The 125,915-nt window shown below is 47.6% G+C and overlaps 1 protein-coding gene across 1 annotated transcript; it reads right to left on the bottom strand.

Moving 5' to 3' along the window:
* Positions 1-7,741: 7,741 nt before the first annotated feature.
* LOC141055797 (uncharacterized) lies at positions 7,742-71,500 on the bottom strand. Its single transcript, XM_073552509.1, is given in 8 exon segments — positions 7,742-8,158; positions 8,160-9,642; positions 68,750-68,840; positions 69,039-69,136; positions 69,220-69,343; positions 69,418-69,597; positions 69,727-69,876; positions 71,392-71,500. Coding segments are annotated over 8 exon segments (2,259 nt in total). The 5' UTR covers positions 71,419-71,500; the 3' UTR covers positions 7,742-8,052.
* Between the last annotated feature and the right edge of the window lie 54,415 nt (positions 71,501-125,915).

Genomic DNA, 125,915 nt, shown 5'->3' with positions numbered 1-125,915 from the left:
GATGCCATGTCGCATTTGGAGAGCCTTTGATGTGTCTAAACAGTGAAAAACACCAACAAGTGACTCCATTTTGGAAGCTAAACCCCCTTAAGGAATGTATGTAGATGTGTGGTGAGCACCTTGAACCCCATGGTGCTTCAAACAAGTTTATAACATTAAGCTGTGAAAATAAAATATCAAAGTTTTTCCACAAAATGTTTTAGCTCCATTTTTTTCACAAGGGTACCAGGAGAAAATGGAACCAAACATGTATTGTGCAATTTCTCCTGAGTACGCAGATATCCCATATAAGGGGAAAACTATCATTTTGGCGCACGGCAGGACTTAGAAAGGAAGGAGCAACGAATTGGAATGCAGACTTTAATGGAATCGTTTGTGGCTGTCATGTCGCGTTTGGAGAGCAGCTGATGTGCATAGACAGTGGAACCAACGACAAGTGACCCCATTTTGGAACTAGACCCCTCAAGGAATTTATCTAGACGTGTGGTGAGCAACTTGAACCCAAGGTGCTTCACAGAAATTTACTTGTATCTGTGAAAATGAAAAAAAAATCCCACAAAAATGTTGCTTTAGCCCCAATTTTTCTCATTTTCACAAGGATATCAAGAAAAAATAGACCCCAAAATTTGTTGTGCAATTTCTCCTGAGTATTCTGATACCCTGTATGTGGTTGAAAACTACTTTAGAGGCCTAAGTTTAAAAGGGAAGAAGCACCATGTTAGAGTTCAGATTTTGCTGGAATGGTTTGATGGTGAAATGTCACATTGGCAGAGCCGCTGAGGTGCAACAACAAATTGTCCCACAATTTCTGCTGAAATTGGAAATACCCCATATGTGGCTGTATAATACTACTTAGCCGTTCAGCGAGACTCCTGGATTGAAAATTTTCCTAGAATAGTTTGCAGACGCGATGTACAGAACCCCTATGTGCTGGAAGAGCAGAATCCTCCCTAAAGTGATCCCATTTGGCAATTATACTCCTTTGGAAATTTATCTACAGGTGTAATGATGATTTTGCCTCCCTGGGTGTTTTCCAGAAACAAGCAGCAATGCATGTTGCTGAGTGAACCTGCCATTGTAGTCCCCAGTACATTGTAGTCACCAGTACGGGGTAGTGTCCAGCTCATGCTTCTGGAGACACACACCTGTAAATTAATCGGACTTTCATCGCTACAGAAATGCCAAAAATGTGGACACTAAATGTGGTTTAGACACATTGATGCTCAGAATGGAGGGGGAATTTTCTTTTATGCCACATTTATCTTTTGCTCTATGCTAAGGACTTACATCGAGGTTTACATCTAAATCTCCAAATTTCATAATTCAGATGAAACCCCTGAGGGAGCCATTCGCTGTAATGAGGTGGCAGAGATACTCTGGACTCTCCATCTGGCCTCTGTTCAGCATTGTCCATTTTTTCAGAAGTGCATGAAACTGTGGCCAGAGGTACTTTTATGCCCGCTGTGGTGTGACTGGTGGTCGCGTGGTTAATGGGAGGTATATGTCACAGGGATGGATGCTCCTTTGCGATGCAACCCGGAGTATTTTGTCTCTAGTGTACATGAGCACTAAAGATGTTGTTTAGTGCACCTGGGTCCGGCTTGCGGGTAGCTATGAGAGATGGGAGGGTCTGGCTACCATATTACATCACCTCTGGGTGAGGGTGCTGACTGTACCCCTTTTTTCCTTCAGGACCTGCAGTGAGGTCATGACCATGTGACCAGCGCATGTGATCCATACCTCACCTGTGGGTGTGGTTACAGCCTGCATAATGGAGGCTGTGGTTTAGCACATAGTCTGTGACTTGGGAGGTAGAAGGCCTCCTGTGTGTATGGCTCAAGACGGAGCGTCCGGGCTGGACATTGCCCTAGCCTGTGTGCTCACAGGGCCTGAGGGAACAAAGCCCAGTTAAGGACTGTTTGTGTTGCTTGCTCTGAAGGTTGGAAACCTTGTGTCACGATAATGTAAATATGATGTATGGTTTTCATTATCACCACACCCTTCTAGAATTTTCCATTCACACACTGAGCTCTGCTACATCCATAGCTGCAGAGACAAGCTTCCCTTCCCCTTGTCACGCAGCTGCAAGCTTGTTCTCCCTAGCTCACTTCATGTAACACTCTTTGTAACGTGAAACTCCAGCATGTGAATTCCCCCCTCCCTAAGGAATGTGTTAATTAGCCAAGAGCAGTTCTTTGTCTAAAGGTACTGTCACACTTATGATGCGGTCAGGATCGCTGGTGCATCGCTAAGTGGTCGCTAGTGAGCTGCCACACAGGCAGATCTCACCAGTGACATAGCAGCGGTCAGGGGTCGCTACTTACCTGTCAGACGAGGCGATCCTGACGTCCTCCCGCCCGCGTCCACGCGTCGCTCGTCTCCACAGCAGGAAGCCCAGCAGGAAGCTGATGATGAGAAACGGTCCAGGATGTTCTCGCGCGATCAGCGATAACCAGCGGGGGAATGGTCGGAGGTAAGTATCACACATAGCAATATCGCTATAACGTCACAAAACCAGTGACGTTATAGCGATATTGCTAGCGATATCGCTTAGTGTGACAGGCCCTTAAGACCATGTACTTTGGGTCTCAGATAGCATTGATGTAGAATCTAACGATTAGGGCATAACTCGACACCAGTTTATGTTAGGAGTATGAAAATTACATATTTAGGACCTGCAATGTTTAAGCTACACTCCTGAGCCTTTTTCTAAGGTCTGGCACCAGTGGAATCTAAGAACTGGGTTTCTATGCAGCCGAGCCAGCCCGGTACTTCAAGTTTAGGCTTAAATGAACGCCAACGTTATGCTGAGTAAGATGATACTCTGTGCGTCGCCGTACAAGGTTCCCCCGCTTTGTTATGTAATTCAAGAGCTTCTTAGCAAAATGTTCATTCTGGCAAAAAGAGGAGGGCGTCCATAACTCAGCCCCATTCGTGATGTCACCACCAGGCGGTATAAGTTAGGGTCAGCTCAGTCTGGAGAGATCTTTGGTCCTGGAAGCTGGTTACAAAACAAATCTGTGACGCACTGCAATGTATCGCCCCTCCCCCAACTGCCTGGTCTGCCTGAAAGGACTTAAGCAAATGTAAGTGCTTCTCCTTCTTTTAATTCAAGTTATTTTGTAATTGTCTTGTACTTACTTTAATTGTCTCATATTTTAAAATCTTTTTATACCTTCTGTAAACACTGCCTACCTTTTGGAAGTAAAATATAAAATTACTAGTTTCGTTTCTCCTTGCTCTATAACGAATCTGCAAGTTCTCCGAAGTGATTTACGCTACTAATTTGGGTTAGCTTCGGACCCCTTAATTAGAAATCGGAGCTGGTGGCAGTGAAGCGTGTTCAGAGCTAGTTGGGCAAAGCTAGCAGTGACGGAACGGGTTTTATAAGCTTATTGTCTGGCTGCGGCTAGGAGCAGTTATAATTCCCTTGCTGCAGCGTGCCTAATACACATCCAAGCAGGCCTGTCCAGCAACTAATTATCCTAGGTACAGTTCCCTGACTGACCTGATTTGTGTCCAAACAGACAATGACGTAAGTCATATGCAATACACATAATCATATGTGGCTCACGTCGCGACAACTTCGAGTAAGAGAACATGTGAGGGATATCCAAAATGCTGCCAAATGTGAGTCGCTTGAACAGCTTAAACCTATACCTCGACACTTTAAACAATCACATGACTGTAATAGTAGTTTGTTACGTGTTCGAGGGATTGATGCTGTGGTTCACGACAAACGTGGAGGGGATATTCGGAAAAATTTAGCTCAACTTGAGACACAGTGGATTGTCAAAGTTGATTGCGTTCGCCCTAAGGGACTCAATTAAGTTCTTAGTTTCGTTCCATTTCTGTGAATTTTTTTAAATTTATTTTTTTGTATGTTTGTCTTCTGTATTTTAATTCTCACTTTCTTTATTCTAGTAATCCGTTTTTTTTTCTCTTCCATGTGGATACCATCAGAAGGGATTTTCTCCATTCAAGATTCATCCAATTGTGGACTTTTTAGTCTTGGTTTATGATGATAGTTGTTGTTATTATTAATATACTGTCTATTATATGATTATGTGTATTGCATATGACTTACGTCATTGTCTATTTCGACACAAACACACATTTTTTTATGTATATATTTTGATTCACCTTATGTAAATGCACAATTTTCTTCATACATAATATTTTTCTATACACTGCATATTTATTATTGTATACATTAATGATAATTTTCACATGTGCATGCTATTGTGTGTTTTGGTATGTTATTCCTAAACACGCATGCGTACACTTATGTGTTTTATGTGTGCATATGGTTTTGTATATATGCGATTCTATGTGCACACTTTTATTATTTACTGTATATTTCACTTGTGTATGTTTTCACACGGTATGCATGTGTTCACACGCAGACTCATTTTTCGTGTGTGTATTTTTGTGACTTTTTGCATATTTAATTATACACTAATTATACACCATTTCACATATATATATATTTTTACAATTTTTAAAGGTTTTTCTATGGAGTAAATTTTATCATGGTATGAGATTTTGTTGAGAGATAATTTTTCTTCCTTTTAATTTCCATATAAAATTATTCTTGTAATTTTTTATTCTCTCTGTATGATTAAAGTCCTCTTTTCTTATCATGAATGAGGATGGATTTATGATCAGTATTATTGTGGAGTAAATTTGAAAATATCCTTGTTGGTCATTGTGATTATTGAAGTGCTCATTATGAGATTACTATATAGATTTTAGCTTCTGCCCTTTTATTTGAATAATTATGGTAGTTTTCATCTAATATGGCAGCGCTTCCTGATAGATGCAGACTGGTTGCCGTGGTTATGCCCCCCCCCCCCGCGTCGCAGCTCATGTCTCCGTCCAGCTGGGGGAGGCATGTTTGGGATATGGGACGCTGCCCGCAGCTTCTGATCTTGCACTCAGGATTTACATTCCTCTCGTGAGCACTTCCTGGCTGGTTGCTGTGACGACGCGTTCTATCGCTATGGACTCTACCTCCGCCCCTCAGTGATGTCCTGTTGGGGGAGGTGTGTTTGTGACGTCAGACGCCGGCTCCACTGCCTGCCACATGGCACACATGACCAGAAATGTCTATCTCCACTGATTTCACCGCTCAGAGAGATCCCTGCCCCCTTTAGGGTATAAAAGACTGGTTGTTTAGTACAGACAACATGCCCCCCGAGGAAGCTAAATAGCAAAACGTGCGTTGGGGTCCCGTTTTCCACTAATAGTAAGTCTGGGTCTTGGCTTATTGTAATTTTTGTATAACAATTTTTTGCACTGGTTCTTTTTGACTTCATTATATCTGGCAGTGTTATCTATCACCATTGACATATGATTAAACCCTCTATCTCCTTATGTATATATGGCAGATCCGTTTTTAGGAATGCTTTAACATTATTTATTATAGACCTATGGATATATTTTGACATACGCACCTGTGCACGTTAATATCTAATTAGTGACATAAACTGCCTTGTTTTTCATATATACATATTTGAAAAAACTTGCAACTATGCATAATATACTATATATTTTGCCACATATGTATGTATATATATATATATATCTACTATATGAAACCAATTTTTGTGCAATCTATTTTTACTTGCCTATTTAGATACCCTTTCTAATCTATATGTGGATACTGTGTCGCTGATTCCTTTATATATTGTGATTCTTGATTGACTCATTACTTGTATTCTATTATTCCTTTTTTGGAAGAAAATAATAATAAAAATATACATTTTTTACTTTATTGCTCCTTAATCCATTTTTTTCTTTGGGTATTATATCTTGTTGTGATGGATGAGCTTTGATATTAGCCTGCTTTTGGTTTCTGTTCGTATAAGCCTGTAATGTTGACTTGGAAGTTAACAATTTGTTGCAACACATTGTGCTGTTATCCTGGATGACTAGTAATACAGGGTCATTGAACAATGATGTTTTCCAATATGTTTTTTGCACATTGTCCAGGCCAGCAAGTTTGTTGACTTGCAGAATAGGGGAGGAAAAACTATACAAATATATTAACCCCTTATCGACCACCAATATGCCTATTAACGGTGGCAGATTTAACGGCGCTGCACTGAGAAATAAGCGCATAGCGCCCCCCAGAGTCAGAATTTCTCAGTGGTCTCAGCTACTGGGGGTAGCTGAGACCCCAGAGAACATGATTCGGGCCGGTTTTTACCCATCCCAGTTTTGCGGTCGCCGTTATTAACGGAATAACAGCGACCGCCAAAAAAAAAAAATTACAGATTTCCCATTTAATTGCTCTCTCCGCTGATGTGATTGCACATCAGAGGAGAGAGAGAGAAATGGGGTCCCCAATACCCCCCAGGTACCTCCAGAGTCCCTAAAACCCCCAGTGAAATCTCCAGGGCCGCCGGCATCTTTAACCGGGAAGAAAATGGCGGGCGCATGCGCAGTGCACCCGCCAACAATAGGAAATTTTTCCTATTGGTTCATTTTGATAACGGTGATAGACCCTATCACAGTGATCAAAATAAAAAAATCCTAAATCAAATCCAACTTTATCACCCCCTTAGGTAAAAATAATGGTAATTAAAAAAATGTATTTATTTACATTTTTCCCTTATGGTTAGAGTTGAGCTAAAGTTAGGGTTAGGTTTGGGCTAAAGTTAGGGTTGAGCTAAAGTTAGGGTTAGGTTTGGGTTAAAGTTAGGGTTAGCGTTGGGATAAAGTTAGGGTTAGGCTAAAGTTAGGGATGGGGTAAAGTAAGGGTTGTGGTTATGGTTGATGTTAGGGTTAGGATTAGGGATGTGTTAGGATTAGGTTTGTGGTTAGGGTTGGGATTAGGGCTAGGGGTGTGTTGGTTTAGGGTTATGGAAGGGATTAGAGTTAGGGGTGTGTTGGGGTTAGGGTTGAAGTAAGAATTGTGGGATTCCACTGTTTAGGTACATCAGGGGGTCTCCGAACACGACATGGCGCCACCAGTCAATTTTGCGTTCAAAAAGTCGAATGGTGCTCCCTCCCTTCTGAGCCCTGCCATGCAAACAAACAGTGGCTTTCCCCCACATATGGGGTATAGGCGTATTCAGGAGAAATTGCACAACAAATTTTGTAGTCCATTTTCTCCTGATACCCTTGTGAAAATAAAAAAATTTGGTTCCAAAGTCAATTTTTTGTGAAAAAAGTAAAATGTTCATTTTTTCCCTTCCACGTTGCTTTACTTCTCATGAAGTACCTGAAGGTTTAATAAACTTCTTGAATGTGGTTTTACACACCTTGAGGGGTGCAGTTTTTAGAATGGTGTCACTTTTGGGTATTTTCTGTAATATTGACCCCCAAACTCACTTCAAATGTGAGATGGTCTCTAGAAAAAATGGTTCTGTAAATTTTGTTGGAAAAATGAGAAATCGCTGGTCAACTTTTAACCCCTACTAAGGGATTAAAGGTAGATGTTTATTAATCTTAGAATACAAGTTCTAAAGGGGTGGTCTGACACCACTTTCTTCTGTGTGGTCTGGTATCAGGTGCGGGTAGATGCTGTTGTACTTAATTAGGACAGTTGAAGAGGGAACCATCCAGTTGGTCTTATCTGATTAGTAAGGCATCTTAATTGTTAGGTGCTTGTCTGACGTTTGGCTCAGCAACTGTCCCGATCATGTATACAAGAGAAGTGCTGGACAACCCCTTTAGGATGCAGTTATAGTATTCAAATGATGGTAAAGTATTCTATATACACACGTGGTCAAAATTGTTGGTACCTCTCGTTTAATGACAGAAAAACCCACAATGGTCACAGAAATAACTTGAATCTGACAAAAGTAATAATAAATCTAAAATCTATGAAAATGAACAAATGAAAGTCAGACATTGCTTTTCAACCATGCTTCCACAGATTTTTTTGTTTAAATAAAACCTCTGAAATAGACCTGGACAGAAATGTTGGTACCCTTAGCTTAATATTTTGTTGCACAACCTTTTGAGGCAATCCCTGCAATCAAACGATTCCTGTAACTGTCGCTTTAAGGAAATGTAATTTCTTCGTTAAACATTTTCCTATACTCAATATGAAAATGGCTTCTCCTGTGTGTGTATTCTTTGATTCATAACAAGAGCGGATTTAAAGGAACAACAATTCCCACATTCTGAACATGAAAATAGATTATACTGTGTGAATTCTCAGATGTGCAGCAAGATTTTTTTTCTGGGTAAAACATTTCCCACATTCTGAACATGAAAACGGCTTCTCCCCAGTGTGAGTTGTATTATGTCTAACAAGATCTCCTTTTCGAGTAAAACATTTCCCACATTCGTAACAAGAAAACGGCTTCTCCCCTGTGTGAATTTTTTTATGTACATCAAGACTTGTTTTATGGGTAAAATATTTCCCACATTCTGGACATGAAAATGGCTTCTTCCCACTGTGACTTCTTAGATGTGCAGTAAAACTTGTTTTGTAGGCAAAGCATTTCCCACATTTTGAACATGAAAATGGCTTCTCCCCTGTGTGAGTTCTTATATGTTTAACAAGATCTACTTTGCAAGTAAAACATTTCCCACATTCTTGACATAAAAATGGCTTCTCCCCTGTGTGACGTCTCTGATGTACAGAAAAATGTGCTTTCTTGCTAAAACTTTTCTCGCATTCTGAACATGAAAATGGCTTCTCCCCAGTGTGAATTTTTTCATGTACAATAAGGTTTGTTTTCGATGTAAAACATTTCCCACATTCTGAACATGAAAACGGCTTCTCCCCAGTGTGAGTTGTATTATGTCTAACAAGATCTCCTTTTCGAGTAAAACATTTCCCACATTTGTAACAAGAAAATGGCTTCTCCCCTGTGTGAATTTTTTTATGTACATCAAGACTTGTTTTATGGGTAAAATATTTCCCACATTCTGGACATGAAAATGGCTTCTCCCCGCTGTGACTTCTCAGATGTGCAGTAAAACTTGTTTTGTGGGCAAAGCATTTCCCACATTTTGAACATGAAAATGGCTTCTCCCCTGTGTGAGTTCTTATATGTTTAACAAGATCTACTTTGCAAGTAAAACATTTCCCACATTCTTGACATAAAAATGGCTTCTCCCCTGTGTGACGTCTCTGATGTACAGAAAAATGTGATTTCTTGCTAAAACTTTTCTCGCATTCTGAACATGAAAATGGCTTCTCCCCAGTGTGAATTTTCTCATGTACAATAAGATTTGTTTTAGATGTAAAACATTTCCCACATTGTGGGCATGAAAATGGCTTCTCCCCTGTGTGAATTCTTTGGTGTGCAGTAAGATGATTTCTCTTGGTAACACATATCCCACACTCTGAACATGAAAATGGATTCTCACCTTTGTGAAATCTCTGATGTGCAGTAAGATTTCCTTTGTTGGTAAAACATTTCCCACATTCTGAACATGAAAGTGACTTCTTCCCTGTATGAGCTTTTTGATGTTCAGCATCCCTTTTCTTATTTTTATTTTGCTTATCAGTCTGTAATAACTTAGAAGATTGGTCCTGTTGATAAGGAATAGATGATAGATTTTTGCTGTGAAGGGCTGGCGATTTATCTGGAATAATGTGATGCTCTTCATACACATATGGTGGGATACCATCATCAGCTGCTTCAAAATCAGTAAATCCCTCTGATGCACAGTCATCTGCCAAGGGAAAAAAATACAGTATTTTTTCATAAATGCTGCCTTTTGAAACAAATCATATGAAAACTCAATTACTAGCTGACGTCGATGCAAGGACTAATAGATTATGATTTTAAGCCAAAATGTTTTGCTTTTTCAATTTCTATTCTAAAGCTAGCTGTCATAGATGAAATGGGATAAAAATCCATAAAATCATCTGGTTAGAGGAGACATGTCACCTTCATATTGAGTATTGAAGCATGTTTTAATTATAACTTGGAAATGGAAAAAGAACTTTCACTTCATTCCAATCCCTATTCAACTATGACCCCATGATGTAAACAGAAATTGAAGTGGGTTATCTGATGCAGAGAAGACAAGAAGTCGTTAACAAAGGCTGGCAGTCGACAAATCTTTCACATCCAGAGGTAACTGTTCTGGTCTTCAAAGGAATTACAGCTGACTTTGTGGAGCTAATAATAATATAATAATAATACATTTTATTTCTATAGCACCGACATATTCCGCAGCACCTTACATTTCAGAGGAAACTTGTACAGACAATAGACATTACAGCATAACAATAATCACATAGATCATAACAGATACCAAGAGGAATGAGGGCCCTGCTCGCATGTTTACAATCTAGGAGGAAAAAAAAAAGGTAGACACGAAAGGTGGGTGGTAACAGTTGCCCTGATTGTATGGACCAGCCATAATGTTAAGTGTGTAACAGTACAGACACAGAGGGCTAATGGATGCATAAAGCATGTGGGAACATGATGCAGGGAACCTGGTTATGGTAAAAACTTTTGGCTGTGTCACACAGGGATAGATTAGGTTAATGTGTTGAGGCGGTAGGCCAGTCTGAATAAATGCGTTTTCAGGGCACGCTTAAAATTGTGGGGAAGTGCATTCCAAAGAATTGGCGCAGCACGTGTATAGTCTTGGAGACGGGATGGGAGGTTCTGATTATTGAGGATGCTAACCTCAGGTCATCAGCAGAACGGAGGGCACGGGTAGGGTGGTAGACTGAAACGAGGGAGGAGATGTAGGGTGGTGCTGAGCCATGAAGAGCTTTGTGGGCGAGGGTAATAAGTTTGTACTGGATTCTGGAGTGGATGGGTAGCCAGTGTAATGACTGGCACAAGGTAGAGGCATCGGTGTAAGGATTGGCGAGGAATATGATCCTGGCAGCAGCATTCAAGACAGATTGGAGGGGGGAGAGTTTGGTAAGAGGGAGACCGATTAGAAGAGAGTTACAATAGTCAAGACGAGAATGAATAAGAGAAACAGTAACAGTTTTTGCAGAGTCAAAAGTAAGAAAAGGTCGAATTCTAGAAATGTTTTTGAGGTGCAGATAACAAGAGCGAGCCATTGATCGTATGTGGGGGGCAAAGGAAAGCTCGAAGTCAAGTATGACCCCAAGATAGCGGGCATGTTGCTGAGGAGTAATAGTGGAACCACACACGGAATTGGCAATGTCGGGTATAGGTACATTAGTAGCGGGAGGAAACACAAGGAGTTCAGTCTTTGACAGGTTCAGTTTCAGATATAGTGAGGACATGATGTTAGACACAGCGTTTAGACAATCGCTGGCGTTTTCTAGAAAGGCAGGCATGATATCAGGAGAAGTGTATAATTGGGTGTCATCAGCATAGAGATGGTACTGGAAACCAAATCTACTGATTGTTTGATCAATAGGGGCAGTGTACAAAGAGAAGAGGAGGGGGCCTAGGACTGATCCTTGGGGAACCCCCAACAGTAAGGGGAAGATGAGAGGAGGAGGAACCAGCAAAATATATAGTAAAGGAGCGGTCAAAGAGATAGGAGGAGAACCAGGAGAGAACGGTGTCCTTGAGGCCAATGGAACGGAGCAAAGTGAGGAGGAGCTGATGATCCACAGTGTCGAATGCTGCAGAGAGATCCAAGAGAATTAGCATGGAGTAATGACCATTTGATTTAGCTGTTAGTAGATCATTAGAGACTTTAGTGAGGGCAGTTTCAGTAGAGTGTAAAGAGCGGAAACCGGATTGGAGAGGGTCGAGAAGAGAGTTATCAAAGAGATAGCAGATAAGACGGGAGTGGACCATGCGTTCCAGGAGTTTAGAGATGAAGGGAAGATTAGAGACAGGTCTATAGTTAGCGGCACAGTTTTGGTCGAGGGATGCTTTTTTAAGTAATGGCTGTATGATGGCATGCTTAAATGAGGGAAAGATACCAGAAGAGGTTAAATATTTTAGTTAGGTGAGGGGTGACAGCAGGGGAAAGGGACTGGAGTAGAGGTGACGGAAATGGGTCACTGGTGCAAGTGGTTGGGCGAGAAAATGCAAAGAGCCTGCTTACTTCTTCATCTGTGACTGGTTCAAAATCAGAGAGTTAGCTAGATACAGTGGGAGAGGGAGGACAGTGCATGGTATGAGGTGATTGGGAGATAATTTCCTGTCAGATCTGGTCAATTTTTTCTTTGAAGTAATTCGCCAGATCGTCAGCTCAAAGCTCCGTGGTTGGGGCCTGTACTCTTGGGTTGAGTAGAGAATGAAAAGTGTCAAAGAGACGTTTAGGGTTATTGGACAGTGAGGGTGTAGAAATAGGTTGACTTTGAGAGGTGAAGGGCAGTGTTGTATGTTCGAAGCATAAACTTATAATGGATGAAATCTTTGTGTAGATTAGATTTTCTCCACAGACGTTCGGCGCACCTGGAGCACCGCTGCAGGAAACGTGTTTGCAGGGTGTGCCAGGGTTGTCGCCGTCTGTGTTGTGGTGTTCTATGTATAGGAGGTGCAAATTCATCCAGGGCACTTTGAAGTGTTTCATTGTAATGCTTCAATGCAGAATCAGGACATGAGAGGGAGGAGATAGGGGCCAATGAAGATTGCAAGTTCTTCATAAATTTCTGGTTGTTAATGGCCTGTATGTTTCTATAAGTATGGACAGTGGGGGTGACATGAGCGGCCTGGCAGTTCTTGATAGAGAATGAAAGAAGACTGTGGTCAGAGAGCGGGAGAGGGGAGTTTGCAAAATCATCCACTGCACAAAGCCGAGAGAAGACCAAGTCGAGGGAGTTTCCGTCTTCATGCGTTGGAGAATTAGTAAGCTGCGAAAGGCCAAATGAGGAGGTTAGAGATAAAAGGTGAGTAGCAGATGGGGAGAGGGAAAGAGCAATGGGGATGTTGAAGTCACCCATGATGAGGGTAGGGATGTCACAGGAGAGAAAAAGGGGAAGCCAAGTGGCAAAATGATCCAGGAACTGATGTGAGGGGCTGGGAGGATGATATACCACCGCCACTCGCATGGAGAAGGGGGAGCTAGATTAATATTGGACAAATGGATAAGGGCATATAGGCCATGTTTACTATCTATGAAAAGGAAAAATTATGATGGCAAAAATAGCATTAATATCTTCTTCCTGGGACATCCAGGTGGTCAGATATCCTGAAAATTGGGGATCTCATTTTTTAGGACCAAGATACATCCCATTGATCAACCCTAATCTGAGGTCACCCAGGGGAGGTATGACTTTTATCTAATAAAAGCAGATTTTGAATTGTCAGTCAGTCCTGAAAGACACAGTTTGCTGTAGTTCTGCACCATTTTCCAAAAAAAGAAAGCTTTCCTCTGCTAAGATCTGCATCAATTCCATGACAAAAGTGAAGATCTTTTCCTTTGTTATGCCTTTTTTTAATGTAATTGTGTATACTGTATTGTTTTGTCGCTCTTTTTGTAATATCTTTTGTGTATTTTTTTTTTTTCATAAACACTGCTTACTTTTTGGATTATAAAAGCATAAAAGGAAAAAGCTCATGGGTTGTTCTGCACTGCCGTGAAAGAATGGAGGATGTCAATCCAATTGTAAGTGGTTTATTGGTCAACGTAAAGTATACAGTTTCTTCATCAGGACATTCACGATTGAGCACACAAACAGCAAGAGCAGATATAAATAGAAAAGACCTTTGCAAAAAGGCGCGTGAAAGAAAGAAAAAATGGAGTCCGGAGGATCATATGACCGCAGAATGACATTTCACCTGAGGTCAACAGTTAGAAATCACATATTACAAGGTAAGCATTATAAAGAAATCATCAAAAATCAATATAGTATGAAATGTACTATAAAAATTATTGTCTGAACAGATTGTGTTGAGGTGGAAATAAACAATAAAAAAAAATAATAAACATAAATCGGATGCACGAAATTGAACCCGAGTTTGCATCAACTGTTTATCAACATATCTTTCTATTTTGATAGGCAAATTGCATTAAATTAAACTATGCTATATTTTTATTAGATTATATTAGATTACATGTCTTTTAAATATATGCTCTTGCAGTGTCCGTCGAGAGGGCGAGCATACCAGTATACTGACATTTTCTTTCTTTAGGTTTTCGCTGCACCTTGTAATTTTGCTGCAATTTGTGAGATAATTCATCAATTTAGTGATAAGAACAGACATTCATTCAATCCTATTTAAATAACGCAATTTATTTTACATTAGCACTTATTTCAGCACCAGCCCTAGCAGAGTTTTGAGAAAACCAAAATCCTGGTTAAAAGTGTGACTTACATGGACAAGCACACTCTTACTAGTAAAGAACATGCAAAACTAGGTTTGATTTCATGCATCCGATTGATTATGTTTATTCATTGTTTCATTGTGTACTAGCTGAAGAGCCCGGCGCTGCCCGGGCATAGTAACTAACTGTGGTTAGTTATAGCAAATTATAATTATCCTCCATCCCATAGTCCCGTGCCCATATACCCATCATACATATCCACGATCCCATAGGCCCGTGCCCATATACCCATCACACATCCTCCATCCCATAGTCCCGTGCCCATATACCCATCATACATATCCACGATCCCATAGGCCCATGCCCATATACCCATCATGCATATCCTCCATCCCATAGGCCGTGCCCATATACCAATCATACATATCCTCCATCCCATAGTCCCATGCCCATATACCAATCATACATATCCTCCATCCCATAGTCGAGTGCCCATATACCCATCACACATCCTCCATCCCATAGTCCCATGCCCATATACCCATCATACATATTCTCCATCCCATAGACCCATGCCCATATACCCATCATACATATCCTCCATCCCATAGTCGAGTGCCCATATACCCATCATACATATCCGCCATCCCATAGTCCCGTGCCCATATACCCATCATACATATCCTCCATCCCATAGTCCAGTGCACATATACCCATCACACATCCTCCATCCCATAGTCCCGTGCCCATATACCCATCATACATATCCTCCATCCCATAGTCCAGTGCCCATATACCCATCACACATCCTCCATCCCATAGTCAATCATTATGACATCATAATGAGCGGCGGGGCTTGCAACCTATGATGACATCAGCGTCACCATGGCAACCATTATGACATCATAATGAGGGGCGGGGCTTGACACGCGCACACTTTTTCCCCAGTATGTACAGTCATGGCCAAAAGTTTTGAGAATGACACAAATATTATATTTTCACATGATCTGCTGGCCTCTGGTTTTTATGTGTGTTTGTCAGATGTTTTTATCACATACAGAAATATAATTGCAATCATATTATGAGTAGCAAAAGGTTATATTGACAGTTAGAATGAGTTAATGCAGCAAGTCAATATTTGCAGTGTTGACCCTTCTTCTTCAGGACCTCAGCAATTCTCCCTGGCATGCTCTCAATCAACTTCTGAATCAAATCCTGACTGATAGCAGTCCATTCTTGCAAAATCAATGCTTTTATTTTGTCTGAATTTGAAGGTTTTTGTTTGTCCACCCGTCTCTTGATGATTGACCACAAGTTCTCAATGGGATTAAGATTTGGGGAGTTTCCAGGCCATGGTCCCAAAATCTCTATGTTTTGTTCCCTGAGCGATTTAGTTATCACCTTTGCTTTATGGCAAGGTGCTCCATCATGTTGAAAAAGGCATTGTTGATCGCCAAACTGCTCTTGGACGGTTGGGAGAAGTTGCTCTTGGAGGACATTTTTGTACCATTCTTTATTCATGGCTGTGTTTTTAGGCAAGACTGAGAGAGAGCCCATTCCCTTGGCTGAGAAGCAACCCCACACATGAATGGTTTCAGGATGCTTGACAGCTAGCATGAGACAAGACTGGTGGTAGCGCTCACCTGGTCTTCTCCGAATAAGCCGTTTTCCAGATGTCCCAAACAATCGAAAAGGGGATTCATCAGAGAAAATGACTTTACCCCAGTCCTCAGCAGTCCACTCCCTGTACCTCTTGCAGAATATCAGTCTGTCCATGATGTTTTTCCTGGAGAGAAGTGGCTTCTTTGCTGCCCTTCTTGAGACCAGGCCTTGCTCCAAGAGTCTCCGCCTCACAGTGCGTGCAGATGCACTCACACCTGCCTGCTGCCATTCCTGAGCAAGCTCTGCACTGCTGGTAGCCCGATCCCGCAGCTGAAACACTTTTAAGAGATGGTCCTGGCGCTTGCTGGTCTTTCTTTGGCGCCCTGGAGCCTTTTTGGCAACAAGGGAACCTCTCTCCTTGAAGTTCTTGATGATGCGATAGATTGTTGACTGAGGTGCAGTCTTTCTAGCTGCGATACTCTTCCCTGTTAGGCCATTTTTGTGCAGTGCAATGATGACTGCACGTGTTTCTTTAGAGATAACCATGGTTAACAGAAGAGAAACAATGATGCCAAGCACCAGCCTCCTTTTAAAGTGTCCAGTAGTGTCATTCTTACTTAATCATGACAGATTGATCTCCACCCCTGTCCTCATCAACACCCACACCTGTGTTAATGGAGCAATCACTGAAACGATGTTAGCTGGTCCTTTTAAGGCAGGGCTGCAATGATGTTGAAATGTGTTTTGGGGATAAAGTTCAGTTTCTAGGCAAATATTGACTTTGCAAGTAATTGCTGTTAAGCTGATCACTCTTTATAACATTCTGGAGTATATGCAAATTGCCATTAGAAAAAATGAAGCAGTAGACTTTGTAAAAATTAATATTTGTGTCATTCTCAAAACTTTTGGCCATGACTGTAGATAGGGGCAAAATTGTTTGGTGAATTGGAATGCACGGGGTTAAAATTTCGCCTCACAACATAGCCTAGGACACTCTCGGGGTCCAGACGTGTGACTGTGCCAAATTTTGTGGCTGTAGCTGTGACGGTGCGGATGCCAATCCCGGACATACACGCACTTGAGCTTTATATAATAGATTGCCACTGCAACACAATGTATTCAGGTGATTTTTTTTTTAGTAAATTTCATACTATATTGATTTTTGATTATTTCTTTATAACGCTTCTAAAGAAATACTCAGGAAGGATATAATGGAACTGGAGCGAGTACAAAGGTGGGCAACAAAATCACTAAAGGGGATGGGGGAACTACAATACCCAGAGAGATTAGCAAAATTAGGATTATTTAGTCTAGAAAAAAGACGACTGAGGGGCGAACTAATAACTAAGTATATAAGGGGACAATACAAATATCTCTCCGAGGATCTGTTTATACCAAGGAAGGTGACGGTCACAAGGAGGCATTCTCTGCGTCTGGAGACCCCTATCGTCAGGACAATTACATGATTGGCAGACAATTACCGTATGAGGCTATGGATGTTACCACTAGCAAAGTTTGGCTGCTCCATCAAGTTAATCAGAATCTTCTAGCATGATGGTATGACGGTGAAGTTCCTGAATGATGGAGACAAATTGGAGGTCTTCCCAGTTTCAAATGCCACAAAACAAGGGCTTGTGTACCCTGTTCACTATGCTATTTTCTGCCATGTCTAGAGATAAATTCACCAACTGCAACGTCAGAATCCATGTCAGGAAGACTGCCTGCAAGCTATTCAACCCCAGATGCCTGGAGGCTGTTACAAAGGTGTGTGAGGCGGTTATCCGTGACTCCTTATTTGCTGATGACTGTGCACTCAACGCCAGCACAGAGAAACAGATGTTGTATGAAATGGATGGTTTTTGACAAGTTGCGACAACTTCGGTCTCATTATCAATACTAGAAAGACTGACGTTATATACTAACCTGCTCCATGAAAACCATACCAGCAGCCACACATTACGGTGAAGGAACACAACCTCAAAGCAGTTAAAAACTTCACCTACCTGTGCTGCACACTCTCCTGCACAGGGACCATTGATGCTCAGTCAACAACAGACTTGCCAAAGCCAACATGGCCTTTGGGAGACTGAGTAAGCATATCTGGGAATAATGGGGACTTAGTTAACACTAAGCTGCAGCCTTGCAGTGCTGGGGTCGTGGGTTCGAATCCGACCAAGGACAACATCTGCAAGGAGTTTGTATGTTCTCCCCGTGTTTGCGTGGGTTTCCTCCGGGTACTCCGGTTTCCTCCCACACTCCAAAGACATACCGATAGGGAATTTAGATTGTGAGCCCCATTGGGGACAGCGATGAAAATGTGTGCAAAACTGTAAAGCGCTGCGGAATATGTTAGCGCTATATAAAAATAAAGATTATTATTATTATTAAGCTGAAAGTTTACTGCGCAGTGGTACTTCTCCATGTCAGCGAGACCTGGACTGTCTACAGCCAGCATGCCTATCAATCGCTTTCATCTGGGCTGTCTCTGCAAACTTCTCCATATCAGGTAGCAAGACAATGTCCCCGACACTGAAATCCTAGAGCAAGCTGGCCTCTGCAGTGTTTACACTCTCTTGATGAAAGCCAAAGTCAGGTAGGCTGTATATGTGGTCAGAATACAAGACAGCCAATTGCCTAAACAACTGTTGTATGGAGAACTGTGTTACGCAAAAGAAAAGTTACAAGGACTGCCTTATCCCCTGAGGAAGAGGTTTTTAACTTCGAAACGCGTTGGGTAATAAATGTATTAAGCACACAACTTGTGAGGAGTGATGGTCTGGCAGCGCACGCTTAATCCATAAAAATTCCAGCTTTGAATCTGAAGATTTTATGGCCACGGCGTGGTCATTTGGATGTGCAGCAGGCTGACCTTGTTCCTTTATGTCTGTTACTCTCCTGCATAGGGTGAGTATAATTAATTATTTTACATCTCTATTTTCTCGGGTAAGACCCTATTGCGCTCTTTTTCTTTCAGTTTCCACTAAGGACTGCCTTATAGCGTCTCTCAAAAACCTGGGAGTCAAAATAAACGAATGGGAGAAGGTTGCCCTGGACTGTCCAGCTTGACGGGACAGGATCACCTCAGGAGCACGTACAGCTGAAGCGAATCTTTGAGGCAAAAATAAGTAAGCTTTGCGTAAGACACAAGTGGCATCTACTGTCCTGACCACATCTAGTTACTTCTGTCATGTACGTGGGTGAGCAGTTAGGGCCAGGATTGGACTCAGTCACCTCCAGATCCACAGCCAGTGATCCTCCTCTGAACCCTGAAGTCATGGTCATCTTTGACTAAGAAGGACGAACAGCACATCAGTATTATTTGGTTTGCAATATTTGGGCACTGTTCATTGGCATTATTTGGTTGATATTAGGCACTGTATATTGATATATTTTAGTATAATTTGGGCACTGTATGTTGGTATTTGAGCTCTGTCGATCAGTATTTGGTTAGTATTATATGGGAACTGTATGCCAGTTTTATTTGGTTGGCAATATTTGGGCACTGTATTTTGGAATTTGGTATTATTTAGGCTCGGTGTGCTGGTAGTTGGTATTATTTCCCACTGTATATTGGTATTATTTGGTTGGTAATATTTGGGCACTGAATATCTACAGTTGTGCTCAAAAGTTTACTTACCCCGGCATAATTTTTGCTTTTTTGGCCTTTTTTCAGAGAATATGTATAACAACAAAACTTTCTCCACTCATGGTTAAGTGAAGCCATTTATTGTCAATCTACTGTGTTTTCTCTTTTTAAATCATAATGACAACCCAAAACATCCAAATTACCCTCATCAAAAAGTTTATATACCTGGTGATTTTGGCCTGATAACATGCACAGATGTTGACACAAATGGGTGACAATAAATGGCTTCACCCAACCAATAACCATGAGTGGAGAAAAAGTTTTGGTGTCATCATTCATATTCTCTGAAAAAAGGCCAAAAAAGCAAAAATTCTGCCTGGGTATGTAAACTTTTGAGTACAACTGTATATTATTTGGGCATTGCATTAATTGGCTGGGATTTTGTTTTGTACATATTTGACCACTATACTTTGCTATTATTTGTGATCTGTATTTTGATACCTTTTTAGTCTTGTGCACTAGTTTTGTTCTATAGTTTTTGGACACTGCATATTGGACTATATATTGGTATTTTTAAACACAGTATATTAGTTTTAACTTGATGTGATTGTTTTTATACATGTGGGCACTGTACTGTATGTTGGTAATTGTTTCACTATATATTGGAATTATTTTAGCCCTGTATAGTGTTTTTTTTGTCTGTACTGTGCATTTGTTGTCTGTATTGTGTATTTTGCCATCAGGGACACCCCAGACGAACAAGTTTCAACTAGGGTTGGCAGCAGGACTTTGAGTGATGAGGCAGTTTGTATTGACAACATACAACACTGATTCAGCCTGGCTACTTCATCATTACTGCGCTGAAAAAAGGCCAGACAATATTTGTACTATGCCAAAAAAACTTGATGGAGAGCACAACTAATGGAATTTGATATACTGCTGGAAGATGCACCCCTAGGTCAGAAGTCACTGAGCAAGCTACAGAGGAAGAGTCGATAGTCAACCTGAATATGATCACTGCTCATGACACACCAGGATGAAAGCCACAAGGACGTCTAGGCGCTGAGTTTGCTTGGTTGAAAGGGAACATCAAAAGCTGCAGACATATCATAAAGTTCGGAACTTGGAATCTACTAACCATGAACCAATGCAAACTTGGCATCGTCAAAGCCAAATGAGAATTATGATGGACTCAATTCGGACATTTCTAGTCAAACAAACATTGGGTCTACTATTCTGACAAAGATAACCAAAGAAGAAGTGTTACTTTTATTCTCAACCGAAGATTGTCTAGCACTGTCCTGAAGTACAATAGAATCAGTGATAGTCATCTCGATACAACTACAAAGAGCGCCAATCAATGTCACAGTTATACAAGTCTACTCGTCAACAACAGATGCCGAGGAGGAGGACGTTGATTTATTCTATAATCTTGCCAAAAAGAAAAAAAATCGATAAGACGCCAAAACAACACCTTCTTCCAAAATCACAAGCGGAGAATCTACACATGGACCTAACCGAATGGGGCCTTAAAAATTAGATTGACTAAATATGTGTTCACCAAAGATGGAAATCGTCAATCATTACAGAGAAAACAAGGTTGGGATCTGAATGTGGAACTGATCATTAACTTTTGACAGGAAAGATTAACCCCTTACCCCACAAGCCTGTTTGCACCTAAAGGAACAGGCCAAATGTTAGAATTCTGACCAGTGTCACTTCAAGAGGTAATAACTCTGGAAAGCTTCAATGCTTCCCACTGATTATGAGAATGTTGTTTTGTGACATATTGTACTTCACAATAGTGTTAAAAAAGTTTCAATATGACTTGCGTTTATTTGTTTAAAAAATGGAAATTGTGAACATTTCTACAATTTCTAAATTTTCAAACTTTTAATTTTTATGCCCTTAAATCAGAGTTCTGGCACATAAAATAGCTAACTACTAAACTAAATAACCAACATTTCCTACATGTCTACTTTACATCAGCACAATTCTTGAAACAAAATTTGTTGTGCAATTTCATTTTTGATTTTTACAAGGGTAACAGAAACGCAAAATTTGGTGGAATAATTAGCGGACGCTGTGTTGCGTATCACGTTTGGAGAGCATCTAATGTGTCTAAACAGTGGAAACCCTCCACAAGTGACATTTGGAAACTAGCGCCCCTCTGTGAACTTATCTAGATGTTTGATAAGCACCTTGAACCCCCAGGTGCCTCACAGAAATTTATAAAATTAAGCCACGAAAAATAATCACATTTTTCCCACAAAAATTTTTTTTTAGTCCAAAATTTTGCATTTTCACTAGGGTAACAGTAGAAATTGCATGGTACAATTTGCAGTTCAATTTCTCCTGAGTATACAGATGCCCTATATGTGTAGGAAAACTAATATTTGGGCGCACAGCAGAGTTTGGAAGGGAAGGAGCGCCATTTAACTTTTTGAATGAAAAATTTGTTGGATTAGTGAATGCTATGTCGCGTTTGGAGTGCACCTCATGTGCCGAAACACCTCACAAATGATATAATTTTAGATACTAGACCCCTCAGGGAACTAGATGTGTGGTGAGCACCTTGAACTCCCAGGAGTTCACTTCACAGACGTTTATAACATAGAGCCATGAAAATAATCTAAAAAAAAATCAAATTTTTCCCATAAAGTTTATTTTAACCCCAAATTTTATTTTCACAAGGGTAACAGGGGCAAAAGTAACCTAAAATTTGTTGTACAATTTCTCCTGATTACGCAGTTATCCCATATGTGGGGATGAACTACTCTTTGGCGCACGATCAGGCTCAGAAAAGAAGGATTGACATTTTTTAATTCAAACTTTGATGGAATGGTCTTATGTGGTCATGTCAAGTTTAGAGAGCGCCTAATGTGCCTAAACAGTGTAAAATCCCCACAAGTGACACTAGACCCTTCAAAAAAATTTATCTACATATGTGGTGAGCACCTTGAATGCACAGGTGCTTCACAAAATTTTAAAATGTTTATCTGTGGAAATGAAAAAAAATATTTTTCACCTAAAAATGTTGTTTCAGCGCCTATCTTTTTCATTTTCACATGGATAGCAGGAAAAATTTGACCAGAAAATTTGTTACGCAATTTCTCCTGAGTACGCCGATACCCAATATGTGGTCGAAAAGCACTTTTGAGGCACAGAGTACAGTCATGGCCAAAAGTTTTGAGAATGACACAAATATTATATTTTCACATGATCTGCTGCCCTCTGGTTTTTATGTGTGTTTGTCAGATGTTTTTCTCACATACAGAAATATAATTGCAATCATATTATGAGTAACAAAAGGTTATATTGACAGTTAGAATGAGTTAATGCAGCAAGTCAATATTTGCAGTGTTGACCCTTCTTCTTCAGGACCTCAGCAATTCTCCCTGGCATGCTCTCAATCAACTTCTGGATCAAATCCTGACTGATAGCAGTCCATTCTTGCAAAATCAATGCTTTTATTTTGTCTGAATTTGAAGGTTTTTGTTTGTCCACCCGTCTCTTGATGATTGACCACAAGTTCTCAATGGGATTAAGATCTGGGGCGTTTCCAGGCCATGGTCCCAAAATCTCTATGTTTTGTTCCCTGAGCCATTTAGTTATCACCTTTGCTTTATGGCAAGGTGCTCCATCATGTTGAAAAAGGCATTGTTGATCGCCAAACTGCTCTTGGACGGTTGGGAGAAGTTGCTCTTGGAGGACATTCTGGTACCATTCTTTATTCATGGCTGTGTTTTTAGGCAAGACAGAGAGAGCCCATTCCCTTGGCTGAGAAGCCACCCCACACATGAATGGTTTCAGGATGCTTGACAGTTGGCATGAGACAAGACTGGTGGTAGCGCTCACCTGGTCTTCTCCGAATAAGCCGTTTTCCAGATGTCCCAAACAATCGAAAAGGGGATTCATCAGAGAAAATGACTTTACCCCAGTCCTCAGCAGTCCACTCCCTGTACCTCTTGCAGAATATCAGTCTGTCCATGATGTTTTTTCTGGAGAGAAGTGGCTTCTTTGCTGCCCTCCTTGAGACCAGGCCTTGCTCCAAGAGTCTCCGCCTCACAGTGCGTGCAGATGCACTCACACCTGCCTGCTGCCATTCCTGAGCAAGCTCTGCACTGCTGGCAGCCCGATCCCGCAGCTGAAACACTTTTAAGAGACGGTCCTGGCGCTTGCTGGTCTTTCTTGGGCGCCCTGGAGCCTCTTTTTGGCAACAAGGGAACCTCTCTCCTTGAAGTTCTTGATGATGCGATAGATTGTTGACTGAGGTGCAATCTTTCTAGCTGCGATACTCTTCCCTGTTAGGCCATTTTTGTGCAGTGCAATGATGACTGCACGTGTTTCTTTAGAGATAACCATGGTTAACAGAAGAGAAACAATGATGCCAAGCACCAGCCTCCTTTTAAAGTGTCCAGTGGTGTCATTCTTACTTAATCATGACAGATTGATCTCCAGCCCCGTCCTCATCAACACTCACACCTGTGTTAATGGAGCAATCACTGAAATGATGTTAGCTGGTCCTTTTAAGGCAGGGCTGCAATGATGTTGAAGTGTGTTTTGGGGGATAGAGTTAATTTTCTAGGCAAATATTGACATTGCAATAATTGCTGTTAAGCTGATCACTCTTTATAACATTCTGGAGTATATACAAATTGCCATTAGAAAAAATGAAGCAGTAGACTTTGTAAAAATTAATATTTGTGTCATTCTCAAAACTTTTGGCCATGACTGTACAGCTCAGAAGAACTGTACTGGAGTTCAGATTTTTCTGGACTGGTTTAAGGGTGCCATGTCACATTGGCAAAGCCCCTGAGGTGACAGAACAGCAGAACCCCCCATAAGAGATCCCATTTTACAAACTATACTTGTAGTGCAGCGGTGTCCACGCTATGCAATGTGATGAGGTAGTGACCCAATAAAGTTCAAAGTAAAACGTAGTTTTAATGTCCAAACGTACAAATAAAACTGTATCCTACAGTTTGCAGCCGGGAAGTAAGACAGTCTGTAAATGCGTCCTGTTGCCGCAGACAACTGCACCAGCGGATTATACTGCGGGGTGCCAGGAGTTCGCTCTGCTGGGCTCTGTGTTCTCTAACACAGACTGAGCTTCTGTAGAGCGACCCGGTGCTTAACTAGGTTCAAGCTTACTTTTATTCTGCCTTGTGACTCACAGACATCCTATTGTGACAAGGCACTCCAGCGAATCTAATACACTTCTGAGCGCATCCTGCGGGATACATAGCGACCCTTGCATATGACACCGGTCACTGCCTTACATACCTCCTGTTCAAACTTGTGGGGTTGAACATTTGTCACCATACAGGGGGCCCGTGACAGGGCATCCACATTTCCATCTGGCTAATCGGTACTCGGACGTGTCCGCTCTTCGTCAGTCATTACACTGGCTGCCCATTCATTATAGTATCCAATTCAAAGTACTTGTTCTCACCCACAAAGCTCTCCATGGTGCGGAACCCCCTTACATCTCCTCCCTCATTTCTGTCTATCGGCCTAGCCGATCACTGCGCTCTGCAAACGTCTTTAGACTAACCTCTGCACTAATCCGTACCTCCCACTCCCGACTCCAAGACTTCTCCCGTGCTGCTCCTATCCTCTGGAACGCTCTACCCCAAGAAATTAGGACTAACCACAATTTGCATAGTTTTAGGCGCTCCCTCAAAACACATTTGTTCAGAGCTTATCACGTTCACTAATCAAATTCATTCTGTGTGTAAGTGTGCGTGTGTAGCCCATTCACTATCTCCATCCATCCTTCACTTCCTCAAGATGGCTGGACCTTCACTGTAAATATACAATTGTAAATACACACCTGTACTTTGTATCTCACTCACCTCATTGTAGATTGTAAGCTCTCACGAGCAGGGTCGTCTTATTTCGCTTTAATTATTGTATTGTTAATGTTACTTATGACTTGTGTTTTGAAACTGTTAAACTGTAAAGAGCTGCGGAATATGTTGGCGCTATATAAATAAAGATTATTATTTCCCTGTGATTTCCCCACCCAATGTTCGACTGAGAAACTAAAGTTTTGTGGATACAGGAACAACCTGGTGACTCGGGCATTCTTCTCTTTTGCGTTTCTCATCCAGACGAGAGTGAATGGTCCGTTACTAAACAAAACTGAGGCTCAAAAAAATAGTAGCGTAGGGACTCCAAGGCCCATTTCATTGCCAAGCACTCCTTGTCCACTACGCTATAATTTCTCTCTGCCGGGGTCAGTTTAATGCTCAAGTAGGTGACTGGATGCTCATCCCCGTTCACCTCTTGCGACAGCACCGCTCCTAGGCCTACCTCTGAGGCATCAGTTTTTACAATAAAGGTTTTCTTGAAGTCGGGGCTGATGAGGACCGGATGTCCAGACAATGCCAACTTTAGGGATTGGAATGCTTCCTCCACTTGAGGATTCCACTGGACCATCACAGATTTCTTACATTTTAACAGGTTCGTATAAACCGATGGTAGTACCCAATGATGCCAAGGAATGCCCTCACTTGTTTGGTACTTAAGGGCTTGGGCCAGTCTTGAATGGCCTCAATCTTGTTTACTTGGGTATTGATAACCCCGCGGCCAATCACGTAATCTAAGTACCAGGCCTCAATGAGGCCTATCGTGCATTTCTTTGGGTTTGCTGTTAACCCTGCGATTCTAAGAGACTCCAACACTGCTGGTACCTGGGACAGATTGTATCCCAGTCGGTACTAAAGAGGACTATGTCATCCAAATAGGTCGACAAGTAATCCTGATGAGGCGCTAACACAATGTGCATCAGCCTCTGGAATGTGGCCAGAGCCCCCAAAAAAACCAAAAAGGCAGGATGACATCTTGATAGAGACCATCTGGTGTTATGAAAGTGTTTTTTTACTTAGCTGACTCTGTTAAGGGTACCTGCCAGTAACCTTTTGTGAGATCCAGTGTGGTGAAGTACTGGGCCTACCTCAGTCTCTCAATTAGCTCGACCACCTGTGGCATGGGATACAGGTCAAATTGTGACACCCCATTTAACCTCCTGAAGTCATTACAAAAGTGTAATGACTCATCTGGTTTTGGAATTAGGACAATGGGGCTGGCCCACTCACTTCGGGACTTCTCAATGACTCCCAACTGGAGCATTTGCTTCACCTCGGCCACGATAGCCTGCCTTCGGGCTTTTGGCACTCGGTACGATTTCATCCGTACCCTTACCCAGGGCTCGGTGACAATGTCATGTTGTCATGTTCACAGTGGTCCGCTCCAGCAGCTCTGAGAATAGTCAGTATTCCGCTGCACCAGGGCCCGAGCCTTCTGCCGCTGATGCTTGGTGAGAGCATCATTTATCTTAACCTGACTCCCTGCTTGGTCCTTGGCCAGTGCCAGAGGGAACCCCGTTGGTACGACCGGAGTTGTCTCCATGACCAAACATTCCCGATCCTTCCAGGATTTTAGCAGGTTTACATGGTACTGTTGCTCGGGTTTCGTTTTTCCAGGTTGGTACACTCTATAATTCACTTCCCCCACCTCCTCTGTATCTGATAAGGCCCTTGCCACTTGGCCATGAGCTTACTCTCTGGGGTGGGCACTAGTACCAACATCCGGTACCCTTCTTTCTAGGTCCTGACCATGGTGCTTTTATTATACGTGCGGCTCTGAGTGGCCTGGGCCTCCAACAGATGCTCCTTTACTATGGGCCGCAATTCGATCCTGCATACTTGACACATACTCGATGACACTCGTGTGGAGTGGGCTCCTGTTCCCACGTCTCTTTGACTACATCCAGCAGTCCCCTCGGGTGTCTGCCATACAATAGCTCGAATGGGGAGAAGCCCGTGGACGCCTGCGGTAGCTCGCAGATGGTGAACATTAGATAGAGTAGTAACATTATTATATTATAGCGCCATTTATTCTATGGCGCTTTACATGTGAAAAGGGGTATACATAATAAAAATGAGTAAAGTACTCTTAAACAATACAAGTCACGACTGGTAGAGGAGGAGAGAGGATCCTGCCTGCGAGGGCTCACAATCTACAAGGGATGGGTGAGGATACAGTAGGCGAGGGCAGAGCTGGTCATGCAGTGGCTTGGTCGATTCGTGGTTACTGCAGGTTGTATGGCTTGTCGGAAGAGGTAGGTCTTCAGGTTCTTTTTGAACATGTCCCAGTCCCTCCCATCCTAGGCAACCACCTTTTTTAGCATGGCTTTGAGGGTCTTATTAAACCTCTCCACCAACCCGTCGGTTTGTGGATGGTACACCGACGTACGTAGCTGTTTAATTTGGAGCAGGTAACATAGCTCCCTGGTCACCTTGGACATAAAAGGAGTCCCCTGTTCTGTAAGGATCTCCTTTGGTATCCCAAGGCAACAGAACATTGCAAATAGCTCACAGGCTATTAGTTTGGCCGAGGAGTGGTGGAGGGGTATCGCTTCTGGGTAAAATTGGCGTAGTATATGACTACTAATATGTATTGGTGGCCCCGGGTGGATTTTACTATTGGCCCCATCAGATCCATCGCAATCCGCTCAAAAGGTACCTCTATAATGGGCAGAGGCACTAATGGACTCCGGTAGTTCGCGGTGAGGTTAGTTGGCACTCCGGGCACGTATCACAGTACCTTTGGATCTCAGCGCAGATATCAGGCCAAAAAAACGCTGCAGTTTGCGCTCTGGAGTCTTTTTGGCCCCCAAATGCCCCATTGCAAGTGAGTGTGAGCCATGTTGAGCACCGCCCGACTATAGGATTAGGACACTACCAGTTGTTCTACCACCTCATCCCTGATTTTATCAACCCTGTACAGTAATTCCTGGTTAATCGCCATCTCTGCAACCGGTTGTTGAGCCACCCCATTCACCTCGATTACGCTTTCCCGTGCCCGGGTCAGAGTGAGATCCTGGAGCGAGGCGGTACCGAAGTTACCAGGTGACACCTTTAGCTCGGGGATCAGTGGGGTCTCCTCAACTTCTCCTGCCAATATCTCTAAGGGAAACCTATCGGGGCTACACTCTGTCCCAAAGTTGGCGACCCCTACGGCAGGGTGACCAGAAAAATGCCCACAGGAAAATTCCCCACAGGAAAAATGCCAACATGGAAAATTGCCCACATGGAAAAGTTGCCCACACAAAAAATTGCCAATTGCGGCATCACAAAGTTTCAGATCTATATTTGAGGTGCAAGGTGAGGATGTTCACATGATGTGAAAAATGCCCACAGAAAATTTCCCACACACATGAATACCCACAGGAAAACAGTAGAGAATTATAGGTGAGATGCTCTGCAGCACAGAAGAATGTCGGCGAAAATTGCTCACACGGAAAATTACCCCCAAGTTTATTAAGAACAGTTTATTAAAGGGAACCTGTCACCCCCCCAGGGAGGTTTTAAGTAAAAGAGCCACCTTCAGCAGCACTAAGGCTGCATTCTGTGAAGTCTGTATTTCGGTCTTACTAGGGATCAGAAACATAAGAGCCACCTTCATAGAATGCAGCCTTAGTGCTGCTGAAGGTGGCTCTTTTACTTAGGCTAGGTTCACATTGCGTTAATGCAGTCTGTTCAATGCATAGCGTTGACGGACTGCAATAACGCAACTGTCATTTTGTGATCGCGTTAGGCGATCATGCTAGCGCAGCTTCCCTGTCTGTGCCTGCCTAAACGTAATGTGAACCCAGCCTTAAAAACGTCCTGGGGCGGTGACAGGTTCCCTTTAACCCCTTACCTACAATTGACGTAATATTCCGTCCATGTGACCATGGACCTAATTACCATGGACGGAATATTACGTCATCGCGATCAGCGGCGCCCACGTGGTGAGCGCCGCTGATCGCGGCCGAGTGTCAGCTAATTATCATAGCTGACACCCGGCACAATGTGTCAGGGGCGGTCACGGACCGCCCCCGACACGTTAACCCCTTGCACACCGCGATCAAACGCGATCGCGGTGTACCGGGGGTTAAAGGGAAGCATCGGCAGGGAGGGGGCTCCCTCCGTGCTTCCCTGAGCCCCCCACGGCAGCGCAATGTGCAGCGCTGCTGCGGGGGACTCCCTTCCTCCAGGCCCCCGAATCCAAGATGGCGACGGGGGCCTTCGGGGGCCTGAGGAAGCTGGCTTCCTCAGTGCCTGCAAAGCGCAGGCATGAGGAAGTCTGCAGCAGTGCCTGTGACAGATCGCTGATCTGTCACAGTGATCTGTGATGTGACAGATCAGCGATCTGTCACAGGACAGTGATGTCCCACCTGGGACAAGGTAATAAAGTAAAAAAAAAAAAAAAAAAAGTGTTAAAAATAATTTAAAAAAAATCGCTAAATAAATTAGTTAAAAAAAAAAAAAATATTCCCCAATAAATCCATTTTTTGAAAATAAAAAAAAACAAAACAATAAAAGTACACATATTTGGTATCGCCGCGTCCGTAACGACCTGCCCTATAAAACTGTCCCATTAGTTAACCCCTTTAGCGAACCCCTTAAAAAATAAAAATAAAAAACGAAGCAAAAAATAATGATTTATTATCATACCACCGAACAAAAAGTGCAATAACGCGCGATCAAAAAGACGCATATAAATATCCATGGTACCGCTGAAAACGTCATCTTGTCCCGCAAAAAACGAGCCACCATACAGCATCATCCGCAAAAAAATAAAAAAGTTATAGCTCGCAGAATAAAGCGATACAAAAATAATTATTTTTTATATAAAATTGTTTTCATTGCAAAAAACCGACAAAACATAAAAAACGACCTAAATGAGGTATCGCTGTAACCGTACTGACCCGAAGAATAAAAACGCTTTATCAATTTTACCGCACGCGGAACGGTGTAAACGCACCCCCCAAAAGAAATTCATGAAAAGCTGGTTTTTGTTCATTCTGCATCTCAAAAATCGGAATAAAAAGCGATCAAAAAATGTCACGTGCCCGAAAATGGTACCAATAAAAACGACTGCTCGTCCCACAAAAAATAAGACCTCACATGACTCGGTGGGTCAAAATATGGAAAAATTATAGCTCACAATATGTGGTGATGCAAAAACTATTTTTACAATAAAAAGCGTCTTTTAGCGTGCGACCTCCGCCAAACATAAAAACCGCCATAAATCGTAAATCAAACCCCCCGTTATCACCCCTTTAGTTAGGGAAAAATAATAAAACTAAAAGAAAATGTATTTATTTCCATTTTCCCGCTAGGGTTAGGGTAGGGTTAGGGCTAGGGTTAGGGTTAGGGCTAGTGTTAGGGCTAGGGTTAAGGCTAGGGTTAGGGTTAGGGCTAGGGTTAGGGCTAGGGCTCAGATTAGGGTTAGGGGTGTGTTGAGGTTAGGGTTGGAGTTATAATTGGGGGTTTCCACTGTTTGGGCACATCAGGTGCTCTCCAAAGGCAACATGGCGTCTGATCTCAATTCCAGCCAATTCTGCGTTGAAAAAGTCAAATGGTGCTCCTTCCCTTCCAAGCTCTGCCATGTGCCCAAACAGTGTTTTACCCCCACATGTAGGGTATCAGCCTACTCAGGACAAATTACAAAACAACTTTTGGGGTCCAATTTCTCCTGTTACCCTTAGGAAAATAAAAAATTGGGGGCAAAAATATAATTTTGCGGAAAAAAATGTTTTTTTTATTTTCACGCCCAGGCGTTATAAACTTCTGTGAAGCACTTGGGGGTTCAAAGTGCTCTCCACACATCTAGATAAGCTCCGTGGGGGGTCTAGTTTCCAAAATGGGGTCACTTGTGGGGAGTTTCAATAGTTTAGGTACATCAGGGGCTCTCCAAACGCACATGACACCCGCATACCAATCCATCAAAGTCTGCATTCCAAAACGTCACTACTTCCCTTCCGAGCCCCGATGTGTGCCCATACAGTAGTTTTCTCCCACATATGAGATATCAGCGTACTCAGGACAAATTGGACAACAACTTTTGGGGTCCAATTTCTCCTGTTACCCTTGGGAAAATAAAAAAAATGGGGACTAAAAGATGATGTTTGTTGAAAAAATACGATATTTTTATTTTCACGCCCGGTCATTATAAACTTCTGTGAAGCACTGGGGGGTTCAAAGTGCTCACCACACATCTAGATAAGTTCATTAGGGGGTCTAGTTTCCAAAATGGGGTCACTTGTGGGGGGTTTCCACTGTTTAGGTACATCAGGGGCTCTCCAAACGCAACATGACACCCGCAGACCATTCCATCAAAGTCTGCATTCCAAAACGTCACTACTTCCCTTCCGAGCCCCGACGTGTGCCCATACAGTAGTTTTCTCCCACATATGAGGTATCAGCGTACTCAGGACAAATTGGACAACAACTTTTGGGGTCCAATTTCTCCTGTTACCCTTGGGAAAATAAAAAAATGGGGACTAAAAGATCATGTTTGTGGAAAAAAATACGATTTTTTTATTTTCACGCCCGGTCGTTATAAACTTCTGTGAAGCACTGGGGGGTTCAAAGTGCTCACCACACATCTAGATAAGTTCATTAGGGGGTCTAGTTTCCAAAATGGGGTCACTTGTGGGGGGTTTCCACTGTTTAGGTACATCAGGGGCTCTCCAAACGCAACATGACACCCGCAGACCATTCCATCAAAGTCTGCATTCCAAAACGTCACTACTTCCCTTCCGAGCCCCGACGTGTGCCCATACAGTAGTTTTCTCCCACATATGAGGTATCAGCGTACTCAGGACAAATTGGACAACAACTTTTGGGGTCCAATTTCTCCTGTTACCCTTGGGAAAATAATAAAATGGGGACTAAAAGATCATGTTTGTGGAAAAAATACGATTTTTTTATTTTCACGCCCGGACGTTATAAACTTCAGTGAAGCACTGGGGGGTTCAAAGTGCTCACCACACATCTAGATAAGTTCCTTGGGGGGCTAGTTTCCAAAATGGTGTCATTTGTGGGGGGTTTCTACTGTTTTGGTACATCAGGGGCTTTCCTAATGCGACATGGTGTCCGATCTCAATTCCAGCCAAAAACGTCAAATGGCGCTGCTTCCCTTCCGAGCTCTGCCATACGCCCAAATAGTGGTTTACACCCACATGTGGGGTATCAGCGTACTCAGGATAAATTGCACAATATCTTTTAGGGTCCTGTTACTTTTGGAAAAATAAGAATTGAGGGTGAAAAGATCATTTTTGTGGAAAAAATATGATTTTTTAATTGTACTGCTGTACGTTATAAACTTCTGTGAAGCCCTTGGGGGTTCAAAGTTCTCACCACACATCTAGATAAGTTCCTTGGGGGGTCTAGATTCCAAAATGGTGTCATTTGTGGGGGGTTTCCACTGTTTTGGTACATCAGGGGTTTTCCAATCGCGACATGGTGTCCGATCTCAATTCTAGCCAAAAACGTCAAATGGCGCTGCTTCCCTTCCGAGCTCTGCTATGCGCCCAAATAGTCATTTACACCCACATATGGGGTATCAGCGTACTCAGGACAAATTGCACAATAACTTTTAGGGTCCTGTTACCCTTGGAAAAATAAAAATTGTGGGTGAAAAGATCATTTTTGTGGAAAAAATATGATTTTTTAATTGTACCGCTGTACGTTATAAACTTCTGTGAAGCCCTTGTGGGTTCAAAGTTCTCACCACATATCTAGATAAGTTCCTTGGGGGGTCTAGTTTCCAAAATGGGGTCACTTGGGGGGGTTTCCACTGTTTAGGTACATCAGGGGCTCGCCAAACGTGACATGGCGTCCGATCTGAATTCCAGCCAATTTTGCATTGAAAAAGTCAAACGGCGCTCCTTCCATTCTGAGCTCTGCCATGCGCCGAAACAGTGGTTCCCCCCCACATATCAGGTATCAGCGTAGTCAGGACAAATTGCACAATAACTTTTGCAGTCCAATTTCTCCTGTTACCCTTGGTAAAATAAAGAAAATTGAACCTGAAGTATTTTTTTTGTGAAAAAAAGTTAAATGTTCATTTTTTTTTTAATATTCAAAAAATTCCTGTGACGCACCTAAAGGGTTAATAAACTTCTTGAATGTGGTTTTAAGCACCTTGAGGGGTGCAGTTTTTAGAATGGTGTCACTTTTGGGTATTTTCTATCATATAGACCCCTCAAAGTGGCTTCAAATGTGAAGTGGTCCCTAAAAATAAAATGGTGTTGCAAAAATGAGAAATTGCTGGTCAATTTTTAACCCTTATAACTTCCTAGCAAAAAAAAATTTTGGTTGCAAAATTGTGCTGATGTAAAGTAAACATGTGGGAAATGTTATGTATTAAGTTTTTTGTGTGCCGTATCGCTGTGATTTAAGGGCATAAAAATTCAAAGTTGGAAAATTGCGAAATTTTCAAAATTTTCGCCAAATTTCCGTTTTTTTCACAAATAAACGCAAGTTATTTGAATGCAATTTTACCACTAACATGAAGTACAATATGTCACGAGAAAACAATGTCAGAATCACCAGGATCCATGAAAGCGTTCCAGAGTTATGACCTCATAAAGGTACAGTGGTCAGAATTGTAAAAATTGGCCCGGTAGTTAACGTGCAAACCACCCTTGGTAGTGAAGGGGTTAAGGAGGTCTAACAACAATAACTTCAGTTTATTAAACAATCATTGCACACCTGCAAATAATTAGCCACCTGGTGATAGTCCTGAACAGGAACAGTTTGTTAAAGAGGTCTAATAACATCATTGCACTCCTGCAAATTAGCCATTTTACTGCAAATTAGCTATTCTTCTTAAGTACTTTAGTTTATCTTCCACCTGGTGATAGTCCTGTACAGAAGTTGCAACCATGTGATCCAGTGTCCCACACTTTCTCTTTTTTATCTCAAGGCGACCTGCCTGTGCATTAGCCAGTGCAAATTTGTGGCAAGCCAGGTCCTTCTGCAATCCATCAAAGAGAAACCACAAACTGGGATGACTGCAGTGGAACATGGAATTAAGTGCATTGTGAAATCCCTCACAACAGTATGGGGTTTTTGGTGACTGTTCCAGGGCTGCATCATGATGATTCCATATTCTTATAGGAAATTCAGGATCTCTGTCAGCTGCACCCTCAATATATGTAAAAAAAAAGTATTTGAGCAACTCATTATAGCATTCTTCATCTGGGAATGTGGCAGCAAGCTTATCAAAAACACATCTCACATCTTCAATTGGCACAAAGGCTAATGCAGCAAGAGACTTCAGTGTCATTTTTATGTTGATATTAGATTCATATTCTGTTTTCAAACCAATATTTTTTATTTTTCTAATGAGACTCTGACAAAGATGACAATAACACCCTTTAACATCAGCAAGTGGAAAGACAATCCTTACTGCAGTCATACAAGCCTTCTCAAAATCCACAAAAACCTTTTGAGGTGCCAGATTTGGAATCAACATCTTCATTATTTCAAACATTCTCTTATACGTGTTAATGTCCTTTCTTTGTAGTAAAATGTACAAACATGGTGGATACGAGTTACCCACCTTTGCATGCCAAGTGTACAGTTGGTAAAACATATTGGGCACTTTATCAAAGGTGCCATCTCCATAGATAGTATATTTGTTCAGTTCAAGCATAAGATCTCTATCTCCTAAAACCAGAATTCTGTTTCGATCATCCTTTCCTGAATCATGAAGTATCAGCTGACTATACTTTTCCGGAATGCAAAAATGTATAGTTTTTGGGTTAGGCAAATTACCTGTTCTATGATAGACCAGGCTTCTGGCAAGAGATGATTGTCTTGGCATATGGGCCAATACATCATTACTCAACTCAGGCAACACCTTTCCCATCACACTGCGAGGAGTAGCACTTACTGCTCTCATGTCTTCTCTCATTTTGCTTCTGGCAATGTTTGCTTCTGCTTTTTGAGGGCAGGAGTCATGACAATGTTCTGTTGGTTCTTGAACTATTTTGCCATCTTTTGTTTTGAGAATTGAATGGCACTTTGAAGAGCGATGCAGTCGGCATCTCCAAGTCACCACTGCATTGATAGTACGAAATGCAAGATATTCAAACCCCAAGTAAATCATAACTTTGTTGTTCCTCTGGCTTCTTGAAAACTGCATTGTTTGCACTACAAGAAGAAATAGAATACTTTAGATAAACTCAAAATACACTTATTGAAAAGAAATAAGGAATGACACGATTGCCAATTGGAAACAATGGGGGAACGCTGGAAGGCCCTTTTGAAATAATGTCAAGGAAAGCCAATTGACTTCCTTGTGCTCAATTGAAATACAATACAGCACAACACAGGCAGCAAAGCAAATGCAGAATGGATTTCAACAAAGGTATGTGGGCCCAGATTACTTCTCCAGGTTTGGTTCACTCATAACTAGTCCCAGAGGACAGATTCTGTTCTTACGAGTTGTTATTCCACTGTGCTGTAGGAGGAAGGACAAGATCGTGAGTACCGTTCTAACACCGGTTCCAGAACCACCGAGGCTGTCACCAATGTTGCAGGGGGAAGACTTTCGAAGAAGGACCGACCCTTGCATGTGACTGCGGCAGGCGGGGCTGAGTTAAAAAGCGCTGTGCGCGGCAATTGGGGCAGAGTCCAGGTGGGAAAGCTAAGTGGATGGTCAGGTGCCGTGTCGGTTGTAAGAGCAGAGTACTCCGTGAACGCAGGGCGACTTGACTCATCTCCTGTGTATCGTTCTGCTGCAGAAGGACTACCGACTGACAGTTCCTGGCTATTCTTCGTGCCGGGAGGTGGCTCAGATTGGACGCCAGAGACTAATGTGTGCGCGGCACAGTAATCAACAAGTGACTAGGCCAGAGCCTGTTAATCAAGTATCGCATACAGCGAAGTCTCGCTCCGGTGGTTCTCTGTACTGAACTGAGCACAGTTTTTGACATTCGGCAGTGTGGAAGCTCCCCTCATTCATCAAGGGCTCTCCCCCTGCCCCATGGATTGGAACCGCCTTCCCTACAGAAACCTTTGAGACATAACGTGCCGCTGTTGTCGGTGCGATCGTTGGAGAACCGAGACGCGGCAATCAAAACGACTACAGACTGATAAGTTTTTCTGCCTTTTACTTATTGAACTATCGTTCGCCCCTATCCTATCCCTATTGAGCTCCTAGTTCTACCCAAATCCCTATCTCACCCCCGTCTCCTGTCACTCCCTGCGCAGAGTATACTTGTTGTTAATAAATATGTTAACGTTTGATCTGTCTCATACTGTGACGACATTCCACGTTCCTGCGATTACGTCAGTGCTAAAAATAATTCCACTTTCAGTGTGGTGTGTATGGGCCTAGAGACTCTTATTCAAATCCATTCTGCATTTTCTTTCAACCTATGCCTGCCTACACCAGCAGTATATGTATATGATATCTAACTTTGTAGGATTTGTTCACTCTTACTCTTGGTAGTCATAAGTGCACAGGGAAGGAAGTGCAGGCGCCAGATTCACTGCCATTGAAATCAATGGGAGAGCGGCGCTGCTATGGCACTTCCACCTCCTCTGTTGGTCAGTGACATCACTATGGAGACACACCGGTCAGTGGGTGCTCTTGTCTGCTGGCCTGTCTTTCGAGAACCTGCAAGAACCAGGGCTCATCCCACTGAACCCCCGCACTCGATATCCGTGGGTAGAACACCACTCAGACAACACAGGGTGAGGGGAAAACACATTGGTAAGACTATTGGTTAGCAAGCAGAAAAAAAAAAAAACACAGGTGTAACGACTGTGGCTGCAGGGATCAAGGCCATGACAAGGCACAGGGGTACAGATGCCTGCTTCTGCTGGATCTGCGTCCTCACTGAAGACGCAGATCCAGATGACATGCATCGTGTTGCAGAGACTCGTCTGGTCCCTGCGCTATGATACATGTTGCTGTCGCAGTGGCTGTGAGCTGACGTTGAAGGTGCAGCCACAGGGAGCTGCGCATGACAATGGCGCACGCTCCGATGTCAGCTGCCGGGCTGTGCGGTAGCTACAAAAGACTCAGGGCAAGGTGGGAGCAGAGGAAAGGTGAGTAGAATGTTTTTGTTTTTAATTATGCATTAGGGGCAGGACGGGGACACATACACTTGTACTGGGGACCATGTAAACCAGGATGGGGACATATATACCAGGAAGGGGGCTTATATACCAGAATGGAGACCATGTGGACCATACATACCAGGATGGGACCATATATACCAGCATTGGGACATACAGAATATACCAGGATGCGGACATATTCACCAGGATGATGGGCATATACAGTGCCTTGCGAAAGTATTCGGCTCCCTGGAACTTTTCAACCTTTTCCAACATTTCATGCTTCAAACATAAAGACACCAAATGTAAATTTTTGGTGAAGAATCAACAACAAGTGGGACACAATTGTGAAGTTGAACTAAATTTATTGGTTATTTTAAATTTTTGTGGAAATAAAAAAAACTGAAAAGTGGGGCGTGCAATATTATTCGGCCCCTTTAACGTAATACTTTGTTGCGCCACCTTTTGCTACGATTACAGCTGCAAGTCGCTTGGGGTATGTCTCTATCAGTTTTGTACATCGAGAGACTGAAATTCTTGCCCATTCTTCCTTGACAAACAGCTCGAGCTCAGTGAGGTTGGATGGAGATCGTTTGTGAAGAGCAGTTTTCAGCTCTTTCCACAGATTTTCGATTGGATTCAGGTCTGGACTTTGACTTGGCCATTCTAACACCTGGATACGTTTATTTGTGAACCATTCCATTGTAGATTTTGCTTTATGTTTGGGATCATTGTCTTGTTGGAAGACAAATCTCCATCTCAGTCTGTCTTTTGCAGACTCCAACAGGTTTTCTTCAAGAATGGTCCTGTATTTGGCTGCATCCATCTTCCCATCAATCTTAACCAGTTTCCCAGTCCCTGCTGAAGAAAAGCAGGCCCAAACCATGATGCTGCCACCACCATATTTGACAGTGGGGATGGTGTGTTCAGGTGAGCTGTGTTGCCTTTACGCCAAACATATCGTTTGGCATTGTTGCCAAAAAGTTTGATTTTGGTTTCATCTGACCAGAGCACCTTCTTCCACATATTTGGTGTGTCTCCCAGGTGGTTTGTTGCAAACTTTAAACAACACTTTTTATGGATATCTTTGAGAAATGGCTTTCTTCTAGCCACTCTTCCATATAGTCCAGATTTGTGCAGTGTACGACTGATTGTTGTCCTATGGACAGACTGTCCCACCTCAGCTGTAGATCTCTGCAGTTCATCCAGAGTGATCATGGGCCTCTTGGCTGCATCTCTGATCAGTCTTCTCCTTGTTTGAGATGAAAGTTTAGAGAGACGGCCGGGTATAGATTTGCAGTTCTAGGATACTCCTTCCATTTCAATATGATCACTTGCACAGTGCTCCTTGCGATGTTTAAAGTTTTAGAAATCATTTTGTATCCAAATCCGGCTTTAAACTTCTCCACAACAGTATCACGGACCTGCCTGTTATTTCCTTGGTCTTCATGATGCTCTCTGTGCTTCATACAGAACCCTGAGACTATCACAGAGTAGGTGCATTTATACGGAGACTTCATTACACACAGGTGGATTATATTTATCATCATTAGTCATTTAGGACAACATTAGATCATTCAGAGATCCAAAATGAACTTCTGGAGTGAGTTTGCTGCAATGAAAGTAAAGGGGCTGAATAATATTGCACGCCTCACTTTTCAGTTTTTGTATTTTCAAAAAATTTAAAATAACCAATAAATTTCGTTCAAATTCACAATTGTGTCCCACTTGTTGATGATTCTTCACCAAAAACTTACATTTGGTATTTTTATGTTTGAAGCATGATATATGGGAAAAGGTTGAAAAGTTCCAGGGAGGCGAATACTTTCACAAGGCACTGTATACCAGGATGGGGGACATTACTACATAATGAAGGGGGCGATTCATAAGTGTGTGTGTGTGTGTGTGTGTGTGTGTGTGTGTGTGTGTGTAGGTCCAAATTTTGCACTGGGGCCCATCGGACTCCAGTTACACCACTGCAAAAACATACATTCTCAGCAAGAATACAAGGTGGTACAATTGACAGAATCTCCCCTTTCTGCTGTGCCTTCTGGGCTTCCAGGAACAACTATCTCTGCCAGCAGCACCCTGCTTTTGGTGGGCTCCCACTGGGATGATAATGTATTAGATGTGACCTGCAGTCCCATGTAACACCACAAATACAGTGATACTTTTGTGAGTACCGATAGCAGTGATAGCTCCTATGGATCACACTGCTTCTGGTTCTGCATGTGCTGCTGTTTTGGGCTGGTGAGAGGAGTAAGGCAGAATCAGTGAGAGATGAGAGCAGACTATATCTATCTATTGCTGATAATAACAGACTGCTACAAACTACAGATCATCATTTTCACAGTTTTGCACTAGGTCAACTGTAAATCACAAGTTAATCACATATCATGTGAACATCCTCACCTTGCACCTTGCACCTCAAATATCATAGATATGAAACTTTGTGATGCTGAAATTGGCAATTTTCCGTGTGGGCAATTTTCCTGTGGACAATTTTCAGGGAACCCTATGGCAGGTATCCCTGATTCGGGATCTTCGGGCTCTGCGCCCAGAATACCAGTTACCCTGGGAGGGTTAACCCTGGTCTCCCACAGGGACCATAACAGGGGTAAGTCTCTTCCCAATACAGTCTAATACGGAAGTCTTTATCACTCCAACCACATGTTTTATCTCTCCACACGGGGTGGAAAACGTAACGTCCGTGGTCGGGTACTCTCGGAGGTCCCCATGTATGCAACCACCCTCACCTTCCGTCCATTGGCACTGTTCCCAGCAACCAGGGACCCATGTACCAGAGTCACCAGGTTCCCCGAGTCCAAGAGAGCGTTCGTCTGGTACCCATTAACGAGTACCTTGCACAGCTGGGGTTCGGTACTGGCAGGGCCTGTAGTGGCAGTGCAGAATGGCTGGGAAAACATAGACACACGGCACGTATACCCACAGTCCATGGGTTCTGCTCTTAAGGGCAGTTGGCAATCACGTGCCCAGGCCCTTGATATCGTCAATATTTAATAACTGCGACACGAGAGGACGTTTGGACCAACTTAGGGGACACAGGTCTGTTGTCACTCTCCTTTCGAGATACCCCCTCAGTACAGCTCGGTACAGCTTTGCCCCAGTGGAGGATCGTGGACTTTTCTCAGACTCCTGAGCTGGTGGAGCCTTATGTGACAGCCAAAGCAAAGCAGTGTCCTGTATAAAGTCCTGAGTGGCCGTACACCGCTCTATCAGTCCTACCACATGGTCCAGGGTGCTCCGGTCCCCTTATCATACGCAATGCTGTATGGCTGCTAGCAGAACTCTCACCAGCCGGTCGACCACCACCCTCTCCACTGTCTGAAGTGGGGTTAAAGTCTCAGGTTGGAGCCACAGTTAAACGTGCTGTAGCAAGTCATAAACCTAAGACCGGGCAGGCTGGGCTTCCACAAAAGTCCATACAAAAACTTGTTGGGCTCTCACGTAGGTATTAACTCCCAGTTGGGCAAGGATCTCACTTTTTAGATTGGCGTAGTCCTGGGCGTCCTCCCAACTGAGGTCAAAGTAGGCCTTTAGCATGTCACCCCTCAGGAACGGAGCCGCCACTTTGGCCCACTGTGACGGTGGCAGGTTCTCCCGCTCTGCCGTGCACTCATAGTTGGTGAGGAAAGCTTCCAAGTCATCATCCGGACTCAAATTCCTCAAAGCAGAGCGGACCTTGTCTTGGGCATCACAACGTTCTGGGGTCTGTGCTGGTGGTGCCTCACACAGTGCTGCAATTTGCTGCAGCAACAGGTTATTAGTTTGTTGCTGTGTGAGGACGGGCTGCCTCAGCATCTTCTCTATTTTGTCCGCAGGCCTGGGTTGCAGTGTGGAAGGCCTAATGACAGACATTCAGCTGGCGTTGGGGTATGCCTCAATTCACACTGCCCGTATTCTCCACCATATGTAGTGCAGCGGTGTCCACGCTATGTAGTGATGAGGCAGTGACCCAATAAAGTTCAAAGTGAAATGTAGTTTTAATGTCCAAACTTACAATCGAAACAAAAAACAGTATCCTCTGGTTCGCAGCCGGGACGTAAGACAGTCTGTAAATGTGTCTGGTTGCCGTGGACGACTGCACCAGCGGATTATACTGCGGGGTGCCAGGAGTTTGCTCTGCTGGGCTCTGTGTTACCTAACAGACTGAGCTTCTGCAGAGCGACTGCTCAGCTTGCTGCAATCTCCACACTGACACCCAAACCCTCCTGCAGGGTTTTTTTTACTCTCTACTAGACTCTGTGGCCATGGGTCACTTGTAAGATCCGGGTTGGAAGAAATGGATCGGACTACTACCTTCCTACAGTCTGCTTCAAAAATAAAAGCCCATACTAGGTTTTCCTGAACAACTCCTTGATCAAAATAGCTTGACCAGGTCTGCTATGATTCGGTCACCGAGGAGGATTACCGGGGAATTAGCTAAGCAACCTGGAAACAAGAAAGGTTGGCAACTTAGCGGATTGCAGACCCCTAAACCTAACAACACAACTAGCATTAGCCGTGGGACGTACCTACGATGCCCTAGACGCCTCGGCACAGCCAAAGAGTTAACTAAGCCTAAAGCAAGAAAGGGAAAAGCTAAACTGCCCCGGAGTAGAACCTCAAAGGAATAGATAGCCCCCAAACATATATTGTCGGTGAGACAAGATGAGGCACAAACGCAGGCAGAAAATAGAGTGAGCAAACGATGGGGCCCAAACTGTCTAGATAGGGCAGGAAAGAAAAGATACTGTCTGCAATCATGCAAAAACCCTAAAAAATCCAACACGTCTGATATACAAAAACACTGAGGCCACACGACCTCTCCCCCACTAGATCAGCATTCTGGTGTGAACTGGAAGCAAAGCAAAAGATACTAATATAACAGGGAATTCGCAATACTGAACAGAATGACATAAGCTGTGACATATGAGCGGGGTCCAGCACAAATCCCAGCAGGGAATAATGCTGAACCCACACAGCAAAGCAGAAAGCAGAAAAAGGCAAAAACTATATCAAATGCAAAAGATTCCAGCAAACAAATAACTTATCTGAATGGTGCAAGACCAAGGAGGGGAAAAAGCAGACTTTGCAATGCACAGGAAGAGAAACCAAATCACCAGCAGCAACTGAAGGAAGTTTGCTCACTTAAATTCTCCCAGTCTGTAACCCATGACTTCCAATCATCGTCTTCAGGTGACAGACTTCTATCAACACGACCAGCTCCACTACCCGCAGTAACCACCAGAAGGAGTCCCGACTCAGAAGTCAGATCAAGAGAGTTCACAGCACAGGTCCAAGCTTACTTTTATTCTGCCTTGAGACTCACAGACATCCTGCTGTGACCACAAGGCACTCCAGCGGATATAATACACTTCTGAGCGCATCCTGGGGGACACAGAGCAACCCTCACGTATGACACTGATCACTGCCTTACACGTTCAATGAATTCATCTAGGGATGCAGTGACCATATTGACACCACAGGTGGGTCACAGAATTTTATACCAATGGGCTGTGACGAAAAATAGAATTAGACTTACCGGTAATTTGGTTTCTAGAAACCTTCCACGACAGCATAGGAGGTTGTCTCCACGCCCTAATTGTCATGTCGGACGCTGTTCACACCACAGCGTCCGGCAGGCAGAGGTAGTTCCACCTCCAGCCACTATAGCCTCAGTGGCGCCGGCTTGATCTTCAGGCTCTCGGGGGTTAATCCTGCTGGAGACCAGGTTGGAAGGTTAGTCACGCCCAAGGTCTTTAAATAGTCATACTGGCATATGGGCGTCGCCGATTATAGCTTGTGTTTTCATACCAAGTGGTTCCGGTCTGGAGTGGAGGTGTTGCAGAGAGAGAGATTCGTATCTGGTGTCGTATGATCCGTCGTTATCCTTTCTCCTTCCCATATTTGTGTTTAGTTGTGCCCTGTTCACATTACTGTATAGTCCTGTGTGTATGCGGCGCGGTGCAGTTTAAGTTCTCCCTGTCTGTCTTATTTGTGTGGGAGCTTTGGTGGTGTGTCTCCTCACTGGGTGGAGGGTGGAGGGTTAAGTGCAGGGCTGAGCAGGAGATAAGGAAAGGGTGGAGGCTCAGGCATTTGCACCTTCAGCAAAAACCCTGGGTTGAGGGTCAGACAGGGTTTCCCCTAGTGAAAGGGACACCACAGGGGCCCCGGGTATTTCTGCCTTAGTTGTCCTAAGCCCCGCGTGACATTATAATTGGCCCACATTTTTTCAGGAGTCCATGGATCCCATGGATTCCATAACCCGCCAGTTGGCGGCGCTGTCCTTACAGGTCTCCGAGTTGAAAGGGGCAGTTCAGCAGCAGGGCCTGGTAGTAGCAAAGGTGCAAACGGCATCTGCAGGTATCGGTGCAGAGCCGAAGTTTCCGCTGCCAGAACGATTTTCAGGCGATCGCAGCAAATTTGTCGTATTTCGGGAGGCCTGCAAATTATACTTCCGCATGCGGCCAATCTCCTCAGGTAATGAGGCCCAGCGAGTAGGGCTGGTGTTGTCATTACTGAGTGGTGACCCCCAAGCATGGGCATTTTCCTTACCAGCTGATTCTGCTACATTTCATTCGGTCGATAATGTTTTTTCTGCCCTCGGGCTCATTTACGATGACCCTGACCGACTGGCTCTAGCGGAATCTAAAATCCGCGCCCTCCGCCAGGGGGAGCGCTTGGCAGAGGACTATTGTTCGGAATTTCTCCGCTGGGCTGTAGACACACAGTGGAATGACCCAGCACTGCGGAGCCAGTTTATTCATGGGGTATCAGGGAGGGTGGTGAAACAAGCCCTCCTGATGTATGAGACTCCGGCATCATTGGAGTCTGCCATGAGTTTGGTGATACGTATTGATCGCCGTTTTCGTCAGGGGGCACAGGAGACGCTACCTCTGGGGGAAAGCAGAGGTGCAGGTGTGGTTGAAGTAGATGAGTCCCCTGAACCTATGCAGATTGCTGGCGTGGCACAGGTTCAGCCTCGCGCTCCGGGATTCCGGAAGCCCGGAGCATGTTTCTACTGTGGTAAAAGAGGTCATTATGTTAACGTTTGCCCGGTACTACCTAAGAGGGTCACATTGGCGGAAAACTGTTAAGCTCAGAGGGTATGGAGGAGACCCAACTGAGCGTATGCATATCCTCCATGATGGTATCTCAATGTATGCTCCCTGCCAAGGTTATTATCGCCGGCAGAGAGCTACCTATATCAGTGTTTGTGGATAGCGGTTCCGCTACCAATCTCATAGATGAGGAGTTTGCACACACCGCCGGGTTTAAGATCGAAAAACTTCCTCACCCCATACAGGTGGTGACCATTAATGCTGTTCCCCTCCCTCAAGGGGAGATTACTGAGTTTGTGGCAGAGGTGAAACTCCACATTGGGGTCCTACATTCTGAGTCGGTTACATGTAGGGTCCTCCGTAATCTCCCAGCTCAAATGGTCCTGGGTTTTCCATGGCTGTCCAGGCACAACCCGGTAATTGATTGGAAAACTCAGGACATAGTGCAATGGAGTGGTTTCTGCCAAGACAATTGCTTGGCCACATGTGTGTCCGCCGTGACGCCCAGCCTGCCGGAGGCTTTGCAGGATTTCGCGGATGTTTTCTCTGAGAAGGGTTGCTCAGAACTGCCTCCACATAGAGCCTATGACTGTGCGATTAGGTTAAAACCCAGGGCCAAATTACCTAAGGCCAGGATGTTTAATATTTCTGGTCCTGAGAGGCAAGCTCTGAAAGACTACATCGCGGAGAGTCTGAGCAAAGGACACATCCGGCCTTCGTCCTCGCCTGTAGCCGCGGGGTTTTTCTTCATTAAGAAGAAAGATGGGGGGTTACGCCCGTGTCTGGATTTCCGAGAGTTAAACCAGATTACTATCTGTGGTCCCTACCCAATGCCGTTGATCCCGGATTTGTTCAACCAGGTAGCGGGGGCGAAATGGTTTTCCAAGCTGGACCTCAGGGGGGCGTATAACCTCATAAGGGTCCGTCAGGGGGATGAGTGGAAGACGGCGTTTAACACTCCTGAGGGTCATTTTGAGAGTCTGGTTATGCCGTTTGGGTTGACCACCGCGCCTGCCGTTTTCCAACATTTTATTAATGATGTATTTGCTCATGTCCTGGGGAGATTTGTGATTGTATACCTGGATGATATCCTCATTTATTCTAGCGATCGGGACACTCATTTGGAGCATGTTAGGCAGGTGTTACAGTTGCTCCGGGAGAACCAGCTCTATGCTAAGCTGGAAAAATGTTTATTTTTTGTCCAGGAGTTGCCCTTTTTGGGATATATTGTGTCCGCAGCCGGTTTTAAAATGGACACCGCTAAGGTGCAAGCGGTGCTGCAATGGGAGAGGCCGGAGAGTCTGAAAGCACTCCAGCGGTTCCTTGGGTTTGCGAATTATTATAGGAAATTTATAAAACACTTTTCGACTGTCGCCAAACCGCTCACGGACATGACAAAAAAGGGTGCCGATCTGGCGAACTGGCCTGAGGTGGCTATACGTGCATTTGAGCGTCTGAAGAATAGTTTTGCTTCAGCCCCAATTCTGGTGCAACCAGACGTGTCTAAACCTTTTGTGGTAGAGGTTGATGCGTCGGAGGTGGGAGTGGGGGCAGTACTGTCTCAAGGCTCGTCCTTGAGCGAGATGCATCCATGCGCCTACTTCTCCAAGAAGCTGTCGCCGGCCGAACGGAATTATGATATCGGCAACAGGGAGTTGTTGGCCATCAAACTGGCTTTTGAGGAATGGCGACACTTCTTGGAGGGGGCGGCTCACCAGGTCACAGTTATCACCGACCATAAGAATCTGCTCTATCTGGAGTCGGCCAAGCGTTTGTCTCCTAGGCCATGGACAGAAATCTCCATGGATTTTATCACTGACTTGCCAGCCTCGGCAGGGAACACGGTCATCCTGGTGGTGGTTGACCGTTTTTCAAAGATGGTGCATTTTGTGGCGTTGTCTTCTTTGCCCAATGCTAAGACGTTGGCTCAGGTATTTGTGAAGGAGGTGGTCAGACTCCACGGAGTACCATCTGACATAGTATCTGATAGGGGTACGCAATTTGTGGCGAGGTTTTGGAAAGCTTTTTGCTCAAGGTTGGGGATCAAGTTGTCACATTCATCGGCGTTTCATCCACAGTCTAATGGACAAACTGAGCGCATGAACCAAAATCTAGAACAGTATTTACGATGTTTTGTGTCCGACAACCAGGAGGAATGGTCTACTTTCCTTCCTCTGGCCGAATTCGCGTTAAATAATCACCGCCAAGAGTCATCAGGAGAGTCTCCATTCTTTTGTGTGTACGGTCAACATCCTCAGTTTTGTACCTTACGTCAGGGTGACTCCGGGGGTGTCCCGGAGGAGGATCAGCTAGGAGCCCAATTGTCATCAGTCTGGAGGCGGGTGAAACAGCGTTTGTTGAGCATGAGTGCCAGGTACAAACGGGTGGCTGACAGTAGACGCGTGCCAGGTCCGAACCTGTGTGTGGGTGAATGGGTGTGGTTAGCTACGAAGAACATAAAACTCAAAATTCCATCTTTAAAACTGGGTCCAAGGTTTATTGGGCCTTTTAGGATTTCTGCCATCATTAACCCAGTAGCTTATCGGTTGGAACTTCCTGCTGTGTACAAAATACATAACGTTTTTCACAGGGCTTTATTGAAAAAGGTGGTAGGCTTGGTGGACACGACGCCGATGCCACCTCCACTCATGGTGGATGGCGATTTAGAGTTCAAGGTCGCCAAGGTAGTGGACTCTCGAGTAGTACGCCGTACTCTTCAGTATTTGGTGCACTGGCGGGGGTATGGTCCGGAGGAGAGGTCTTGGGTTCCAGCCTCAGACATACATGCGGATCGGCTGGTCAGTTCTTTTCACCGTCGTCATCCAGACAAGCCGGGTCCGATGAGTCTTGAGGGCCCTGGGGTCCCTCGTAGAAGACGGGGTACTGTCATGTCGGACGCTGTTCACACCACAGCGTCCGGCAGGCAGAGGTAGTTCCACCTCCAGCCACTATAGCCTCAGTGGCGCCGGCTTGATCTTCAGGCTCTCGGGGGTTAATCCTGCTGGAGACCAGGTTGGAAGGTTAGTCACGCCCACGGTCTTTAAATAGTCATACTGGCATATGGCGTCGCCGATTATAGCTTGTGTTTTCATACCAAGTGGTTCCGGTCTGGAGTGGAGGTGTTGCAGAGAGAGAGATTCGTATCTGGTGTCGTATGATCCGTCGTTATCCTTTCTCCTTCCCATATTTGTGTTTAGTTGTGCCCTGTTCACATTACTGTATAGTCCTGTGTGTATGCTGCGCGGTGCAGTTTAAGTTCTCCCTGTCTGTCTTATTTGTGTGGGAGCTTTGGTGGTGTGTCTCCTCACTGGGTGGAGGGTGGAGGGTTAAGTGCAGGGCTGAGCAGGAGATAAGGAAAGGGTGGAGGCTCAGGCATTTGCACCTTCAGCAAAAACCCTGGGTTGAGGGTCAGACAGGGTTTCCCCTAGTGAAAGGGACACCACAGGGGCCCCGGATATTTCTGCCTTAGTTGTCCTAAGCCCCGCGTGACACTAATGGGGGACAGGAAGTACGAGAGGTTAAAAGGTCCCACCCACCTCCCTCTCACCAGTGACTTATAACTGATTACCATAGCACCGGTTACCTTAAGATTCTCAGAATTTTGTCCAAGAATGCAGGGAGGGAAATAGTGGTGTCGTGGAAGGTTTCTAGAAACCGAATTACCGGTAAGTCTAATTCTATTTTCTCTAGCAACCTTCCACGACAGCATAGGAGGCATAACAACCTATACTGCACTAGGGGGGGACAACAGCCTGAAGAACTTTTCGGCCAAAGACTAGATCCCTGTTGGACACAAGGTCCAACCTGTAGTGTTTAGTGAAAGTATGTAAGGAGGACCAGGTTGCTGCTTTACAAATCTGCTCTGAAGATGCACCTGCCCTTTCAGCCCATGAAGTAGAGGTAGATCGTGTTGAATGCGCTTTGATCCCCGTAGGGGGGAGTGATGTTCTGCGCCAGGTATGCTTCGGAGATGGCTTTCTTAATCCAATTGGCAATGGTGTTTTTTGCTACCTTCTTTCCCTTGTTTGGACCAGAAGTATGGATAAATAGGTTGTGGTCAATTCTATAGGGTTTGGTACACTCTAAGTAGTAGAGAATTATGCGCCTCACGTCCAGCGTATGAAACACCTTTTCCTTAGGGTTCGCTGGGTTTTGACAAAACGAGGGAAGAATTATTTCCTGCGATCTATGGAAATCAGACACAACCTTTGGTAGGAACGATGGATCAAGGGAAAGAACTATGGAATTGTCCCTAACTGTTAGGAAGGGTTCCCTGATTGAGAGAGCTTGGAGCTCTCCTATTCGCCTTGCCGAGGTTATCGCTATAAGGAAGGCCACTTTACAGGAGAGGAGCTGAGGAGTACAAAATGGCAGGGGCTCAAAGGGTGATTGAGTGAGTCCCGTAAGTACCACATTCAAGTCCCATGGTGGAATGGCAACTAGCCTTTTTGGATGTAGCCTAGTGGCTGATGTGATGAATCTTTTTATCCACCTGTGGTTGGCCAAGTCACAGTCGAACATGGAACTTAATGCTGATACCTGAACTTTAAGCGTGCTGGGTTTTAGACCTAGCTCAAGCCCCCTCTGTAGGAAATCCAGGATACGGGAAATGTTAGTGTTTTCTGGGTCAGGCAAATCTGGCAGACACCATGAGGAAAACTTTTTCCATATTTTGCTATAAATAGCAATGGTGACCGGTTTCTGAGATTTCTGGAGGGTTTTTATTACTGCTTCTGATAGTCCCCTGGCCCTCAGGATCTGGGTCTCAGTAACCAGGCCGCTAACTTCATTCCCCGGAGGTTTGGGTGATGTAGAGGGCCCTGTAAGAGAAGGTCGTTTTCCAGGGGTAGGTGGAATGGCCCGTCTACCTGTAGCTCCATAATTAGAGAGTACCAGCTCTTCTTTGGCCATAGCGGGGCTACCAGAATGGTTTGGGTCCGATCCTCCCGCATTTTCCTCAGGGTTGCGGCAAAGATTGGAACTGGTGGGAAGGCATATGCCAGACGAAACCTCCACCTGTGGGCGAAGGCATCTACCCCCAGGGATCTGTCTCTGGGGTTCAGGGAGAAGTAGTTTCTGTTACGGCGGCGAAACACGCTTAAAAAAATATAAATAAGCGTGTTTACCGCCCGGGGTCCACCGTGCGGCAGATGGAAAAACCGCTGCTAACAGAGGCAGAGCACTATGGCGGTAGTGTGCACTGGGTATAACTGCACCCAATATGCACTGAGGCAAGCTCTGTTCACACACAGAGCTGCACGCACAGAGTATATAATAACGCTGAGTCTGTTCTATGTCACAGACTGACAGCAACACAGATACGGTATTTAAGGTCACAGGAGTAGCCTTAAACCGCAGGACTACTCTGTCCAGACCTACCGTAACAAAAGATGCGGAACGTCGCAACTGCAAACGTCCGACAGACTGCAACCGCAGCGCGGTGTGCACGGAGCCACAGGGGAGACACCGCAAACTCGCTGGCGCGATGCAGGACGCTAACTGCTGGAAAAGTATAGCTGGAGCGCGCTGACACTAGCACTGCTACTGGCAGCTGCTCAATCACTCACACAATCGTAATATCAGAGGAAAGGGGTTTCATAATAAGTCAGTCACCAGTCCAAGCATCCGTCACCATACATACAGCAGCAGTATTAAAATACTAGCGCATGGCATAGCGGCCATGCGCACTTTTCATAGTGTACGGGACCTGCCGGAAATCTCCAGAGCCCTGAGCATAACCAATCAAATCAGGAGCAGGACCTGAGCACCTGACTCCTGAACTCCAATGAGAGCTAGTCCCGTGAGCATGCTCAGAAGCTAGGACAAAGGACTTAGCCTCTGGAGACAAATGTGTGAATCTGGATTCCCGCATAGGCATTATAGAACCCAGATTCCTAACAGTTTCTCACTCAGGCATTTTCTCTTGAGGCCAGTAGATCCACCTCTGGAAGACCCCACCTGTTGACCAGCCTCTGAAAGATTCTTTGGTTTAGGCTCCACTCTCCAGGCTGGATGCATTTTCTGCTCAAGAAATCTGCTTGAAGATTGGAGGTACCCTTTAGGTGGACTGCCGTTAGAGAACGGAGGTGTCTTTCGGCCCAGCAAAATATTCGACCTTTAAGGCCCTCTAGGCTGCTGGATCTCGTGCCGCCTTGGTGTCTGAGATGGGCCACTGTTGCTACGTTGTCCGAATAGACTCTGATATGATGGCCCTGAACTAGGTGTCTTGCTGCCAGAAGAGCTTCCTCCACGGCCTTCAGCTCCCTGAAGTTTGAGGATTTTGCACTCATTTTCTGGCTCCACAACCCCTGAAATGGTTGTCGGGACACCACAGATCCCCAGCCTTTTTTGCTGGCATCTGATGTTACCGTGACCAGGGGAATCTGGGACCAGTTGATTCCCTTGCACAGATTCTTGCGGTTCATCCACCATACTAGTGAAGCTTTCACCTTTCCTGGGGTCTGGACTCTTTTGTTCAGGCAGGTATGATCTCCGTTCCAGCTCCCCAAGATGTGGGACTGGAGTACTCTGGAGTGGGCCTGCGCCCAAGGCACTGACTGGATGCAGGAGGTCATTGACCCTAGTATAGACATGGCTGACCTGAGGGTTGGGGACCTTTGTTCCCTGAAACTTGAGATCCTTGATATTATGGACCTCTGATGTTCCAATGGGAGGAAGGTCATTTGTTTTCTTGAATCTAGGAGGATTCCTAAGAATTTTATCTCCTGGGAGGTTTGGATCTGTGACTTTTTTATATTCGGGATCCACACCAATGATTGAAGAATACTCAGGGTTTGAGTCACCTGGCTTTCCAGGATCTGGTAGGAGGCTCCTATTATCAGCAGGTCGTCCAGGTAGGGCACAATGCATATGCCCTGCCCTCTGATATGGGACACAGCTTCTGCCATAATCTTGGAAAATACTCGAGGGGCAAAGGGAAGCACGTTGTACTGATAGTGCCTGACTTCTGTACCCTGGCGGATCGCAAACCTGATACTTCCTGTGAGAAGGATGTATGGGGATGTGAAAATAGGCATCCTTTAAGTCTATGGTTGCCATGAAGTGAGATGGCCCTATCAGAGGAATGGCGGTCTTCACCGACTCCATCTTGAACCTGTGATATACGATGTGTCGGTTGAGGCCCTTCAGATTTATTAGTATTCTTGCCTCTCCTGTGGGTTTTCTCACTAGGAACAGTCTGGAATAATGCCCTCTTCCCCGTTCCTCCACAGGGACCAGAGAGAATGTAGCAGAAGCTGGATGCCGGTTTTTAGTGCTGGAGTCTCCCGAGGTGGTAGGGAGGTAACTCTTATACCCCGCGGGGGGAAGGATCCGAGTTCCAGCAGCAGGCCCTCCCTGATCACGTTGAGGACCCAGGGGCTGTTGGAAATCATCTGCCAAGAGTGAATAAACATCGAAAGCCTTCCCCCCACCGGGGTCGAGTCATTGTTTTTCTTGTGGCTGCTGCTGCTGGGGGACCAGGATGTTCCTGCCTCTCCCCTTAGCATAACTCCATCTTCCCGTCTTTCCCTTGCCTCTTGGCTGGGATGGCTGATTCTGGGGGGCTCGAAAAAGCCGCTTTTTTGTGGTCCTCTGCTCAGGAAGCACTTTCTTCTTATCTGTGGCCTTTTCAAGAATTTCATCTAAGGCCGGGCCAAAGACATGTTCACCCTTGAAGGGTAAAGAGCAGAGTTTAACCTTGGAAGTCACGTCCCCGCTCCATGTTTTAAGCCAAAGGGCCCGTCTTGCAGAATTGGACTGGACCATGGCTCTGGCGGAAGAGCGGATCATCTCCATTGATGCATCGGCCAAGAAGCCTGTAGCTCTCTGCAGTATGGGAAGGGAGTTAAGGAGGTCACCTCTTGAGGTTCCCTGGGAAATATGACTCTAGTTCCTCTATCCATTGGAAGAGAGACCTAGAGACACATGTGGACGTTATTCCTGATTTTAGGGAGAAGGCAGAAGTTTCCCTTTCCCAGGCCTTTCTTAGGAGGCTTTCTGCCTTACGGTCCATCGGGTCTTGAAGCTGGGACACGTCATCAAATGGAAGGACCGTCTTTTTCACCACTCTTGCCACCTGGACATCAACCTTCGGGATGTCCCATTTAAACTCCTCTCCTTCCAGGGGGAATCTATGCCTGAGCTCCAGCGGGGCTGAGTAGCGCTTCACTGGGTACTCCCATTCCTGAGAGATCATGTCTACTATGCTCTTATGAACTGGGAAACCTGTTTGTCTGGGTCCTTCAAATCCTCCGAACATGCGGTCCTGTGCTGACTGAGTAACGGGTTCATCCTCTAGTCCCATGATGGCCCACACAGCACTGACCAACTCCTCCACATATTCCGCAGAAAGGAGGTATCTCCTAGTTTCGGCTGATTTGGAAGTTTCCTGTTGTTCCCAACTCTCGGAGCCTGAATTATAAGACCTCTCTGATTAGGATTCCGAGTGCTCTATTTGTATTTTTTGTTTTTTTGGGGATGGAGGTGGGGGAGCAGGGCAGCCAGAGAGGTCTGGACCTGATGAGTAACCAGGCTGCGGATTTCGTCAATTAGTGACGGGTGCTCAGCCCTGACCACCCTGTCCGTGCAAGCCTGACACAGTTTTTTCACCCAATTTGAGGGAAGTTTTGCACTGCATATGGCACATTTGGCCGACTTGCTGGTGGTATTGGTGCTTTTGTGGGCAGACTTTTCTCCCTATAAAAAAGGGGGAGAAGCATTTTGAGGACCTCTATCCCAGGATCGCACCACTAGGACCCACCCCAGGTAACAATCACTGTGGCTGGGGCAGCGCTGGGCTCTGCAGACGCAGGGCAGGAAGAACCGTCCATGCTGACAGGGGATTTCGTCTTACCTGTCGGCGTCTTCCGGCGGGTTAATAAGGGGTTAACCCCGCCCTCAGCACAGTTTTTCATTTTTTCCCCCTCCTCCTCCCTGGGTCCTGGAGCAGGCACAGCGGGTGCTGGCGAGCTCCATGGGCCGGCAGCTGAATGGGGGCCGCCATGATAGGAAGTCGTCAGACATACCCTGGAAGTGACCGCGCGTGACGTCACTTCCGGGTCATCGCACAGCGCGCATCAGGAGGAGGAGAGACCGGAGAGCTGCGGGAGGCCTCCGGTCGAGGATCACTGGCCCGCTTTACTCCCCCTGGGAGAGCGCGGGTGGGCCAGGAACGGTCCCGAATTCCAAGAAGACGGGAGCAGTCTGGAGGAGGGGAAGCAGCGCCACCAACCACCACTGCCCGGCTTAAGATACCAGGTACGCTGCAGCAGCCGGCCACACAGCATACCGAACCTCTCCATGCCCAATGGGGGACAGGAAAGACACTGGCGAGAGGGAGGTGGGTGGGACCTTTTAACCTCTCGTACTTCCTGTTCCCCATTAGGGCGTGGAGACAACCTCCTATGCTGTCGTGGAAGGTTGCTAGAGAAAAAATAATTATAATTTTACCAGTAAAAATTTAGTTTAACCCCTTTCTGACATCAGATGTACTATCCCGTCCATGGGGCCCAGGCCCCTATGCCCATGGACGGGATAGTACGTCTAGCGCGATCAGCGGCGCCCACGTGGCCGGGTGTCAGCTGATTATCACAGCTGACACCCGGCACTATGTGTCAGGGGCGGTCACGGACCGCCCCGGACACGTTAACCCCTTGCACACCGCGATCAAACACGATCGCGGTGTACCGGGGGTTAAAGGGAAGCATCGGCAGGGAGGGGGCTCCCTCCGTGCTTCCCTGAGCCCCTCACAGCAGTGCAATGTGCAGCGCTGCTGCGGGGGGCTCTTTCCCTGGCTTCCTCAGTGCCTGCAAAGCGCAGGCAAGGAGGAAACCTGCACACTGCCTGTGACAGATTGCTGATCTGTCACAGTGATCTGTGATGTGACAGATCAGCGATCTGCCGCAGGACAGTGATGTCCCCCCTGAGACAACCTAATAAAGTTAAAAAAAAAGTGTAAAAATAATTTAAAAAAAAAAAAAAAAAAAAAAAAAAAAAAAATCGCTAAATAAAAAAAAAAAAAAATTATTCCCTAATAAATTAATTTTTTGGAAATAAAAAAACAAAACAATAAAAGTACACATATTTGGTATCGCCGCGTCCGTACCGACCTGCCCTATAAAACTGTCCCATTAGTTAACCCCTTTAGCGAACCCCTTAAAAAATAAAAAAACGAAGCAAAAAATCATCATACCGCCATACAAAAAGTGCAATAACGCGCGATCAAAAAGACGCATATAAATATCTATGGTACAGCTGAAAACGTCATCTTGTCCCGCAAAAAAACGAGCCGCCACACAGCATCATCAAAGAAAAAATAAAAAAGTTATAGCTCGCAGAATAAAGCGATGCAAAAATAATTATTTTTTATATAAAATTGTTTTTATTGCATAAAAGCGCCAAAACACAAAAAAATGACATAAATGAGCTATCTCTGTCACCGTACTGACCCGAAGAATAAAACCGCTTTATCAATTTTACCGCACGCGGAACATGTAAACGCACCCCCCAAAAGAAATTCATGAAACGCTGGTTTTTGTTCATTCTGCGTCCCAAAAATCGGAATAAAAAGCGATCAAAAAATGTCACGTGCCCGAAAATGGTACCAATAAAAACGTCAACTCGTCCCACAAAAAATAAGACCTCACATGACACGGTGGGTCAAAATACGGAAAAATTATAGCTCTTAATATATGTGGTGATGCAAAAACTATTTTTACAATAAAAAGCATCTTTTAGCGTGTGACAGCTGCCAAAAATAAAAACCGCCATAAATAGTAAATCAAACCCCCCGTTATCACCCCCTTAGTTAGGGAAAAATAATAAAATAAAAAAAATGTATTTATTTCCATTTTCCCATTAGGGTTAGGGCTGAGATTAGGGTTAGGGGTGTGTTGGGGTTAGGGTTGGAGTTAGAATTGGGGGGTTTCCACTGTTTGGGTACATCAGGTGCTCTCCAAACGCAACATGGTGTCTGATCTCAATTCCAGCCAATTCTGCGTTGAAAAAGTAAAATGGTGCTCCTTCCCTTCCAAGCTCTGCCATGCGCCCAAACAGTGTTTTACCCCCACATATGGGGTATCAGCCTACTCAGGACAAATTGCAAAACAACTTTTGGGGTCCAATTTCTCCTGTTGCCCTTAGGAAAATAAAAAATTGGGGGCAAAAATATCATTTTTGTGGGAAAAAAATATAATTTTTTTTATTTTCACGCCCGGGCGTTATAAACTTCTGTGAAGCACTGGGGGAGTTCAAAGTGCTCACCACACATCTAGATAAGTTCATTAGGGTGTCTAGTTTCCAAAATGGGGTCACTTGTGGGGGGATTCCACTGTTTAGGTACATCAGGGGCTTTCCAAATGCGACATGGTGTCCGATCTCAATTCCAGCCAAAAAAGTCAAATGGCCCTGCTTCCCTTCCGAGCTCTGCCATGCGCCCAAATAGTGGTTTACCCCCACATATGGGGTATCAGCGTACTCAGGACAAATTGCACAATAACTTTTAGGGTCCTGTTACCCTTGGGAAAATAAAAATTGGGGGTGAAAAGATCATTTTTGTGGAAAAAGTATGATTTTTTAATTGTACCGCTGTACGTTATAAACTTCTGTGAAGCCCTTGTGGGTTCAAAGTTCTCACCACATATCTAGATAAGTTCCTTGGGGGGTCTAGTTTCCAAAATGAGGTCACTTGTGGGGGGTTTCCACTGTTTAGGTACATCAGGGGCTCTCCAAATGTGACATGGCGTCCAATCAGAATTCCAGCCAATTTTGCATTGAAAAAGTCAAACGGCGCTCCTTCCCTTCTGAGCTCTGCCATGCGCCGAAACAGTGGTTTCCCCCCATATATCAGGTATCAGCGTACTCAGGAAAAACTGCCCAATAACTTTTCCAGTCCAATTTCTCCTTTTACCCTTGGTAAAATAAAAAAAATTGAACCTGAAATATTTTTTTGTGAAAAAAAGTTAAATGTTCATTTTTTTTAAATATTCAAAAAATTCCTGTGAAGCACCTGAAGGGTTAATAAACTTCTTGAATGTGATTTTGAGCACCTTAAGGGGTGCAGTTTTTAGAATGGTGTCACTTTTGGGTATTTTCTATCATATAGACCCCTCAAAGTGGCTTCAAATGTGATGTGGTCCATAAAAATAAAAAGGTGTTGTAAAAATGAGAAATCGCTGGTCAACTTTTAACCCTTATAACTTTCTAACAAAAAAAAATTTTGGTTCCAAAATTGTGCTCATGCAAAGTAAACATGTGGGAAACGTTACTTATTATGTTTTTTGTGTGCCGTATCTCTGTGATTTAAGGGCATAAAAATTCAAAGTTGGAAAAATGCAAGATTTTCGCCAAATTTCCGTTTTTTTCACAAATAAACGCAACTTATATGAATGAAATTTTACCACTATCATGAAGTACAATATGTCACAAGAAAACAATGTCGGAATCACCGGGATCCATGGAAGCGTTCCAGAGTTATTACCTCATAAAGGGACAGTGGTCAGAATTGTAAAAATTGGCCCGGTCATGAACGTGCAAACCATCCTTGGGGGTAAAGGGGTTAAGCCCCAGATTTTACATTTTCACATTGGTAAATGGGTAAAAATGGCACCAAAGCTTGCTCCACAATTTCAGCTGAATGTAGAATTACCCCATACGTAACTGTACAGTACTGCTTAGTCACATAGCGAGACATGGGAGGGACGGAGCACTAATTGCCTCCTGGAGTGGAGATATTCCTAGAATAGTTTGCAGCCTATATATCCAGAGCCCTTAAGTGGTATAAGAACAAATGACCCTATTTTGGAAATTATACCCCTTTGGGAATTTATCTACAGGTGTAGTGATTTTGACACACTGGGTGTTTACCAGAAACAAGCAGCAGTGGACATTGCTGAGTGAAAATTACAAACTGCCCTTGTAGGGACCAGCAGGGCTGTGGAGTCGGTAAGCCAAACCTGCGACTCCGACTCCTCAATTTCCCTTCCACCGACTCCGAATCCACGACTCCGACATATATTGCTTATATTTAAGTGAAAAATTTATTGTAGTACAATGTGAACATCAGACATTTAATCATTTTTATGATACAATAATCAAGACATTTCGATAGAACATAATATATATTTATTGGAATACAACTTTAGAACACAAAAACCTGTAATAAATTGTAAATATGTAGTACACTATGTAATATCGATTACATGCGTGCAGGGAGAAACATAAGTATGCGATCAATTGTATGTAAAAATTTTTTCCAAATTTTATTAAATACACATAATACAAAAGAAGTAACAAAAAGAAGTGCTCATAAATAAGTGCGGACAATATGTCCCATGGACCAACCCCTCAACTTACCCCAGATGGAACAAGACTGGTAAGAACACCATTGGGGGAAATATAACATATGTGGTATCTATGTCATGAAGCCCTATTGCCATCCAGGGGCCAGAGTACTGCAGGTCAAATGGCCAGACAAAGTACAAGTGCTCATTGTGTTAGGGGCATAGCGTGAATACCCCATAATTGTAAATCGCCCCAGAGCTGCAGAAAAACCCCGTGGGTTAACTTACCAGGGAGGGGAGGATGAGGAGAGCCCGCAGTGAAGCCCCCGACGCGCGTTTCGCGATGTCCCCCCACCGCTTTATCAAGGAGATGGCTGTAAATGTCCAAATAGGGCCTTCAAATAGCCCTTGAACCCGGTCATGTGACCGGTATCCAGCCAACGATGTTGGCGCCTGCGCCATGGCATCCGCAGGTCCTTCACTGCAGCCAGGCATCATACACAGTGCACACGCGCCGGGAAAACCAGGGGCAGAGCACCGTGCATGCAGATGCCGGCCGCAGCGCGAAGCCACGGACAACATGGCGATGCGCACGGCCAAAAAAGGGAAGTGGATATGGAAACAACTATATAGAACTTCTTTTGTATTATGTGTATTTAATAAAATTTGGAAAAATTTTTTACATACAATTGATCGCATGCTCTTATGTTTCTCCCTGCACGCATATCCATTTTGAGCTTGGGCATATGGTGTTGGAGCGGGGGTTTCTTTCCCCTTGTCTCCATATCACCTTACATTTATGGGGCTTTTGTTGCTATTAATTATTTCTGTGTTCTTCACAGTTGCTCCCATTCATATTATGGACTTCCACGTACGTGACCTCACGTGGCAAGCACAACTAAACGATGTGTTTCAGAATGATGTGGACGAGGAATGCGGGACCTCTGATAAGGTTATACAGGAGGTTATTTTTCATTTTAAGGAACTGTTGCGTAAACGTACTAGGATATGGTGGAATCATGAATTTTTGGACCAATATATTCAGAAGGACCTGATCCCTAGAAGTCTCAGGATCCAAGTATTTCCTTCTTTCCCGTTCTTGGACGAGACCTTTAAGAATAAGTGGGAGGATCTAACCAATACTTGTTCAAAGGGTTCTATGACCCTTCTAAAACAAATGGATCAAGATTCCCTTACTGCCATTGAGACTGAAATTGATGGCTTACAGTCCACAATACGCAAGGAAATGTCCAGTGATGCCCTAAAAAAATTGAATGACCAAATAGATTCTGACCTGCAAAAATGGGCTCAGGACATACAAGCAAATAAGGCAAAGAAATTTAAAAGGGATGTTCAGGACAAACAATTATCTAGAGTCTACAAATGGCGGGACACAACAGGACGGTCCCGTCCAAGATATAGGAATACATCCCACTCACGGTCAAGGTCCACATCTCCTTACGTTCCAATATATCCACCCATGAGGATGATATGGGGCAGAGAGGCATTGGGTTGAGTACTGCTCCAAAAGCGGCTCCTATCAAGAGGATTGAGACTCATCAGTCCTCCAAAAGCAAGGCGTCTGGATCGGGGGTCTCCCAGGGTAGTTCTCGGGGTGATCTGCAGGTATTGAATATTTCAAGCCATGTATTCACTGAGATACAATTGGAGGTTCTGGGTAAGGGACTAACTTTTTCACCCACTAATTCTTTTAATTATTTTACAGCTCTTAAAGACCTTCAATTGATTTCAAGAAACCTGATTTTGAAAAGCTCCACACTGCGAGCCATGTTCCTGGGTCCCTGAGTGATACTGAAAGGGAAGCAATCCGTGATTTGGAGGATTTGCTAGCGGAACAGAGCGGTCCGCCTACAAGTAAGTTTCCTCCTTCGATTTGGCCGAAATCCACTAGATTCCCCCCTTGACTATTAGCCCTTCTGTAGATATTTTCACCAAGCTAGTGAGTGAGGACTTCAAAAAGCTGTCCTCCAGGCGGAAGCTGGATAATTTGACTCATAAACAACGTTTAGCCATCTCCCAATTACAATCATTGGAGGATGTAGTTTTCAAACCAGCTGACAAGGGGGGGAATATAGTGGTGTGGCCTAATTGTAAATATGAAAAGGAAGCGCTCCGACAACTGAGGGACCCAGCAACATATCAAAAACTGTTTTCAGGCCCAAAGGCCCTTTTATCACCTGAACTTCGATTGATCTTGGAGAGGGCCTTTGAAAATGGGGTCATTAACAAAAAGGTTCTGGATGGGCTGGTGGTTAAATACCCAAGAACCCCCACATTTTATCTCCTACCCAAGGTCCACAAGGATGCTCTTGACCCTCCGGGGCGTCCTATCATGTCGGGAATTGAAGGCATATGTGAACCCGTATGTCAATTCATTGACTTTGATTTGAAACCATTGGTAGAAGCACTGCCATCCTATCTTCGCGACATGACGGACGTCCTGGCACGGGTCGATGGCATCCTTGTGGAACCCTCTACTCTTCTAGTCACTGCCGACATAGAAAGCCTCTACACTTGTATCGATCATTCGGTAGGAGTGGATGCTGTCCGCTGCTTTTTGAGTGCCTCCGACCTGGATGGCCCATTATGTGAGCTGGACCTTGAGCTGGTCGACTTTATCCTAACCCATAATTTTTTTGTATTTAAGGACCAGTTTTACCTACAGAAGCGGGGTACGGCCATGGGAGCGGCCTGTGCGCCTTCGTACGCCAACCTCTTCCTGGGCGCATCGGAGAGGAGGTTGTTTGGCGACGGGGGCCCGCGGGACGTTTCCCTTGTGCTGTGCTGGTACCGCTTCATAGATGACATTTTGTTTTTGTGGGATGGTACTGTCGACCAGCTCAGGGATTTCATGAGGTCTTTGAATGATAATAGTATTAACATCCGTTTGACATACAAGTATGATGACAGGAGTGTGGATTTCCTGGACGTCCGCCTGGAGGTCGACGCGAATCGGCACATCCAGACAGCCGTATTCAGGAAACCCACCTCCGTCAATTCTTTATTGCATGCATCATCAGCCCATGATCCGGCCACGGTGAGGGCCATCCCGGTCGGACAGTTTCTCCGCATGCGGCGCATCTGCTCCACCAATGATCAATTTGAGAGGCAAGCCCATGATTTGAGCGATCGTTTTTTGACAAGGGGCTATAGCCGCAGGTGTGTCAAGAGGGCAAGACACACCCCACGTAGTGGCCTTTTACAACCGACTAATAAGAGTGGTTTGCTTAATAGAGATGGACCCATACGGTTTATCTCTACATACAATCATGAATGGCGTAATATGCGCGCCATCTTACAAAAACATCGGCCTGTTTTGGAGACAGATCCAGCCCCGAGGAATGCCCTGGGACACTCCCCATCCATGACGCCACGCCGCTCAAGAAATATGAGTGATTTATTGGTGCGGAGTCACTATGTGCCTACCCCCAAGAAATTCTTTGGTTCTAGTGGTTCGATATGTGGATCCTTCTCATGTGGACATTGCCTGGCTTGCACCAACGTCCTGCGCTGTTCCACCTTCAGCTCCTCGGATGGTATGAGAGAATACAAGATCAGACATCGGATTTCATGTGGCACGTCAAATGTTATCTATTACGCCACATGTCCGTGTCCTAAAATTTACGTTGGCCTCACCACCAGGGAGCTGAGGGTGCGAGTACGTGAACATGTGCGGGACATTGGTGCGGCCAGGACTGCGTCCAACCCGTTAGAGCTCAAAACCATTCCCCGATATTTTCGGGCGCACCACAATTGTGATGCGGGGCTGCTTCAAATTAGGGGTATCGATGCACTTCATATGGGTATAAGAGGGGGTGACTATAAAAAAGTTCTCGGGCAAATGGAGGTGAAATGGATTGTACAACTGGATACCATGAGCCCGAGAGGACTGAATGAATTTCTAAGTTTCACCCCATTCTTATAAATGCCTATATATGTCCATACAAGACCCTTAATCCCGGTGGGTATCTGCAGTGGTTCCCGTTTCCTCATACTTTGTTCCGATATATGAGGACGTACGTGTATTGATGTTTACTTTCCTGTTTTTCCTTTTTATTGTTCCACATAACCTTATATCTCCCATGTTGCTCAGCAGTGATTGTTTTTAACCTCTTTTGTTTGTTTTTTTTTAAACAAAATAATAAATAAAAATTTTTATTCATTGTTTTCTTTATTTATTCCTATCTTTTTAGTTCATTCAGTGAGTCCTTGTCTGGCTTCGGTCTAGCCCTATATAGTGGATCCGATATACTATCTTCTACTATTCTCTACAATCAAGCAACTACTTGGAACCTATTGTATATCTAACTGTTGTTATGCTTTATTTATGTGTTACTTACACATGTGGACATAGGTTTTTTCATCAGAGATGCACTTATGGTTAAATTTCCTATGCAATTTATTATACACCTTTTTGATGAATGTTATGCTCTACTTTGGCTGTAATGTATATTCATTTTATCATACTTTTATATGCTTATTTAGGCAAATTACTCCTGTGCCCATGCATAGCTTAGTTTGGGGACATAGGGGTAAGCTAGGGTTAATTCCTATGACTCTGCTTTGGCCCCTTTATATATCCCCCAATTTTGGTTCCATATAGTTGTTTCCATTTTTTGGCCGTGCGCATCGCCATGTTGTCCGTGGCTCCGCGCTGCAGCCGGTATCTGCATGCACGGTGCTCTGCCCCGGGTTTTCCCGGCACGTGCGCACTGTGTATGATGCCTGGCTGCAGTGAAGGACCTCTGGACGCCATGGCGCCAACATCATTGGCTGGATACCGGTCACATGACCGGGTTCAAGGGCTATTTGAAGGCCCTACTTGGACATTTACAGCCATCTCCTCCTCGATAAAGCGGCAGGGGACGTCGCGAAACGCACGTCGGGGGCTTCACCGCCGGGCTCTCCTCCTCCTCCCCTCTCTCGTAAGTTAACCCACGGGGTTTTTCTGCAGCTCTGGGGTGATTTACAATTATGGGGTATTCACGCTATGCCCCTAATACAATGAGCACTTGTACTTTGTCTGGCCATTTGACCTGCAGTACTCTGGCCTCTGGATGGCAATAGGACTTCATGACATAGATGTTATATTTCCCCCAATGGTGTTCTTACCAGTCTTGTTCCATCTGGGGTAAGTTGAGGGGTTGGTCCATGGGACATATTGTCCGCACCTATTTATGAGCACTTCTTTTTGTTACTTCTTTTGTATTATGTGTATTTAATAACATTTGGAAAAATTTTTTACATACAATTGATCGCATGCTCTTATGTTTCTCCCTGCACGCATATCCATTTTGAGCTTGGGCATATGGCGTTGGAGCGGGGGTTTCTTTCCCCTTGTCTCCATATCACCTTACATTTATGGGGCTTTTGTTGCTATTAATATCGATTATATATATATATACATACATACATACACACACACACACAGTATATATATATATATATATATATAAAACACTATGTAATAAACTATGTAAGTGGCAAAAAACATCTCTAACAATGTCCGGGTATAAAGGAATTGCCTCATGCACAGTCAGTTTTGATGAACGGTTGAATTTTTCTTTTTCTTTGAGAGCAAGGGAAACATTTTGCTGAAATATGGTCAATCTGCTTGCTATAGGAGACGGAGTGAAATCTTTTTCCTTGCAGCAACGCTTTGCCTGCTCAATATCATCCAAATAAAACCTTCAAATCAGTCCATAAAGAAAGCATGTTCCCTATCTGGTCTGTCATTTGTCAATGGACGTATAGGGGGCTCCCACATTACTAGTAGTACAAAGACTCTGGGAAAGCAAAATGGATCTTTGCCCCCAAAAGAAATCCATTCACACACAGCGTTTTTGCTGCGTTTTTTGAGGGTACGTTTGTCATCTGCAAAAGCAGATCAGCTTTTTAAAAAACCGCATCACCTGAAAGGTTTTTGAGCTCATAGATAATGTTTTCAATAGCAAAAGCAGATTAGAAATCTGCTCTATCTATCCATTTATCCATATCTGTCTATCCATATCTTATCTGTACCAAAAAGAATGAAAGCCGGGTAGCACACAGACTAACACTCCCTTTTTTTTTTTTAGCACCAGTCAGGTACACCTCATAGCTGCCCAAAAGGATGCCCAGGACAGGCATTGCCCGTCTTCAGTAACACATCAACATCATTTGATAGTTGGAATAAATAGACTGCATTCACCACATCTTAAGGTGCAGGCTTTATTTTCAAGTGTAGGAGTGTGCAGTATAAGGTTCTGCAGCAGCTGAGGTGTGCAGTATGAGATTCTGCGGAACAGTATGAGGTTCTGCCCCCCCCCCCTAGTTTTGATCCTGGCTAAAACCGTTTCTTATAGATATGGCGAACCCTCAGGTAACCCGAAATGAAGGTCAATGGACACAGGTGGCTGAATTGAAGGAATTGCTTAATCACTTATTTACCGTGACTAAAAAATTACAAGCTGAGGATTTAACTCCTGGCATTTTCATAAGGAAGTGGAAGAACTTGATATTTTGCCTGTCCCAAAGAGGAGATTTAGTCGCAGATGGCATTTCTGCTTCAATGAAACGGAGAGAGACACAGCTATTGGAAAATAAAATTTTTCTGGCAGCTGTTGATGTGGACCCAAGTCATCGTATATTGCTTGATGATCAACAGCTTACTAAAGGAAAAGAAGCTCTGACTGCGGTAGCAGTTAGGATGAGTGGCCTACAGGAGGACTGCCAGGTGCAAGAGGACTTGGGTCCTGACAGTGCTACTGCTGCCATATCTTCAGCCTCATCAGATGAGGAGTTTGACTTTGACAAGTATTTGGATGACATGGAGCAGGCAAAGCGTTGTCACAAGGAAAAAGATTTCACTCCATCTCCTATAGCAAGCAGATTGACCATATTTCAGCAAAATGGTTCACTTGCTTTCAAAGAAATAGAAAAATTCAACCGTTCATCAAAACTGACTGTGCATGAGGCAATTCCTTTATACCCGGAAATTGTTAGAGATGTTGCCCATGTGGTTACGGCTTTGCCTCTAACCCAAGTTAGTGTAGAAAGATTGTTCTCTAGCCTTAAAATTATTAGGTCAGATTTGAGGTCCTCTATGAAGGAGGATCTGATAGAGGCAATTTTATTTCTTAGAACAAATTCATAGACTGCACAAATGTTGTTTAGTATGTTTTTGTTGAAAACTGTTTTTTGCCACTTATAGTTTATTACATAGTGTTATATATATATACACACACTATATATATATATATGTGATCGATATAATACAGTGTATTAAATATTTACAATTTATTACAGTTTTTTGTGTTCTAAAGTTGTATTCCAATAAATATTATGTTCTATCTAAATGTCTTGATTATTGTATCATAAAAATGTCTGATGTTCACATTGTACTACAATAAATTTTTCACTTAAATATAAGCAACATATGTGGAAGTCGTGGAGTCGTGTAAGGGAAATTGAGGAGTCGGAGTCGCAGGTTTGGCTTACCGACTCCACAGCCCTGTTGCAGACACAAGTTAGATCATGCACTGTGCAAGATCTAACTAACGAGCTAGTGCCTGGTGACCCGGATGTCATCATGTTGACATTGGGTCACCATGGTAATGATTGGGCCCCCACAATTACATTGTGGGGGCGCCGATCGGAGTGCAAAGTGGCCTCCTCCCTCTGCATGCCTGCTAAATGCTGCGATTGCAATATTTAGAGGGTTAAAGCGCAGAAAGTGGTGCGGGCACCACTCTTGCACTGAGTGCCGGCTGTCATCTGTCAAAATCAGCTGACACCGGAGGCGATTGTGCATGCACAGCCTCTGTGCAAGCAAAAACGCCATGAAGTATCCATACATCCAAGTTCGGTAAGTACAATCCAACCTGGACGTATGGCTACGGCCAAGGTCGTAAACAGATTAACAGTCAAGCTGCGCAAACAGACAACAGGCTGGTTTCACTGGAGAGAAGAAAAAAAAAAGCTGAGGTATTATGAAAAAGAAAGAAACAAAACAGAAGAAAAATCAACTGCTTCGAAATTTGGTATTTTGAAACAAAATAAAGCAAGACACATCACTCAAAGCAAGGATCACAAAGCTGCAACTTGCATACTTTGGACACATTATATATGTAGTGATGAGCGAGTAGCATTGTTGCTCGGTTTTTTCCGAGCATGCTCGGTTGTCCTCCGAATATTTTGGCGTGCTCGGAGATTTAGTTTGTGTCGAAGCAACTGCATGATTTGTAGCTGCTGGACAGGCTGAATACATGTGGGGATTCCCTAACAAACAGGAATTCCACACATGTATTCAGTCTGTCCAGCAGCTACAAATTATGCAGCTGCTTTGACAAACACTAAATCTCTGAGCATGCCAAAATTACCGGAGATCACTCGAGCAAAGAGTATACTTGCTCATCACTAATTATATGAAGAGACCAATCAATGGTGAAGGACATCATGGTCGAAACAATAGAAGAGCAAGACCAGCAGCCTGATGGTTTGACACTATCAATATAACAGTTGACGTATCAAGGCTTGCACGAGATCGATCTCCCTACAGAGAGTTAATCCATCAAGTTGCGATGGCTTGAGATGGCACTGAAGGCCATTAAATAATAATAATGAATAAAAGGAGTCATTGCTTCTTCACGGCTCCTAATGTCCTTCTCCTGTAAGAGATGCCTACACTTCACAGGAACAAAAAATGTAATATAATATTATTCAGCTGCCCACCAAAAAATTTATTTTTCAAGGATAAAATTAGGAATTGCTTCTTAATTTGAAATACTGTTCTGCAGAGAAGGAAATTACCGTACACTGGTAAAAAAAAAAAAAATAATGTAAAAACATATTCTTGTCAGTGGTGTGAAGATCATTGTGGGAGCAGCATTTGTCTCATAAAACACTCTGCACCTGCTGCACCGATACCTGTAGTAGGTTCGGAGTGCTGTATGTGATAAATGCTGCTCACATGATGATCGTCAATGCTCAAGGCTCTCTACACAGCAGCTCTCCTCTCAAAGTGCTCATATGACAGAAAGTAATAGAGGTGAAGAATCCTCAGCTAAATCAAACTAAAAATGCCTGTTCTGCCATCCTCTGAGCTTTTGGTATTTTTCCCCTCTATCACTATGTTTTCACATGTTTGGGTAATGAAACAAGTAACCCCCTCGTCCAGTGGAATCTCTGTTAACACCCCTTTTGTTGAAGGGAAGATTTGGCTGAAGGGGAAATGTATATATTGGGCACCCTAAACTTTAATAGCCCATATCTCCTCAATTTAGTGGAGAAAAAAAACTGTAGTAGCCATCCCCTCTGCCTCTTTTTAGTGATATATACAGTTTAAGATAAAATATAACTTTTAATACATAACTCTAAAAAAATCAAACCTAAAGTGTCACCAAAAGTGATTAAAACGAGATGCCCATACATTGGGTAATCCCCAAGGGATAATTGAATGCACCCAAAAGCATCAGATAGGAGTATAGAATGCAGCTAATGTAATATCCAAGCAGCAATCTATATATGTTGGATACAGCATAAAAAATAGCAAAATGCCATAGCCAATTGCACTTATATGTTTATATACTGGCTAAACCAAAGAAAGGGGGAAGAGGTTCATAGCCACAAATAGAAGAGAATAATAATAAAAGGAACAATCTCACCAATATTTTGCAGACGGTCAGGAGTCTCCAGGGATACTCATCATACATATGGATAGGCAGCAGTGGGAGTACAATACCCTGTCACAACCCTCATAAGCTGACCATTATCTGATCCCCAGACTCCTGCCCTGACAACTGGCAGTCCACAACTAGCCCTAGATTGCACAAGCCCTACACATTCCCTTCAAGGAGCGTCCCAACGCGTTTCATCCAAGTAATTCTTCAGGGGACTAACTTGTTCAAAAGTGCCACAGTGCTAAAGCTAAGAGACATACATCCTCCTGCTCTCAATACTATCTGCTGTCTGCAGTGAGCGGAGGAAAAAGGGCTTATTTATATCATCAGGGCGATCCACACAGCCCCATCATAATTAATTCAGTGAGTCACACATGTATACTCACTCTCACTTTACATATCAATTGTCCTCCATTATGTGATTCTTCCCCAAGGTGCGCGCCACAGTTCGCATTAACTCCGCCCCCCATGACATCACAGAGCAAAGCGTCATGGGTACAGAGCACTAACTGGTCAAAGACGCCACACTTCCTGTGAAACCAAGATGGCGGATGCCCCACTTCCGGTGACGTCTCAAAACACAGTAGACGCCCTTCGGGATGCCCCACTTCCGGTAAAACCAAGATGGCGGGTGCCCCACTTCCGGTTGGCATGCAAAAGCCGTCTCTGGGAGTGCATTATGTCCCACTTTCATAAAAGCACATAGCGCGGTGCCGTAGCACTATCGGTGAGCCAAACCGCATCAGTCTGGGGATCAGATAATGGTCAGCTTATGAGGGTTGTGACAGGGTATTGTACTCCCACTGCTGCCTATCCATATGTATGATGAGTATCCCTGGAGACTCCTGACCGTCTGCAAAATATTGGTGAGATTGTTCCTTTTATTATTATTCTCATCTATTTGTGGCTATGAACCTCTTCCCCCTTTCTTTGGTTTAGCCAGTATATAAACATATGAGTGCAATTTGCTATGGCATTTTGCTATTTTTTATGCTGTATCCAACATATATAGATTGCTGCTTGGATATTACATTAGCTGCATTCTATACTCCTATCTGATGCTTTTGGGTGCATTCAATTATCCCTTGGGGATTACCCAATGTATGGTCATCTCGTTTTAATCACTTTTGGTGACACTTTAGGTTTGATTTTTTTAGAGTTATGTATTAAAAGTTATATTTTATCTTACTTGCTGTTATACATTATACATTTGGGTGAGAATTCATTGTCAATCCCTGATTACTATTGGCATTTTTGCTGTATATTGATATATACAGTTTAAACTAAAAAATATTATGAAAGGTCCTCTTCAATTGCCAGCAGATCGGTGGATGTCCAGCTCCTGAGACCAGCACCAATTGCTTAACAGACTGATGAGAAATGCATACCTCGTGAGGTAGGTGCACAGAACAGAGTACGGATTCAATAGAAAGTCTACAAAATTGTACCAAACAGTGAATAAGTAAAAAGAGAGTCTACTACTCACCTGGGCGGTTATTTGTAGGAATCTCCTCTTTACACTGCTCATCACCCCTCACATATGTCTCTGTAGTATTAATATGGGTCAGATATTCACCCTGAAATAAATATTGTAAAAGTCACAGACAGATGGAGAAGTCACATCTATGATCATGTATAATCCTGCCATCTCCTCCGTTCTCATTACACAAGTATAAAACATATAATACTGGGGGATAAAACAAGACTGAGCACAAGACCTTCACAGCCGTCTACACATCATAGGGGAGATCTCATGACACCTTCTCTCCATCTACCTGATGATCCTGAGGAACATTGGGATCTTCTGGTTTACAGTCCTGTGGAAGAAGAGGACGGGGACATCTCTCTGGTGTTGTTCTCTTACTGGAGAGATCTGGAGGAAACACATACAGGGACTGAATTCATTCTTTACATACAAATAATTATAGGCCGTGTGTATTTAGTCCTGTCTATTACCTGGTGATGTGTGGGGCCGGGGAACCTCCATCATGACATCCTTGTACAGATCTTTATGTCCTTCTAAATATTCCCACTCCTCCACGGAGAAATAGACGGCGACATCCTGACACCTTATAGGAACCTGACACATACAATGATACTGTCATCCCCCCGATCCCTTCATAGTGTTACTATATAATGTCCCAGCAGTGTCACCTCTCCAGTCAGCAGCTCAATCATCTTGTAGGTGAGTTCTAGGATCTTCTGGTCATCGATGTCCTCATGTATCAGGGGGTGAGGTGGAGGTCCTGTGATTGGGCTCAGCGGTCTTCCCCATCCCTCAGACACAGGGTCCTGACAGCGCTCACTAGGGGTCTTCTTCACTACTGTGTAATCCTGGTTATGGAGAGACACAATAATAAATCTCACTACAGACATTTCCAGAGTCCTCACCTCTCCAGTTCTGTCCATCTGTTATTCCCATAGATAAGAATGATGTAATGTGACGTCATCAGAATCTCTCACCTCTCCAGTAAGCCGGAAGAGGATCTCTAGGGTGAGGTGTAATATCCTCTCCGCCATCTTGTCCCTGTTTCTTTCCATTCTTGACTCGTCAATCAGGAAAATTCTCTTATATAGAAGATCGTCACTGAGAGGACCTGATATAGTAGATACCTGAATGAGAAGATGAAGATGTAACATCATAGAGAATCCCACGTAATAATACAATTACTGAAGACTTTATATCCAATCACAAACCACAGAATTGATGCCGAGATGTATGACTCGTGACTATTTCGTCAGTGTTCATCTGTTGCTTCTTTACGTTCACCATGACATGACAGTTCATCTGATCAGCTGACATGTGCGTGGAACAGCCGCGGGTGAAATCGCGATTCACCAGCAGCTGTTAACATGTTAAATGATGCTGTCAATCTCTGACAGCGGCATTTAACATGGATGCGCAGCGTTGCTTCCTGCTCCCATCGACGCCTGTGTCACATGACCGCGGGTCGCTGACGGGTTGGCATGACAACCTGGGGTCAGGAGAAGACCCCTGTGGTTGTCATTGCTGGATCGCTATGAGCGCCGCCTAGTGGTTGGCGCTCATAGCAAGTGAGCATTTCTGATACATAGAGCAGGGCTGCAGCCCTGCTCTATTTATCCGAGGCGATCAGACCAGTTCAGCTTCAAGTCTCCCATGGAGACTATTGAAGCAAGTTAAAAAAAATTTTTTAAAATATTAAAAAAAAAAAATAAAAAAAATAAAAGTTCAAATGACCCCACTTTCGCCCCATTCAAAATAAAATAAAAAAAAATCATATACACATATTTGGCATCATTGTGTTCAGAATCACCAGATCTATCAATATATAAACCGAATTAATACAATCGCTGAACGACGTAGTGAGAAAAACAAACGAAACACCAGTGTGGGATTGCCCTTTTTCTTCGCAATTTCACCGCCCTTGGAATTTTTTTCTCATTTTCTGTTACACGACATGGTAAAACCAATGGTGTCGTTCAAAAGTACAACTCGTCCCGCAAAAAACAAACCCTCACATGGCCATATTGACGGAAAAATAAAAAAGTTAAGGCTCTGGAAAGCAGGGAGCGAAAAACGAAAACACCTCTGATCTTTAAAGGGTTAATAGTTGTTTCACAACCCCACAATGTGAGCGACTATCCCACCACCGATGCCCCATGTATCCGGTCGGTGCCCTATAGTGCGCTCTTCTGTCACCCCACAGCCTGTTATCGCCATCTCGGGGCCCGTGTGACGCTCAGCTCCAGGCTCAGCACGTGGATAACAAAACGGGTCATTGGAATAATGTTCTGGGAGATTTATAAGGGGCAAACACTTATGGCCGTGACTGTATGAGGCACCCGGGGGTCCCTGCCCTCAGCGTCTGTCACCCGCAGATTAGGGGCTCACACAGGGCCGATGTGGGGACAGATTCCCCTAATGCTGCGGAGGCCGAGCACAAACCTCCCAGACCCCCAGAGCCCGAGCTCAGGGTCACAGGTCAGACCCCAGCGACCGGGGGAGAACGTGTGTATTCAGGGGGGAAACATGGAGAACGGAACAGCACAGAGATGGTAAAGAGCATTTATTATATGGGGAGGAAAAATGGCCGAGTGTGACCAGCGGCTAATCCTGAGAGAGAATAACGGGGCTCCAGCACCTACCTCCACCTGCAGAGCCGCACTCCACATATATGGCTGCTCTGTGCGCACAGGACCTGGGATGAGGTCACAGGAGGGGAGGAGTCAGGGGTCACATGATCAGGGGCCTCAGTGTATGCAGGACTCTGCTGTGCTGGTTGTCATGGTGCTGGATGAGGGGAAGTTTCTGTGTGGGGTCAGGAGGGGTTTACAGGGTGGATGTAGCAGAGCCGTGTGTGTACGAGGTGTACGGAGCGGAGCCGTGTGTGTACGAGGTGTACGGAGCAGAGCCGTGTGTGTACGAGGTGTACGGAGCAGAGCCGTGTGTGTACGAGGTGTACGAGGTGTACGGAGCGGAGCCGCGTGTGTACGAGGTGTACGGAGCAGAGCCGTGTGTGTACGAGGTGTACGGAGCGGAGCCGTGTGTGTACGAGGTGTACGGAGCGGAGCCGTGTGTGTACGAGGTGTACGGAGCAGAGCCGTGTGTGTACGAGGTGTACGAGGTGTACGGAGCGGGGCCGTGTGTGTACGAGATGTACGGAGCGGAGCCGGGTGTGTACGAGGTGTACGGAGCGGAGCCGTGTGTGTATGAGGATTACTTAGCGGAGCCGCGTGAGTACGAGGAGTACGAAGTGGAGCCGTATGTATACGAGGTGTACGGAGCGGAGCCGCGTGTACGAGGTGTACGGAGCGGAGCCGTGTGTGTACGAGGTGTACGGAGCGGAGCCGCGTGTGTACAAGGAGTACGGAGCAAAGCCACGTGTGTACGAGGTGTACGGAGCGGAGCCGTGTGTGTACGAGGTGTACGGAGCGGAGCCGCGTGTGTACAAGGAGTACGGAGCAAAGCCACGTGTGTACGAGGTGTACAGAGCGGAGCCGTGTGTGTACGAGGTGTACGGAGCGGAGCCGTGTGTGTACGAGGTGTACGGAGCGGAGCCGCTTGTGTACGAGGTGTACGGAGCGGAACCGCGTGTGTACGAGGTGTACGGAGCGGAGCCGTGTGTGTACGAGATGTACGGAGCGGAGCCGTGTGTGTACGAGGTGTACGGAGCGGAGCCGCTTGTGTACGAGGTGTACGGAGCGGAGCCGCGTGTGTACGAGGTGTACGGAGCGGAACCGTGTGTGTACGAGGTGTACAGAGCAGAGCCGCGTGTGTACGAGGTGTACGGAGCGGAGCCGCGTGTGTTCGAGGTGTACGGAGCGGAGCCGTGTGTGTATGAGGATTACTTAGCGGAGCCGCGTGAGTACGAGGAGTACGAAGTGGAGCCGTATGTATACGAGGTGTACGGAGCGGAGCCGCGTGTGCACGAGGTGTACGGAGCGGAGCCGCGTGTGTACGAGGTGTACGGAGCGGAGCCGCGTGTACGAGGTGTACGGAGCGGAGCCGCGTGTACGAGGTGTACAGAGCGGAGCTATGTGTGTACGAGGTGTACGGAGCGGAGCCGTGTGTGTACGAGGTGTACGGAGCGGAGCCGCATGTGTACGAAGCAGAGCCGCGTGTGTACAAGGAGTATGGAGCAAAGCCACGTGTGTACGAGGTGTACAGAGCGGAGCCGTGTGTGTACGAGGTGTACGGAGCGGAGCCGTGTGTGTACGAGATGTACGGAGCGGAGCCGTGTGTGTACGAGGTGTACGGAGCGGAGCCGCTTGTGTACGAGGTGTACGGAGCGGAACCGCGTGTGTACGAGGTGTACGGAGCGGAGCCGCGTGTGTACGAGGTGTACGGAGCGGAACCGTGTGTGTACGAGGTGTACAGAGCAGAGCCGCGTGTGTACGAGGTGTACGGAGCGGAGCCGCGTGTGTTCGAGGTGTACGGAGCGGAGCCGTGTGTGTATGAGGATTACTTAGCGGAGCCGTGTGAGTACGAGGAGTACGGAGTGGAGCCGTATGTATACGAGGTGTACGGAGCTGAGCCGTGTGTGTACGAGGTGTACAGAGCGGAACCACGTGTGTGTCCGAGGTGTACGGAGCGGAACCGTGTGTGTACGAGGTGTAGGGAGCGGAGCCGTGTGTACGGTGCAGAGAGCCGTGCGAGGTGTACGGAGTGAAGCCGCGTGTGTACGAGGTGTACGGAGTGGAGCCGCGTGTGTACGAGGTGTACGGAGTGGAGCCGTGTGTGTACGAGGTGTACGGAGCGGAGCCGCATGTGTACGAGATGTACGGAGCGGAACCGTGTGTGTACGAGGTGTACGGAGCGGAGCCGCGTGTGTACGAGGTGTACGGAGCGGAGCCGCGTGTGTACGAGGTGTACGGAGCGGAACCGTGTGTGTACGAGGTGTAGGGAGCGGAGCCGTGTGTACGGTGCAGAGAGCCGTGCGAGGTGTACGGAGTGAAGCCGCGTGTGTACGAGGTGTACGGAGCGGAGCCACGTGTACGAGGTGTACGGAGCGGAGCCGTGTGTGTACGAGGTGTACGGAGCGGAGCCGCGTGTGTACAAGGAGTACGGAGCAAAGCCACGTGTGTACGAGGTGTACAGAGCGGAGCCGTGTGTGTACGAGGTGTACGGAGCGGAGCCGTGTGTGTACGAGATGTACGGAGCGGAGCCGTGTGTGTACGAGGTGTACGGAGCGGAGCCGCTTGTGTACGAGGTGTACGGAGCGGAACCGCGTGTGTACGAGGTGTACGGAGCGGAGCCGTGTGTGTACGAGATGTACGGAGCGGAGCCGTGTGTGTACGAGGTGTACGGAGCGGAGCCGCTTGTGTACGAGGTGTACGGAGCGGAGCCGCGTGTGTACGAGGTGTACGGAGCGGAACCGTGTGTGTACGAGGTGTACAGAGCAGAGCCGCGTGTGTACGAGGTGTACGGAGCGGAGCCGCGTGTGTTCGAGGTGTACGGAGCGGAGCCGTGTGTGTATGAGGATTACTTAGCGGAGCCGCGTGAGTACGAGGAGTACGAAGTGGAGCCGTATGTATACGAGGTGTACGGAGCGGAGCCGCGTGTGCACGAGGTGTACGGAGCGGAGCCGCGTGTGTACGAGGTGTACGGAGCGGAGCCGCGTGTACGAGGTGTACGGAGCGGAGCCGCGTGTACGAGGTGTACAGAGCGGAGCTATGTGTGTACGAGGTGTACGGAGCGGAGCCGTGTGTGTACGAGGTGTACGGAGCGGAGCCGCATGTGTACGAAGCAGAGCCGCGTGTGTACAAGGAGTATGGAGCAAAGCCACGTGTGTACGAGGTGTACAGAGCGGAGCCGTGTGTGTACGAGGTGTACGGAGCGGAGCCGTGTGTGTACGAGATGTACGGAGCGGAGCCGTGTGTGTACGAGGTGTACGGAGCGGAGCCGCTTGTGTACGAGGTGTACGGAGCGGAACCGCGTGTGTACGAGGTGTACGGAGCGGAGCCGCGTGTGTACGAGGTGTACGGAGCGGAACCGTGTGTGTACGAGGTGTACAGAGCAGAGCCGCGTGTGTACGAGGTGTACGGAGCGGAGCCGCGTGTGTTCGAGGTGTACGGAGCGGAGCCGTGTGTGTATGAGGATTACTTAGCGGAGCCGTGTGAGTACGAGGAGTACGGAGTGGAGCCGTATGTATACGAGGTGTACGGAGCTGAGCCGTGTGTGTACGAGGTGTACAGAGCGGAACCACGTGTGTGTCCGAGGTGTACGGAGCGGAACCGTGTGTGTACGAGGTGTAGGGAGCGGAGCCGTGTGTACGGTGCAGAGAGCCGTGCGAGGTGTACGGAGTGAAGCCGCGTGTGTACGAGGTGTACGGAGTGGAGCCGCGTGTGTACGAGGTGTACGGAGTGGAGCCGTGTGTGTACGAGGTGTACGGAGCGGAGCCGCATGTGTACGAGATGTACGGAGCGGAACCGTGTGTGTACGAGGTGTACGGAGCGGAGCCGCGTGTGTACGAGGTGTACGGAGCGGAGCCGCGTGTGTACGAGGTGTACGGAGCGGAACCGTGTGTGTACGAGGTGTAGGGAGCGGAGCCGTGTGTACGGTGCAGAGAGCCGTGCGAGGTGTACGGAGTGAAGCCGCGTGTGTACGAGGTGTACGGAGCGGAGCCACGTGTACGAGGTGTACGGAGCGGAGCCGTGTGTGTACGAGATGTACGGAGCGGAGCCGTGTGTGTACGAGGTGTACGGAGCGGAGCCGCTTGTGTACGAGGTGTACGGAGCGGAACCGCGTGTGTACGAGGTGTACGGAGCGGAGCCGCGTGTGTACGAGGTGTACGGAGCGGAACCGTGTGTGTACGAGGTGTACAGAGCAGAGCCGCGTGTGTACGAGGTGTACGGAGCGGAGCCGCGTGTGTTCGAGGGGTACGGAGCGGAGCCGTGTGTGTATGAGGATTACTTAGCGGAGCCGCGTGAGTACGAGGAGTACGAAGTGGAGCCGTATGTATACGAGGTGTACGGAGCGGAGCCGCGTGTGCACGAGGTGTACGGAGCGGAGCCGCGTGTGTACGAGGTGTACGGAGCGGAGCCGCGTGTACGAGGTGTACGGAGCGGAGCCGCGTGTACGAGGTGTACGGAGCGGAGCTATGTGTGTACGAGGTGTACGGAGCGGAGCCGTGTGTGTACGAGGTGTACGGAGCGGAGCCGCATGTGTACGAAGCAGAGCCGCGTGTGTACAAGGAGTACGGAGCAAAGCCACGTGTGTACGAGGTGTACAGAGCGGAGCCGTGTGTGTACGAGGTGTACGGAGCGGAGCCGTGTGTGTACGAGATGTACGGAGCGGAGCCGTGTGTGTACGAGGTGTACGGAGCGGAGCCGCTTGTGTACGAGGTGTACGGAGCGGAACCGCGTGTGTACGAGGTGTACGGAGCGGAGCCGCGTGTGTACGAGGTGTACGGAGCGGAACCGTGTGTGTACGAGGTGTACAGAGCAGAGCCGCGTGTGTACGAGGTGTACGGAGCGGAGCCGCGTGTGTTCGAGGTGTACGGAGCGGAGCCGTGTGTGTATGAGGATTACTTAGCGGAGCCGTGTGAGTACGAGGAGTACGGAGTGGAGCCGTATGTATACGAGGTGTACGGAGCTGAGCCGTGTGTGTACGAGGTGTACAGAGCGGAACCACGTGTGTGTCCGAGGTGTACGGAGCGGAACCGTGTGTGTACGAGGTGTAGGGAGCGGAGCCGTGTGTACGGTGCAGAGAGCCGTGCGAGGTGTACGGAGTGAAGCCGCGTGTGTACGAGGTGTACGGAGTGGAGCCGCGTGTGTACGAGGTGTACGGAGTGGAGCCGTGTGTGTACGAGGTGTACGGAGCGGAGCCGCATGTGTACGAGATGTACGGAGCGGAACCGTGTGTGTACGAGGTGTACGGAGCGGAGCCGCGTGTGTACGAGGTGTACGGAGCGGAGCCGCGTGTGTACGAGGTGTACGGAGCGGAACCGTGTGTGTACGAGGTGTAGGGAGCGGAGCCGTGTGTACGGTGCAGAGAGCCGTGCGAGGTGTACGGAGTGAAGCCGCGTGTGTACGAGGTGTACGGAGCGGAGCCACGTGTACGAGGTGTACGGAGCGGAGCCGTGTGTGTACGAGATGTACGGAGCGGAGCCGTGTGTGTACGAGGTGTACGGAGCGGAGCCGCTTGTGTACGAGGTGTACGGAGCGGAACCGCGTGTGTACGAGGTGTACGGAGCGGAGCCGCGTGTGTACGAGGTGTACGGAGCGGAACCGTGTGTGTACGAGGTGTACAGAGCAGAGCCGCGTGTGTACGAGGTGTACGGAGCGGAGCCGCGTGTGTTCGAGGTGTACGGAGCGGAGCCGTGTGTGTATGAGGATTACTTAGCGGAGCCGCGTGAGTACGAGGAGTACGAAGTGGAGCCGTATGTATACGAGGTGTACGGAGCGGAGCCGCGTGTGCACGAGGTGTACGGAGCGGAGCCGCGTGTGTACGAGGTGTACGGAGCGGAGCCGCGTGTACGAGGTGTACGGAGCGGAGCCGCGTGTACGAGGTGTACGGAGCGGAGCTATGTGTGTACGAGGTGTACGGAGCGGAGCCGTGTGTGTACGAGGTGTACGGAGCGGAGCCGCATGTGTACGAAGCAGAGCCGCGTGTGTACAAGGAGTACGGAGCAAAGCCACGTGTGTACGAGGTGTACAGAGCGGAGCCGTGTGTGTACGAGGTGTACGGAGCGGAGCCGTGTGTGTACGAGATGTACGGAGCGGAGCCGTGTGTGTACGAGGTGTACGGAACGGAGCCGCTTGTGTACGAGGTGTACGGAGCGGAACCGCGTGTGTACGAGGTGTACGGAGCGGAGCCGCGTGTGTACGAGGTGTACGGAGCGGAACCGTGTGTGTACGAGGTGTACAGAGCAGAGCCGCGTGTGTACGAGGTGTACGGAGCGGAGCCGCGTGTGTTCGAGGTGTACGGAGCGGAGCCGTGTGTGTATGAGGATTACTTAGCGGAGCCGTGTGAGTACGAGGAGTACGGAGTGGAGCCGTATGTATACGAGGTGTACGGAGCTGAGCCGTGTGTGTACGAGGTGTACAGAGCGGAACCACGTGTGTGTCCGAGGTGTACGGAGCGGAACCGTGTGTGTACGAGGTGTAGGGAGCGGAGCCGTGTGTACGGTGCAGAGAGCCGTGCGAGGTGTACGGAGTGAAGCCGCGTGTGTACGAGGTGTACGGAGTGGAGCCGCGTGTGTACGAGGTGTACTGAGCGGAGCCGTGTGTGTACGAGGTGTACGGAGCGGAGCCGCATGTGTACGAGATGTACGGAGCGGAACCGTGTGTGTACGAGGTGTACGGAGCGGAGCCGTGTGTGTACGAGGTGTACGGAGCGGAGCCGCGTGTGTACGAGGTGTACGGAGCGGAACCGTGTGTGTACGAGGTGTAGGGAGCGGAGCCGTGTGTACGGTGCAGAGAGCCGTGCGAGGTGTACGGAGTGAAGCCGCGTGTGTACGAGGTGTACGGAGCGGAGCCACGTGTACGAGGTGTACGGAGCGGAGCCGCGTGTGTACGAGGTGTACGGAGCGGAGCCGCGTGTGTGCGAGGTGTACGGAGCGGAGCCGCGTGTACGAGGTGTACGGAGCGGAGCCGCGTGTACGAGGTGTACGGAGCGGAGCTATGTGTGTACGAGGTGTACGGAGCGGAGCCGTGTGTGTACGAGGTGTACGGAGCGGAGCCGCGTGTACGAGGTGTACGGAGCGGAGCTATGTGTGTACGAGGTGTACGGAGTGAAGCCGCGTGTGTACGAGGTGTACGGAGCGGAGCCACGTGTACGAGGTGTACGGAGCGGAGCCGCGTGTGTACGAGGTGTACGGAGCGGAGCCGCGTGTGTACGAGGTGTACGGAGCGGAGCCGCGTGTACGAGGTGTACGGAGCGGAGCCGCGTGTACGAGGTGTACGGAGCGGAGCTATGTGTGTACGAGGTGTACGGAGCGGAGCCGTGTGTGTACGAGGTGTACGGAGCGGAGCCGCATGTGTACGAAGCAGAGCCGCGTGTGTACAAGGAGTACGGAGCAAAGCCACGTGTGTACGAGGTGTACAGAGCGGAGCCGTGTGTGTACGAGGTGTACGGAGCGGAGCCGTGTGTGTACGAGATGTACGGAGCGGAGCCGTGTGTGTACGAGGTGTACGGAGTGGAGCCGCTTGTGTACGAGGTGTACGGAGCGGAACCGCGTGTGTACGAGGTGTACGGAGCGGAGCCGCGTGTGTACGAGGTGTACGGAGCGGAGCCGCGTGTGTACGAGGTGTACGGAGCGGAACCGTGTGTGTACGAGGTGTACAGAGCAGAGCCGCGTGTGTACGAGGTGTACGGAGCGGAGCCGCGTGTGTTCGAGGTGTACGGAGCGGAGCCGTGTGTGTATGAGGATTACTTAGCGGAGCCGTGTGAGTACGAGGAGTACGGAGTGGAGCCGTATGTATACGAGGTGTACGGAGCTGAGCCGTGTGTGTACGAGGTGTACAGAGCGGAACCACGTGTGTGTCCGAGGTGTACGGAGCGGAACCGTGTGTGTACGAGGTGTAGGGAGCGGAGCCGTGTGTACGGTGCAGAGAGCCGTGCGAGGTGTACGGAGTGAAGCCGCGTGTGTACGAGGTGTACGGAGTGGAGCCGCGTGTGTACGAGGTGTACGGAGCGGAGCCGTGTGTGTACGAGGTGTACGGAGCGGAGCCGCATGTGTACGAGATGTACGGAGCGGAACCGTGTGTGTACGAGGTGTACGGAGCGGAGCCGCGTGTGTACGAGGTGTACGGAGCGGAGCCGCGTGTGTACGAGGTGTACGGAGCGGAACCGTGTGTGTACGAGGTGTAGGGAGCGGAGCCGTGTGTACGGTGCAGAGAGCCGTGCGAGGTGTACGGAGTGAAGCCGCGTGTGTACGAGGTGTACGGAGCGGAGCCACGTGTACGAGGTGTACGGAGCGGAGCCGCGTGTGTACGAGGTGTACGGAGCGGAGCCGCGTGTGTGCGAGGTGTACGGAGCGGAGTCGTGTGTGTACGAGGTGTTCGGAGCGGAGCCGTGTGTGTGCGAGGTGTACGGAGCGGAGCCTCATGTGTACGAGGTGTACGGAGCAGAGCCGTATGTGTACGGGGTGTACAGACCGGAGCCGCTTGTGTACGGAGCGGAGCCGCGTGTGTACGAGGTTTACGGAGCGGAGCCGTGTGTGTGCGAGGTGTACGGAGCGGAGCCGTGTGTGTACGAGGTGTACGGAGCGGAGCCGTGTGTGTACGAGGTGTACGGAGCGGAGCCGCGTGTGTACGAGGTGTACGGAGCAGAGCCACGTGTGTACGAGGTGTACGGAGCAGAGCCGTGTGTGTGCGAGGTGTACGGAGCGGAGCCGTGTGTGTACGAGGTGTACGGAGCGGAACCGCGTGTGTCCGAGGTGTACGGAGCGGAGCCGCGTGTGTCCGAGGTGTACGGAGCGGAACCGCGTGTGTACGAGGTGTACGGAGCGGAACCGTGTGTGTACGAGGTGTCAGGATCCCTCAGAGTACCTCTTTCACCTGAAGGACCGATGTTCTTGGGTGTGAGACACCATATGTCTCTAATTGATTGCTCCGTCGAGAAGTATAACACAGACATGCGCTGTATAGTTCAACTCGGGAAGCCTGCTGAGACGCCTCTGGCTTATCAGTTAGGTTTCCATTCTTTATAGCAAAGAAGTTAAACATTTACAGACATGCGTAGTATAAAACAATTTCACAACTGGTTTCAACAAGACAGAGGAAGCCACGTAGGCTGAAAAACAGGAATTCATCTGTTATCTGGTTTTAGTTCTCAAGGGAACAGGAAAGATGAGTCTAAACAAGAAAATACAACATAGACAGAACTCAATTTAACTCCTTCAGTTCCTATCAGTCCCCCCTTTGACATCTTCATTCTTCACAATCTGGAACACTGGATCCTGTAATGACAGCTGATAGTGTCCTATTCACCAGGTACTATCCCAGGCCGACGGGTTGCCCGAGGGAGACAGATATCTTCTTTTACCCTCTCCATCCCCCAGTTACTAAGGCCACGTCTGTCATCACAAGAGTACGCTCCTTCATGTCAGAAATGAGATGTCAACCTAAGACTTAAAGGAAACAATTATCAACTTTGGTAAGGGTTCTGTCATTAATTCATCTTTCTCATCTGTTTCTGTATCTTTTCTTACACACAGTTAAACACCAAAAAACGAATTTTAAAAATACATATATTACGAAAAGACAAACAAAGATACGTAGTAGGTTTAATATAATTCCAGCTATCCAACCCCCTATACCTTTAAACCAATTGGCTGGATTCAAAAAGGAGAAGGTATCTGACCACCAACTATCTTTATTGCGATCATTGTCTTTATCATACTGATCTCTGAGTCTTTGAACATCCTCTAATTTTAGTTTTAATCTTAAAGTTTTGTCAGGATCTATATAATGACAACAGGCGGGTCCGATGACTTGACACATACCTCCTTGTGCTGCAGTTAAATAATCTAATACTATGGTATGCTGATTAGTAACTATGATAAGCTGATTTTGAACAGCAACAGTGGTGTTCAGTATATCCAATATATCCCATATTTGGTCATCTAAATAATCTGTAGCTCTAACTAATTTATCCCACATTTGAGTGATCATAGGGTAGATAAAAATAGAGCTAACAATTTTATTGGCCACACTCATCTGCACTATGTGTGGTCTTCCAGAGACGCGAGGTGTATTATCAGCAGCTCTTTTGTACAACGTGTGTTTAGGTATGCTCTGAGTACTCAACTGGTCATTCGGAATAACAAAGGTAGCTGGAGTCAAACGACCCAGAGTACAAGCACCTTTTACCCCTACTGGCAACCATTTATATGCATTGTCTCCACATACCCAGTACATGTCACTAGGTAGGTCCCATAGGGCTGAATGTTGTAGTACCAGTCTATGAACTAAATCTATGAACGCAGATGTATTCTGGAGCATGCACCAAGGTGAAAATTGTCCTAAAGGACTACGATAACCTGCATCAGGGTTTCCACAAGGGGAGGTTCCCTTCTTATATTCCGAGGACTCGTTACAAGGCATATTACCAGGAATATTAATACAAGTTTCGTTAGTGCCCTGGGGAAATAAATTGGAGTACTCCCATGACATATTATGTAACTTTCTTTCTAGCAACATTGGTTTGAAGGCATCAGTAGAATGGGAAGTTACATCAAAGCTAACTTGTAAACCATACTTGGAACTTGTCCCAAGTAGGTTAACCGGGTTCTATTCCTAGGTACCCAAGCCCCCCCTTTATATGCCAGATATTGAAGGTGTGTATTACTTCCTGAAAGGTTACCCTGCCACCAAGGGTATCCTACCCATCCCACAATGGGTATACCAACCGTTGTGTTCCATAACTTCACATTATTTGTGGCATTATTAGCAAGTGTATCAGAACAACTGGTCCAGGCAAATAATTCCTTGGGTGGCACAGGAATAACAAGGAACGGAATACTAGTGGCTGATACTGGTGAATGTGTGCAGATCCAGCAATCTGCTGGAGACTGAGTGTCATTTGACCAATCATTCAGTAATTTTTTATGATGTTGTATAAACTTATTATTCAAGGACATTGGAGAATTTAGACTGTCCCACGCAGCTACCATTATTACAGATAATGCAACAAAACCAAACCAAAACATTATGCACTCTTATGCTTTGTTAATTCCTGTGGCTAGTTTGCAATGCGATGCGTGGATCCAGGTTGGTCATCCTTCCAACTTAACAGAAGTAGGCGTTGTTAGGAGTACTTGGTAAGGTCCTTGATATCGGGGTTCAAGGGTCTTTCTGGAGTGTTTCTTGACATATACGTAATCACCGGGTTGTAGACAGTGAGTTCCTTCCACACTATCTGGATCTGGAATGGAAGAGAAAACTAGAGAATGCATTTGAGTTAAATGCTTTTGCAACTGGATTACATAACTTGTCAAATTATCCACATTGAGTGTTAAGACCTGTGGGTAGTACAACCCTGTGTTTGGTGGTCTTCCAAACAATATCTCGAAGGGTGACAGTTTAGTTTTCCCCGTGGGTGTGTACCTTACTGAGAATAATGCTAACGGAAGACACTCTGGCCATGGTCTATGGGTCTGTTCCATGGTTTTCTGTATTTTTAATTTTAGTGTCCCATTCATTCTTTCTACCTTCCCTGAACTCTGTGGGTGGTAGGGTGTATGAAATGCTTGTTCCACACCTATCATTTGCATTACATTTTGCATTACCTCAGCAGTAAAGTGTGTGCCTCTGTCTGATTCAATTGTTTCAGGGACACCGAATCGTGGTACTAGTTCCATCACTAGTTTCTTTGCAGTGGCTCGAGCTGTAGCCGTTTTCACCGGGTAGGCCTCTGGCCATCCAGAGAACATGTCAACACACACCAGAACATATTCATATGGTCCACTTCTGGGGAGTTGAATGTAGTCGATCTGTAGTCTCTGGAAGGGATATAACGGCCTAGGACTGTGTTTGCGTGGAGTTTTCACTACCTGTCCGGGTTTGTGTGCTAGGCATATGGGACAGGAGGTACAGTGTAGCTGCGCCACCTTCCCAAACCCAGGAGCAATCCAAACCTTCGTGACTAGGCGCGTCATTCCATTGGCGGACATGTGAGTTGGGAGATAAACTACTTCTGCCATCCTTGGGTACAAAACCCTAGGCAAGCAGTACTTCTGATCTTTCTTCCACATTCCGTTCGTCTTCTCAGCTCCCATCTTCTCCCAAGTTTCCTTGTCCATCTGGGCGGAGTCTTCTTGGAACCTTTGTAAGTCTGTAAACAATTCTGATGCATCCTTGTGCACTATGTTTACTTTTTCTGGAGTCCCCAAGGCAGCTTGCTTCGCAGCCTGGTCTGCTTTTTCGTTGCCTTTTGCTTCCATGTTGTCTTTTCTGGTGTGTGCTGGCACCCTCATAACGGCCACCCCCTGTGTCTGGGCCACATTCTCGAGGATGTCTCTGATCAGTGTGGCATGTTTTATGGGTGTTCCTGCTGCTGTCATGAAACCCCTTGTGCGCCACAAAACCCCAAAATCATGTACTATCCCAAAGGCATATCTTGAGTCAGTGTAGTTATTTGCTGTTTGTCCTTTGGAAAATTTTAATGCCTCATTCAGAGCTGTCAGCTCAGCCTCTTGTGCGGACATGTGGGGTGGAAGTGCCTTTGCTACAATAGTCTCATGTGGTGACACTACCGCATATCCTGTGTGGAATTTTCCACTTTCATCGGCATATCTGCTGCCATCCACAAAATATATAAAGTCTGGATTTGACAATGGTGTGTCTGTGACATTGGGCAAGCCAACAACTTCTTGCTGCATCAGTTCTATGCAATCATGTTCAACCTCGTGTGGGGGCTCAAAAGAAAGTGATAATGTGTTCTCATCTATATCCCCCCTTCAGAATCTGCAATTGGCAACAATGTAGCCAGATTCAGATTGTGAGTTTTGGTAAACGTAACATTAGGAGGCATAAGCAAGGCACATTGCAATCTGAGTTGTCTTGCCATAGAAATATGTTTAGCAGAAACCTGATTTAGGATACCGTATATATCATGTGTGGTACAGACAGTTAGTGGGTTATCCAGTACAATATCAGAAACTTTGTCAAGTAGCAATGCGATTGCAGAGACTGCTCTAACACAGGATGGTGTTCCCTGTGCTACAGAGTCTAATTTGGCAGAATAGTATGCAAGGGGTCTATTCTTTTTGTCATGTTTCTGTGTCAAAATGCCAGTAGCATGCCCTCTAATTTCAGCGGCCATCAGTTGAAAGGGTATATCATAGTTAGGTATACCTAATGCTGGGGCTGACACTATGGCCTTCTTCAGATACTGAAATGAGTCTCGTGCAATGTCAGTCAGTTGGAAAGGTATTGTGTTGATGCAATCATACAGTGGCTGCATGTGTTCACTAGCATGTATGACCCATTGGCGGCAAGACGAAACTAAACCCAAAAATGCTCTCAACTGCTTATGGGTTGTCGGTTCCTTCATTTGTTGTACAATTGTGATTCTGTCATTGGTTAAGTGTCGGGTACCATGTGATAGACAATGTCCTAAGAATATGACTTTTGGTTGGCAAAACTGTAACTTTTCTCTGTTGACCTTACATCCATTGTCTGATAAAAACATCAGTAGTGAAAGTGTATGGATTCTACAGTTAGCCTCATCAGGTGCACAAAGCAACAGGTCATCCACATATTGTAAGAGCACAATATCAGGTGGGTGTGGCCAGCCGGCCAACACAGATTGCAATGCCTGCGTGTACAGTGTGGGTGAATGCTGCATGCCCTGTGGCAGTCTGGTCCAGGCATATTGTTTGCCCTTAAATGTAAAAGCGAACAGATGCCAACAGCTTTTGTGGAGGGGCACTGAGAAAAATGCGTTTGACAAATCAATCACTGAAAAACATTTCGATTGACTAGGGATTTTTGCCAATAGCGTGTGTGGGTTAGGTACTACTGGTGTCAAAGGAACAAGGACCTTATTTATCTCTCTCAGATCATGTACCATGCGATATTTCGGGGCATCACCTGGTCCTCCTTTCTTTTTGACAGGAAACAATGGCGTATTAGCTTGTGATTTAATTGACACCAATGCTCCATTGTTTACAAGATCAGTGACTTGTGCCTCAATAGCAGCCTCTTGTTGGGCACTGATAGGGTACTGCCGCAGCTGTGGCAACCTTGTGTCTGCGGGCACCTCTACCACAACTGGGGATACGGGATGTAAGCCAATATCCGCATTCCCTTTTGCCCATAAGGTATCAGGTAATTCGTCTAGGGCTGAGTCCCATGGTTGTGATGTGGTGTCATCATGATTTTGTGACTCGAGAGCTTGAATTATCATGCAAGCCTCAATAGCATCCCCTTCCTCATCTGGAATGGTAAGGTGTACTGTACCATCTTCAGTAATTTTGATGTCTGCCTGCAGTTTCTTTAGTACATCTACTCCCAATAGGCAAATTGGTGCTTTTTTGACAAACAAAAATTTATTCAGAAACATTTTAGGTCCTACTTTAACTGGCAGAGGTTTGCTAAAAGGGATTAAGCTAGATTGTCCACTAAATCCTGAAACAAAGGTCAAGTTTTCTGAAAGGAGGTCTGGAGTTATTACTTTGTCATTAACCACTGAAGAGGTTGCTCCGGTATCTACTAGAAAGGGTACCTTTTTTCCATTTACTTTGATTTTAACTACTGGTTCCCTAGAATCAAGTTGCATTCTAACTGCACCTAGTCAGTTAGTAGGTTCCTCCCTCCTAAGCTGAGATTCTCTATCCGCTTTTCGTTTACGGCAATCTCTCTGGAAATGACCTGGCTTTTTACAGTAATGACATGTAAAGGTTCTCCTCCTAACCTCATTGATTGGATGTCCTTGGTTGTCAAATTGGGTCACCGCTACTCTTGTTTTAGCCGGTGGTGCATTCTTCCTTTCCTGCAAATCTAATTCAATGCCCATAGCTTTTTGTCTTAATCCATGGACATCAGGTACTGATCTCCAATCAGGGGTGCTTATTTTCAGGGGATCTCGTATTTCTTTGAGCAACCCTTCCATAAAGGCTTTTGCCAATAGTCGTGATACCCCCTCATTATTTGTATCAAGACCCTCATCTTGGAACGCCGTTTCCAATATCCGAAAGAAATCGGTCACTGACTGTCCCGGTTTCTGCGGTATGGCTGTCATGTTACCTCTCTGTCTCTGCTTCGTCTGCATAAAATTGTCAAGGGCAGTTAAAAAGGGCTCTCTCGAAGCCTGAGTTCGAGGATTACCTTCTTGATCATTATCAGCGGGTCTATTTGGTCCAACAATCTGTGAAAATTCCCCTTGGGTAGTTATTGGTAGTTTTAATCTGCATAAGTCTTCCCCATCCAACCAGGTCCCTCTGTGTACAGTCAGTACTTGTCTTATGTACCGGGTAAACCCCATAGGAAAGGTAGTGGGATCTGGAGCATTAGACAATAATGCCATACATTCTGGAGCGGACCATGGAGTATAATGGGTAGTCTGAATCTGTCTGGTGCGGGTAACACCCTGTTCATCTGTTTCCCTGAAAGGGCGTGTTTGGGTCCTAACGGGGGCTAATCTGCTAGGGTGATGGTAACGGGGTGCTCCACAGGCTAGACACGTCTCTCTCCAGTCTGGATTTTGTTGACCACAATTATTACAAGTCCATCCTAGATTGCCATTGCTAGATAATGGTGATTGTACATCAGGGCACAGTCCGGTGGGCAGTGATATAACCGGTGCTGCAGGTGGGGTTGTTATACGGGCTGGGGCAGGATATGGTGGTGGTTCCTGCTTCTTTGACACAGGGCTAAATTCTTTGGGACGAATCCATCGTTTTGTTTTCTCATTATATGCCCAGTTCTCTCGCTTAGCAACCTGTGATACTTTAATGCATGCCTCCACTTGTTCCCCCCACTCATTGTCTGCAATTCTTCCTGATTTTATGTCTTTTATCTCCTTCCACTTTTCTTCATCTAGAGCTTCTTTACCTTTTAACTTAAACTCTCTTAATACTGCTTTTAGGTCCTTTGCTGCACTACTTCCACATCTGTCCTTTATTATCTCACTTAACAATTTTCCTTCTACCACTGTTTTCCCCTGACTGTTTCCCATTTTCTTGTCCCGTATCACTTATCCCTTCTGTTAGTCCCCTGCCTTAGGTGGTGTATTGGGTAAGCTCAAGACTCAGCTCTACTATACCTCGTTACCTTCTTCCTAAGGTGCTAACAGACTGAATGGAGTTTCTGTTCCTCTTTGTATTATATGTTTCGTATACTTATACGCTATATACACTGCAAACAGAAGCACTCCCACGATACACAGGGATGTGAACAGGACATCCATTCACTGGGTTTCTTCAGTCATATCTTGTCACAGGCTTATATTGTTATCCTGTGCTCATTCAATCACACTCTTATCTGTCACAAGGTTTATTCGTAAAGGGTGTTGATTTAAGCTTAGGCGGTGACCTCCCCAAAAGGACGCTGTCACATGACCCAGTTAGGCAATATCACCACTCTTTGAACGAATACCTGCTGTGCAGCTTATTTTCTACTTTCCACAATCCTTCAACTCAGAGCAGCCACTCAACAACCTCCCTGATTCCTAACACGGAATCTTCTATTGTGGAAAACTTGTCCGTCTGGGCTTTGTAATATGAACTGTTCACCTAGCCTTATATTCCGTAATGTCTGGCCTCTCAACGTATTACTCAATGGGATATGTGTATTCAATGCTAACAGTATCCACCACTGATCTCCCTTTTTGGCATAATGAAACTTTCTTATATTGGTGTCTGGGGTTGTTCCTGCAAATGTCCAATCACCATACCCGTTATGATTTGCATCAGTTCTTCTCCTGAAGATAGCAGTACACAGACAGAATCTGCAATGACCTCTTATTCGAGCAAAAATTACATATGCGTATCACACCCGATTTCCTCAGAGTTCTTATATAGACCTGATCCTACGGCCCCCTCCTCTACTAGATTCCCCTTTATACGGACCTTAGTTACAATGATAGATTATGAAGAGCAGAGAAGAGAAGAATTGATCTCTTACCTGGCCAGGTGTTTAGGTCTGCTGTTCACAATTTCATCAGTAACTGGAATGGTCTGTAGATCGGGTAGTCTTGGAGAGGTGCCTATATCAGGTCCCTGTTCGGGCGCCAGGAAACTGTCGGGATCCCTCAGAGTACCTCTTTCACCTGAAGGACCGATGTTCTTGGGTGTGAGACACCATATGTCTCTAATTGATTGCTCCGTCGAGAAGAATAACACAGACATGCGCTGTATAGTACAACTCGGGAAGCCTGCTGAGACGCCTCTGGCTTATCAGTTAGGTTTCCATTCTTTATAGCAAAGAAGTTAAACATTTACAGACATGCGTAGTATAAAACAATTTCACAACTGGTTTCAACAAGACAGAGGAAGCCACGTAGGCTGAAAAACAGGAATTCATCTGTTATCTGGTTTTAGTTCTCAAGGGAACAGGAAAGATGAGTCTAAACAAGAAAATACAACATAGACAGAACTCAATTTAACTCCTTCAGTTCCTATCAGAGGTGTACGGAGCGGAGCCGCATGTGTACGAAGCAGAGCCGCGTGTGTACGAGGAGTACAGAGCAGAGCCACGTGTGTACGAGGTGTACAGAGCGGAGCTGTGTGTGTACGAGGTGTACGGAGCGGAGCCGTGTGTGTACGAGGTGTATGGAGCGGAGCCGGGTGTGTACGAGGTGTACGGAGCGGAGCCGTGTGTGTACGAGGTGTACGGAGCGGAGCCGTGTGTGTACGAGGTGTACGGAGCGGAGCCGCGTGTGTACGAGGTGTACGGAGCGGAGCCGTGTGTGTATGAGGATTACTTAGCGGAGCCGCGTGAGTACGAGGAGTACGGAGTGGAGCCGTATGTATACGAGGTGTACGGAGCTGAGCCGTGTGTGTACGAGGTGTACAGAGCGGAGCCGCGTGTGTACGAGGTGTACGGAGCGGAACCATGTGTATACGAGGTGTAGGGAGCGGAGCCGTGTGTACGGTGCAGAGAGCCGTGCGAGGTGTACGGAGTGAAGCCGCGTGTGTACGAGGTGTACGGAGCGGAGCCACGTGTACGAGGTGTACGGAGCGGAGCCGCGTGTGTACGAGGTGTACGGAGCGGAGCCGTGTGTGTACGAGGTGTACGGAGCGGAGCCGTGTGTGTGCGAGGTGTACGGAGCGGAGCCGCGTGTGTGCGAGGTGTACGGAGCAGAGCCGTGTGTGTACGGGGTGTACAGACCGGAGCCGCCTGTGTACGGAGCGGAGCCGCCTGTGTATGAGGTGTACGGAGTGGAGCCGTGTGTGTGCGAGGTGTACGGAGCGGAGCCGTGTGTGTACGAGGTGTACGGAGCGGAGCCGTGTGTGTACGAGGTGTACGGAGCGGAGCCGCGTGTGTACGAGGTGTACGGAGCAGAGCTGCGTGTGTACGAGGTGTACGGAGCAGAGCCGTGTGTGTGCGAGGTGTACGGAGCGGAGCCGTGTGTGTACGATGTGTACGGAGCGGAACCGCGTGTGTCCGAGGTGTACGGAGCGGAGCCGCGTGTGTACGAGGTGTACGGAGCGGAACCGCGTGTGTACGAGGTGTACGGAGAGGAACCACGTGTGTACGAGGTGTACGGAGCGGAACCGTGTGTGTACGAGGTGTACGGAGCGGAGCCGTGTGTACGGTGCAGAGAGCCGTGCGAGGTGTACGGAGTGAAGCCGCGTGTGTACGAGGTGTACGGAGCGGAACCGTGTGTGTACGAGGTGTACGGAGCGGAGCCGTGTGTACGGTGCAGAGAGCCGTGCGAGGTGTACGGAGTGAAGCCGCGTGTGTACGAGGTGTACGGAGCAGAGCCACGTGTACGAGGTGTACGGAGCGGAGCCGCGTGTGTACGAGGTGTACGGAGCGGAGCCGCGTGTGTACGAGGTGTACGGAGCGGAGCCGTGTGTGTACGAGGTGTACGGAGCGGAGCCGTGTGTGTGCGAGGTGTACGGAGCTGAGCCGCGTGTGTACGAGGTGTACGGAGCAGAGCCGCGTGTGTACGAGGTGTACGGAGCAGAGCCGCGTGTGTACGGGGTGTACAGGCCGGAGCCGCGTGTGTACGGAGCGGAGCCGCGTGTGTACGAGGTGTACGGAGCGGAGCCGTGTGTGTGCGAGGTGTACGGAGCGGAGCCGTGTGTGTACGAGGTGTATGGAGCGGAGCCGTCTGTGTACGAGGTGTACGGAGCGGAGCCGCGTGTGTACGAGGTGTACGGAGCAGAGCCGCGTGTGTACGAGGTGTACGGAGCAGAGCCGCGTGTGTACGAGGTGTACGGAGCGGAACCGCGTGTGTCCGAGGTGTACGGAGCGGAGCCGCGTGTGTCCGAGGTGTACGGAGCGGAACCGCGTGTGTACGAGGTGTACGGAGCGGAACCGTGTGTGTAAGAGGTGTACGGAGCGGAGCCGCATGTGTACGAAGCAGAGCCGCGTGTGTACGAGGAGTACGGAGCAGAGCCACGTGTGTACGAGGTGTACAGAGCGGAGCCGTGTGTGTACGAGGTGTACGGAGCGGAGCCGTGTGTGTACGAGGTGTACGGAGCGGAGCCGCGTGTGTACGAGATGTACGGAGCGGAGCCGTGTGTGTATGAGGATTACTTAGCGGAGCCGCGTGAGTACGAGGAGTACGGAGTGGAGCCGTATGTATACGAGGTGTACGGAGCAGAGCCGTGTGTGTACGAGGTGTACAGAGCGGAGCCGCGTGTGTACGAGGTGTACAGAGCGGAACCGTGTGTGTACGAGGTGTACGGAGCGGAGCCGTGTGTACGGTGCAGAGAGCCGTGCGAGGTGTACGGAGTGAAGCCGCGTGTGTACGAGGTGTACGGAGCGGAGCCACGTGTGTACGAGGTGTACGGAGCGGAGCCACGTGTGTACAAGGTGTACGGAGCGGAGCCGCGTGTGTACGAGGTGTACGGAGCGGAGCCGCGTGTGTACGAGGTGTACGGAGCGGAGCCGCGTGTGTACGAGGTGTACGGAGCGGAGCCGTGTGTGTGCGAGGTGTACGGAGCTGAGCCGCGTGTGTACGAGGTGTACGGAGCAGAGCCGCGTGTGTACGAGGTGTACAGAGCAGAGCCGTGTGTGTACGGGGTGTACAGACCGGAGCCGCGTGTGTACGGAGCGGAGCCGCGTGTGTACGAGGTGTACGGAGCGGAGCCGTGTGTGTGCGAGGTGTACGGAGCGGAGCCGTGTGTGTACGAGGTGTACGGAGCGGAGCCGTGTGTGTACGAGGTGTACGGAGCGGAGCCGCGTGTGTACGAGGTGTACGGAGCGGAGCCGCGTGTGTACGAGGTGTACGGAGCAGAGCCGCGTGTGTACGAGGTGTACGGAGCGGAACCGCGTGTGTCCGAGGTGTACGGAGCGGAGCCGCGTGTGTCCGAGGTGTACGGAGCGGAACCGCGTGTGTACGAGGTGTGCGGAGCGGAACCGTGTGTGTAAGAGGTGTACGGAGCGGAGCCGCATGTGTACGAAGCAGAGCCGCGTGTGTACGAGGAGTACGGAGCAGAGCCACGTGTGTACGAGGTGTACAGAGCGGAGCCGTGTGTGTACGAGGTGTACGGAGCGGAGCCGTGTGTGTACGAGGTGTACGGAGCGGAGCCGCGTGTGTACGAGATGTACGGAGCGGAGCCGTGTGTGTATGAGGATTACTTAGCGGAGCCGCGTGAGTACGAGGAGTACGGAGTGGAGCCGTATGTATACGAGGTGTACGGAGCAGAGCCGTGTGTGTACGAGGTGTACAGAGCGGAGCCGCGTGTGTACGAGGTGTACAGAGCGGAACCGTGTGTGTACGAGGTGTACGGAGCGGAGCCGTGTGTACGGTGCAGAGAGCCGTGCGAGGTGTACGGAGCGGAGCCACGTGTGTACGAGGTGTACGGAGCGGAGCCACGTGTGTACAAGGTGTACGGAGCGGAGCCACGTGTGTACGAGGTGTACGGAGCGGAGCCACGTGTGTACGAGGTGTACGGAGCGGAGCCGCGTGTGTAAGAGGTGTACGGAGCGGAGCCGTGTGTGTGCGAGGTGTACGGAGCTGAGCCGCATGTGTACGAGGTGTACGGAGCAGAGCCGTGTGTGTACGGGGTGTACGGACCGGAGCCGCGTGTGTACGGAGCGGAGCCGCGTGTGTACGAGGTGTACAGAGCGGAGCCGTGTGTGTACGAGGTGTACGGAGCGGAGCCGTGTGTGTACGAGGTGTACGGAGCGGAGCCGTGTGTGTACGAGGTGTACGGAGCGGAGCCGCGTGTGTACGAGGTGTACGGAGCGGAGCCGCGTGTGTACGAGGTGTACAGAGCAGAGCCGCGTGTGTACGAGGTTTACGGAGCAGAGCCGTGTGTGTGCGAGGTGTACGGAGCGGAGCCGTGTATATACGATGTGTACGGAGCGGAACCGCGTGTGTCCGAGGTGTACGGAGCGGAGCCGCGTGTGTACGAGGTGTACGGAGCGGAACCGCGTGTGTACGAGGTGTACGGAGCAGAGCCGCGTGTGTACGAGGTGTACGGAGCAGAGCCGTGTGTGTACGGGGTGTACAGACCGGAGCCGCGTGTGTACGGAGCGGAGCCGCGTGTGTACGAGGTGTACGGAGCGGAGCCGTGTGTGTACGAGGTGTACGGAGCGGAGCCGTGTGTGTACGAGGTGTACGGAGCGGAGCCGTGTGTGTACGAGGTGTACGGAGCGGAGCCGCGTGTGTACGAGGTGTCCGGAGCGGAGCCGTGTGTGTACGAGGTGTACGGAGCAGAGTCGCGTGTGTACGAGGTGTACGGAGCGGAACCACGTGTGTCCGAGGTGTACGGAGCGGAGCCGCGTGTGTCCGAGGTGTACGGAGCGGAACCGCGTGTGTACGAGGTGTACGGAGCGGAACCGTGTGTGTAAGAGGTGTACGGAGCGGAGCCGCATGTGTACGAAGCAGAGCCGCGTGTGTACGAGGAGTACGGAGCAGAGCCACGTGTGTACGAGGTGTACAGAGCGGAGCCGTGTGTGTACGAGGTGTACGGAGCGGAACCGTGTGTGTACGAGGTGTACGGAGCGGAGCCGCGTGTGTACGAGGTGTACGGAGCGGAGCCGTGTGTGTATGAGGATTACTTAGCGGAGCCGCGTGAGTACGAGGAGTACGGAGTGGAGCCGTATGTATACGAGGTGTACGGAGCAGAGCCGTGTGTGTACGAGGTGCACAGAGCGGAGCCGCTTGTGTACGAGGTGTACAGAGCGGAACCGTGTGTGTACGAGGTGTACGGAGCGGAGCCGTGTGTACGGTGCAGAGAGCCGTGCGAGGTGTACGGAGTGAAGCCGCATGTGTACGAGGTGTACGGAGCAGAGCCGTGTGTGTACGGGGTGTACAGACCGGAGCCGCGTGTGTACGGAGCGGAGCCGCGTGTGTACGAGGTGTACAGAGCGGAGCCGTGTGTGTACGAGGTGTACGGAGCGGAGCCGTGTGTGTACGAGGTGTACGGAGCGGAGCCGCGTTTTTACGAGGTTTACGAAGCGGAGCCGTGTGTGTACGAGGTGTACGGAGCGGAGCCGTGTGTGTATGAGGTGTACGGAGCGGAGCCGTGTGTGTACGAGGTGTACGGAGCGGAGCCGTCTGTGTACGAGGTGTACGGAGCGGAGCCGCGTGTGTACGAGGTGTACGGAGCAGAGCCGCGTGTGTACGAGGTGTACGGAGCAGAGCCGCGTGTGTACGAGGTGTACGGAGCGGAACCGCGTGTGTCCGAGGTGTACGGAGCGGAGCCGCGTGTGTCCGAGGTGTACGGAGCGGAACCGCGTGTGTACGAGGTGTACGGAGCGGAACCGTGTGTGTAAGAGGTGTACGGAGCGGAGCCGCATGTGTACGAAGCAGAGCCGCGTGTGTACGAGGAGTACGGAGCAGAGCCACGTGTGTACGAGGTGTACAGAGCGGAGCCGTGTGTGTACGAGGTGTACGGAGCGGAGCCGTGTGTGTACGAGGTGTACGGAGCAGAGCCGCGTGTGTACGAGATGTACGGAGCGGAGCCGTGTGTGTATGAGGATTACTTAGCGGAGCCGCGTGAGTACGAGGAGTACGGAGTGGAGCCGTATGTATACGAGGTGTACGGAGCAGAGCCGTGTGTGTACGAGGTGTACAGAGCGGAGCCGCGTGTGTACGAGGTGTACAGAGCGGAACCGTGTGTGTACGAGGTGTACGGAGCGGAGCTTTGTGTACGGTGCAGAGAGCCGTGCGAGGTGTACGGAGTGAAGCCGCGTGTGTACGAGGTGTACGGAGCGGAGCCACGTGTGTACGAGGTGTACGGAGCGGAGCCACGTGTGTACGAGGTGTACGGAGCGGAGCCGCGTGTGTACGAGGTGTACGGAGCGGAGCCGCGTGTGTACGAGGTGTACGGAGCGGAGCCGCGTGTGTACGAGGTGTACGGAGCGGAGCCGTGTGTGTGCGAGGTGTACGGAGCTGAGCCGCGTGTGTACGAGGTGTACGGAGCAGAGCCGCGTATGTACGAGGTGTACGGAGCAGAGCCGTGTGTGTACGGGGTGTACAGACCGGAGCCGCGTGTGTACGGAGCGGAGCCGCGTGTGTACGAGGTGTACGGAGCGGAGCCGTGTGTGTGCGAGGTGTACGGAGCGGAGCCGTGTGTGTACGAGGTGTACGGAGCGGAGCCGCGTGTGTACGAGGTGTACGGAGCAGAGCCGCGTGTGTACGAGGTGTACGGAGCAGAGCCGCGTGTGTACGAGGTGTACGGAGCGGAACCGCGTGTGTCCGAGGTGTACGGAGCGGAGCCGCGTGTGTCCGAGGTGTACGGAGCGGAACCGCGTGTGTACGAGGTGTGCGGAGCGGAACCGTGTGTGTAAGAGGTGTACGGAGCGGAGCCGCATGTGTACGAAGCAGAGCCGCGTGTGTACGAGGAGTACGGAGCAGAGCCACGTGTGTACGAGGTGTACAGAGCGGAGCCGTGTGTGTACGAGGTGTACGGAGCGGAGCCGTGTGTGTACGAGGTGTACGGAGCGGAGCCGCGTGTGTACGAGATGTACGGAGCGGAGCCGTGTGTGTATGAGGATTACTTAGCGGAGCCGCGTGAGTACGAGGAGTACGGAGTGGAGCCGTATGTATACGAGGTGTACGGAGCAGAGCCGTGTGTGTACGAGGTGTACAGAGCGGAGCCGCGTGTGTACGAGGTGTACAGAGCGGAACCGTGTGTGTAGGAGGTGTACGGAGCGGAGCCGTGTGTACGGTGCAGAGAGCCGTGCGAGGTGTACGGAGTGAAGCCGCGTGTGTACGAGGTGTACGGAGCGGAGCCACGTGTGTACGAGGTGTACGGAGCGGAGCCACGTGTGTACAAGGTGTACGGAGCGGAGCCACGTGTGTACGAGGTGTACGGAGCGGAGCCACGTGTGTACGAGGTGTACGGAGCGGAGCCGCGTGTGTAAGAGGTGTACGGAGCGGAGCCGTGTGTGTGCGAGGTGTACGGAGCTGAGCCGCATGTGTACGAGGTGTACGGAGCAGAGCCGTGTGTGTACGGGGTGTACGGACCGGAGCCGCGTGTGTACGGAGCGGAGCCGCGTGTGTACGAGGTGTACAGAGCGGAGCCGTGTGTGTACGAGGTGTACGGAGCGGAGCCGTGTGTGTACGAGGTGTACGGAGCGGAGCCGTGTGTGTACGAGGTGTACGGAGCGGAGCCGCGTGTGTACGAGGTGTACAGAGCAGAGCCGCGTGTGTACGAGGTTTACGGAGCAGAGCCGTGTGTGTGCGAGGTGTACGGAGCGGAGCCGTGTATATACGATGTGTATGGAGCGGAACCGCGTGTGTCCGAGGTGTACGGAGCGGAGCCGCGTGTGTACGAGGTGTACGGAGCGGAACCGCGTGTGTACGAGGTGTACGGAGCAGAGCCGCGTGTGTACGAGGTGTACGGAGCAGAGCCGTGTGTGTACGGGGTGTACAGACCGGAGCCGCGTGTGTACGGAGCGGAGCCGCGTGTGTACGAGGTGTACGGAGCGGAGCCGTGTGTGTACGAGGTGTACGGAGCGGAGCCGTGTGTGTACGAGGTGTACGGAGCGGAGCCGCGTGTGTACGAGGTGTCCGGAGCGGAGCCGTGTGTGTACGAGGTGTACGGAGCAGAGTCGCGTGTGTACGAGGTGTACGGAGCGGAACCACGTGTGTCCGAGGTGTACGGAGCGGAGCCGCGTGTGTCCGAGGTGTACGGAGCGGAACCGCGTGTGTACGAGGTGTACGGAGCGGAACCGTGTGTGTAAGAGGTGTACGGAGCGGAGCCGCATGTGTACGAAGCAGAGCCGCGTGTGTACGAGGAGTACGGAGCAGAGCCACGTGTGTACGAGGTGTACAGAGCGGAGCCGTGTGTGTACGAGGTGTACGGAGCGGAACCGTGTGTGTACGAGGTGTACGGAGCGGAGCCGCGTGTGTACGAGGTGTACGGAGCGGAGCCGTGTGTGTATGAGGATTACTTAGCGGAGCCGCGTGAGTACGAGGAGTACGGAGTGGAGCCGTATGTATACGAGGTGTACGGAGCAGAGCCGTGTGTGTACGAGGTGCACAGAGCGGAGCCGCGTGTGTACGAGGTGTACAGAGCGGAACCGTGTGTGTACGAGGTGTACGGAGCGGAGCCGTGTGTACGGTGCAGAGAGCCATGCGAGGTGTACGGAGTGAAGCCGCATGTGTACGAGGTGTACGGAGCAGAGCCGTGTGTGTACGGGGTGTACAGACCGGAGCCGCGTGTGTACGGAGCGGAGCCGCGTGTGTACGAGGTGTACAGAGCGGAGCCGTGTGTGTACGAGGTGTACGGAGCGGAGCCGTGTGTGTACGAGGTGTACGGAGCGGAGCCGCGTTTTTACGAGGTTTACGAAGCGGAGCCGTGTGTGTACGAGGTGTACGGAGCGGAGCCGTGTGTGTACGAGGTGTACGGAGCGGAGCCGTATGTATACGAGGTGTACGGAGCGGAGCCGCGTGTGTACGAGGTGTACGGAGCAGAGCCGCGTGTGTACGAGGAGTACGGAGCGGAGCCGCGTGTGTACGAGGTGTACGGAGCTGAGCCGCGTGTGTACGAGGTGTACGGAGCGGAGCCGCGTGTGTACGAGGTGTACGGAGCGGAGCCACGTGTGTACGAGGTGTACGGAGCGGAGCCGCGTGTGTACGAGGTGTACGGAGCGGAGCCGCGTGTGTACGAGGTGTACGGAGCGGAACCGTGTGTGTACGAGGTGTACAGAGCAGAGTCGCGTGTGTACGAGGTATACGGAGCGGAGCCGCGTGTGTACGAGGTGTAGAGAGCGGAGCCGTGTGTGTATGAGGATTACTTAGCGGAGCCGCGTGAGTACGAGGAGTACGGAGTGGAGCCGTATGTATACGAGGTGTACGGAGCTGAGCCGTGTGTGTACGAGGTGTACAGAGCGGAGCCACGTGTCTACGAGGTGTACGGAGCGGAACCGTGTGTGTACGAGTTGTAGGGAGCGGAGCCGTGTGTACGGTGCAGAGAGCCATGCGAGGTGTACGGAGTGAAGCCGCGTGTGTACGAGGTGTCAGGAGCGGAGCCACGTGTACGAGGTGTACGGAGCGGGGCCGCGTGTGTACGAGGTGTACGGAGCGGAGCCGCGTGTGTACGAGGTGTACGGAGCGGAGCCATGTGTGTACGAGGTGTACGGAGCGGAGCCGTGTGTGTGCGAGGTGTACGGAGCGGAGCCTCATGTGTACGAGGTGTACGGAGCAGAGCCGTGTGTGTACGGGGTGTACAGACCGGAGCCGCGTGTGTACGGAGCGGAGCCGCGTGTGTACGAGGTGTACGGAGCGGAGCCGCGTGTGTGCGAGGTGTACGGAGCGAAGCCGTGTGTGTACGAGGTGTACGGAGCGGAGCCGTGTGTGTACGAGGTGTACGGAGCGGAGCCGCGTGTGTACAAGGTGTACGGAGCAGAGCCGCGTGTGTACGAGGTGTACGGAGCAGAGCCGTGTGTGTGCGAGGTGTACGGAGCGGAGCCGTGTGTGTGCGAGGTGTACGGAGCGGAGCCGTGTGTGTACGAGGTGTACGGAGCGGAGCCGCGTGTGTACGAGGTGTACGGAGCGGAACCGTGTGTGTACGAGGTGTACAGAGCAGAGCCGCGTGTGTACGAGGTGTACGGAGCGGAGCCGCGTGTGTACGAGGTGTACGGAGCGGAGCCGTGTGTGTATGAGGATTACTTAGCGGAGCCGCGTGAGTACGAGGAGTACGGAGTGAAGCCGTATGTATACGAGGTGTACGGAGCTGAGCCGTGTGTGTACGAGGTGTACAGAGCGGAGCCGCGTGTGTACGAGGTGTACGGAGCGGAACCGTGTGTACGGTGCAGCCGTGCGAGGTGTACGGAGTGAAGCCGCGTGTGTACGAGGTGTACGGAGCGGAGCCACGTGTACGAGGTGTACGGAGCGGAGCCGCGTGTGTACGAGGTGTACGTAGCGGAGCCGCGTGTGTACGAGGTGTACGGAGCGGAGCCGTGTGTGTACGAGGTGTACGGAGCGGAGCCGTGTGTGTGCGAGGTGTACGGAGCGGAGCCGCGTGTGTGCGAGGTGTACGGAGCAGAGCCGTGTGTGTACGGGGTGTACAGACCGGAGCCGCCTGTGTACGGAGCGGAGCCGCGTGTGTACGAGGTGTACGGAGCGGAGCCGTGTGTGTGCGAGGTGTACGGAGCGGAGCGGTGTGTGTACGAGGTGTACGGAGCGGAGCCGCGTGTGTACGAGGTGTACGGAGCGGAGCCGCGTGTGTACGAGGTGTACGGAGCAGAGCCGCGTGTGTACGAGGTGTACGGAGCAGAGCCGTGTGTGTGCGAGGTGTACGGAGCAGAGCCGTGTGTGTACGATGTGTACGGAGCGGAACCGCGTGTGTCCGAGGTGTACGGAGCGGAGCCGCGTGTGTACGAGGTGTACGGAGCGGAACCGCGTGTGTACTAGGTGTACGGAGCGGAACCACGTGTGTACGAGGTGTACGGAGCGGAACCGTGTGTGTACGAGGTGTACGGAGCGGAGCCGTGTGTACGGTGCAGAGAGTCGTGCGAGGTGTACGGAGTGAAGCCGCGTGTGTACGAGGTGTACGGAGCGGAACCGTGTGTGTACGAGGTGTACGGAGCGGAGCCGTGTGTACGGTGCAGAGAGCCGTGCGAGGTTTACGGAGTGAAGCCGCGTGTGTACGAGGTGTACGGAGCGGAGCCACGTGTACGAGGTGTACGGAGCGGAGCAGCGTGTGTACGAGGTGTACGGAGCGGAGCCGCGTGTGTACGAGGTGTACGGAGCGGAGCCGTGTGTGTTCGAGGTGTACGGAGCGGAGCCGTGTGTGTGCGAGGTGTACGGAGCTGAGCCGCGTGTGTACGAGGTGTATGGAGCAGAGCCGCATGTGTACGAGGTGTACGGAGCAGAGCCGTGTGTGTACGGGGTGTACAGACCGGAGCCGCGTGTGTACGAGGTGTACGGAGCAGAGCCGCGTGTGTACGAGGTGTACGGAGCAGAGCCGCGTGTGTACGAGGTGTACGGAGCGGAACCGCGTGTGTCCGAGGTGTACGGAGCGGAACCGCGTGTGTCCGAGGTGTACGGAGCGGAACCGCGTGTGTACGAGGTGTACGGAGCGGAACCGTGTGTGTAAGAGGTGTACGGAGCGGAGCCGCATGTGTACGAAGCAGAGCCGCGTGTGTACGAGGAGTACGGAGCAGAGCCACGTGTGTACGAGGTGTACAGAGCGGAGCCGTGTGTGTACGAGGTGTACGGAGCGGAGCCACGTGTGTGTACGAGGTGTACGGAGCGGAGCCACGTATGTACGAGGTGTACGGAGCGGAGCCGTGTGTGTACGAGGTGTACGGAGCGGAGCCGCATGTGTACGAGGTGTACGGAGCGGAGCCGCGTGTGTACGAGGTGTACGGAGCGGAGCCGCGTGTGTACGAGGTGTACGGAGCGGAGCCGCGTGTGTACGAGGTGTACGGAGCGGAGCCGTGTGTGTACGAGGTGTACGGAGCAGAGCCGCGTGTGTACGAGGTGTACGGAGCGGAACCGCGTGTGTACGAGGTGTACGGAGCGGAGCCTCGTGTGTACGAGGTGTACGGAGCGGAACCGTGTGTGTACGAGGTGTACGGAGCAGAGCCGCGTGTGTACGAGGTGTACGGAGCGGAGCCGTGTGTGTATGAGGATTACTTAGCGGAGCCGCGTGAGTACGAGGAGTACGGAGTGGAGCCGTATGTATACGAGGTGTACGGAGCTGAGCCGTGTGTGTACGAGGTGTACAGAGCGGAGCTGCGTGTGTACGAGGTGTACGGAGCGGAACCGTGTGTGCACGAGGTGTAGGGAGCGGAGCCGTGTGTATGGTGCAGAGAGCCGTGCGAGGTGTACGGAGTGAAGCCGCGTGTGTACGAGGTGTACGGAGCGGAGCCACGTGTACGAGGTGTACGGAGCGGAGCCGCGTGTGTACGAGGTGTACGGAGCGGAGCCGCGTGTGTACGAGGTGTACGGAGCGGAGCCGTGTGTGTACAAGGTGTACGGAGCGGAGCCGTGTGTGTGCGAGGTGTACGGAGCTGAGCCGCATGTGTACGAGGTGTACGGAGCAGAGCCGTGTGTGTACGGGGTGTACAGACCGGAGCCGCGTGTGTACAGAGCGGAGCCGCATGTGTACGAGGTGTACGGAGCGGAGCCGTGTGTGTACGAGGTGTACGGAGCGGAGCCGTGTGTGTACGAGGTGTACGGAGCGGAGCCGCGTGTGTACGAGGTGTACGGAGCGGAGCCGCGTGTGTACGAGGTGTACGGAGCAGAGCCGCGTGTGTACGAGGTGTACGGAGCAGAGCGTGTGTGTGCGAGGTGTACGGAGCGGAGCCGTGTGTGTACGAGGTGTACGGAGCGGAACCGCGTGTGTCCGAGGCGTACGGACCGGAGCCGCGTGTGTACGAGGTGTACGGAGCGGAACCGCGTGTGTACGAGGTGTACGGAGCGGAACCGTGTGTGTACGAGGTGTACGGAGCGGAGCCGTGTATACGGTGCAGAGGGCCGTGCGAGGTGTACGGAGTGAAGCCGCGTGTGTACGAGGTGTACGGAGCGGAACCGTGTGTGTACGAGTTGTACGGAGCGGAGCCGTGTGTACCGTGCAGAGAGCCGTGCGAGGTGTACGGAGTGAAGCCGCGTGTGTACGAGGTGTACGGAGCGGAGCCGCGTGTGTATGAGGTGTACGGAGAGGAGCCGCGTGAGTATGAGGTGTACGGAGCGGAGCCGCGTGTGTACAAGGTGTACGGAGCGGAGCCGCGTGTGTGCGAGGACTTCTTAGCGGAGCCGCGTGTGTACGGGGATTACTTAGCGGAGCCACGTGTGTACGAGGAGTATGGAGCGGAGCCGCGTGTGTACGAGGAGTACGGAGTGGAGCCGTGTGTATACAAGCTGTACGGAGCGGAGCCGCGTGTGTATGAGGAGTACGGAGTGGAGCCGCGTGTGTTTGAGGAGTACGGAGAGGAGCCGTGTGTGTACGAGGTTTACGGAGAGGAGCCGCGTGTGTACGAGGTGTACGGAGAGGAGCCGCGTGTGTACGAGGTGTATGGAGAGGAGCCGCGTGTGTACGAGGTGTACGGAGAGGAGCCGCGTGTGTACTAGGTGTACGGAGAGGAGCCGTGTGTGTACGAGGTGTACGGAGAGGAGCCGCGTGTGTATGGGGTGTACGGAGCTGAGCTTCACAGCGTGTGCTCCACCCTTACCTCAGCCCTGTACGCTTCCAAGCCTGTCCTCTACCCTATCCACAGCCCCGCACGTTTACCAGCGTGCGCTCTGCCCGGAGCACTTCCCAGTGTGCACACTGCCCAGTCCACAGCCCGGTGCACCTCCCAATGGGTGCTGATATGCCCTGATCTCGGAACACCCTCAGCCTACGCTCTGCCCAGTCCTGGTCCCATTCCCGGAGATCCTAGTTCTGTTCCTGCCCCATGTCCTCTGCTTTCCTAGTCTTGCTGTCCCGCTCCAGCTTCCAGTCTCTTACTCGCTCCCAGTCCTTTCTGTCTCCTACGAGCCGGCCCTCAGGTACTAGCTCTTGCAGTGCTTTCCTCTTGGGCCTGCCCCTAACGTTGCCTGTATAGGGGTCGGTTCCCCCTGGCCAACTTGCCCGGGGTCGGTTGGTTCCGCAAGACAGTGGGTCCACTCTAGGAATAGTGACAGTCGTTTTTCTTGTTATTTCTATGTTAGCTTAGGGTATGTGCACACGCTGCGGATTCACCTGCGGATTTTTCATCGCGGATTTGCAGGTAATCCGCAGTTAAAATGTCCTGCGTTTTTCCCCTGCATTTCGACACCTGGACAATGGAACAGGTGTCAAAACGTAGCAGAATCCGCAGAAAGAATTGACATGCTGTGGATTTGAACCCGCAGAAAAATCCGCAGCATTTTCACTGCGGTTTTCAAAAGACATAGGATTGCATCGCACTGTACATTGCTTGCGGATCTGCAGCGTGTGCACACACACTTACTGACTGAGGACTCCACCCTTTACCATGTGGTGATTTTAATTACAGCAGGTTCCTATCTACCCATAAATGCAGGCTTTACTGAGAGAGGTATCCACATTCACCCAGGAATTCAGACATCAGCCTTAGAGAGGTGTTCACTTTGGATAGAGACCCATCAGACTTATGGGGCAACCTTGACGTTAGTTGATGGGCAGACATTATTTGGACAGATTTTGTGCAAAGCGTCTCATTCATTTTTTCCTAATATTCAAAAGCCGTATTGCTATTCATATTTCATTTATTTCACATTGACATGCTTTGGCACGATGGAGTGCAGCCTTTTTTTGTATGATCTGTATATATTTATTTTCAACTGTTCTCCACCACATTCAATTCATCATTTCCTTTCCCCTACTCCTTATTTATTTGCAGTCCCCCACCCCCACTCATTTCATCATTTGTAGTCCCCCTTCCCCCTCTCTTCATCACTTGCGGTCCCCATACTCTCTCCCTTCATCATTTGCAGTCCCCCCTTCCCCTCTCCTTTCATCACTTGCAGTCCTCCTCCATCCTTTACAGTCGCCATTCCATCACCATTTGCAGTGCCCCTCCATAATTTGCAGTCCCCCTCCATCATTTAATTCATTTTATAAAAAAAAACTGTGACGGAGTCAGCTTCAGCTGAGTCGACTTTTTAGAGTGGACCCTCTGGGTCGTGGCACCCACCCACCTAGGGCGAGCTGACCTTGTGAGAAACCACCCCCTATACAGGGAGTGTCAGGGGCAAGACCAAGGGGGTGAGCCACCACGACTGCTGGAACCAGACGGCCGGCTCAAGGAAGATACACTGTGTGAGTGTCTGACGACAAGGCACGTGCAGGAAACAAGACAATACGTGGTTTCAGGGTATCTTCATTAAAGCGTGAAGTCGGGTAACATCAGGTGCAAGACGTGATAATGTGGCGCCCCCAGGAGTATGGTCGCCACAGTGGCATTACCTTCCTCCAGGGAGGGTGATGTCAGGCTTGGAGGCAATGAAGGGTCTCTCTAGCAGTTAACCATGTCATGCAACTCAGTTCCCACTCCAGGTCAGCAGAGGGAGCTCTGAACCCAGAACTGAGGGGAGGAGCTGTCTCTGAGGGCCAGGAAGGGTAATTAGGTAGTTAGTGTGAGGTAGTGTTGAGCATTCCGATACTGCAAATATTGGGTATCGGCTGATATTCGCTGTATCGGAATTCCGATACCGAGTACCGATATATTTACAATATCGAATACCAGAATCGGAAGTTCCCATAATGCAATGAGTCAGTGTTGTGGCTGTGATTGGCTGCTGAAATTATGTCATCATGATGTGTGGTCTGTGCGGGCCTGCCGGGGGTCTGTGCGGGCCTGCCAGGGGTCTGTGCGGGCCTGCCGGGGGTTGTGTGTGTGTGCAGGCATCGTCCGATGGGACTGCAAGTCCCATCGGGCTATGCCTGCTACAATGACAGTGATTGACACATTAGCCAATGACGGGACAGTAGTAGTCCCATCATCCGGCTGATGTGTTGAATGTAAAAAAAAAACCATACATACTACACATATACTACATTCATACGACATACATACTACATACATACTTCATATATACTACATTCATACAACATACATACATACTACATTCATACAGCATACATACATACTACATATATACTACATTCATACAACATACATACATACTACATACATACTACATTCATACAGCATACATACATACTACATTCATACAACATACATACTACACATATACTACATTCATACGACATACATACTACATACATACTTCATATATACTACATTCATACAACATACATACATACTACATTCATACAGCATACATACATACTACATATATACTACATTCATACAACATACATACATACTACATATATACTACATTCATACAGCATACATATATACTACATACATACTACATTCATACAACATACATACATACTTCATATATACTACATTCATACAACATACATACTACATACATAGTACATATATACTGCATTCATACAACATACTACATACATACTACATATATACTACATTCATACAGCATACATACATACTACATATATACTACATTCATACAACATACATACTACATACTACATATATACTACATTCATACAGCATACATGCATACTACATACATACTACATATATACTACATTTATACATACTACATATATGCAACATTCATACAGCATACATACTACATAATACATACATACTACATATATACTACATTCATACAACATACATATATACTACATTCATACAGCATACATGCTACATAATACATACATACTACATATATACTACATTCATACAACATACATACTACATACATACTACATATACCACATTCACTGCTACAATGACAGTGATTGACACATTAGCCAATGATGGGACAGTAGTAGTCCCATCATCCGGCTGATGTGTTGAATGTAAAAAAAAAACCTTACATACATACATACTACATACATACTACATTCATACGACATACATACTACATACATACTTCATATATACTACATTCATACAACATACATACATACTACATACATACTACATTCATACAGCATACATACATACTACATTCATACAACATACATACTACATATATACTACATTCATACAGCATACATACATACTACATACATACTACATTCATACAACATACATACATACTACATACATACTTCATATACTGTATACTACATTCATACAACATACATACATACTACATACATACTACATTCATACAGCATACATACATACTACATTCATACAACATACATACTACATATATACTACATTCATACAGCATACATACATACTACATACATACTACATTCATACAACATACATACATACTACATACATACTTCATATACTGTATACTACATTCATACAACATACATACTACATACATACTACATATATACTACATTCATACAGCATACATACATACTACATATATACTACATTCATACAACATACATACTACATACTACATATATACTACATTCATACAGCATACTACATACATACTACATATATACTACATTCATACATACTACATACATACTACATATATACAACATTCATACAGCATACATACTACATAATACATACATACTACATATATACTACATTCATACAACATACATACCACATATATACTACATTCATACAGCATACATGCTACATAATACATACATACTACATATATACTACATTCATACAACATACATACTACATACATACTACATATACCACATTCATGCAACATACATGCATACTACATACTTACATACATACAACATACATACACATGCTACATACATGCAACATACAATACATTCATACAATACATACATATAGACATACAGTACATATAACATATAGTACATACTCACCATCACTTGTCACTTTGATCCCCAAAGCCAGTGTCATCTCACTGTAAAAAATATTAAAATAACAAACAACCAATATACTCCCTGATCCGCAGAAATCCACGAGTGTCCCACGACGATCTCTTGCAGTGCATCACTGAGAGGTTACTATAGTTCACTGGTCTCACTTTATGGCAAAAGCTGCGTGGGAACTTTCTCACACAGCAATGCCAAAAGTGAGACTAGGGACTATTTTTTTTTTTACAGTGGCGGAGGAATACAATGCGGAAGGATACCTACCTCCCATCATTGTATTCCTGGGGCCCCTAGAGCGCGGTCGCATCAGCTGATGCTGCTGTTCTCCACGGGAGATCGTCGTGGGACACTCGTGGATTTCTGCGGATCAGGGAGTATATTGCTTATTTGTTATAATAATTATTTACAGATGACACTGGCTTCGGGGATGAAAGTGACAAGTAATGGTGAGTATGTTCTCTATGTTGTATGTACTGTATGTCTATATGTATGTATTGTATGAATGTATTGTATGTAGTATGTATGTTGTATGTCTGTAGCATGTTTTATGTATGTAGTATGTACTATGTGTGTATGTATGTTGTATGAATGTAGTATATATATAGTATGTATGTATTCTGCATGAATGTAGAATATATGTAGTATGTATATAGTATTTATGTATGTATGTTGTATGAATGTAGTATATATGTAGTATGTATGTTGTATGAATGAAGTATATATGTAGTATGTATGTTGTATGAATGTAGTATATATGTAGTATGTATGTAGTATGTATGTATGTTGTATGAATGTAGTATGTAAGTAGTATGTATATTGTATGAATGTAGTATATATGTAGTATGTATGTAGTATGTATGTATGTTGTATGAATGTAGTATGTATGTAGTATGTATGTATGTTGTATGAATGTAGTATATATGTAGTATGTATGTATGTATGTTGTATGAATGTAGTATATATGTAGTATGTATGTAGTATGTATGTATGTATGTTGTTGTATGAATGTAGTATATATGTAGTATGTATGTAGTATGTATGTATGAATGTAGTATGTATGTTTTTTTTTTTACATTCAACACATTAGCCAGATGATGGAACTACTACTGTCCCATCATTGGCTAATGTGTCAATCACTGTCATTGTAGCAGGCATAGCCCGATGGGACTTGTAGTCCCATCAGACGATGCCTGCACACACACACAACCCCTGGCAGGCCCGCACAGACCCTCGGCAGGCCCGCACAGACCCTCGGCAGCCCGCACAGACCCCCGGCAGGCCCGCACAGACCCCCGGCAGGCCCGCACAGACCCCCGGCAGGCCCGCACAGACCCCCGAGAGGCCCGTACAGACCCCGCCCACACACACAGACATGCACAGTGTCCGCCCACGCACCGCCCACACTCTTCCCCCCTCCCGAACTGGATGTGCAAGTAAAGAAAGGGTTTTTTTTAATTCTGATATTTGTGCCCCATTGACTTGCATGGGTTTCCGGTATCGGAATCGGCGATACCCGATACTTTTTGGGTATCGGTCCGATCCAATCTGATCCGATCCTTAACGATATCAGATGGTATCGCTCAACACTAGTGTGAGGAGGGCAAAGAGTGTAGACATGTAGAGAGAAGCTTGACTTATGGATATGGGAAGGACCCCCACTCCATCTTAAAACCACCATAACTACAGTAAACCAAGGCACTAGAATAAATACACAACACATTATTTTGATTGTCAAAATGGCCACAGCTTTATTTAAATCACAGGATTAAAACATTCACAGTAGGAGTCAGGTGAAGTGCTAGTACATTGGGATTCACAAGTACTGTGATATCCCAGCTGTCTGACATACAGAACCAGGCCAGACAGCCATAAAGGGGCGGCACGCACTGGCTTGCCATTCAAGCAGAGCCAGTAAACTTTCAGGGCACCAATGACCCTATTATCCTCACTCCTGTGCTTAACCACTGTGCCCGCCCCTGATTGACGTTGCCATTACAACGTCCTTGAGGCTGGCCACCAAAGCCGAGCCTGTTCACCACCATGAGGTTTTACATCCTCTATTAGTTAAAATGAGTCCACCTTAATTTGCCTGCAACTTCCACCTGACTCCTAAACCGCCACCAGAGAGGCCATTTGACACCTTAAATTGACTCGACTCCCCATGAACCATGCCTAATAAAGCCATCAACCATTTCTACATGCTATGGAAAGACTGTGCACACAAGTAATAAAAAAAAATAAAATTAATCTGTCGGAGCTCTGGAATTTTATAAATGCCATGCTACCAAGTTATGATTGATAATACGGTAACTACAGCAAAATAACAGTTGCTAAACATCCTGCAATGAGGATCCCATAATGGGGAATGTAGAAAGTAAACCATAATTAAGGTCGTAGCCACAATCTGAATACCTGTATAATGACATCTGTCATGCCTCAAAAAACTATTATACCGCATGCATTGTAGCCAGCTCTAATAATTCACCAATTCACAGATTTTAGTTCTAGAAACCACCATTATTTACAGTAGCTGTGCAGTAAAATTTCTTAAACCCACTTACTATCACTACCCGAAAAGTGCTGAACATATCAATAGAAAGAAATAATAAATAGGGAGTAATTAAAAACTATACACAATATAAAATCAACATTATAAGTAGTAATTTAAATAAACCTAAAGCAGAAAAAGTCTACAAAGGCATTATTAATAACCCTGCCACGCCATTGTTGATTGTTTTTCATGCACTTGATAACATTTACTGTTGACCTCTCCAACTGGGTCAAAGGCATTGGGAATAGGCATATTGCCCTTCGTGCTAATGCACTTGATTACTTTACCCTTAGCCGCTCCCACTGGCTCAAGGGCACCGGGAGTAGGCATACTGCCCTTTGTGTTAATGCACTTGATTATACCCTTAGCCGCTCCCACCAGCTCAAGGGCATCGGGAGTAGGCATATTGCCCTTCATGTTAATGCACTTGATTACTTTACCCTTAGTCACTCCCACTGACTCAAGGGCACACAGATTAGGTACATTGCTCTTCAGTTTCATGCACTAGATAACTGCATTGTCCAGACGACAACCTTGTTCTCTTCTCCCCTCCAGCCGCTGTTCCTGGCTCATAGGAGCCAATTTATTCTGTAGGCATGCAAAATATGATTGCCATGACCCCAGGGACTTTACCCTAACAGGGTCCTATAAAATATAAATGCTTCTGGAGACCAGGGGGCCATACCGTGATGGTCACCCCTCCATACCAGGGGGCCATACACGAGATGGTTACCCTCCACACCAGGGGGCCATACCTGAGATGATTACCCCTCAAAAACCAGGGTGCCATACCTGAAATGGTTACCCTTCTAAACCCAGGGGGGTCAGCGGCCAGTTTACTAACAAATAACATAAATATTTACAATAAGTATTAAATACACAATCTTATACGACCTGAGGGGGAGTTCTTGGAGCCCAAAAAAATTCTGGCTAAATATTTGGCAAAAACACCAGAACTTAAAACTCCACGTTACCCTCAGCCGTAAACCACCAGCTCGAGGGCACCAAACATCCCATTCCGGGAAGTCCAACCACCAAAAGCTCCCGGGTAAAACCCCGTCCAGAGCCGTAACCAAAAGCCAGATCCACCAAAACAATTTTTAACTGTTCGGAATTTTAACTTCCAATTCCTTTTCGCTGATTCAGCGTCAACTCCAAGAACCCCATCCCAGAGGTCCATACTTAACATGGTTACTCCTACTGACCAATTTATAAATAACTTCAAGGACCCACTAAAAGGAAAACAAATAACTGGTTTTTTTTTTATTTTTAATTCATGTTATTAAAATAAACATAAAATATACATCAAAGCATAAATAACATTAACACTCTGGGGGGAGTCCTTGAAGCTCCCAAATCTGGTGATTACCAAACATAAATTGTACCAACAATTACTCCCAGCCGTTACCCCACTAGCTCGGGAGCACCATAGCCACAAGGGTTCCAATGTTCACTTGAATTTCCTGGGGATCCGACAAATTCTTGCAGAAACTCCCATCCACCTTTCACCAGGTCCAGAACCATAACTTCCAAAAAGAGGAATCCATATCCCAATGGATCCCCCCAGACCAATTTCTAACCTACTTCAAGGACCCCCCCAACCACCAGGCTCCAGGTAGTCCACTCAGGCCTGTGCTATCCGCCATCTTAAGTAATATAAAATAAGCACTTGGTGGGTATACACTGATCCTTTTTTTTTTTAATTATTATTCAGGCCTTTATTAAAACAAACATACAATAAAACATCAAAGCATAAATAATATTAACACGCTGGTAAGAGTCCTTGAAGCTCCCAAAATCCGGTGATTACCAAACATAAAATGAACATTAAATGTACCAACAATTAGGCTGAGTTCACACGTGGCGTTTTTTTCGCGTTTCCGCGGCGGTTTTAACCGCGTGATTTTGCCGCGAAAACGCGAAAAATAAGCATCCCATGCATTCCTATGGGATTCCGCAATGCTGTGCTAATGCTGCGGTTTTTACCGCAGCGGAATCGCTTTGCGGTAAAAAACGCAGCATGCTCATTAATTTTGCGGAATCGCGGCGATCCCGCACCCATAGGAATGCATTGTTCTGCTTACTTTCCGCATGTGGCTGTGCCCACCATGCGAAAAGTAAGCAGATCAATTGCGGATGGTACCCACGGTCCGGAGGAGAGGAGACTGTCCTCCGGGCTTTGGGTACCATATCCCTGTAAAAAATAGAATTTAAAATAAAAAATATTGTTATTCTCACCTTCCGACGTCCCGCGCAGCCTTCCCGCCTCTCTCCACGCTCCCGTTCCCAGTACTCCTTTGCGAAAATGCCCGCGATTACGTCTGTACTCGTGGGATCGCGAAGTCTCGCGGTCACTCGCGCGACGTCATCGCGAATCACCGTGAGATGACGCGATCCCGCGAGAACGTACGTCATCGCGGGCATTTTCGCAAAGGATTACTGGGAACGGGAGCGTGGAGAGAGGCGGGAATGCTGCGCGGTACGTCGGAAGGTAAGAATAACACCCTTTTTTTTTTTAAATTATTTTTTACATTTTATCTTTTACTACTGATGCTGCATAGGCGGCCTCAGTAGTAAAAAGTTGGTCACACTTGTCAAACACTATGTTTGACGAGTGTGACCAACCTGTCAATCAGTTCTCCAAGCGATGCTACAGATCGCTTGGAAAACGCTAGCATTTTGCAAGCTAATTACGCTTGCAAAATGCTAGTTTTTCCGCCGGAAAATCGCGGGAATTTAAACTGCGATTTTCCCGCGGAATGAAATTCCGGAACTTTCCCGGTAATTTCCGCGAGAGTTCCGCTACGTGTGAACCCAGCCTTACTCCCAGCCGTTACCCCACTAGCTCAGGAGCACCATAACCACAAGGGTTCCAATGTTCGCTTGAATTACCTGGGGATCCAACAAACCCTTGCCAAAACTCCCCTCCACCTTTCACCAGACCCAGAACCATATTAAATTCCAAAAGGAGGAAAACCATATCCCATTGGATCCCCCAGACTATATTTAACTAACTTCAAGGACCCCTCCAACCGCACAAGATGTGAGATAAGTGAGGGTGAAAACCATGCAGGTTTACAACCAAGGTATACAACAGGTTAATAATGGAAAATATCCCATTGTAAGGTCCAGAAATAGACAGAGATGGGCAATGCTGTGTTATATGCTGTAACAATAAATGAGAAGCCGCCTGCTCCTCTACAGCAGTTACAGACAGACTTTAATCACCAGCTGCGCATAAATGGTAAGAAATATGTAGGTCTAATATATGCTGCCTGCAGCCATAGGTGTGTGAGCAGAAAACTGCAAGTTCTGTATCCCAGTCAGTCACTCTACTACATACAATAGACGAGAGACAGGGCTGAAAACTGGGCCCATGATGTGTTTTCCAGAGCAATGTGCAGCATCACACTAGGAGTGCCCACTCACTGCCCGCCATGTGCTGAGTTATTAGTGCCCCCTCACTACCCGCCATGTGCTGAGTTATTAGTGCCCACTCACTGCCCGCCATGTGCTGAGTTATTAGTGCCCACTCACTGCCCGCCATGTGCTGAGTTATTAGTGCCCACTCACTGCCCGCCATGTGCTGAGTTATTAGTGCCCACTCACTGCCCGCCATGTGCTGAGTTATTAGTGCCCCCTCACTGCCCGCCATGTGCTGAGTTATTAGTGCCCCCTCACTACCCGCCATGTGCTGAGTTATTAGTGCACACTCACTGCCCGCCATGTGCTGAGTTATTAGTGCACACTCACTGCCCGCCATGTGCTGAGTTATTAGTGCACACTCAAATGACAGAGTTACTCCACGATTATTTATTTTACACATGCTAAAACAATCCATTCAGGTCTGTGCTATCCTCCATCTTAGGTAATTTAAAATAAGCTCTTGGTGGGTATACTCTGATCATGCAACATACGAGGGGGAGGACTAAAGGCAGCAATAGCTACAGAAATCAAGCACTAAGCTGGAAGTCATGTCCAGGTTATATGTACAGCCAGGAAAATGACCTGGAGACACAGGATGTCTATACCCAGCATGATCCATATATAGCAGAGTGAGGAGTGATATCATGTATACAGACCTGTGGTACAGGTTAAGTATACAGCACAGGAATAGAGCCTATACCACATATACCACATATAGTGAGTAACCTGGTTACACAGGATCTGCACACCCAGCATCACAGTATGTAATAGAGATGAGGTCACATACAGATAATAGACCACATTACTGGGAAGGGGGGATAATCAGCACACAGCAGGGTCAGTATACAGTGCACTAACATGAAGTGCAGCCTCTCATCATCAAACATATACCATCCCCCGACTGCTCCTCTCACCAGTGTCTCTAATACATGTGACTGCCCAGCTCCACCATAGTAATGGCAGACACTGGATGCGTCCCTGCTCTGTCCTATCATACATAAACCCAGAACTCATGAAGACTCTGTATAATACAGCAGTAATGTGGTTTATCAGAAATGTCTGCAGGGAGGTCACACAAAAGCTGCCTCTGTAATAAGTGAGGGAACATGGCAGCTGCATGAATTTCTGAGGTAATCTTGATCCCAGATATGATGTAGGAGCTGATACTACCCTAGGACACACTACACAATGTCTGAGGTGAATGCAGAGTAGTATATCAAACATGTCTGCAGGGAGGTCACACAGAAGTTGTCTCACAGTCTGGGAGGAAAATGTAGCATGCACGAGGGACATGGCAGCAACATGAATTTCTGAGGTAATATTGGTCCCATACATAATGTAGGAGCTGATACTACACTGGTACATGATGTCTGAGGTGAATGTGCTCCTATCATCTGTCATGTGAGGTGATAACCCCAGTATTACACTCCCTGAAACTGCAGACATGCTTCCTCCTATTCCTCCTGTGTAAGAAAGAGGCAGAGAGACAGATTTCCTGCTCTATATAAGCCCCACCCTCCTCACAGTAACCCCCCAGGCACAGACATTAGTGATGGGCAGTCCGGCCCTTTTTGGTGATCCAGCTCTCATGGCTCCGCTCACCAAAAAGAGCCGGCTCTTTTTGGATCCTAAATGGATCCCTATTGCATATGTGTTTGGGCATCCGAAACTCCGCCCACTTGCTAGGAACCAATTAGATTGCTGAGTGGGCGGGGTTTCGTTCTAGTGGGTGGGGTTACGTCTGCCGAACACCGGGATTTTAGGCCTGGTGAGAGCCATTCAAGGATTTTAGTGGCTCTCACTGGGGTGCCGGCTCCCATCATTCACAGCAGGGAGCCGGCTCTTTGTGTCAGATCGTTCGTGAACGACACATCACTAACAGACATACTGTGCTTCTTTCTCTGAAAGCAACATCACTCTTGCTTAAAATCTATACCACTATACCAAAAAAGCTGCAGGAGTAAAGGTCCACCCATCCCCAAGTCATGTCCTCCTCCGCCTATGGCTCCAGTGGTTTCTGGAGGTTGAGCTGAGGAAAGAGAGCTCCCTCCCATTGATAGCGCATGATCTGGAGCCTGGTCTCCATGGTTGTATGGATACTGAAGGTCCTGCAACAGAAACCAGAGGAATAGGAAGCTGTAAATGCTCGATTCCCACATAAGACTCGGAGGCACAACAGCAACGGGTGAGCCAAGAGAGATAGAGGGCTACAGCTGTCTGCTATACGAGGTAGTTCTAAGAGAAGATAAGAAGGAGGAACTTCAGTGTAACACGTACTGCATTTACCTCAAGCCAGCGCTAGGAAGGAGACTACACAACCCATCTGATAGAGAGATCCCTGAGTTGCTTCCAGGCTAATCAGCTCCTGTGCCATCTGTAACCAGGACCCTGGACTGCGTTTGCCAAGTAAAGGTAAAGAAACTGCACTCTGTTGTGTCCTTGCCTCCTTCCTGCAACATCTTCAACACTGCTACATCTCTGTGCCAAACTCTGCACCCTCTTCCTAAACATTCAGCTACACTGCCCTGGGACTACAGCCCTGCCTGTGGAGGGCTACACCATCATTACTGCACCACACCATCTGTCCCAGAGGATCTTTCTGCAGCGTCGGCTTAACATCTTCATTGCCGAACACCACAGGTGGCGTCACGAATCACTTACAAACTTTTTTCCCAACTCAACCCCTTTTATATGGGTGCCCAGGGCAACGGACCGGGTCACCGCTGCTGTGACATTCCCATTTGAGAGACCGGCTCGGTACCGAGTACCCCACAGCCCTGGGAGGGCGACCTATTTTTGGCGTCACGAACAGGATTTCGGAGCCCGGTATCCCCGGGTCCTGTGTGCCAGAGACTGTGTTATGTGCTATAGACTGTGTGCGAAATTGGCGCCATTGCCGCCATTATCCCGCTGATTGGTGCGCGCGGGAAGAAAAGGGGGCAGACCTTCGTGGGCGGAGCCAGCCGAGAAGCGTGAAAGGAGAAGAGTGCATGGGAAGTGAAAAGCTGAGGCCTACAGTTCCGGCGTCCCCTGATCCCGCCGAAGAGCAGCATCCGGTAAGCCAGCGCAACCCCGCGGCCTGGCCCACGTTAACTAGGGGACAACACCAATGCAGAGGCGGGCGCTCCCGCTAACCCCCCAGCGCTGCCTGATGCAGGGTCCAGCGCAGCTGCGGCTCCAACAGCACCACTGAATCCGGCAGCCAGCGCTGCCTCCAGGGCACCGCAAGAATCAGCGCCCACCGCAGCGGGTGCACGGGTGAGTCACATACCCTGAGTGAATTCAAAGAGAGACTGTGCAGTTTTTTTTAGGTGTATCCTCTATCTGAAATCCAGAAGGTGAACATCCTGATTGGAAAGCTAACAGGTGCAGCAAAGAGAGAAGTAAAAGCCTGGCAGGACACTGACAAAGAGACTGTTAAAAAGATTTTGGCCAAGCTAAGGAGCACCTTTGACACCCGCCCTGCCGCTGAAATCAAGATGAGTTTCTTTGGATGTAAACAGAAAGTACAGGACAGTATAAGGGACTATGCTCTTAACCTGCAGGAGGCTCTGCGAGCCGTCAAGCAAATTGATCCTGACAGTGTGAAAGAGGAAGACAAACTGTTAAAAGAGCAGTTCATTGAAGGACTCCTATCCAGTACCCACAGAGCGCAGCTGCGCATCATAACCCTACAAAGCCCTGACCTGGACTTTGCTGATTTCAAGGACAGGGCTATTGGGGTACTGCAGGAACCAACTGTCAGCTGTCCAGCGCCCCTTAGGCGCCCAGCGATCACCTACCACCAGGAAGCAACATCCTTCCCTTCCATCCCTGTGGAGGCTGATGCACAGACTCTGGATAAAGATACAACAGAAGAGCTGTGTCTTCAGGTCCAGGAGTTGACCAAAGGTATGGCTGCACTTAGTAAAACCATGCAGTCCCTGCAGGTGCCCTCCAAGGAGAACATCCAGCTTGCTTCCAGTCCAGAGGATGTCCCGTGGCTCCGGAAGAGGAGAACCCCGCCACTCCGAGGGAGGAACAACGACCGCTATGACCAGGACGGACGTCCCATCTGTCGTCGCTGCCACAAGGCAGGCCATCTTGCAAGATTCTGTCCTTTAAACGAGTAAACCCTGGGGCAGAGGGCCAACCCCCAGGAGTAGGACCACAAGGCCCAAAGAACTGGCGAGCCAAGTATGTTGGAGGGAGACCGATCCTTCCAGTGGTGATTGACGGCATCCCCATGAACGCTTTACTGGACGCTGGCTCCCAGGTGACCACTGTGCCCTATATCCTCTACAAGCGGTATTGGGCTGACTCTGAATTCACCAGTGGCCCAACTGATGAACTAACAGTAGTTGCCAGTAATGGTCAGTCTTTACTACAAGTGGGATGTAAAGAAATTACTGTTAAAGTGGGGAGGGTGGAGTTAAAATCTCAAGTTCTGATAGTTGTGGATATTGATCGACGAGAATGTAATCCCATGATGACTCTTGGTACAAATGTAATTGAAAATTGTCTTTCCGAGGTTATTGTCTTGTTGCAACAGGTGGATGAGACTGCTGGTTCCAGTGAACAACGAGTCCTGCAGAAGGAGATCAAGGCCCTGATGCAAAGACAGCAGGTAGAACTCTCTGGTGGAGAAATTGACAGCGGCAGAGTGAGTGATGCTTTCCCCATTGCAATACCCCCCAGATGTGAAATGTTGATTTGGTGTCGGGCAGCTATAGGTCTCAGAGGAAAAGATTACCAGGCATTGGTAGAGCCAGTATACTCTGATAGCAGGCCCACTGTCCTGACAGTCAGAGGGGTAGTTGATGTACGTAGAGGGAGAGTACCTGTACGCCTTTAGAATTGTGGGGAGGAGGCCACAATACCTCGGTATGCCACAGTTGCTAAGCTGCTCACTTTCACTAATAATGCAATGCAGGCAGCAGAGCCCTTGGTCTCATCCGACTAGGTGGAGGACAATGGCTCTGTAAAGCAGCTGGACGAGTGGTGCCAGCAACTGCAGGTGGGGACTGACTCTACACCTTCATACCAGAAAAATGGGGTTTACAGGGTGACCCAGGAATATGAGCGGGTATTTAGTAAACACCCTCTAGATTTTGGGAAGGCAAAAGGGGTTCAACACCATATCCCCACTGGAAATCATCCACCCATTAAAGAAAGGTACCGGCCTAAACCTCCCACACAATACCAATGTGCTAAAGGTATGTTGAGAGAGATGAAGGAAGCAGGGGTCATCAGAAACAGTTGTAGCCCCTGGGCAGCTCCAATAGTTTTTGTAAAGAAAAAGGATGGTACCATGAGAATGTGTGTTGATTACAGGAAAATTAACAGCATTACACATAAGGATGCCTACCCATTACCCAGAATTGAAGAGTCATTAGCTGCACTTAAAACTGCTAACTACTTTTCCACCTTAGATCTTACTAGTGGGTATTGGCAGGTTCCCATGGCAGAGGCAGACAAGGAGAAAACGGCATTTACCACTCCAATGGGTCTCTGTGAGTTCAACTATATGTCATTCGGGCTCTGCACTGCCCCAGGAATATTTCAACGGCTGGTGGAGTGCTGCCTGGGACACATGAACTTTGAGACAGTCCTGTTGTACCTTGATGATGTCATTATTTTCTCCAAGACTTATGAAGACCATCTGGAGCACCTGGCTGAGGTGTTTGAAGCCTTGTCCAACTTTGGCCTGAAGGTGAAGCCTTCCAAATGCCACCTCCTGAAGCCCAGTGTACAGTACCTCGGTCATGTAGTGAGTGCAGAAGGTGTGGCACCAGATCCTGCCAAAGTCACAGTCATCCGGGACTGGCCGAAGCCCAGCAACCTCCATGAAGTACGCCAATTCCTCGGGTTGGTAGGCTACTACCGAAGGTTCATCAAAGGCTTCCCTGAAATAGCCACTCCTATGCAAAATCTTCTGGTGGGGCAGTCCAAGAAAGCCAAACAGAGGAATTCCACACTTGAATGGACTGAGGAGTTGGAGAGGTCTTTCACCCGACTGAAGATGGCTCTCACAGGAGACGAAGTTCTGGCCTACCCTGATTATGATCAGCCCTTTGTGTTGTATACTGATGCCAGCAACGTGGGACTTGGAGCAGTACTGTCGCAGGTACAGAATGGCAAAGAAAGAGTGATCTCCTACGCCAGCAGGAAGCTCCGTCCCACTGAAAGGAATCCAGACAACTACAGTTTCTTCAAGTTGGAGTTCCTCGCCATAGTCTGGGCTGTGACTAAAAGATTCAAGCATTACCTAGCTTCAGCCAAGTTTACCATCTTCACGGACAACAACCCGTTGACTCACTTAGACACTGCAAAACTAGGTGCACTGGAACAGCGATGGATGGCTCGGCTGTCTAACTATGAGTTTACCATCAAGTACCGAGCAGGGCACAAGAATGCCAATGCTGATGTGCTGTCCAGGACGCCTAATCTGCCAGATGCAGGAGAAGACCCTGAGGCTCTTGAAGAAATAGAGTTACCTCCCTACCACCGGCCAATTGCAGCCCAACGTGCTCAAGGAGTGAGAAACAGACGGTCTGGCTTGAAAGAGGTCACCCTAAATCCATTGCCCCATCATGACTGGGCAGAAACTCAGGATAATGACCCCACAGTCCGCCTGGTGAAGGATCTACTGTCACAAGCTGACTCACGCCCAGAGTCGGATGCTCCTGGGGAAACTCAGCACTTGTGGAAGGAAAGACGTCGGCTGTTCATTTATGAAGGAAAGCTGTTTCGGAGGAGTATCAATGCCCGCACTCATGAACTGGTCTGGCAGGTAGTAGTCCCAAAGAGAGAGGCATCAATGTTTTCGGAAGCGTACCACAATGGAGCTGGACACTTCGGATGGAAGAAGTTGGAAGCATTGCTCCGGGAGAGATTCTACTGGGCTGGTATGAGGAAAGCCATTGAAAGGTGGTGCCAGGAGTGTGGACAATGCAACCTGCGCAGAAAGGACCGAAACAGCCAGAGAGCTCCTCTACAGCCAATAATAACCAAACAGCCACTTGAGTTGGTCGCCCTAGACCATGTGAAGCTGGTCCCAAGCCGCTCAGGCTACATCTATGCTCTTACCATCGTGGACCACTACTCAAGATTCCTGGTAGTTGTGCCTGTCAAAGATCAAATAGCCAGGACAGCAGCCAGAGCATTCCAACAGCACTTCTGTAGACCACATGGATATCCTGAGTGAGTGCTTACAGATCAAGGTCCAGCTTTTGAGGCAGAAGTGTTCCAGGAATTCTGTAACTTGTGCGGTTACAAGAAGATCAGGACAACCCCGTACCATCCACAGACCATTGGCATGCGTGAAAAGATGAACCAGGTAGTGATAGACCTACTGAAGACCTTGCCTTTGGAGGAGAGAAATCTGTGGCCAGAAAAGTTGCCAGATCTTGTAGACCTCTACAACCACATTCCTGTGAACTCCACCAATTGCACTCCAGCCTACCTAATGAGAGCGAGACCTGACAAACAGCCTATTGATTTGGACATGTGAGTCCTTACACCTGAAGTGACATCACCAGATGCTGACTGGGATACGGAGAGGCAGCAACAGTACAGAAGAGTACAAGAATGTGTGAAGAGTCTATCTCAGGCAAGATAAAAACAAGAAAGGCACTACAACCAACATGCACCTGCAGTTCCCTTGTCACCAGGAGAACAAGTCCTCAAGAGGAAAAGGAGGATGCATAAATTGGATGACCAATGGGCTGCTGAACCCTATACCATTCTACCCTCAAACTTTGACAATACCAAGGTGTGCCTTATTAGTAAAGATGGAGGAGAAACCTAAGCAGCAGTATCAAGGGATCATTTGAAATTATGCCCTGACCAGCTAAAAGAAAGAATGGAAGAACAAAAGAACATCCAACCCGTAGAAGAAGAAAAGGTCAGCACCATACTTGGAGAATTCCCTGCAAATTGGACTAAAGTAAACGATGCTAGTGTTGAGCGACTTTTGGTTTTTTAGGGTCGAGTTTCGTTTCATGAAACCCGACTTTTCCAAATGTCGGGTCGAGCAAAATCGGCCGACTATAGGGAAAAGTCGGGGTCGTCCCGAAACACGAAACCCAATGTAAGTCAATGGAGAATTAAAGTCGGCAGTGAGAGGAGGACAGGAAACACACCAACAGTGCCCATTTGAATGCCAAAAGCATAAATTCTTGTTACTGAAGCTTGTCAACCTTAATTAACTTCATAATACTAGTTACGCACTGAAAAATGGGGGTTATTTGGCTACAGTTGTGGGGGGGTAGGGCTGGCTCCAGGCTTCCGTGGGCCCAGGGCCAAAGAGCGGCAGAGAAATAGCAGTATAGTACAATGAAAAATACTTCACTTCTTACATCTCATGACTGATATCCATTTTAAATTCTCCAATACCTCCAAAAACGAACAGTATATAACTCCATACAGTATTATGGCCAGCGCTTAGTGTGCTATACAGAGTAATGAGGCCCATATATTTCTCCATACGGAATCATTATTCCCATATAATGTTTAAAACCGTATATGATGAGCTCCACATAATGCTACAGTATATGTTGGTCCCAATGGATGAAGCTCCACTGTCTTATGGGCCCAAATAATGCTCCATATATAATGGGCCCCATTTCTACTGCTCTAGTGTATAATGGGCCCTGTAAATGCTGCTCCAGTGTCTGATGTCCACCTTTGGAATGCTCCAGTGTATGGTGGGCCCCATATATCATTCACCAGAGTATAGTGCTCCCCAAAAATTGCTGTACCAACATTGAAAACAATTACATAAGTCTCCTTGCTAAGGAATCCCTGCACTACTCTGAACTCCTTGTCGTCCCCTTCTTCCATCTCACTGCACTTGGCTGTTTAGGCCCTCCCACCGGCAGAGACACTTTTGCGTACTATGCGGTGCCCTGTGCCAGTGCCATCGCCCATGAGTATGCCCCCCCACCTGCTCAAGGAACCTGCACTTTCATCTGCACCTTCCTCTTTGTCACCGTGTAAGGTGGTATAGTATGCGGGAAGGGGAACCTGAGTTTCCTCTGGGTCAGATTCTGGCTGTGTAGAGTGCGATGGGAATGTAGTGGTCTGGGTCAATGTACCAGCAGCATCATCCAGCAGTGGCTGGGCCTCAGTGCACTTGTGGCATCCCCAAGAGTACGGTCGCCACTGTGGCATTGCCTTCCTCCTAGGGAGTGTGTTGTCAAGCTTGGGAGCAACGAAGGATCTCTCTAGCAGTGAAACCAACACACAACACATTTCCCACTCCAGGCCAGCAGGGAGACCTCTGAACCTGACTGCTGAGGATCTGCTCTCTGTGGTCGGGAGGAGGTAAGTTAGGGCACTCTGTGCAGGGAAGGGGAAGTGTGTGGACGTGAGAAGGGGAGCTGGAGGATGAGCAGAGTTAAGGCTCACTCCTAGCTGGAGCGCATGGTCCGGATTCCGGTCTCCGAGTTTGTAGGGACACTGACGTTCCTGCAGCAGAAACCGGGGGAAGTAGCAGCTATAAATGCTCTGTACCCAACTAAGGCTCGGAGGCCCCAGAATCGACGTGTGCGAGGCAGAAGGAAAAGGCTACAGCTGTCTGCCATACAAGTAAAGTCTGAGGAACATCTGTTAGACAGGAGGCGTTTCAGTGAACCACAGTCCTGTGAGTGCTTCCCCCACAAATGCTAGAAAGGAGACGTTCAGGAAGGTACATGTTGGCGGAGTGTTGGAAGGGAGCTTTCCATTCTGGTCCCGGAGGTTGGCAGAGGTCCTGACCCGGAGGACACAGCAGGGAGGCAGGCATCTGTGTAACCTGCAGACTGTGAGTAAAGCTTTGGAACTGCACGCTCTGGTGTCCTACAGTTATTCCAGCACCGCTACATCTGGGTACCAGCACCTACACCACCTGTGCCTTTCCCCCATCACTACATCTACACTTCCCTGGGACTCCAGCTCCACCTGTGGGGAGCTTCACCATCTTTGCTGCACAACACCATCAGTCCCAGAGGATCTGCATGCAGCGTCGGCCTAACATCTATGTTGCCGAACACCACAGGTGGCGTCAAACTATCTATATAAACTCTTTACCATTATACCACGCCATTTACATGGGCGCCCAGGGCCACCGTCCGGGTCACCGCTGCTGTGACACATCCCACTGGCCCGGTACCGAGTACCCCACAGCCCTGGGAGGGCGACCCATATGCCGACTGCTGATCGGGCGGCGTTATTCCCACGAACCTCCAGACAGCGTCCCTGAAGGCAAAGTTTTTGGTTTCCGGGGGCAGTATGATTGCAAAGCTGAACCTTAAAGGAACGTCCAAAAGGGAGTGGAGCCTGTGGCTTAATTGGACTGCACTCGGGAAACCACTACCATACAAGCTACAGAAAAGATGGACAGATTGCAAGCTTTGTCGATTCTGTGTGTGGTGTGGTATGTCCGTTTGTAGTTGTGCTCGCGATTTCTCAGCTTTATTCCGTTAACGACCGAGACTCCTGCATGGCCCCGCGGTACGCGTCAAGCTTACTAGAGGGATACGCGAGGCTGTGGCACGTGAGATCGAGCAATAACAGGTCTAGCATTCCAGTACATGTCCGGGGCTACATGCACGCTACACTGAAAGGACCAGCTTTTGTCGCTTACAGGTGCAGATAACCTGCTGAACTCCGTTAGTGATGGGGATCTGGGATTCAGATTATTCCCCGAGAACGATGATTTCCCAGTAAGTTCAGGTCAACCGCAATTCCGGAGTTAGGCCTAACCGTCATTCCTGAAAAAATTACGTGTCCAAACCACAGGTGCTGTAGCTTGCTTAACAGCTCGGCAGCCGTTCTCAGGCCCAGTATGGATTCAACAACATTGTAGAAAGTTGATAAAGGGTACAGTTTCACCGGATAACACGTATATATGTAGCCTAGTTTACACATTAAAAATATATGTTTATAGATCAGGAGGCAGACTCAGATGTTCTCAGGCCCAGTATGGATTTGACCAGATTGTACAAAGTTGAGAAAGGGTACTTTATCACTGGATAGCAGGTATATATAGCATAGTTTAATCATGTAAAATCTCCGTGTTCTCAGTATGGATTACACAGCAATCTAAAAAGTGGAAAAAAGGAAATGCATTTGAGGCGTACACAACTATATACTTTTGGTGTTATTTTTAAATCTTCATATATATTTCTGTCTCAGTAATACAGTCCAGCCTCTCCGCAATAGGAAATGAGATGCATACAATTAGTGACATAAAGGCTATTGATTGCAGAAATCTAGGAATAATTATTCACGGGAAAAACTTCCGTCACAATTCTCATAGGTGATGCTGACCCTCAATTAATTTGTGTGTTGAGACAGTGAAAACATTTTTTTGTGAATAAAGTCTTGCTGTATCGCACTTCCGTTGATTCCATCACTGTTACTCATCTCAATCCAATTTTTATCACAGGGAGCAATGTAAACATGGTGCTCACTGGCTATCATGATCTGTCACGTAACTTTGGAGTGCAAAAGACAGAAGCCACAGGCCGTAGGCGATTCTATTTGATTGGCATGAGAGGGCACATTTTGAAATGTGCGCCGGAATGTCACACGTTTGTGAGTAGGAAAACTGTGAAAGCTGATGATAAACCACCACTGCATGTAATTGTGAGTCGACGTCCATAAGAAATGGAAGCCACTGATCATCTGGAGCTAGAGCCCGGCCAGCAGGACAGGGCATAGCTACATCTTAACCATCATCTTTCAGTTCAATCAATTTGTAGTGGCAGTCCCAGTGAAGGATTTGACAGCCCAGACTACACAGCGGAGGAGCAGGGAGAGGTAAACATTGCAAATGCTGGGGCCCTGCCCAAGCAAGGGGGGCACACTCGTGGGTGTCGGTACTGGCACTGGGCCCCTCATAGTACGGCGGTGTGTCTGACGGCGGGTGTGCACCATCACTGTCAGAGACACTTGATTGCACTATGACGGACCCTATGCCAGTGCCCGCGACCAAGAATCGGCCTACCCACCTGTCCAGGGCAACGGCACTCGCACGGTTTTGTGCGCTAGGTGGTGACCCCAGCCATGGGGAGAGACCGCCCACTTAGGGAGGTTTACAAAGTGGCATATGTAGATGTGGGTCATTCAGCTGCTGCAAAAGGCGAAATAGGTCAAGTTCGCGGAATAGGAGGAGGACCAAAGCAAGCCATTTTTCTGGCAACCTATGTGTCATCAAGGGAAGGTGGGACAAAATCCTTGGAAACCCATGCATGGTTCATTTTAATGAAGGTTAGATCATCCACATTTTGGGTTGACAGACGGGTCCTTTTTTCGGTCAGGATTGATCCAGCTGCACTGAAAACTCTTTCCGATAGCACACTTGCAGCTGGGCAAGCGAGCTCCTGTAAGGCATATTGTGCCAATTCAGGCCAGGTGTCCAGTTTAGCGGCCCAATAGTCAAAGGGGAATGACCTGTGCGGGAGAACATCGATATGGGAGGAAAAGTAGTTGTTAACCATAGTTGACAACTGCTGTCTCCTGTCACTTCCATCGATGCAGTATTACCAGTTGTGTGAGCGGTCCGTGAAAAATCAGTCCACAACATTGTCATGAAACCCCTGTCTCCAACGCCACTTCTGCTGTGTGCACCACGAACACCTCTGCCAAGCTGCCCCCGGCCCGTACGGCTCGTGTGAGAACCATCACCGCTGCTGTGTGCTGGGAATGCCTCAACCAACCGGTTAACCAGAGTTGCTTGTTTATTAGCCAATATTAGGTCAAGGTTCTCCTGTGGCATGATGTTTTGTAATTTGCCTTTATAGCGTGGATCCAGGATGCTGGCCAACCAGTAGTCGTCATCGTTCATCATTTTGGCAATGCGTGGGTCCCTTTTTAGGATCTGCAAGGCATAATCTGACATGTGGGCTAATGTTCCCGGTGTCAATGATGCACTGCGAGTGCTGGGTGGAGGAGCACTTTCTGGCAAATCCACATCCCTCCAGTCACGCACAAACCCTGTACCAGACCTTGCCACGCCAACATTTTCACTTGCCCCACGAGATGCATCCTCCTCCCCTAAGTAATCATCCCCATCATCATCCTCCTCCTCCTCTTCTTCCTCCACTTCGTCCAGGAGAGGTCCCTGAGCAGACAATGGCTGAATGTCATCAAGGATTCCCTCCACCTCTTCCTCCTCGTCAGCATTGGCTGCAGACGCCTGCTCCTTAAGGTGCGTCAAAGTTTGCATGAGCAGACGCATAAGTGGGATGCTCATGCTTAGGATGGCGTCGTCTGCGCTTACCAGCCGTGTGCATTCCTCAAAACACTGAAGGACTTTACAGAGGTCTTTCAGCTTCGACCACTGCACACCTGTCAACTCCATGTCTGCTGTCAAAGTGCCTGGCCGTGTATCTGTAAAATAATGCATATCCTGTAAAATACTCAGGACTAGTTACCAGATAAAAATATAGTGGTTTATTTGGTTTCTTCCATCAAAGAAAGGTTATTACAGAAAAACAGGTGAATAAAAATAAGTGAAAGAGATATTGTCCATTAGATCATGCTCTGAGATCCCACATGGCAAAAGCAACATGTATTCTTCTTCTCTCCGAGATCCTGAATAGCAAATGGCTGCTGTGTCTCAGTTCGGCTTCTCACATCGCCGTCAAGTAATATACCAGCTGTTATGTCATGTCATCTTGCGTCTGTCTCTCATGATGGTGAGGGAAGAAGAGGAGCGACCTCTACAGTTAGCCATGAATTATATACGTCTCCTAAAGCACGTGGTCTCTACATATATGGAGCTGTCTTTCTACCATGAG

Source organism: Dendrobates tinctorius, unplaced genomic scaffold, assembly GCF_039654945.1.
Source record: "Dendrobates tinctorius isolate UK_male_01 unplaced genomic scaffold, ASM3965494v1 ptg000192l, whole genome shotgun sequence".
NCBI lineage: Eukaryota > Metazoa > Chordata > Amphibia > Anura > Dendrobatidae > Dendrobates > Dendrobates tinctorius.
This window is presented reverse-complemented; position numbering and strand designations above follow the sequence as displayed.